The sequence below is a fragment of the Amphiura filiformis genome, chromosome 3 (genome assembly GCF_039555335.1).
Source record: "Amphiura filiformis chromosome 3, Afil_fr2py, whole genome shotgun sequence".
In the NCBI taxonomy this organism is placed as follows: Eukaryota; Metazoa; Echinodermata; class Ophiuroidea; order Amphilepidida; family Amphiuridae; genus Amphiura; species Amphiura filiformis.
The window spans coordinates 58812820-58943562 of record NC_092630.1 but is presented as its reverse complement, the minus strand read 5'-3'; the positions used below and the strand labels follow the sequence as shown (position 1 = coordinate 58943562).

Genomic DNA, 130743 nt, shown 5'->3' with positions numbered 1-130743 from the left:
CGTTTATCAAATCAGAAATTACTTTTTGCTTATCTGTATTGCATAATTTTGTCATGTTTGAACATTCTCTTATTAATTAATTCCATGTTTTTCAGTTCCAGGTTTATTAATTTTTTTAAATTTTGGATTCTATTTTTATTATTTTTTCAATTTGGTTATTTTTTTGAACATCAGAAATAATATTGCCATTGCACATTAATAGACTAGTATCCAAGACGTCATTAATCAATCCGTTTTGGAAACCGGCATGCAAGTCCTTCATGTGCAGGGGCCAGGGCGTACGCAAGTGTCATAATTTCAATAAATAGGATAAAAATAAGAATTTTAAATAGCATGTTTTTTGGATTCATCAATAAAGTGTTTAACAAAGGGTTGCCAAAGTAGATAAATATGGTATAGTTAAATCTCAGGGACCATAAGTCCACTTTGGTGAGGTATTACAATATATACCGTAAAATTCCGTCTACAAGCATATATATGCCTCTAAACGAGGTTTCTTTTGACACAAGAGACAAGAGGCAGACACTCTCAACAAAAACGTTATTTGGAGTTTGAACAACTATATTACTGATAAAGGCGGCTGTACAAACATGTATATTTGACCAATCTATTGCAATGTTTTTGAGAAGGGTATTGGCCTTTCATATCTTTCGTTAAAAAAAACCCCTCGTTTAGAGATGGAATTCTACGGTATATTATAGCCTGTAAATGGGCATTTATGATAAATATGATAAATTGGCCAAAAAAATCTTATCACTACCTAGCGACCACATCTAAAATTAATTGTGTGTGTTACACACATAGCACCTATATTCTCCATAGGGAGAGAAAGTACTCTGTAAAACATTGACTTTAATCGCTTTCTGTGGGATAGGCATCTCATTTAAATTGCCACTAAACGATGGCTACATGAGGCCATTAAAAAATTGAATAATTTCAATTTAATTATGATTTGTGAATGTCGTGAAGTCATAAATTCTTACTGACTTGCACTGAAACATGAGTGACCAGAATGAAACACTAGTATTGTTCAAAGAATCTAAAATATTTACCAGGAGGGAATGGCCATGCTTGTACAGTTCTTCCATGAAATTGTGTGTTAACTGTGTTTCTTTTTTCCAAATAGAAATGTAATTTTTGGAAGTTTACAACATAAAAGATAAAAACATTATGTATGTTTGTTTATTATATGATATAGAGTTTTAAAGAAAAGAAAATACAGTTTCATGGTTTGTGCAATTTTTGAGATGATATTTTTTTGGAGTGCTCAAAATTTTAATTATGGCAAAAATTAACCCTTGCCTAAAAAACACATAAGCCTTGATTTAAAATAAAAATAAAAGTGACATGTCTGGTACCAATTTTGCTGTGAATTAACATGTTTACAAATCAGATGTGGCCTTTTTTGATTATAATTATCTGACTATTGATGGTTTTAAACATCCACAATTCTTTCTGATGTAACTGGTTTCTAAACTTGAAAAAATGAGGCGGCTTATATAATTCAGATATTGCAGGGGTATAAGATCGTGACCGGTAATAGATCCCTGCCAAGTCCTGATTTGTTCACTCTCTCAATTAATTATACCGTATTTCCTCGAATAGTCGCCCCCCCCCTCAAATAAACACCCCCACCACTTTTTTCAACCAAGATGTTTAAAAAATGCCGATATTTTCATGCTTTCTTGTGTAGTAAGCTTACCAAGTTGCTCACATGGTCGATAACAACGTCAATAATCAGCGAAAATCATGGTCGGAAACCCGGAAGTGAACCAGAAGTGAACCAGAAGTCATAGTTTGTCAATTCAGCGCGAGTTTTAAGCTTATTTAATGATTTTAACGGAATTATCGTTCTAAAATGACCTCAAATGAATGCCCCCGTTTGAAAATGCAACGCTCGAGGCGTTTATTCGAGGAAATAAGGTATGTCAGTTTCTAATTGCCCAAGCTTCAGAAAAGTGGTTTCTAAACTTGGTATATTTTCAATTGGCTTCATGATTCATTCATTGCAAATGTAACTAATGACCTCATAAAAAAAGTAACACAGCCGTTATAAACGCGCCTATAGCTTCAGAACTATTTATCATATTGACAACATTTTGACATAAAAAGGAGGATGGTTTATCTGTTTTATCAGGTTAAGACCTAAGTTCACAGATGAAGAAGCGAGCAAAAACAAACGAGGCTGTGATAGTTTTATCATGATTCTATGTATTATCAACTGATTTGACAGAGACCCACTTACATTATAGCTCAAAACTCAATTTTTTATGCAATGTGTCCATTTATTAATGACACATTTTATTTACAGGTATTTTATGTCTTATGCATATTATATATAATTGATTTATTTATAATGTACACATTTTTTGGTTACACAAAGCCTTTTTTATGCCAGTAACTATGGTAACTATGCTTGTACTAGAGTCTGAAACAAATAGTTCTGATCTGTTAATTATGCCATACAATGACCAATGTATTGTAAATACCACCATTGTGTGGTTAATTTGTTTAATATGGAAATAAACATATTGTTAGGTTTGACAAATTAAAATCTTTAAATTCATCATGTAGTTATGATATGTCTTGATTTTAATTTTAACTTACTAAAATAGCAAGCAGCGTCTCATAATTGTTTATGTGGCATGTTTTAAGTGCACGGTGGCTTACAATTTGGGTGCACAGTGGTAGCTTTTAGTTTTATTCATGACTGGTCTTGTGTGTCGGAATTCTGACATCTCGGTGCCAAAATGTGAAAAAGAATTGCTGGGATTTTTGCAATGTCATCAATTCGGCAAGCTGTCTAAACTGCGGAACTCGATCTACAATGATAGGCAGTCATTCATATGTTGGCCATTTGATGACTATCATTTGAATCATTCAATTAGGCCCTATACATCCTCCGTTTAGCAGTTTCAGAAAAAAGCTAAGGATTACTGGGGCAGTGGTTAGTTATAGTCAAGGATACTTGAAAGACTTGTGGATTGTGACAATGAAAATCAAAGGGCACGGTGCACAAATTTTGTGTACGAATGCTATACATGTTATTTGCCGTAGAGGTGATGATATAACGGGATAAACTACCATAGCAATAGGTTAAAGAATTTTTTTAAATGCCCTGCACTTTAAGCAGGTTGCACTCATCACCTGTGTATGTTTGCAATCATAGATTGAATACAATACAGCTCTTTTCAAATATACTTATCTTACAGGTACGAGTGATCAGCATGATATGTAAATTTTATAGAATTACAATCCAGGTCTTTATCCCTGTTTTTGACATCTATGGTTCAATGCAGAGATTCTGTGTGAACGTATTAGTGCAGCGCAATATATTAAAAAATTGTTTTAACCTATTGCTATGGTAGTTAATCCTGGTACATCATCACTTCTATGGCGAATATGCCTCTTAAGCGCAACAACTGCAAGCCGTCATATTTTCTGCAAAAGGTACAAAGTGCATGAAACAGAGCAGCAGGGTTTTCTTTAACGCACAAAACACGCATATTTACGCGTTCATACACTTTTCTGACTCCTTCAAATCCATAGTCCCAAAGTCCAATGCGTACAAAATCTTGAAAACGTACGCGTTCAGATATTGCAAGATTTGAATAGAGAAACACCCGATGCTTACTTACTTGCTTAAGTCGAGTGTTGTCCTCGAACTGTGATGGCCCTCCATATCTTCCTGTCTTGCATTGCTGTTACCATGTCAGTAGATTCAAGTCCTGTGTCTTGTCTTAGGATGTCGACAAATGTTAGGTCGGGTCTTCCTTGTTTTCTTTTCCCATGCTTTGGAATCCAGTGCACCAATTTAGATACAGGTTCTGTCTTGCTTCTGTAGCAGTGGCCAGCAAACCGTGTCCTTCTTTCCCTGATCTTGTCCGATAACTTTGGGAGGTCACCATACAGCTCTTTGTTTGTCATATGCTGCTTCCAGTGGACATTACGCATTGCCCTCAACAGTCTGGTGTAACAGCCATCCAGCTCCTTTGCCAGTTTGGAAGTGACTGTCCATGCCTCACACCCATAAAGCAGCACTGATTCAACTGTTGCTGTAAATAGGCGTTGCTTGAACCTTGTTGAGAGAGATGACTTCCAGATCTTAGCCATCCCATTACAAGCTCTCCAGGCTGCTGCTTTTCGGATTTTAACATCCTTTTCTGAGCTCTGCATCCATGCCCCAAGGTACTTGAAATTTGTGACCTCCTCAATCTGTGTTCCACTGTTTGTGAGACCTTTGCTGTGGTTAAATGCCATGAACTTCGTTTTGCCAGCATTCATTCTCAGTCCGACCTTTCCTACTGATGTTTCTACCTGGCTGAGCAGCTTGCTTGATCTATTTCCTCTGACAATAATGCTATGTCATCGGCAAAATCGAAGTAAGTGACAACCTCTGGACCAACACGCCTACTTTTTCTTCTTTCTAGTTGAAATCCAAGTTCCTCTTCCTTACCCTCAGGGCATAATCCAGTACCACTACAAACAGATATGGAGCAGGGTTTTCTTTAAGCATTTTGCTGAAAGGGTATTTTCAAATTTTTTGACCCTTTCAATTGTGAATTTTTCCTCTGAAGGAGTCAAAAACATTGCCCAAGGGGTATTTTTATAATATTATGTTTGAAGACATTTTAAAAAATGTGTGTTTTTGGAGCCATAGGCGTAGATCCGGAGGGGGTGGGGGTGGGGTGGGGTGGGGTGGGTTCTCCCCCAATATTTTGCTAGGGGGATGGTCCATACAATCATCGCCCAATGTTGACGCCTGAATGTGGGTTTCTGACCAAATTAACCTCATATTTGGCCATTTTAGCCCCAAAAGTGCAAACTTTTGCGCGCTTCGCGCGAATTTATTCCACTTTTGCACCATATTTCAACAGTTTAGCTTCAAAATGGCAAAATTGTTTATACCATAAACTTATTCTTTCTACAAAAGGTGCTGGATTCACTATACTTCAAGACATTTTTTTCCCCCCCCCCCAGTCAAAAAGAAATCTACGCCACTGTTTGGAGCAGTGGCGGATCTAGAAACAGTCAGAAGGGGGGACAATTTAGAAGAAAATAATAATTTAAAATGCCCCCCCGAGAAGTAAGAAACTTTTGCAAAATGAAGACCTAATTGAAGCAATTTGGTGGATCATTTTGGCAATATTAATGTGTAAAATTTTATTTAAAAAAAACCCGAACATTTGTGAAATGAGCAGTCCATGGAGTATTTCGTGGACGGCAAGTTTTCCCTATTATGGTAGACCTATAAATTGTGTTAAACATAAATTGGCAAATGTCGAAAGCAGAAGTAAAAGTGGCCATTTGTTTATCAACTACGCAGGGTGATGTTCCCCCCTTAGAACTTGGAAAATTTTGCAAAATGAAGATCTAATTGAAGCAATTTGGTGGACCAATTTGGTACTATTACTGTGTAAAATTTAAATTGTGAAATGACGGTCCATAAAGCCTTTCGTTGTCACGTTTTCCCCCATTAGACTTATAAATTGTGTTAAACATAGGGCCTAAATTAGCAAATGTCGAAAGCAGAAGCGAAAATGGTCACTTGTTTATCCACTACGCATGGGGTGTCTGGGGGGGATGTTCCCCCATGAGAGGGAAAATTTTGCAAAATTAAAGTCCAATTGAAGACATATTTGGTGCATCATTTAAACAGAAAAAGGACCCGAACCCAATTTGCAAGATTGACACCATACAATTTTAGAGACTCGCAATCACTAAAACATACTAGTACATGGATCGATGCTGACAAAATGTGATGGGCCCTACATATCGGGAGTAGGTCCTAAATGCCAAAAGCCGAGGATAAATGCACAATATCGGGTGTTTGGTGGTGGGTGACATAAATGTCACAGGTTTAAGTGATGCGTCTAGTGCATATAGTTGTAGTTGTAGATGTAGTTGTAGCTGCTGTTTCCCTATCCTTCATTCCTACCCTTTCTACTTTACTTTTACTTTTATAACTTCGCTTCTTGCTTGCTTGCTTGAAACACTCCTATGCTGCAAATCAATTCAACTTGCCGCTGGCTAGCCGTAAGGCGAAAAGGGAAGTAAAGTATGTAAGTCTTCTCTTGCCAGTACATAGCCTCTCCTTACTCAAGACCCCTGTACGACCTCCTCGTTGGTCACTACCGAGCAACTGGTATCTTGCGATACCAGGCAGACATGCAGGGGATCTGGGAGCAGCAAAGGGCCCCAAAGGTGTGATACGCAGGCCCACCGGCGCGTGGACACGCCTTGGTTACACTCCAACCTTTGCCCCAACTATGGGTCAAATAGTTAAGGTAGTTCACTACCTTAGGCGAACTGGGATCCTATCTCTAATAATCGGCAAGAGGGCGTGATGGGCACATCCTTGATACGGCCAGTGAACACAAACAGGGAGTCCAGGGACCTGTGCAGATTGCTATCTCTGGTTGGAGACGGAGATCACAATAGCAAAGGGCGGACGAAAATGACAGAAAGACTGCTCCAATACCAAACCATACTGTAGGAGCTGCGACCACAGTATTAATAGCAATAGAAAAACTATGATGGCACAACTTAATAACACTAGGGTTAGAGTCCCTAATTCTGATTTTGGTTCTCCTGGTGCAGACATCGATTTGCCAAAATCAAATGACGTCTTGCCTCAAAATCCTCATGGAAGGACAAGCCTGATGGAGATGCCTGCAGGAGGAGAAAATTTGTTGGGTGCAGGAAAATAGTTAATGTATCAACCATGAATGTAAGAACCATCAGAGAGCAGCGATGCAGAGAAGAACTTGCTTCCAATCTGATCAAATACGACATTACTTTCTTTGATATTTTCTACAAGAATTATTCTCTCAATCATGCCCATGCATGGAAGAACAAGCCGTTTGAAGTGACAACAGTTAGGTGATTCTTGGCAACATTGCCAATAAAGTGTCGAACATTTCCTTGTGTTTTTCTTCGACAACCATTGACGGCAACATATTTGTTCCATCCACTGCGGTTGGACACAAACAGTTTATCCTGATCTTCTTTGCCAGAACAGTGGGATTACTAAAACTCTACAAAAATTATTGCAAACGTGTTATGCTTAATTTCAGGGATGTGATTCTTCAGGAATTTCCTGATTTCAGTATTTTTGTGGCCATAATTTAGGCAATTTTATTGATTTTCAGCCCGTTTTGGTGTATTTTAGCTCAGTTTCACGCTGTTTTTCAGGATTGTCGACCACTTTTAGGATATTTCACAAGCTTGGAATCATACCCTGTAATTTGATGGTATATTCCATCTTCACTGCAGCGCCTACTGAAATAGCGAAGGCCAAGTGTATTACATTAAAAAATTAAGGCATGCAGAAAATATAAAATTGGCAATCATGACAGAACGGACATGTTAGATGCCCGGGCCGAGGGACTGGGATTAGTGGGATATAGGGGAGTACTTTGTTGAAAGGAGGCTACGGGAATGTGCGGCAGCGTAACTTTGGAAATAAATAAAAAAAAATCATAAAAATGGAAATTATAAATTGTTGTGTAATTCAGTTTATCTCCATATTACACAATGTGCTGCAGTTTGCACCCAAAACCGGGACCCAAAAGAGGGTGTTAAACAATCATCAAATTTAGTTGATATCGGTCATCAAATTCTGGAGACAAATTTAAATTATCACATGCACATATGTATATTTGTTAAATATTCAAATACTTGGTGGTGGCGCTATTACAGTAATCATGGTACAGTACGTGGGTGGATGACTCTGATTGGTTTGTGTTGAGGTAATGAGCTATTAGAAATGATGTAATATGCCATACGGGATGATTATTCTGGAAGGGTAACAAATTATTATACGTAGCCTGGATGACTAAATGATTGGAGGAGCAGTTTAGAGTTACAAGAGAGAACTAGTTAGCCACAATTGGTACAAAAGTTACCATAATTGAAGCATGATGATGCAGTCATGTCTACAGTAGAATTCACCACGACCTTTGCAGGACTTAATCCCCATTAAAAGCTATTAAACCAAGATAACACTCATTGAAAACAGCTCAACTGATTAAATCAGATCTTCTCTGGTTAAATCCACACTACCTGTGTAATGAGCAATGAGCTGGTATTATAGTTTCAGTTGGGTGAACGATTATAAAGCGAACGCAAGGTAACAATAATGTGTGGGTTTTTGTTTACGAAATGAGACAATAGCCTGCTTATTGTTAACCAGCGTTCTTGAAAATGAGAAGCATAATGGTTTGCAGACTTAACACGTTTTGGAAATAATTTCTTCATATTTTTTGGTGTTATCTGTCGTTTACGAACTTCCTAAAACACAAAAGTTCGAATATTTCCAAACACCTAAATTAGCTAAAAATTTAGGACATGTTACAAAACTATATTTTCTAGAATTTCAGAGAATACTTTAAATATTGGCCGGTTATTTTTCACACAGTGACGTTAACTAGGCAATGTCCTATTACCTATAACATACACTAAAACACCAAAGTGCGAATATTTCCAAACACCTAAATTAGCTAAAAATTTAGGACATGTTACAAAACTATATTTTCTAGAATTTCAGAGAATACTTTAAATATTGGCCGGTTATTTTTCACACAGTGACGTTAAATAGGCAATTGCCTATGATCCTGTGTCATATGATAAGGATAATGAACTGAGTGCAATGCATTCGTCAAGATAATCGCACGCGCCGTGGAGTTATTGCATTTAGCTTGAGAGCCGATAGGCTCGAAAGCTAAATGCAATAACTCCATGGCAAGTGCAATTATCTTGACGAATGCATTTGCACGAGTACATTATCCGTCATACACTTTGAGTGTAGGCCTATTAAAACAATAGGCAATATTAATTGCTGCATTCATTATATTAGTTTTAATATTAGGAAAATATCTTACATTTTAAAAACACCGTCAGGACATTGACCAGCTACGTAGCATTTAACTGGTAAAGAAAATCAATCCCTGTAATCAATGGTATCGATTGCGCCATACGTCATACTTAGGTAACTTATTCACGCATGGTTTAATTGACTTGACTTTATGTTGTGATCATTTAATATCGTGGTTTCGAACACAGAGAGCACTGAACCAGTTGGAAACGATCGATTTAGATGTCAGACTAGTACTACGGTGAATATCAACTGGACTTTATAGCTCTATAATTTGAACTACTTATATTAAAACACACGACATTGGGATTTAACAATTTGTTCAGTATTATCATAGGCCTTCAAACACATGTGTTTGAAGGCCTATGGTATTATAAAGCATGATCATGATATTATGCGCTAGTGTGTGTTTCCAGGCCCGGCTATGTTATTTTAGATATAGGCCTACATGTATTTCATTTGTAAAATGCTGAATATTTTGCAATGGTGTCATCTTGTATAATTATGATCCACCTGTTTTTGGCCCTTTTTAATTAATAGAAGCTCGATTATTCTCATTTGATGTTTGATTTATTTGAGGTCATTAATCAAAAAAATTATGACAATGATATTTGCAAGGGTGCAACTCTACTAGTCTTATTACAAGACTGCCCTATCCCAACCCTAAACCCTAATCCTAAACTCCGTAAACGAGGACTGGACTCAAGTCTAGCGAGTTGCACCTTATTCGGTAATTGTACACTATTATAGAACACCGTTTGTAACTATACCATTTTAACACCACAGAATGTATATTCGTACTTTTTTGTTGGTATATATATCTAACAGACAATTATATAGTTATGTGATCTCTGTGTCTAAAGCGCCACCTAACTCTACTTTATGGTTATGTGAAAGTAGTATTTCTAGTATTTGAGCGTGCACGTATTATCTAGAATCTATTGTTTAGCGTGCAGGTTTTAGATAATGCATTGTTTAGCGTGCAGGTTTATATAATTTGGGTTGTGAAGGGTAGTTCGCGAAAATAATGCACGGGAGAAGAATACATAACGATGAATAGAAACGGGCACTAGAAGTGTATACTGGGGTACTCACAAAGGTGGCTTTGTTACATTTTGATGTGCAGCTTGGATTTCAACACACAGTCTCTTGAGTATTCCTTCACTTAGAAGATTCAATTAGGTCTTAAATTGAGGCTAATTTATTCTATATTACTCATGTTTTTAACCTGTTTTAAAATAATTTTTAATTATTTTCTTATGACGTTTGGCATGAAATGTGCCAAGGGTGGCTGAGGATTAGGGGGAGGAGGAGGATTGGGGGAGGGATTCGTATCGTAAATATGATCTAAAACCCCCATTAAAAATTTAAATCTAAAAAAAAAATGTCTAAATGAATTCCCAGACATCTAAACCAAGTAAATAAATACAGAAGGTCATTTAAAAGACTAATACTTGCTCAGAATGATTGTAAATGTGAAAAAAGAGGTGGGGTTAAATCCCACCTACTTTGTGATTGTTTTTGCCCGCACTCTCTCATTTTTTAACCGATTTCCACACAAAAAAAGGTGTCAAAATGCTCAGGAAGATGAACCACTTCAAATGAGACGTGTAGGTAAAATGTTTGAACCATTTAATAAAGATTAAAATGTCATTCACCGTCGGCACTCAAGCTCGCCGTAGGACGCACTGGTCTGATAGATCATTCCTATCCCTATTATAGCCTAAATCTGACATTAACATGGCTCGCCTTCTTGACTAGAAATGTTCAGCATTTTGGATAAGTCTATTCACTTCAATATTTGTCGCTCACAAATCTGCGAATTCATTCACCCTCCGTCAATGTACTAATTCGTGAATGCAACATTTTCAGCTTCACTGCAGAGGCTCAAAACTACCCCAGCAAAATTTTAATCGCTGAACATAATCTGCCCAATGTCCGATTTGGCGAGAGTTTTAAAAGCACGGGCCCTCAACAAAACAAGATACGCGTGAAATGTTTGGTGTGATGTCACATGTCCATTAAAAAGACCGCCTATTCCACTATTGCTGTTCTTGTCTTTATATCATTCCTTCTATTTTATCAAGTTTTTAGCACTTTAAAGTCACTGGAAATATGTTGGCACATCTGGAAAACATTATTATATAGCCTACATTTTAAAAAAGATGTTGATGTTAAGGACCCAAACAGGCTTTTTTTTTTAAAGTGGATCAAGAATATTCGATGTAATATATTTACGCATACTCTATTTCTATTTCAAGTAATGTTTAAGTTCTAACGAATGTTTGATGATGTAAAATCGATAATATATTTCTACCAGATATTCTACGTAACATATTATCGATTTCACATCTTTATTTTACACCTCATTTGTGAACATTGAGCAAGAATTGACGGAGATTGAGGGTCATAATATCTTTTATCGTACAGCTCAAATGACGACATGGACGAAGGATATCACGGCAATGATCATTTCATGAACTTATACTTTCTGTGCTGTACAATGCCCATTGACAATCTCGTCAAGGGCGACTTTTGATTTGGACGATAATGGACTTTCTGGCCCTAAATCTCTTAAAGAAGAGGTGCTGGGACTTTGGCAATGCCATCAATTCGGCAAACCGTCATAATATCAGCAAAAGGTACGAAATAGAGCAGAAGAGAAATCCATGCAAGACGGGTGCAAAATGATGCTCAAAAGCCGCTTATATACCATTAATTTGAATGTCCCTACCCCAATACTTGTAATTCTTGGTTTCTGACCTATATATATCATGACTTTTTTGTGATTTCTTGTTCAGTGTTGTAAGCTATTATTGGGAGGGGTGAAGCCTCATGCATTCTTTATAGTTTGGACCCTTCATTGCATGTCTTGAATAATACAAGGTTTGGTAAATCATATCAAGTTCATATATTGAACCAGAAGGGATTGATCACGTTTCATCTTATCCATGTAATGTACTTATTTCAAGTTTGTAATCACAGAATGTTTTCATTTTTATTTGTCGGCACTTGGTGGTGTAGCAGAATCATGGAACCTAGCATCTGTTTGCATTCCAAGAACTTCTTTCCTAAACCTAGCACTGCTGTCTTCTACCAGTACGATGTCCTTGTCACTAGCAGGAATGAACAAAGATTGTCCATTGTGGTCTTCTTCTATTGCTTTCAGGAAAGCCTTAGCGACGTCATCTGTCCTGATGGGGGAAAAGACCAAAACAACTGCGAATGTTAAGTAGGCAAAGTGTGTAAAACAGTGAAACCCAACGGTGATAAATATAGATTGAATGGGCTATCCCAGTAGAAAACCATATGGGTGGGAGAGACGGTCATGTCTTACATAGGGGGTATATGGATTTCAACTGAAATGAGGGTCCATAATCCGTGGTTTGTGACTTGCAACATTTTGGAGTGTGTTGTTGCTGTCTTGATCTTCCTACAGATGACATTGCACCTCAAGTAAGGTACAATTTCCATTAAAGAAGTGAACAATTTAAGCCCGGTAATTTGAGAGCAAGTTTAGAATAGTGGTTGCCCCAAGCCACGTCCATAATACTCATTACTAATCATAACCATAATGCTAATGTCAACCTGACAATTGTTTAATCCTACCCCTAATCCCAGCCTTAAACCCTACCCTTCGTCTTTTAGACTGGCAGATATAATATTAAGGCTTGCCGCGTTTACTTTCAATTCCGTGGACAGCCGTGCACACTGTACTTGCAGTATGTCCAGCACCACCTGAGAGATACTGAAGGGATGCTGCAGCCTAACAAAATTGTTTCGCTAGCTCAAGATCGCAAAAGTTGGAGAAAGCTTGTAGTCACATGCTCCGCAGTCGTCTGATGATGACGAAGAATTACTTTAGGTGTAACAATTCAAAATGTATAATATTGACTTGAGTTAAAACCATAATCTGGTTTAAACTAATCACACTTCAGTAATATAGCTGAGCCATTCCATGTCAACTCCAGGGATGTGCACCGCAGCACCTCTTCAATTTTTTTCCTTTTCTGTGTGGTGGTAGATATTGATGAGAAAGTAAAATCCTGCAAATTTGAGCTTCATACTCCATTTCGTTTTCCCGTGGCATCAATTTGAAATTTAGGGGGGTCAGCGTAAAAAATGTGTCGCAACGCGAAAGACGATGTTTGGAGGAACCCCCAACAACTTTGAAAAGTATGTATTCTGCGGTACCTTTTTGTGTAGAATTCAAATCTGGCATCAGAAAACTTGTGACTTCTTTACTTTAAAAGATATAGGGCCCTCAAAATGCAACTTCGTCCATCAGGACCAACTTCGGGGGTCAGAACTCCAAAAGTAAAAATAATTTTTGGTCCATTTTTTTGCCAGTCAGAGCCCTTTGGTAGGACAATACTCCTATCCCATATTGAGCCTATTAGAATACTTTTAGCTGAGATATTACCCATGCAAAACTCCAATTGTACATTTTTTGTACATTTTGACCCCCCTGAAAACCAATGTCAGACATTTTGAGTTGACCATCAATGCTCATAGAGGTATGCTAGAAAATGATTTTCAGCAAATTTTGAGGATGACTTTGACCAACTCAACCCATTTTGTTGATGTTGGGTTGAAATATGAGTAGGCCAATCAACTAACTGATGTTTTTAAAGCAAAGTCATCGAGTCCAAGCCAATATCTCTCAGAAATGTTGTCCAAGAACATATCTTCAACATACCTGAAGTTGATGGTGGCGCAAATTGTCTGACATTGGTTATCAGGGGGGGTCAAATGTACAAAAATGTACAATTGGAGTTTTGCATGGGTAATATCTCAGCTAAAAGTATTCTAATAGGCTCAATATGAGATAAGAGTAATCTCCTACCAAAGGGCTCTGACTGGCAAAAAATGGACAAAAAAATATTTTTACTTTTGGAGTTCTGACCCCCCGAAGTTGGTCCTGGATGGACGAAGTTGCATTTTGAGGGCCCTGTATCTTTTAGAGTAAAGGAGTCATAAGTTTTCTGATGCCAGATTTGAATTATACACAAAAAAGTACCCCAGGATACATACTTTGTCAAAGTTGTTGGGGTTCCCTTTATACATTTATGGACCTCCAAACATCGTCTTTCGCGTTTGACACATTTTTTACGCTGACCCCCTAAATTTCAAATTGATGCCACGGGAAAACGAAATGGAGTATGAAGCTCAAATTTTCAGGATTTTACTTTCTCTTCATTATCTACCACCTCTCATAAAATGATATAATTTGTAGAGGTGCTGCGGTGCACACCCCTGGAGTTGACATGGAATGGCTCAGCTTACAAATTTCAGACAGTTTAAGAATTATTCCCTCAATTATTCCCAATTTGCTCAAATACTCACGTGATTCTCGGCACATTTGCAATTAAAGGGTCAAACATTTCCTTGTATTTTTCTTCGACAACGGTTGACGGCAACAAATTCGTTCCATCCACTGCGGTTGGACACAAACAATTTATCCTAATCTTCTTTGCCAGAACAGTGGGATCAAAACTCTACAAAAATGATTGCAAACGTGTTTTTGATTTAATTGCTGGGGTATGATTCTTCAGGATTATTCCTGATTTCAGGACTTTTGTAGCCAACATTTACGCAATTTATTGATTTTCAGCAGTTTTGGGGGGTATTTTAGCTCAATTTCACCTTGTTTTTCAGGAATTGCGATTACTTTCAGGATATTTCACAAGTTTTGAATCATACCCTGTAATTTGATGGCATATTCCATCTTCACTGCAGCGCCTATTGAAATGGCGAAGGCCAAGTGTATTACAGTATTTTACTTGAGAAATCGGCAACAGGACACTTACATTCAAAAATCAAGGCATGCAGAAAATATAAAATTCACAGTCATGACAGAAATGTTAGATGCCCGAGCCTGGGGACTGGAATATGTGGGGGAGGTTACGGGGATGTGCGGCAGATTTGAGTGCATTTTTAGGCTTTTTGGTGTAACTTTGGAGTACAATTTTTATTAAAGTGCTTTAGAGACGGGTACATTTTCAAATTTTCTCCAAAAATTTGACAAACTGCAGCTTATTGATTGCTTTTTAGCAAAATATTTTGTCAATTTCAAAATGAAGTACACATCTGGGACTCAGGGGGAAGGGGGATAATGGTCTATCAGGTTTGACAGAATAAATTTGGAGACAAAACCATGTTGTAGAAAATGTGCGTGAAAAGAGATTTTTATTTGATTGATAAAGGGTTTTTTTTTTCAGATCCAATTAAAATGATACTACTCACTCAGAAATATTCCAATTCCTACCAAGAATCTTGTTCACTCTGGTACTGGTGTTGCTAGATGTTTTTAGCGCCGGCAACACTTCTGTCTGGTTTTGATGACGTCACCAAACTTTCTTGTTGCCGAGTATTTATGACCTGGTCATAAATTTTGTCCAGTCGGTAGGCCCCCTCGTCTTTATTCATAGCGTCTTTTCCTCTAGTCCTGATCCAGATTGCTTCCTTTAGCCAGCGTGTAGTTTTGTCGGATTCTTGATCAATAACCTGAGCCTCCTCCTATCCAATTACGTGGTTTTGGTTGGCAACATGTTCGGCAATGGCAGATTTGTGAATTTCTGAAGCAGATGCTTTTCGTTGTGACCGGGTGAAGCTCTTGGCGCTTACTTTTTCGCTTTCTGACTTGTGTTCTGTTAATCTTGTCACAAACAAGCGGCCTGTTTCCCCGATGTAAGTTTTGGGGCAGTTCTGACAAAGTATCTCGTAGATCACTTCTGCTGATTGTAATGGGTCGCGCTTGTCTTTCGGGTGAACTAACATGTTACGTATCGTGCGGTGGGGTTTCATACTGGTGGAAAAGCCATGTTTTTTAAAAACTCTGGAAACCCTCTCGCAGAGTCCCTCCACGTATGGGACGACCACAATACCTTTACTCCTCTCCTTGCTGTCTTTGGGGGGCTTTTTCTTGGGTTTCGGATGCTCTTTGTCCGCTTTTACTTTGTTGATGAACCACCCATACAGGGTAACCGCGTCTAGCGAGGGCTTGTTTAATGTGCGACTCCTCATTTTTCTGGTCTTCCGTCTCAGTTACAATAGTGTCCTTTCTATCAAGCAATGTTCTTACAACGCCTAGCTTCTGATGTAGTGGGTGGTGAGAATTGAATTGCAAATATTGATCGGTATGAGTTGGTTTGCGATAAATACTCGGCAACAAGAATGTTTGGTGACGTCATCAAAACCAGACAGAAGTATTGCCGGTGCTAAAAACATCTAGAAACACCATTACCAGAGTGAACAAGATTCCTGATAGGAATTAAAATCCGGGATTGAATAGTAGAAAGTGAGTAGTATCATTTTAATTGGATCTGAAAAAGAACCATTATCAATCAAATGAACTATGAACGATCCTGATGAATCTGTTTCAAGAAGAATTATTTATATTTTGCATTACACAATGTGCTGCAGTTTGCACCCAAACCGTGAACTTACCGCCATATTTCTTGAATATGCAATAACGGCTGCCTTAGATGTCGCGTACATAGGCGCCAATGGGACCAACGCCAAACCTGCAAATTGTTATTGATAAAAGTTAGTGTTTTCCCGATCCCTTGCGACAAGACTTGCTACTTAGTAGATGTCTTCATCATTGTACTTTAGTTTACTTTTTCCCGATGTTTCGCATAGAATAACTTAAAGCCATAATGTGTGATTTGCCTAAAGAATATATTTTTAAATGTTAGTTTTCACTGATCACATTGTTCCCTTTTAATTTCGAGCCAAACAAATGAAATAAAACGAAGAAAATTGCTATTTCACACCAGTGCCTACAATGCGTGTATTAGCTCGCCGATCGTATTATCATCATGATTATTGGCGCAGCTTCACGTAGTTGGATCGACCAAACAAGACGTAAGACGAATAGCGAAATTCACAGTTTATACGTCAAGACGTAAGACGAATATCGATATGCACACAGTTTATACGTCACTCTCCAATGATTCAACGATAAACACGCACGCGATGTGTTTAGCCACCGGTGAACTCGGAATAAAACCGGTGATCTCCGGATTTATTATAAAACCTTTAATTTTACTGAGCACATCAGGCTTAGTTTTTCACAAGAAAATGTTTGCAATAATTGGGGTTTGTAAATACCTGCCACAGACGCAATGTTAATAATCACTCCGCTTTCTTCTAAATTGTCAATAGCGAGTTGAGTCCCATATATAACTCCGTTCTGAAACATTCGCAGAGATATATGAGCAAATCAATTATTAACATATTATTAAGATTTGTTTACTGATGCCTAAATATTCACAGATCATGCCAAAATCATTCACAGGAATTTTTGAAATAGGGTTGTGAGCTATAAATAGTATAATTGCCTTGTCAAATAGTCCTTACTAGCAATTGATGGATTGAGGTGGTTCCCCCAATTGACCTTTAGCGCTAACCCGGTTGTCCCATATGTGTAGTGACCCAATATTGAACTTTCAATTTTCCTATCTAGCACATATCTTCCCCTAATTCCAGTACGAGTAACTGTTTGCCTATATGTGCATATACAAGCATGTATTGCAAAATATATCAATATCTATATTTGTTTGTTTGTTTGTTTGTTTGTTTGTATATTCTAAGATTTTGAAAGGTTCCGTTTACCCATTCATACTTAACACAGTGCAATAAACTTACTATAAACGTCTAGAATTGTTATTTTACACACAAGTTTGCATCATACTAGATGTGAAAACATAATAACTATATAAATAGTAACTTATTTATTCATTTCATTTTTTTATTACTATATTTATTCATAAAACTCTTATTCTATGTGTAATATTGAAACACTTCCCACTCACAATATTGGCGCAAATTTTGGAGGCAAATTCAACTGACCCAAGCATTCATTGCCTGTTGATAACACATTAACAGCCTACTTGCTTTGCTCCCCATTCATCGAAAATAAAAATGCATCTAATATAGGTGCAAATAGTATCTAGGAAAATCATTTGATAATTTCACAGTGGCTCCGGAACCGGGGGGTCTGGGGGTGGGGGCCGGCCCCTCAATCATTTTGGTGAGGGGGCCCAAGTACCCTAGAGGTCCCCCCAATAATCTGAGGAAAATTCATAATTTTAGGGTAAAATTCATATTTTTAGCATCAGATTCATAATTTTAGGATATAATTCCAGGGCCGGATTTACCTTTTTGGGGACCCTGGGCCAGGTCAGAATTTGGAGGCCCCCAAACTCACAATGAGGGAGGCATGTGCACTCATGCAAGTGGCCAAGTTTAGGTTTACTTTCGGTTACGAGCATATTTTGTTCCGATTTTACTCCCGGATTTTACTAGGATGTTTGCGAGTGAAGCGCGCGAAAAATGTCAATTTCAGACTATTTTAGCCCAAAGATGAAGGTGAATTTTGCTATGTAATCCGCTATAGTGCGCGTGAAGCGTGGAAAATATTTTGCAAAATTACCATATTTTGGTCCAAAACATGGTGCTTTGGAGCTAAAAAGGAACATGCACAAGGCAATTTTGGGGGCCCTGGGCCCGGGCCCATCTGGCCTAATGGTAAATCCGGCCCTGTATAATTCAAAATGTAAGGTACAATTCATGTAAAAATGTATGCATTTTGAAAGCTTCCGCGCTATGCGTGGGATGCCTCCCGCACACCCACCCCTTCCGCATTTCGCGCCACGGAGAAGGCCAGAAAATTTGCCCCCCCCATATTCAAAATCTTCCGGAGCCTCTGCTTCATGTGGATAAAAGCTTCATATCTCGCTTCTAAGGGAACAAACCAAAATATCGATGACGTTCTTTAAACATAAACTGGTTTCGTCTCTCAGCCGACCCCCTCCCGCCCTGCCAGAAACGTATAAATCTTGAAAATTTTGGGTCGCGCATTTAAAAGTATAGAAGAGTACATAAAGTATATAATGAATAATAATTATAGAAGGGTATATAAAGTATATAATGGGTTACCCTACCCTACATGTACTATCGCTGTGATGGGTAAATAAAAGAATGCCTACTTATTTTCTAACACTTTCTCAAACTTGATAACATATATAACACCACTCAACACAAACATAAACATTTTTTTTTAAATCAGGCTATCGGGTCTGATGGGGGGGGGGGGCACAAGCCGTTTTTCGGCAATTTTTCTATGGGATTTTTAAAATGTTCAGATCGATTGGGGAGCACGTGCTCCCCACCCCGTGCCCTTATGACGCTACGCCACTGTCTGGGTTCCCGTTTTGTCTACCGTTTTCGAGATTACCCGAAGGACTAAAAACAACCGGGACTCCAAAACAAGCATCCACTATAATACATATCAGATTTAGCATGTCTCTTTGGGACACCATTTTCGAGAATACTCTAGTGCAAATCTTGAAAACGGGGGCCCACAAAACAAGAAAAATTGACCCAAAACTACCACCCCTAATTTGGGGTTTCTGGGTTTGTTTTTTTTTATCCGAGCCTGGGCCTAGTTTGTGGACACCCGTTACCCGCGGGTACACCATGAATGGAACCATGAATGATGACACGCTTTTAAAATGTTCGCATACATGTCAATACTGATACAAAATAGCTCAAAATGTCAACATTTTGTCAAAATATTTATTATTGCAATACTTTTATTAGTATACTAGGCGGTTACCCATATTTGGCGGTTCTCGGCTGTTGGTGACTGTACCCACCAAGTTTCATGCCCATATGACAGTTTTTACTAATTTGACCTCAGATGACCTCTGGTTACCCCAAAATGACCTTCCAAAATTTTGGCTCTAAATGTTGTCTGTACCCACCAAGTTTCATGCCCATATGACAGTTTTTAGTAATTTGACCTCAGATGACCCCTGGGTGACCTCGGATGACCCCAAAATGACCTTCCAAAATGTTGCTTCTAAATGTTGTCTGTACCTACCAAGTTTCATGCCCATACAACAGTTTTTAGTAATTTGACCTCATATGACCCCTGGGAGGGGCCCCGGGTCAATAACGGTTTATAATGTTTGTTTTTGATTTAAAAAAAAATCAACATTTTGATGCGGAAAAGCAAACAAATATATTGACATATTCTTCATCAGATCGATGGTTTTTTTACAAATGTAATCGAGTATACCCCCCCCCCCCATAAACGAAACTAGTTTCGTTTATAGGACGTCATCGATCTTTTAGTTTGTTCCCTAAGTTGTACGGTTCATATATGTGATGCGATCAAGCAAAATCAGTCGGAACTCGCAAATATTGATTTTGAGATATAGCCAAACAAAGGTAATATTTCATTTTCTTTCCTATTGTTTTGGAAACTCTGTGATTGCTCATATCTTTGGAACTGGTTGTTCAAATTCAATGGAGTTTTCTGACAAATGCAGCTTTGTGAATGATTTTTACTATTTTGTAAGAAACTGAAAATTTAATATTTCCGAGTTCCGACTGATTTTGCTTGATCGCATCACATATTGGCACTACATAGGAAAATTCAAGTTGAATACTCATCAATTAAAGTGTAAGTATATATCTATTTATTAATTAATTTACTTTATTTATTTATTTATTTATTTATTTACTTTATTTATTTATTTATTTATTTATTTATTTATTTATTTATTTATTTATTTATTTATTTATTTATTTATTTATTTATTTATTTATTTCACGAAGCAATATTATGATAACTTTATACATGCATCGGTTTAGAGTGATCAATGTCAAGCTCGTTGCTTGGGGGTTGCGTAATAACTGAGCCCTGGTGGGAGAGTAAAATTGGGGGGGGGTCAAGAAATATTTGACAAGCCGAAGGGGAGGCAAATTTGGCAAGCCGAGGGGGGATTTTTGACACATTTTCATGGTGTGCTTTTTAAATAAAACGCTCTAAAAATGCTTATAGGAAAACAGTACGGAAACGCTTTAATATGCAAATTTTCCGGATGAGGTACAATGGGCAAATGTGAGTATGAATTTAGTGCAGTGTGTGAATGGACATGCATTATATGCTACATTATATATTTTTATTTAAATCATGTAACCGTTTCAGTTATCGTATTCAAATTATTATTTTTATTTAAAAAAATGTCATTTCTTTAAAAAAAAAATTGTTGTTGTATTATGTAGTTTTAAGTACTTGTATAATTATTTTGTGTACTTAAACTATAGTATTTTGTTGTCATGTCTTCATCGCCAAAAGCACCTTTACCAATTAAGTTACTCTGAACTAGTAAATATTGGTTACATTAATTAATATATGTATTATTTATTTGTCAATTTTTTTGACTGAATCTTGCAAAGTATCCTATGAAATAGTGCACTTTGGCAAGATGTGAACAAATTGTGATAATTAAACCAAGTTTATAATGGGATCGAAGTTAATGCATAACAAGTACTTTTGAAAAGTAAAATAGATTTCAGCATTTTGTATTATTTGGGACAAAAACATTAAGGGTAGGCTACATTGTACGCTGAACGATTTTCAGTTTGTATTGTTGTTTAGTATATTATTTCATTGGTACTAATAAGACCTAGCAATATTTTAAGTGGATCTGACCAAAAAGCCAAACAACAAGTTTTAAATTTGTAGGACATGTGGTTCTTGTCTCGTGTGTTATGATGCAAAGAGTGATAAACGTTTTCATTAATCCACACATTTCTCAAAAAAGACTATATATTTGAAAATATTTCTCAAAAAAGACTATATATTTGAAATTACTACCCTTAATTTTTTTTAATAAAATGTTAATATTTTAGTATTTTGAACGTATCAATCCATAATTTTAATATTATTTTAAATCTCAAACTAGTAAATGCAGGAGTAAATGCAACTGAAATGTTCCTCATCCAAATTCCAAACTATTCTGTACAAGTACAGGGCAGCCTGTATTAATGGCTTTGCACTTGTGCTGAACTTCAGAGTAAGCTCTAGGATCAGAAGGTCAAGCAAGTTGGTCCAAACCACCAGATAACGACTTTGGGGATTTACCGATGGGTAATGCAGAGGAGTAGAAGTGTTTATTGATGACTGTAGCTACAGCTACAGTCAATTTTCAAAAATTCCTGTGAACAAAATTGTCATGTAAATGAGCAAACATTTCTCTTTGACCATCTTTATCATGTTCACCGGTCATTCGGTCATTTCAACAAAAAAGTTATTTTATTTTATGTATTTCGGCTTCCCGAAATGCCGCCATTCCTGCCTATGGCTTCTATTTTTAACTCCGAGGACTGATGTTACTTCATTTGTTTCAATCGTAACACTTACAATGTTAACTTCAAACATCTTTTCCCAGTTGACTTCGTTCCAGAATCCAGCGTTATTGCATACTATGTGTAGTGCCCCGTATTTGGACTTCGCCAAATCAAAACCGGCTGAAAAAAAGAAAAAGAAAGGAAAACAACAACACCAAAATTAATTGAATGTTTTGCATGACTGATGTTGCTTCACAGTTATTTCAAACAGTTGTGTAGACTTCAGATGTCTGTTTGTGCAATTTTCACCTTTCATTTGTTCTTTTTTGGTCACGTCACATTTTTGGAACACCACTTTGCCATTGCCATATTTCTCTTCGAATTCCTTCTGTGTACTCTGCCCATTGTCTTCATTCACGTCTAGGATAACAACACCCTGCAGAAATGAAGAGAGATTATTGTGAAATTATCAGGCCTATATTAAGGGATCAAGAATGAGCGTTTATGGCGTTTCGACAGTATTTTTGGTGGGACATGAGAGCACCTCAGACGTATCAAATTGCATTCTGAATACGAAGCATGTCTTTCTGATATCAAATAATTTTCATTTTTTGAAATTCACGATATAATACAAATTTTATGACAAATTATTAAAATTTGATATTTTTCAAATTGTTGATATATAATAGTCATCGAAGTAAATTTTATAAATTTAATGATATATTCTAAAAAGTGTATGAAGCTGGGAGGAAAAGCCGACGATCAATTGAAAATTTTGACCTTTTATATTGAAGATATGGATTTTTTCCCCAAAAAGACCTATTTTTTTTTGGTGTTTTGGGGAAAAAATCCATATCTTCAATACGAAAGGTCAAAATTTTCAATTGATCGTCGGCTTTTCATCCCACCTACATACACTTTAAGTATAAATCATCAGATTTATAAAGTTTACTTCAAGTACTGTTAAATATCAAAATATCAATTTTTAATGATTTGCCATAAAATGTGTATTACATTGCGAATTTCAAAAAATCAAAATTATTTGATATCAGAAGGACATTCTTCGTATTCAGAATGCAATTTGATATGTCTGATGTGCTCTAATGTCCCACAATAAATACTGTCCAAACGTTCATACCCCTTCCCTTAACGGTTAGGTCTTGATCTGTAGTTGCGATACACACACTGACCAAAAGTCTTGCAACATCGCTAAAAAAGAAAATATTATTTGGACATTCATCCAATATCCTGTCGATTTCACACTGCGTACTATTCACGGCAATGTCCTTTTCAGGAATAAAGTAAGACTTGATCTAGCTAGTCGATGGACATGATGGAAGGAAAGGCGACTGCATGCGCATATACAATGGTGTAATAAGGGAAATCCGTTTGAACGCAGGGACGAAGAAACGTTAGTCCATATGGGTATGTCCATTATGGTTTACTTGGTTTCTGCAAGGTATCAGGAACATGGTTATGGGAGAGGGTTGCACCAACTTGCACGAAAGTGGTGCCGTAGGACGTAAATAACAGTAAGAGATATACTAAAATGCAGTAAACCTTTGACGAGCGCGTATTGTAAGGATACATTGCGTATTTACTGCGTTGCACGCACTTGTCTCTGATTGGCTGCTAAGGCGATATGTTGTTGCTGAGTGGAAATTTATGAATGAACTGTGCGCCGTACGCGTTGTTCGCGCCGAATTTGCAACATCACGGCAGTCGCGCTCGTCAAAGGTTTGCTGCATTTGACTATAACCGGCGTTCTTCAAAAGTTGGGGATTCATGACTTTGAATTGTAATCATTATGATTACTTGGCTACTACTTAAAGGTGATAATGACATTAATTTTACAATGAATTGTGTGTTTAAAAACATTATAATAAACACACAAAATATGTTTCGATGTGATTCAAGGTCATCCGATGTCGTAGCCACGTGACCTATCTCTCTTCTGAGTCCCCCAGACCTCGAAGACCTTCGTCGTCTAAGGCTGGTAATTTCTACTTGACACTTCTATGAATCATTCTCCCACCACCATTTTCCTGATACCTTGCAGAGAGCAATAATTGAACCATTTGACGTTTAGTGTAAAGGCATCTGGCCTTGCGTTCAAACGAATTTCCTTTACTCTACCATTCATTAGCTACCATTGTAAGCACTGGAATATTAAGCACACTATCGTCTCTTTATTTCGGATATTTGGGAGCACGAGACAGGGACTTAAACCGAGGCTATGTCTAATAACCATCAAGTTTCTGAAAGTAATTGTACATATACTCTATATTTGAATATATCCATTGGAGAAAATCATTAAGGGATCTAAAATGAGCGTTTATTGCGTTTCGACAGTATTTTTTTGTGGGACATGAGAGCACCTCAGACCTATCGAATTGCATTCTGAATACGAAGCATGTCTTTCTGATATCAAATAATTTTCTTTTTTTGAAAATCACAATATAATACAAATTTTATGACAGATTATAAAAATTTGATATTTTTCAAATTTTTGATATATAACAGTCCTCGAAGTAAATTATATATATCTAATGACATATTCTTAAAGTGTATGTAGCAGGGAGGAAAAGCCGACAGTCAATTGAAAATTTTGACCTTTCATATTGAAGATATGGATTTTTTTCCCAAAAAGACCTAATTTTTTTTTTGTGTTTTGGGGAAAAAATCCATATCTTCAATACGAAAGGTCAACATTTTCAATTGATCGTCGGCTTTTCATCCCACCTACATACACTTTAAGTATAAATCATCAGATTTAAAAAGTTTACTTCAAGTACTGTTAAATATCAAAAATATCAATTTTAATGATTTGCCATAAAATGTGTATTAAATTGCGAATTTCAAAAAATCAAAATTATTTGATATCAGAATGACATTCTTCGTATTCAGAATGCAATTCGATATGTCTGATGTGCTCTAATATCCCACAATAAATACTGTCCAAACGTTCATACCCCAGCCCTTAAGCATGTCGATATACGGGAATCTACCGCGATTTTAACGCTGAGATTGTGCTTGAAATTTAGTCGAGCTACATCTGATAATATAAACGGGCGTCAAACGTGCCTAATTGTTTTACCTTAGCTCCTTTTTGTAGCAGATTCTCAGTCAACTTCTTGCCAATTCCGTATGCTCCACCGGTGATTAATCCAACCTTCCCTTTGATGTCCATGATGATGTAGGCTATACCGTATGAAAGAAGGTCTCAGTATGGATCCGTTATGTTCTCACGTCCTTACAGTAATCACAGTAATCACAGTGTTTTTTATTGTACTTAATTGAACTACGTGCTGTAGTATTTACATACACGTGACTATCATTTTGATGACCTTAAATTCAGCTTAGATTATATATGGTATCTTCTGATACTGGCATACAGATAACAATAGCTAACAATGAACTTTTGCAGGATATAAGATAAAACTGTGTTATTGGAAAAGAAATATAAAGCTCAAACGTCATTGACCGTTTGCATTAGCACTCAAGCTCGCCGGGACGCACTGATTTGGTCGGATGGATCATTATCCCTATATACATAATATAGCATACATCTGAAATTAATACGCCTAAAACCTCCTTTTTGTCTAGAAATGTTTAGCAAGTCGTTATTTTGAATAAGTGTATTCAGCGCAATGTTTGTCGCTCACAAACCTGCGAAATTCATTAACCCATCGTCAGTGTAACTCGTGAATGCAACATTTTAACCAAATTCACTGCAGAGGCTTAAAGGCCGCTATAAATATCTGGAAAACACATTAAAGTTGGGAGCTGTACAAAGTTTGGTGGTATAGAGGTGAACATTGACTTGATTATATTTTAAGCCTACTTAATTGGGTTGTCCTTGAAAGTTTGCCTGGTCAACTGGATCCCCCTTTAACTATATAACAGGGGCTACTTTAGAACAAAAAGGTCACTGCACGTTAGCAAACGTAAAATATTAAAGATCAGCCAGCGAGATTGTGGGGAAGGGGTTGCTGTAGTTGGGGGGTGCCTCCCTCTAGTTTTGTAAATTTTTAAAAATCAGGCGTTCAAATCACGCATTTTATTGACTCGTTTTTACGTTAATGGCACATCAGACATACCAAATTGCATTCTGATTACGAGGTATTTCTGATATCAAATAATTTAGATTTTTTGAAATTTGCGATATAATACTAATTTTATGACAAATTATTAGAAAATGATTTTTTGAAATTTAACAGTCATCGTAGTAAATTTTATAAATCTAATGATATGCACTTAAAGTGTATGTAGCTTTCCCCAACATTTGGGTGACAAATGTATATCTTCAATACAAAAGGTCAAAATTTTTATATGATGGATTTAAGTACATATCACTGTTCTCCTCCATCTTACTCATTAGCTTATTTGGTCGAGCATCGGTCCAGTGATCCGAAGGGCCCAGGTTCAAATGCTGGAAGGTCAGTGAAATTTTCTCACCGGCTGTCAAAATTGAATATAATATAATTTGTGTAATTAGCAGAGAAAATAAATGGGAACTTCTTTGATATATCTATTATCGTTTATATATACTATAAATAATAGGGGTCCAATAATTTACCCTTGTGGTACACCTCAACGTATATTTTAAAACCTAAAATTTAATAGCATAATTCATTTACAATTTTTCCAAATGTTGACGTACTATCATCGTAAGGACAACTTTTTGTTGTTTCTTGTTAGCATGGTTAGGTTTTATATAAAATGTCAATCCACTTATTGAAAATACACGTACACGTCTGGTTCACTAGTGTTCGGTTAACGGTATTAGGTTTTATGAAATGTTAATCAGAAAAGAGTTGGTTTGGGTTATTTAGAAGGGTAATTCATTTATTTTTAATTACCCTGCAGCTCCATGAAAGTGCACACCATGGTTCACTAAATGTCATTAAATTTATGGTATTATGTTAATCATAATGCAAAAACGAATACAAACTCTGCAAAAAATGCATAAAATGCCAACAGGTGCCTACAATTGCACGAAATTAATTTCTGTAAAAATGTAATAATAATTTAAAAGAATGTTTGGATTTACTTAAAAGGGTATGTTCATATGGAAAGGTTTGGCTATAAAACGATTCTCTTATGAACCATCTATGCACAGTTTCCACCTCGATACACTTGAGCACACGATTTCGCCCAAGCGCTATCAAGCATTCAAGCAGTGAATTGTCTCAACACGGTTGAGTGCATAGCATCATAAGAGCTGTGTGAGGTTCTAGCTGGTGACTAGTGGAAAATAGGCATCTGTTATTGGTTTTTGTCAAAACATCAAGTGTTCCCTTTATCCAATCAGGAACGCAGCGATGCTGAACATCGCCTCATATTCAAACTTAATACCATTAAACCATACGGACTCAACTTCAAATTTGACTCTTTTTAACTTTGCATTTTGTACTATTTTCCCCCACATCATTTCCATTTGTTTTCTAGTCACGTGTCACGTTAAGATAATCGCATATTCGACTATTTCCAATTTCGTCTTTATATGATTCCTTCTATTTCACCATGTATCACTTTACAGTCATAACCTTTAATTGAAAAAAAATATGGAATACGTTGGCTTCACATTATAAAGGACTGGAAAACTCATTCAACAACAAGTAATGTACATTTAGCCTTTAAAAATTGTGCAACCGTGTTTTGCTGGAAAACATTATTAAATACGCTTTGCATTGATTTGCATTTATACATTTCTAGAAGATGTTGATATTATGATAGTGATCAAATGATGTAAATAAATATTATGCCGCAAAAGGGCTTTTATTTTTCTCAGAAAGCAGACCCAATTATGTAAAGCTACTGTATAAGACCCAATACATACATGTAAATTGTGTACCATTTTTATGATTTTGTTATCCAGACCACAATTCCATTCATTTTATTGACATTATTTAATGCTGGTCATTGTTTTAAATATTGTGGTGGCGATACAATACATCGAAATTATCACATGTCTAAATGTTGTGTCATTTTTAATGGGCATGGGCTCTCTCATGACGTACCCATTAGGTACACTCTTAGAAATATTTTACTCAACTTGAGTAAAAAGGTCACAACTCAACAAAATGAGTAAAACATTTCTCAAATTGAGAAAACAATACCCAACATTCAGCTCATTTTAATAGCTATTACCCTCAATGTTGGGTAATATTTATCAATATGAGCTCAATGTTGAGTAATTTTTTACTCATTTGTTGAGTTGTGACCTATATGCGCTCAATGTTAAGTATTATTTTACTCATTTGTTGAGTTGTGACCTTTTTACTCAATGTTATATAGGCACCTACAATCCCGCGCGAAAAGCTTGGGACAGTTTGTTGATTTTACGCATCCCCACTCCCCTTATTCAATGTTGAAGTACAACATTAATATCATAAATATGACCATATCTCCTAAACGCGTTTTTCGATTTTGATCATTCTTTCAGCTATGAATAGATTAATAAATTTGCCATCTTTTTATATACTCGGTTTTATAAACTTGTCAATCCTTTTATTTTTAATATAAAGATATAATGCCAATTCACGTTATCAATATTAGGACAGTTTGTTTATTTCACGCATCCCCGCTCCCCTTATTCAATGCATCCCCGCTCCCCTTATTCAATGTTGAATGGTGAAAAATAGTGGAAAGTGGTTGAGCTCAATCTGTGCTCCAACATTGTTTCGGGGGCGAGGGGGAGAGGAGTAAACAAATACATAACATGACCTATGAAACCTATCATGTATTTTCAGCGTCATGTTCAATTCACAGGAATTTGATCTTTCAAACATCATCTGTCCCAACGATTTTCGCACAAGATTGTAGGTACTATAAAGAAACCCACATGGGCCAATCAGTGGTTCATATGATAGGAATAACAAGAGTAGGTGTACAGTAAAGCATCAGACACATAGATGCTTTTGCATTATGCTCTTGAAGGATGGTGCGCCGTTGTCAGGTACGTCTCCGACTACTCCATCTGCTCTAGCCACTTGGCATCTTTGATTGAGATGTGTGATGTACTTTCTTCCTCTTCGCTCACGCCTATGATTCCGGGATTTTCTTTTGGAGTGGTGGCGCTAGCACTCATCCAAGAGAGTTAGGCGTATTCCATCACACTGCAAACTGGAGCCTTGAAAACAGTTGCTCTGGCTCTGACATCACGTTTATTTCCAGCTCCTCCTTCTCAGCCAGTTTGGTGGTACCAAAAAAGAAGATCTAGCTTGGTTTGATTCCTCTTTCTTGATCTTGTCATTGCCTTACATTTCTATGGCTCGAAGGTCACCTATATCTCCGTCGTATCATGCTCAATTTTTTACAAATGAGGTGTCATATCAATTAAGAAATACTGATTAATATTAATTAAGAAAGGTACTAAATAGACAGAAGAGAAATCCATGGAAGACGGGTGCAAAATGATGCTCAAAAGCCGCTTATATAGTTGAATATGCATACCAGTAAAATGTAATTTTAGAAATACTAGAGGCTCAATACCTACTCCCAATATTGGGATGAGGGAGCAAACATTTCATAATTTATTGGACCAGGGGGTTAAGCCTCTTGTATTCTTTATAGTTTGAACCCTTCCGCATTGCATATCTTGTATAATACAAAATTGTTTTTTATATCGTGCAGGTAAACGTAGTAGATAGGTTTGGTAAATCATATCATGTTAAATTGTGGGATAGGCTTTTACGACGGGAATTCATAACAATTAGTGGGTTTTAGCGGGTTCGCCGTCGGACAAGTTTAGAACTGTCAAGCTTTCGTCAGGAGTAGCTCTGACTTCTTCAGGACAAAGTACCTAAGAATGAGACATGTAGACCGCCCCTTGTCTACTGATGACTCTGAAAAGAGTCGTTCACTGAAGACTGCCCCTTGTCAACAGAGAACAAGCAGATCTCGCCTATCTGCTAATATAAAGGTTTTGGTGGCTCTAAAAAGAGTCGTTCACTGAAGACTGCCCCTTGTCAACAGAGAACAAGCAGATCTCGCCTATCTGCTAATATAAAGGTTTTTGGTGGCTCTGAAAAGATCCGTTCAATGAAGACTGCCCCTTGTCTACAGAGAACTAGCAGATCTCGCCTATCTGCTAATATAAAGGTTTTGGTGGCTCTGAAAAGAGCCGTTTGCTGAAGACTGCCCCTTGTCAACAGAAACAAGCAACAGAAACCCTAATCTGTTTTGGCTCACATACTTTCATGTAATCAAATTCTACTTTCTTTGACAGTTATTAACGAATTATTCCTCCAATTATTCCCAACATGGAAGAACAAACCGTTTGAAGTGGTTGAAGTTTGCTATTTGCTCAAATACTCACGTGATTTTTGGCACTGTTGCCACAAGATTATTGAACTCTTCCTTGTGTTTTTCTTCCACAACCATTGACGGCAACATATTTGTTCCATCCACTGCGGTTGGACACAAACAGTTTATCCTAATCTTCTTTGCAAGCGCCGTGGGATCAAGATTCTACAAAAATGATTGCAAATGTGTTTTGATTTAATTTGATGACACATTCCAACTTCACTGCAGCGTACTACTGAAATAGTGAAGGTTAAATTAGTACTTTCCAGTATATTTTTATTCTACCAAATAACACAAAAGAAGCCCCGAAGATTGTTTTCAACACATTATTGACTAGATCAATGTTGAAATTGCCCATCTCGCTCTCTTTCCCTTTAATCTTTCTCATCCTCTCTGAGAACCTCTTGAGCCGAGCTCTTGAGATATATCCACCATATTATTTTCAATTTAAATATTTTACTGTTTTCATGCAGTGAGTACGAGAAATTATACAGAAACTGTTGGCATTTATAAAGCGCAAGATTTATATTGCACAAGACAATTGTGTTGCAGTTTGCACTCGAAATAGAGGGTATTTGTAAGTTTTACAATAATCAATTTGTCGTTGACGTCAGTCGTCAGCTTCTGGAGACAAATTTAAATTCTGACATGCACAATATGTTTACTGGATCACTCTGCAGCGTGCAGGGCGGGGGGTGATTTTAAAATACGTGTTATACGTATTATGCAGTTTGAGACCCTATTGCATAATGTTCATTCAGCCATTTTTCAAATTGTATTACATTGTAAAATAGTGTGAACTTACCGCCATATTCCTTGAATATCCAATCACGGCTACCTTAGTTGTTGCATACATAGGAGCCAATGATATCCATTGCAAGCCTGCAAATTGATTTAAAAATAAAAGACATTTACTCCAACGTGTTAACTGGGTTTTCTATTGGGACGAACTGTTCCCAGCAGCAGAGGTTTATTTGGTATTCATTGTACTTTCCGACGTTTCGCGTGGAATAACTTTAAATTTCTACGGCAATTTTATCTGAGTTGGTCCATAGATTTTAAAATCTATGGTTGATTGCATAGGATAAAAAGATAGAGGAACATCAATCACTACATCGGGGGTAAGACGATAGGAACATTAATCTGATTGTTTATCTCAACGTCTCAATGAGTCAGGCCCCCTCCTCCTCCCAAAAAAAGGATAGTAGAGAAGATAAGAGAAAGGTAGAAAAGGAGAAAAAGAGAAGAGAAAAGGGAGAAAAATAGAAGTTAAATTGCACGTAATTAAATAGGCCCTTGCCTAAAAAACCGCAGTCAGTTCAATAAGCGGAAGTACAAAATATAGACCTGTGATTATTTTAGGCATTGCTTGACAGTGTCAAAATTGTCAAACTCATGCATAATCTTTCAATTTGGTGGTATCAGTCTGTCTTATTTTTACCATTTTACAGCAGTCAAAACAATGAGACCATTTTTGATCCTGGATCCGCTACTGACAATTACTGATACAGATGTGTAAAAGCAGAGAAGATGTAAGGAAAAGGAGATAGATCCAGCTATCCTCAAACAAAATATGTATGTTGCCGCTCATTCAAAAGCAATCACGCTATTTAAGTTTAACAATAAAATACAACAAAGGGGTTCGAACCCATGATGGGTGTGATACACAAGTTGCTACTTACTAGTTTTAGGGAAAGGTCAGTGTCTGTATACCATCATACTATGCATACCATGCATGCAGACCCTATAATCCAGTTTTATTTGAAATAAAATATGACCGAAGTTCCATTGTAAATTATAATTTCTGACGCTTGTTGACACTTTCAAACTGTACGATTTATGATACAGACTATTTTCAACTATCAAAATATCTTTATTAGATTTGCAGGAAATGACAGGAAAATACATAAAACAATAAAATAAAGATGATCAACAATCATCTCTTTTCTAACAAAATCCTAAAACACTCTCCCTAAATAATTAATATATGTTCCAAAATCATGAAATGGGCGGATTTTGTGGGAATTTTTACAAAACTACATTTCTTTCTTGTATATAGTATCCATGGGTATCCCATCAGAGCAACAGGTACTTAACACACACGTGTCATACTTTCAAGGAATTCTCTATAGAAACATTGGAAATATTTCCAATTCCGGAGTGAAAATTAATCAAACGTGGTCGGCAACACACATCACATCAACATGATCAAAAGCTACTTTCAAGTAGATTGTGTAACTACTTGAGAATAAAGGACTATGAATAGATGCGACAGGATTATACCTACTGGATTATCTCAAGGATATACTTCTGTTCTCCCTCCTTTTCTTACATCTTCTCTGGTAATAAGCAATACGCCGTAGAAGTGACGTCATAATTGGATTAACTACTGTAGCAATAGATGAATACAATATTTGAATAGACCGCCCTGCACTACAAGCAGATTGCACTAATCACCTGTGTATGTCAGCAAACATAGATTGAATACAATACCGCTCTTTTCAAAAATACTTATCTTACAGGTGCGAGTGATCAGCCTTTCTTTAACATCTATGGTTCAATGAATCGGTACCCCGTGAACCATACTGCAGTTACTGTCCGTTTTCCTATACACAATACACAGTGCTCTCACCATTGACGCGCGACCTTTACAAATAGTGTATGTTAGAAGTATATTGCATTTGCCTAGTTAACATCACTGTGTGAAAAATAACCGGCCAATATTTAAACTATTCTCCAAACTTCTAGCAAATATATTTCTCTAACATGACTTAAAATTACAGCTAGGTTAGATGTTCAGAAATAGTCGCACTTTCGTAGAATATGAGTGAGGGCAAAGTATAGCTAGCTCATAGCTAGCCAACTCCCCATGTTAATTGAATGGAGATTTGACCGAAAATATTGAGCTATATTGGTAACGGACCGCTCCGTTCTGAAGGATGCCACAAAAAAACGGTACAAGCTACATTTAAACTATTCTATGAAATTCTAGAAAATATAGTTTTGTAACATGTCCTAAATTTTTAGCTAATTTAGGTGTTTGGAAATAGTCGCACTTTTGTGTTTTAGGAAGGATATGTAAACACGACAGATAACACCAAAAATATGAAGAAATTATTTCCAAACTGTGTTAAGTCAACAATCATTATGTTGCTCATTTTCAAGAATGCTGGTTAACAAAAAGCAGGCCATTGTCTCATTTCGTGAACAAAGGTCCACATACCATTGTTTCCTTGCGTTTCCTTTATAATCAGTTACCCAACTGAAGCTGTGTTATAGCACCTCATAGCGATACCGCACATATAAAACACCGGGATAAAACAGACACATGTGCACAACCAGAGAAGATCCGATTTAATCAGTTGAGCTGTTTCAATGAGTGTTATCTTGGTTTAATAGCTTTTAATGGGGTTTAAGTCCTGCAAAGGTCGAGATGAATTCTACTGTAGACATGACTGCATCATGCGTTGTAGTGCAGGGCGGTATAGTCAAAATTGTATTCATCTATTGCTATTGCCATGGTAGTTAATCCGATTAACTACGTCACTTCTACGGCGTATAGAGTACTACTCAAATGCATTCAACAAAAGCATGATTGCAATCTTACCGCAACAGTTCGTCTCACAAACATAACAAATGCACTACGATCAAATAGGTTGATACACTGCGCCATGATTACGGGGAAGGACACCGGTTCAAATCCTTTGTTTTGAGCAAATCAATAATTTCACGCACAACCTCTACAATTTGGTTTTGTAAATACCTGCTGAAGAAGCAACGTTAGCAATCACCCCGTTTTCTTCTAAATTGTCAATAGCGAGTTGAGTGCCATATATAACTCCATTCGGAAACATTCACAGAGAAAAAACATCAATTATTAAAATAAATATTACCTTACATTACCTACATATTCGCAGCTAAATGAGTCAACCTTTAACTCTGACCGTCTTTATCATCCCGGCAAACACAAAACGTTTTCGACATCTTTCGCAAAAGGTTAGAAAAGGTTGCCAGAAAACGTTTAAATGTCGGGTTATATAAAAGGTATATAAAGGGTATATAACAGTTTCATAACATTCAAAAACATTTTTGATAACTTACTGCAAATATTCTAACATAACGCTATTTAAGTGTTGATCAAAATATTTGGCAAAAGTGTTTGCAGAAAATATTTTTCAATAACATTTTAAAAACATTAAACAAATATTTTTGTAGTGTTTTTCATACAAAACGTTTTAAAACGTTTTCATTACCTTTATATAGCCCGACAATTGTCGTCTATACGCAATTCGGTTATTTTAATATAAATAATGTTAGTGTTATTTCGGCGTGCCAAAATGCCGGCATTTCTGCATTTTCAAAATCCGACATTTCCTGCACTTATGCATTTAGTGGACATGCTTTGATCGTAACACAGTACTTACAATGTTAACTTCAAACATCTTTTCCAAGTGTATTTCGTTCCAGAATGCAGCATTATTGCATACTATGTGTAGTGCCCCGTATTTGGACTTCGCCAAGTCAAAACCAGCTGAAGACAAAAGCGAAAAGAAAGGAAAACAACAACAACAAAGTTAATTAAATGCGTTGCCCGACTGATGTTGCTTCTTAGTTATTTCAAACAGTCGTGTAAACCTCAAGATGTATAAGAGTATTTTAGTCAGTATACGAGGGTTGGTCAATAATATCCCGCAACCATTATTTATCTCCGCTCATGCATGACTTAGATGACTGTTACTTACGATCAATAAAGTTTGTACCTTTGTTTTTCAAAACGCACAACAATTAGTATCAGAGTACCTTTAATTACGTAATCTCATTTGCATAAAGTCATTGCTATATGTACACTGACAATTGTCAACATTGGCGAGAAATTTGAATTGGCTTTGAGGAACGTGTAATAAAAAGAAGCAGAAGTAAGGACCAATACAAGCCTTATTTTTTGTATGAGGTAATCTGAGTATATTCAGTTGATAATTGTGAAAGAAGAAATGTATCCGTCAACAGTTGAGGAAAGGGACCGTCTTTGAACTTCACCAAAAATAGGCCTATAACAACAAGCAAAAATGGTGTGAAAATCGCGAAAAAGAGCCCACACGGCAGAAGAAAGAATCCAAATTATCTCCAAAATAAAACAAAACCAAACATGGTTATTGGTATGGTATTAGAGATCATAGTCAGGACAATAGAATTTGTTGCAACAAAAATAGAAATATGCGCATGCGTTGATGGCATGCATGATTGAAAGTACCAAAAATGTATGAAAAAAGTAAAAATTCATCAAAAACGCGCTAAAAATATGACTAATACAAGGTTTGCGGAACAGTAGCTGTGTGAGTGAATTGCTATATACCAAGTCTTATGCTAAAATTAGACACACCTTTCGAAATTCAAATTTCTTATTCAATCCAGAGCCTCTCTATGGTGTGCTACTTTAATTACAAAAACAAGACCTTTTGAAATTAAGGGTTCATTAAGAAAGAAATGTGTATGGTTTCACCACTGGGACCTCCCTTTTTTATAATCAGTAGATACCCAATCAAACCAGGTACCATTGGTTAAATTTTGTCATCGATTAATCTTTCTATCTCTTATTATGTAAAGAACAATGGGTGATAAAGCCTACTCAAAATTGGAGATATTCAACACGATTTCTTTTCTTTAATAAAAATGGTATATGTCTAAAAAGAGTCCAGCATCATGCCTATGTTATCGGTCTATAAAGCTGCAAAAACCGTGCCAGATGCTATACTTTTATTCTCGAGATATTTGGAATTATGTAACAATACCTCAATTTGGTGCGAGATTTTCTTGACTACTTTTCACCATAATTCAGGCAGTGCCCATACGCTATTGTGTTTATGCTAATGCCATTACGTAATCAAGCATTCAGCATCGCTAATACATATTCGTTTTGAAAGACAAAAGTACAAACTTGAATTTAGCGTAAGTAACAGCCATCCAAGTCATGCATGAGCGGAGATACACCATAATTGCGGGAACTTATTGACCAGCCCTCGTATGTAATTGTTACCTTTCATTTGTTCTTTCTTGGCCACGTCACATTTTTGGAACACCACTTTGCCACTGCCATATTTCTCTTCGAATTCCTTCTGTGTACTCTCCCCGTTACCTTCATTCACGTCTAGGATGACAACACCCTATAGAAACAATTGAATACATTAGTGGATTGCTGGATTGCAAAAGATGTTGATGAGAAATATAAAGAACACGGATTTGCTTTAGATCAGGCCCGGGAAACTTACGGCCCTCGGGCTACATGCCGCCCGCCGGCGAATTTTGTGCGGCCCGCGAGACTCTAAAACGCAAAAGTACATGGTCAAACGAGTCCTGTACGTTGCGATGTAATCGCTATTTTTTCCTAATTATTATTTCAATGTTAAAAATGTTCTACACAAAATTTAACGGACTATTGCTCAGAACAGACAAATATCAAAATGTCACTGCTAACCATTACCAAATACCTGTACACAATATTTATATAAAGGTGTCCATGGATACTTGGTTTATGAAAAGAAACATGAATAATATCCTTTGTATTTTTGCAATGCTCCAATGATTGTCATGGTGAATGAGTTCTGTATAGCTAAGAATCAAGTTCATTACAGGTAGATAGACTTAGGACTGTTACGATTAAAAATATGGAACGACTTTCTCTACAAATTTTGTGCAGTCATCAAAAGTTTCAACATTATAATAGTCTCAGTTCATAACCATAGATTTGGACCAAGGATTATTATAGCCCTATAAGCAAATATGCAAAAATTAACTTACATAGTTACAAAATTAATTCACACAAATAGGTAGAAAAATGAATTAGTGTCAAGTTGTGTAGACCTATATAATTACATAGCGGGATTTTAACGTTGAAGATTGTGCTTGATTTTTAGTGACTACGGCTGATAGATACATGTCAAACGGGCGTCAAACGTGCCTATTTTCGTTACCTTTGCTCCTTTTTGCAGCAGATTCTCCGTCAATTTCTTGCCAATTCCGTATGCTCCACCGGTGATTAATCCAACCTTCCCTTTGATGTCCATGATGATGTATATCGTATGAAAAAAAAATGAAAAATCCGTTACTGTAGGATGTATTCTCACCGCACCGTGTTGTCGCACTGTGGTGTCGTCGCTTGTTGAACATGAATTGACGTATACATATGCCTATTTGAATTGAATGAAGCGGGATACATGACAATAATGACATGCAGATAGCAATGAACTCTTTTAGCAGGATACGGGATAAAACTGTCCTATTGGAAAAACTGTGATGTCATTCATCGTACTCAAGCTCACCAGTTTAGAACACATCCGATGGATCCGAACCCCGGCGGAGGGTTTACTCGACTTAATAGCCTTTTTGTAGCCTAAATCTGAAAATAATTATTTTGGCTAAATGTGATGCGATCAAGCAAAATCAGTCGGAACTCGGCAATAATAAATTTTCAGTTTCTTACAGAATAGTAAAAAGCATTTACATAGCTGGAGTTTGCAGAAAACCCCATTGAAATTAAACAACCAGTTCCAAAGATATGAGCAATTAAAGAGTTTCCAAAACAATAAGAAACAAAAGGAAACATTTCCTTTGTTTGGCTATGTCTCAAAATCAATATTTCCGAGTTCCGACTGATTTTGCTTGATCGCATCACAAATATCCTTCTTGTCAAGAAATGTTTAGCAAGTCGATATAGTTCACTGATCATTTCGGATAAGCCTAACAAACCTACGAATTCATTCACCCACCAGCACACACCGACATCGCCCGGTTAATAATTACATTATACAACCAGAGACACTGAAATGAATACATGGGATCGATACACGTAAATGTGCTATGCACGATTGATATTCAGACGATAAATCTTTGGATACCGGGGTGGAAAATGATGAATATCTCCCGTAAATGATTTCGTATAAAGAAACCAGATGTGGTTCCTTGCACTTGAATATATATTTTGAACAGATATGATAGTCGTTAGTTTGCGCTTTGAGAGAGTAGCTTGCGTCTTGAGCTGAAAAAGTGACCAAAATTCAAGATTTTAAATAGCGCAGCGTAGACCCTCGTGGAGGTAGTCTCGGGCCAGACTGTATGTGGCTATCACGAACATACAGGATCGACGAGTGTCAGACCGACTGACACAAACTGGCTGTGTAGGAGACTATCGTAGAGGCAGTCTATAAGCAGATGACAATGGCGAATGTATGCTCGCTGACCGTACAGAGGTCAGTCACAGGCTAATGTCATTAGCCTTAGTCGGATGTCCTTCAGCCCACTATGCATTTAAAAACTATTAAACAGGTGGGAACACAATGGCCATTCGTGGCTGTGGATTCAACCTACCATGGCGTTTTCTGCCATGAAGATATCGGGGCGATGACACTGTGCACCATAACTCGTGAATGCAACATGTTCAGATACTGCACAGGCTCAAAAATTTATCCCAGCAAAACATTATAATTGCTGAACACAATCTGCACAGTATTCTTATTTGGCGCGGTTTTTAAAACCACGGACTCTCAGCAAAACATGACGCGAGTGCATACTGAAGGACAAAGAACAATGCAAACTGCTGAATAAACGTTTCGTATGACGTCAATTGTCACTTTAAAAATTGTCCATTACATATTCCGCTGTTTCTGTTTTTCACTTCATATTTACATATTATTCGATCATTATATTATTTTATCGTGTTTATAGCACTTTTAAGTCATGACTTTCTTTGAAAAAAACCCTGGAAATATATAGTTGGCTTCATATTGCAAACGGCTGGAAAACTTGGTTTTGCAGTGCAAGGATTGGAAATACAGTAATACATAAGTCTGTTTAGAATAGATACCATGCTTTAAGCTGCACATTTGGATAATTTCATTAAATACGCATTGTATTGATATGAAAGTGCATTTATACATTTTTGAAAGATGTTGATATTATAATAGTAATCAAATGATATAAATACATGTTGTGCAGCGAAAAAGCTTTCAAATTCCTCAGATAGTTAAGCAATCCCAATATTATGTAAAGCTACTGTGTATCCCTTTTTATGATATTGTTATCCAGGCCACCTTCCATGCATTCATAATGTCATAGTTTCAATGCCATGGTCATTGGTGGTGGCGATATACCCGGGCTATATAATTATACAGAGTAAATTATCCCATGTCTAAAAGTTATTGCATTTATGGACAGGGGCTCAGATGTGAGCTACCTTTCAACCCACCCATCAGGTATCTACTACACCCAGCACAGAAAGTAACTTCTCAGTTTTGTAAGGGATGAAATCAAAATTCGACCAGCAGTTGATTAGCGGTTCCGTCCGGTTGCTATTGTTAAACAATGACAACCGGTCGAGTTTTGATTTCATCCCTAAGTCGTTTAATAATAAAACAAAAATCCGAAGTAAACATTTTTATACGGGATTTGTCTTCTTTAATTTAACACCTCATTTGTGATAAAAGTGTTTGTTGTCAAGTTGTACTTGAACATGAACGAGGGATATCACGACACGGGTTGTATCCTGGAAAATGATCATTTCATGAACTCATACTTTCTGTGCTGTGCAAGGTCCATTTACAATGTCGTCAACGAACACTTTTGATTTGGATGATAATGGACTTCCTGGCCCTAAATCCCCGTCGTATCATGCTCAATATTAACGAATGGGGTGTCATAATGGTAATGCCATCAATTCGGCAAGTCGTGGTGCAAGACGGGTGCAAAATGATGCTTAAAAGCCGCTTATATAGTTGAATATGCATACCAGTAAATTTTAAAGTTAGAAATGTTAGAGGCTCAATACCTACTCCCAATATTTCTAAGTCTGTGTTTCTTGTTCGGTGTGGCAAGCAATTATTGGGAGGGAGCAAAAATTTCATAATTTATTGGTCCAGGGGTGAAGCATCATTCGTTATAGTGTGAACCCTTCCGCATTGCATGTCTTATATAATACAAAATTATCATGCAGGTAGGTACATATTATAGTACATATATAGGTTTGGTAAATCATATCAAATTCATATTGAATCAGATGGGATTGATCACGTGTCATCTTATCTATGCAATGTACTTGTTTATTTTTATTTGGCGGCACTTAGTGGTGTAGCAAGAGCATGGAAGGCAGCATCTGTTTCCATTCCAAGAACTTCTTTCCTAAATCTAGCATTGCTGTCTTCTACCAGTACGATATCATTGTCACCATCGGGAATGAAGATGGCTTGACCATTATGGTCTTCTTCTATGGCTTTCAGGAAGGCCTTGGCGACGTCATCTGTCCTGATGAGGAAAATGACCAAAACAAAACATAACAGTGAATGTCAAGTAGGCATGTTTTAATTGATAATTCAGTTCAATATGTGTGAAACACTGAAAACCCAATATGTATGAATGCAGCTTGAATGGGCTAGTCCAGTCCATGACCTTAATCGTGGGAGATGAAGGTCATGCTGGTCATGTCTTCCATTGGGGGTGTAGGCCAGCGAAGTTTCTATATGAAAGCACAGAGCGGGCAACAATTATTCGCGATACTCGGCGATATTTTGATGAAGTATACATGAATGCCTTCGCGCGAAATTGCGAATTAATTTTTTCATCACAGCTTCTCGCGAAGTGGCGAAGTGGAGTATACATCGGACTTTATCCGTGGTTTGTGACACGTGTAGGATGCAATTTAGCGGTACAAGTTAAAAAAGTAATTTGGATGCCAGAGAACGGTCCATATGGAGATTACAGATCGACTTCTCCATCAAAAGAAGTGCACTCCTTGACAACAAGGTAATAGTGGTTGCCACAACCCCCCCTCCCCTGGCGCTCATAAATCATAAAGCTACTTTGAATTTTTCATTTTCAATTCTAACCTAATAACACCCTTAAAACCTAACCCTGATCACTTTGGCTGATATCGACATGAGTTAACTCAAATCTCTCTTTCATGTAATATAGTTGACCAATTCCAGAATTATATCAAATTCTACATCCTTGGACAGTTTATGCGAGAATTATTCCTCATTATTGCCAACAAAGAAGAACTAATGTTTAAAGTGGTTGAAGTGGCGCGTGGCGAAAGTTTGTTATTTGCTCAAATACTCACGTAATTTTTGGCGCCGCTGCCACAAAATCATTGAACCTTTCCTGGTGTTTTTCTTCGACAACGATTGACGGCAACAAATTTGTTCCATCTACTCCGACTGGACACAAACAGTTTATCCTGATTTTCTTTGACAGAGCAGTGGGATCAAAACTCTACAAAAAGATTGTAAACGTGTTTTGATTTAATTTGATGACATTATTCCAACTTCAATGTAACGTACTATTTTTTATAGAGGCCGCATCGGTCTATCTGCTCTAGTTAAGCTTTTCGTGCATCATTTTAGACAAAGGTGCCAGCCGGGTTAGAATTAATCATTAGAGTCTCATCTTGCTGTTGAACCCGGCCTGTAAAGTGACGTGAGCTGAGATATTTGGGTTGAAAATGCAGTTTTTGTGATTTTTTTAAAACCCAAAATGCCAATTATTAAAACAGATATAACTTTGAAAAGTAAAATAAGTATGAACTTCATATTTGCTGTGAGGAATACATGTCACATGTATTAAGCAATATTTGTTAACAAAAAAAATTATCTTTATATATTGATGCAATATTTTGGGTGAAATGCATGATTTTAATGTTTTTATTATTACAGCGCGCTAACAAAATGCGTCATAGGGGCAATTGTAATTACGAGCTTATATCCCCGCTAATATATATCATACCATCTTGGAGCCGTATTTATCGCAGTCCCCTTAGCAGCCACTCTATACACACAAACAATGTTTGTATTGAGGGACGGAACCACAGTAGCTGCCAAAGAGACTAAATTCAACTTGTTTCTTTCATATGGTAAGCCTAAAAGGCATTTTCATTAATTTCGTATCATGATTTCAAGTATCCAATTACTTGCACCCAATGCATATAAGTAAACAGTAATAAAATCAAAATCAAGATAGTTGGGTTATTTGTTCTAAGCACGTACTTTTAAACAAATCAGATGCAAAGTTCAAGACAATAACGGGTCCCCTCCGTAGAGGCCGCCCCAAAATATACAATTACCACATGGCCAATTTTTCATAAAAACGGAAATTACATACTGTCATGTAATCTAGTTTATCTCCATATTGCACAAGCAAATAATTGTGCGCAGTTTCCTCTTGAAAAAGAGGATGTTTTTAAACTTTACAGCCTGACTTTACATCAAATTTCGTTACATTATTCATCAACTTCTGGATCACTCTTAGCTTGTGGGGTGGGGGTTGACTGGAAACATAGAAGTGTTAAAAATACTTAAGGTGATTTTAAAATAAGTATCTGCATTTTTAGTCCATATTGTATGTTTATTCAGCCATCTTTCAATGTTTATTAAATGGTAATATGTCGTGAGCTTACCGCCATATTTCTTGAATATCCAATCACAGCTACCTTAGTTGTTGAATACATAGGCCCCAATGGTACCAACGACAAACCTGCAAATTGTTTTGAAAGACAGTGTTTACTCCAACGTTTTAACTGCGTTTTCAATTGCGACGAACTTCTCCGCTGCGATTTTCTGTTCTCAGTAGCTGCGATTTTCCGCTGAAAAGATTTCAGAGGTTTATTCGGTATGTTCGATATTCATTGTATTTCCCGACGTTTAGCGTGGAAGTACTAATTTCCACGGCAAGTTTAGCTGAGTTGGTCCACCATGGGTGGTCTATCATGGATGGTACATAGATTTTAAAATCTATGGTTGGTTGCATAGGAAATAAAAGACAGAGGTACATCAATCACTACATCGGGGTACGACACGTGTGATTGGTTATCTCAGCGTCATACATGATGCAGGTCAGCTCTCCTCCTCCCTCACCAAAAAAAGGAGGAGAGGAGAGGAGAGGAGAGGAGAGGAGAGGAGAGGAGAGCAGAGCAGAGCAGAGCAGAGCAGAGCAGAGCAGAGCAGAGCAGAGCAGAGCAGAGCAGAGCAGAGCAGAGCAGAGCAGAGCAGAGCAGAGCAGAGCAGAGCAGAGCAGAGCAGAGCAGAGCAGAGCAGAGCAGAGCAGAGCAGAGGAGAGCAGAGAAGAGAAGAGAAGAGCAGAGCAGAGAAGAGAAGAGAAGAGAAGAGAAGAGAAGAGAAGAGAAGAGAAGAGAAGAGAAGAGAAGAGAGAAGAGAAGAGAAGAGAAGAGAGAAGAGAAGAGAAGAGAAGAGAAGAGAAGAGAAGAGAAGAGAAGAGAAGAGAAGAGAAGAGAAGAGAAGAGAAGAGAAGAGAAGAGAAGAGAGAGAGAAGAGAAGAGAAGAGAAGAGAAGAGAAGAGAAGAGAAGAGAAGAGAAGAGAAGAGAAGAGAAGAGGGTCAGTCGGAAGTATATGCCTGTGATTATTTTAGGCATTTCTTCAATAATAATATTATAATACTCGCAAATTTGCCCGCCAAATGGCTGCAATTGGGCCTTAATGTTGCAAAATTTGTATAAAAGATATTTACAAAAGTCTTCAATTGAGCCTTCATTTCGCAAAAGTTTCTCACTTCTGAGTGCCCTCATACACCCTCGGTGTAGCGCAAGCGCGACAGTGGCCGATTCGCAGCCATTTTGTAAAAAGTTGTCATTAATTTTTGTCTCAAATTGCCCCCCGCCCGACTGCTCTAGATCTGCCACTGACATGAGAATGGTGGAAGTGTAACTTCCATCAACCTATAGTTTCCAGAGCTGTGGTAGGACCCCGGGGTATAATTGAAGACCGAATTAAAAAGACTAGTTTGCAAAGGCGCGGTGTGATTGGTTGCGCAGTACGGCATTTTTGGTCTGGTTGACAGGACGTCATACGCAAACTAGTCTCTTTAATTCGGTCTTCAATTATAGGACGATGGTTGGTATAACTCCTGGATCTGAACTTGTTTCATTGAAGGCAGGTTACCTACAAAACTCATACCCAGCAAACACAAAATAAATCTAGACCTATATAGAAGGGAATGGACGCGGTCCCTCGTAAAATTTGCAAACGCATCCATAATCAGCCAATTTGGTGGTACCTGTCTGTATTTTGTACCATGTTTACAGTCAGTCAAAACAATGCGCCCATTTTCAGTGATTTTTGATCCTGGATCCACCACCTACAATGACCGATACAGATGTGTAAAAGCAATAATTTGGTTTTGTATATACCTGCTGCAGATGCAACGTTCACAATCACTCCATTTTCTTCTAAATTGTCAATAGCAAGTTGAGTGCCATATATAGCTCCATTCTGAATCATTCACAGAGAAAATGGTCAATTATTAAAATTAATATATTAACCTACACTACTTATTCGCAGCTAAATGAGTCAACCTTTTTCTGTGACCGTCTTTATTATATTCATCTTTCTTTCCTCCCCTCCCCTTTCTCCCTCCCCTCCCCATCACTCTTTCTCCCTCTCTTACTCTCTCCCGTACCATTTGTTTGAAGATTTCCTTACATATTTTACTTAATGCCAAATAGATTTTGCACTTTCCGCATTTATCAGTGTCGTACTGTTGGCGGGCCGAATTTATGTGCCGAAAAATTCCGGCAATTGTCGTCTTGACAAGCGAAATACAAAATAATAAGTGAAAGTGCAAAACATCATGCATCAAAAGTAGTATAGATATTTATTCAAGAGAGTTGTCGCACTTTGTTTATTTCAACAATAATGTTATTTTATTTCGGCGTGCCGAAATGCCGGCATTTCTGCTTTTTTTGAAATCCAACGATTTCGGCACTTATGCATTTAGTGGACGTGTTTCGAACGTAAAACCAGTACTTACAATGTTAACTTCAAACATCTTTTCCCAGTTTATTTCGTTCCAGTATCCAGCGTTATTGCATACTATGTGTAGTGCCCCGTATTTGGACTTTGCCAAGTCAAAACCGGCTGAAGACAAAAGGAAGGAAAACAACAACAACAAAGTTAATGAAAATGCGTTGCCCGACTGATGTTGCTTCTTAGTTGTTTGAAACAGTCGTATAAACATCAAGATGTATAATAGTGATTTTGTCAGTATTATTATGTAATTTTCACCTTTCATTTGTTCTTTGTTGGCCACGTCACATTTTTGGAACACTACTTTGCCACTTCCATATTTCTCTTCGAATTCCTTTTGCGTACTCTGCCCATTGTCTTCATTCACGTCAAGGATAACAACACCCTATTATTGAGTACATAAGTGGGACAAGGGCCCAAAATGAGTTATCATATTAAGACCTGTACCGTTGTCATTGAAACATATATCATTTCACATGTATGTTATCATCATCATGGTAATATTAATGTATGTTCATGTAGCGGTACTAAAGATCCCCTGAAGATGGATAGAGTCTGTCTCTAAAACTTTTCCAAATAATAAGATTTTTGTTAATATAAAAGGTTGGGCCCTTCTTCCACTTAGCTATTCAATTATTTATATCAAAAAAAAATATATGTAAATATTTACGGTTAAGTCGCAATTCTATTTTTATGCACACACTGGCCAAAAGTATTGTAATATCGCTTAAGGAAAAGAACTTGAATGTAAGGGAACAACCCCAAAGTTCGATGAATTCCTATAAACGAAAGTCCTTTCGTGGGCGGGCGGGGGGGTCAATAAGTCCGATTACGTTGGTAGAAAGTAGTTAAAAACATCGGCCAAAGTTCAACGTTGACGCTCCTCAGTACTTCAAAGTGGTTTTAAATCAGGTAAATAAATAATTATTATAATAATATTTGAAATATAGGCCTATGTCTGCACGATTTACTGCTTTACTGTATTAAAAAATGTACTTTTATTTGACTGAAAAAGCACACATCAAACATAAACAGAAATGTATATAAATATAAATAAAAGAGAAAATCTTGTGAACTTCTGAAGTGCAAGGTCAAAATAATTATTACTGAACATATTCACCAGGACTGGTATTGAAACATAATAGCACATCAATGCTATTTCTAGTCAATAAAACAGTACTCACTGTGGACGTTTCGAAGTCTACTAGACTCCTTTTTCTACACTATATTGTATATCAGGAGGCAAGACACCACCATGAATAGAGACGAAGGGCAATACAATCACAGTCATGTTTTGACGATCTTCTTCGAAAAAGAACTGGCTACCAGACCGCGTTGCTGAGCAACCAGCATCAGTTGTAAACAGAATCGTCACAACAACAATAGTTTAGAAAAACGAGTCACGTCGAAACGTGTGACAGCACCTCAGACGTATCGAATTGCATTCTGAATACGAAGCATGTCTTTCTGATATCAAATAATTATCATTTTTTTGAAATTCACGATATAATACAAATTTTATGACAAATTATTAAAATTTGATATTTTTCAAATTTTTGATATATAACAGTTCTCGAAATAAATTTTATAAATCTAATGATATATTCTTAAAGTGTATGTAGCTGGGAGGAAAAGCCGACGATCAATTGAAAATTTTGACCTTTTATATTGAAGATATGGATTTTTTCCCCAAAAAGACCTATTTTTTTTTTTTTTTTTTGGAAAAAAAATCCATATCTTCAATACGAAAGTTCAAAATTTTCAATTGATCGTCGGCTTTTCATCCCACCTACATACACTTTAATTATAAATCATCAGATTTATAAAGTTTACTTCAAGTACTGTTAAATATCAAAAATATCAATTTTTAATGATTTGTCATAAAATGTGTATTACATTGCAAATTTCAAAAAATATAAATTATTTGATATCAGAAGGATATTCTTCGTATTCAGAATGCAATTCGATATGTCTGATGTGCTCTAATGTCCCACAATAAATACTGTCCAAACGTTCATACCCTTCCCTTAACTGAACTATAAATAAGAATAATCTGCCATTAAATTAAAACTTAACTTATAAATTAATTTACATAGTTTACAAAATTAAACCAGACAAATAGGTAGAAAATTTAATTATTTTTACTTCAAAATCGTCTGGAAATACCTGTAATAGGGTTCATTGTAAATAAAAATGTGCAGCCCGTGCAGTTTTTCATTGGTTATTTCTGGACCGGCAAGTTCAAAAAGTTGCATATCCCTGCATTGCACATCCCTAAGATGAATGAAGAGTGAGACTCTCAAAATGACAGATTAACAAATACGTTCACATCCAAGACTGATAATTTCTTCTACCCGACAACTTCTCCCCCGGGCTTCTCCCACCACCATTTTTCTTAATACCTCACAGAAACCAATTAATCCATCTGGAGACGTTTGGAGACATGAACTTACATGTTTGATAACCGTCAAGTTTCAAGTTTTTTAATTATCTACACTCTGCAGTCGAAGTCCATATTTTGAAGTATTGCAAACGATCGGCTTCTGCAATATAGCACTTGATATACATTATCCTACACCCAACCTACGGCTGAGAATACACGTCAAACAGGTGTCAAACGTGCCTAATCTTTACCTTCGCTCCTTTTTGCAGCAGATTTTCCGTCAATTTCTTGCCAATTCCGTATGCTCCACCGGTGATTAATCCAACCTTCCCCTCGATGTCCATGATGATGTCGTATGAACAAATCAATAAGGACTATTGATCCGTTTATACTATATACTGGATTCTCACTGCACTGTGGACGTCCTTACAGTAACCGTGACGGGATCACTTGTTCAATACTGTTATCACTTGTTTTCCGCTTTTTGCACATGACTTGTTGAACCTGAATTATTGATATACTCACATAATTCAGGTTCAACAAGTCAAATAATGCGACGTAGTATTTACATGTATTTGAGAATAAATGAAGCTTAGATTATGGTATTTTCTGATACATGACAATAATGACATGCAGATAGCAATGAACTGTTTTTGTAGGATACGGGATAAAACCACCGTGGGATAAAACTGTCATATTGGAAAAACTGTGATGTCATTCATCGTACTGAAGCTGACCAGTTTAGAACACACCAGATGGATCCGAACCCCGGTGGAGGGTTTACTCGGCTTAGCCCTATTTGTAGCCTAAATCTGAAATAAATTATTTTGGCTAAAATGTCCTTCTTGACAAGAAATGTTTAGCAAGTCGATATAGTTCACTGATCATTTCGGATAAGCATTTTCAGTGCAATAAATTTGTCGCCAACAAATCAGTGAATTCATTCACCCACCATCAACCCAACTCGTGAATGCAACATGTTCAGATTCACTGCATAGGCTCAAAAATTTATCCCAGCAAAACAGTAATTGCTGAACACAATCTGCACAGTATTCTTATTTGGCGCGGTTTTTAAAAGCACGGGCTCTCAGCAAAACATGACGCGCGTGCATACTGCCGGGCAAAGAACAATAAAGACTGCCGAACAAACGTTTCGTATGACGTCAAATGTCAGTTTAAAATTGTCTATCACATATTCCACGGCTTCTGTTTTTCACTTCATCTTGTTACTATTATTCATTCTATTTAAAGCAATATTATAACATTTGCTGAGGAGGACGCCCTCACTGATTTTTTTAAAATTCATTTTTTACAAGATTATATTGTACTTTATTAAACCAACATACCCTGCAATAATCAAGACTCTAGGTGCTGTAGTTTTGTCAAAATCCGAGATTTTGTATAAAACGATGGAATCGGCGTTTTATTATTACGATGGAATTATTAGTCGAACGCATACACGATGTTCATAACACACAGTACGTACACGGCGTGCGGGACGGTGATCTACACAACAAAGGGTCGTACCATAACATGACCGAAGGAGTGGTACGTATTGGCGACATTTATGCGCTGGTAGTAAATTCAATTTTCTTTGCTTTGCCGTAGTTGTTCGGCTCAAAAATAAAAGGGATATATCTGACAGTAAAACTAACATTTTATGGCAAAGAAATGCTAATCTATTTTGTATGAAAATGTTATAATATGGCTTTAAGTCATGACTGTCTTTGAAAAAAAACTGGAAATATATAGTTGGCTTCATATTGCAAACGGGTGGGAAAGCTTCGTTTGGCAGTGCAAGGATTGGAAGACAAACAAGCAAGCAAGTAAACAAACAAAAAGAAATATATTTGTGACCTTGAATTTTCAAACTACTGGACCTCAAAGACTGTCAACTTTGTTCATCCCATTTCCAGAATAGCGCCACTTGTGATTTTACCTAGAAACTGGCACGGCGGCTTGAGAAATACATTAAAAATCTGAATAAAAACACAAGAGTCTTTCTCAATCTTGGCAGACTTGGATTCAAGCCTACATATAATACCTGGCACATTTTTTACAAAATCTGCCCCATTTCTTTGATTTTTGATATTGATTTATAGAGACATTATTTGGTGATGTGAAATCTTATCGTACAAATCAAAATTTGTACTTTGAACAATGAACGAGAGATATCACGGCACGGGTGGTATCCCGGGCTGATATCCTGAGTAATGATTATTACATCAACTCATCCTTTCTGTACGATGGCCATTGACAATCCCGTCACTTTTGATTAGGACGAATAATGGACTTCCTGGTCCTAAGTCTTCCGTCATATCATACTCAATTTTCGCAAATGATATTTCATATTAAAGAAGAATTGCTGGGACTTTAGCAATGCCATCAATTCGGCAAACCGTCATCATTTCAAAGGTACAAAATACAGCAGAAAATAAATCCATTGAAGACGGGTGCAAAATGATGTTCAAAAGCCCCTTAATGCGCTTATAATATATATAGATGCTAGAGGCTCAATCCCTACTCCCAATATTTCTAAGTCTTAATTGGTTTCTTGTTCAGTGTGGCAAGCAATTATTGGGAGGGAGCAAACATTTCATAATTTATTGGTCCGGGGGTGAAGCCTCATGCATTCTTTATAGTTTGAACCCTTCATTACATATGTTGTATTTGAATACAAATTTTTTTTTTTCATGAAGGCACACGTGGCACATAGTTTGGGTAAATCATATCAAGTTTGAACCAGAAGGGATTGATCACGTTTCATCTTATCCATGTATAAATGTACTTATTTCACAGAATGTTGTCATTTTTATTTGTCGGCACTTGGTGGCGTAGCAATAGCATGGAAGCCAGCATCTGTTTCCATTCCAAGAACTTCTTTCCTAAATCTAGCATTGCTGTCTTCTGCCAGTACGATGTCTTTGTCACCAGCGGGAATGAACAAAGCTTGTCCTTTGTGGTCTTCTTCTATGGCTTTTAAGAAGGCTTTGGCGACATCATCTGTCCTGATGGGGGAAATGACCAAAACGAAACAGTGAAAGGATAACAGATGATAGAAGAACGATAACCCGTATTGAAATGAACAGACTGATATTTATAGTCTAATCCCTGAAAATGGAATGAACGACATTTACCTTAACGTTCCCTCTGAGGTGATATTTAAGAAATAAAGGGTAATGCGGTTTCCTTCACACCCAAAAAATGTATCCGAATGCAGTAAAACATAATTCCATTAAATAATGGTTGAGGCGTAACCGAACCCATGAAATAATGGATGGGGCGTAACCGAACCCATGAAATAATGGGTAAGGCGTAACCGAACCCATTAAATAATGGGTGGGGTGTAACCGAACCCATTATATAATGGGTGAGGCGTAACCGAACCCATTAAATAATGGGTAAGGCGGGCGTAACCGAACCCATTAAATAATGTGTGAGGTGTAACCGAACCCATTAATAATGTGTGAGGTGTAACCGAACCCATTCTGTAAACGTTTTTACTGCCGAGGGCATATTATCTCGGTGTAAAAGATAATATATGCATGGTCGTTTGGAAATCGCAAGCTCTCTATTAAACCTTTTAGGGGTAAAATTTCCAAACGGCTCGCCAAAAATCGCTTGCCCCCCCTCTCGGCCCGCCAAAAATCGCTTGCCCCCCCCTCTCGGCCCGCAAAAAAATCTTTGCCCCCCCCCTTTGAACATGCCAAATTTTGGGATCCCAATTTGCAAACTTTAAATGGTCTATATGTATGTTGCGAGCGCAGCGAGCAGGAAAATTTGCATATTTAAGCGTTTCCGTACTGTTTTCTTAAGCCTTTTAGAGCGTTTTATTAAAAGGCGCCCCGTGAATGTGTGCCAAAAATCGCTTGCCCCCCCTCTCGGCTTGCCAAAATTGCTTGCCCCCCCTTTTGGCTCGCCAAAATTTCTTGCCCCCCAATTTTACCCTCCCCCAGGGCTCATAATTATTGCACAGCCCCTAAATGAAACTGACTTAACACAACATCATTATCAAACTTCTTTTAATGTGGTGTATATTAGGAATTCAACAGTTATTGTAAACTCACTTTTTTAGGAGTTTTTGGAGAATCATTAACCGGTTATTTCTAACATGGAGCAATATTTCAAATTTGGTAAAGGTTTTATTAACTTCTCTATTGATACTCACGTTATTCGGGGCCACATTGCCATGAAAGCGGTGAAGATTTCCTTATGTTTTTCTTCAACAATAGTTGATGGTAACAAATTCGTCCCATCCACTGCGCTTGGACACAAACAGTTTATCCTGATCTTCTTTGCCAGAGTAGTCGGATCAAAATGCTACAAAATCGATTTAAAATAACATGTTTCGACTTCACTGTAGCCCAGTATTGAAAATATATGCGTATATACATGCCAGTATTAATATTAGGAAGTAAAATCAAGGCATTTTGAATGTATTGTATCAGGGCAGTCATGACAGGATGTAACAGATGCTGACATTGATTTTTGATAATGGTCTAGTAAGTTTGGCAGAATCATAAGACAAATCGCCGGAAGACAAATTCAGGTTTGTAGGGAATGCGTGAAAAAGGTTATTTTGTAACACATAAATACATAGCCCGTCAAAAGACTACTTGTTTGAAATTGTTTAACTTGAGACCCTCTTGAGAGCCACCTTGGATAGGTCAAGAAGGGTATCACGTAATTGTAAAATAACGAAAGCGAGGTCATGAAGGGTATCACGTGATTTTTACAATAACGAAAGAGAGGAGAAGAAGGTAGTGATATCGATATTCATCCATCAACGACAGGAAAGTGCCAATTATAGGGAATGGTATTTTGCACAATGTCCATTTATATTTATCATGTTTATATCTACCGCCAGTCAGTGGTACTAGCTTTGAAGTTCAACGTATTCAGCGTAAGCTTAACGTTTCTTGTGTGTGTACATACTTTTACGCGCGCGATCAAAGTGGCGCATATGTACACGCAAGAAACAATGCTAAGCTAACGCAGCACACGCTGAACACGCTATAGTGCCGCTGACTGGAGGCAGATATGTAGACTATCAATGTCGATTAAACTGCAGCAGGAAACTTACCGCCATATTTCTTGAATATCCAATCACTGCTACCTTAGTTGTCGCGTACATAGGAGCCAATGGTACCAACCCCAAACCTGCAAATTGTTATTAAAGTCAAAAGTCAGTGTTTACTCCCAACGTTTTACTGCGCTTTCCATTCATTTTTTTTTTGTTCTTTGACATTTCGCGAATTTCTTTTTGCCCGCAATGAACTTTGAAATTAGCATCACGTTTGTCGTAACCATGGTAACGGAACATTAATTATGTGAGTTTGCATGATCTGATTGGTTATTTCAACTCAGAGATATCAACTTTGATGGAATTACAGATGTGCAAAAAGGAATTATATACAATAATTTGGTTTGGGAAATACCTGCAACAGACGCAATGTTAATAATCACTCCGCTTTCTTCTAAATTGTCAATAGCGAGTTGAGTGCCATATATAACTCCATTCTGAAACGATCGCAGAGAAATATAGTCAATAATAATAATTTGAAATATTTACTTATGCCTAGATTATATTCATTCACAACTAAGTGAGCGAACAATTCTCTTTTCTTCTCCTGGACTCTTTCTTTGTTTGTCCCCTCTATCTTTTACCCGGGTTTTGTTGTTAAAGAATCTCGTATAAAGTACTATACAAACCAATTTGGATTGTGCACTTGCCGCATATTCATCATTAGTTTTATGTGCCGTTCTGAAGCTTGCCAAATATATGGCGCTGACAAAATCCCAGCATTCGCTGTGTATTTACGATCAAAATACAAAACGCAAGCATCAAACAAATTATACAACAAACAATGCATATTTATGCAAGAGAGCCGCGATTCGAGCATTTCAACAATAATTTCCATTTTATTTCAGCGTGCCGAAAATGCCAACATTTCCGCTGGGTATGTTGTCAAATGCCGGCATGTTTAACCGCAGCACCGATGGCCGATGCATTTGGGTAAGAGTATTTCGATGGTAACACTTACAATGTTTACTTCAAACATCTTTTCCCAGTTGACTTCGTTCCAGAATCCAGCGTTATTGCATACTATGTGTAGTGCCCCGTATTTGGACTTCGCCAATTCAAAACCGGCTGAAGACAAAAGCCAAAAGAAAGAAAACAACAACAACAACATCATTAATTAAATGCTTCAATTTTTCACATATGCAGTAATGTAGGCTTGAGATGTATACATACACGAGTATTTAGTCTGTAAAATATTAGTGTATAACATAGGCTTGTATCCCGGCGGATGGGAATAAGCAAAGTGTGTCGAGGCTTCTGGGTTTATGCCTTTGCGTAGCACCCTATCAAAACCACTGCGTTTTACCGGTTTTTTATTGTCACCTTTCATTTGTTCTTTTTTGGTCACGTCACATTTTTGGAACACCACTTTGCCACTGCCATATTTCTCTTCTAATTCCTTCTGTGTGCTCTGCCCATTGTCTTCATTCACGTCGAGGATAACAACACCCTATAGAAATGAAGAGAGGAAACGTTATTTGAAATTATCAGTTTTATGTTTATGGTTATGTCTTGATGCATATAGTCGCGATTTTCTCTTTAAATTGTAATATAGTTTTTGTGTATAAATTATTTTTATACTTTTATTCCGCCAAGCTAGCTGGAAGCAAAATTATCATATAGTTTTATTCCCTTTATTTTTGTTTTGTTGATATAATAAAGTACTAGCGTATTTTATGTTGTCACTCTTTTCCTTTGAAATTCTCAACTTTGATAAAGCAGTGAGGCATATACCTTAAAATGTGGTTTGTGTCGTTATGGGGGAGGGCACTCAATATACATGATATAATGAGGTTTGCATTAATATATGCGGACCTTAATACCCCATATTTGTCCTATTTGCCCCTTAAAGATTGTTTTTTTGTAAAATAAAATCATCACCAAAGGACCCCCTTTTCGCAACCAAAGATCGCCATTTTTGAGCATTGCCCCTTGAAAGACCCGTTTTTCACACAAGTTTGCCTTGCCTTCATGTTGAAAGTTCCGGCCGCACATTAATGCATATGTCACTTTATTATTCGAGCATCTCCACCGGGTTGTTATCAGTAATTTTTATTTTTCATTTGAGTCAATGACTTTATTGGCTTTCAGTCCAAGGGTTGTATCTACTTATAGCCTTGGTTGATATAAACTCTGTGATATCTATAATAATACGATTAAGTAGGTAACATGGTTATATATAACTGTCAAAATGTTAATGTCAATGCAAACCCACGTTTGGTGAAAGTGTCACATGAGTCTTCTCTATATTTCCTATAATAGATCACGAGTCAGGGACTTATCGGTATGTCTAATAACCGCCAAGTTTCTCAAACAAATATTCCCTAGAAGCTCATATAGTCCATATTTGGAGTGTAAACGATCAGTTTCTGTAATATTAAAAGGGCATTTCGTGATCCACAGCCTCATCCCCCCACTTTTCTCAAAAAATGTTGAGATTTTTATATCACTGGAAACCTCTGGCTACATAATGTTTATGTACAAAATATTTCTTGCAGATTAATTCGTTTAGCAAAGATATCGTGAAATTTGAATTTCGTTCTGGTGCACCAGAACGAAATTACAACGTATTGTCCATGGAGCACTGTAATACACATAATCATGCATAACTCGCAAACGCAATATAGGAATCAACTGAAATTTTGGGAATATGCTTTTTTCGTGGATATGTACTGAAAAATGTCATAAAAAGAGGATGCTAGGATCACGAAATACTCCTTTAAGTTGTATTCCCAATCCTATATAGGACGAACCATGATTTCAGCGGTTATTTATACCGTGATTTTAACGATGAAGATGATAGTGCTTAAAGATAACTACGGCTGATAATTGTAACATCAAACGTGCCTGTTTTAATTACCTTTGCTCCTTTTTGCAGCAGATTCTCCGTCAATTTCTTTCCAATTCCGTATGCTCCACCGGTGATTAATCCAACCTTCCCTTTGATGTCCATGCTGATGTAGGCTATACCGTATGAAGGAAGGTCTATATATCTATACTATTCTCACCACACTGGATTCTAACTGGGATTCACACGTCCTTACAGATAGTAATCACGGAACTTGGACTACGTCCATTATGTATTTAAGTATGAACCTTAGATCCAGCTTTGATAGTATCTTCCGATACTGGCATGCAGATAGCAATGAACTTTTTCTGTGCTTATTTATTGAATAATTCTAATTTGGGATTTATCGGAGTAAAATCTCGACTACGGACATTGCATTTTGTGCAGGCAACTTGCCCAGGGACTTTGCCCGGGAACATTAAAGGTCCGTGACCCGATCGACAGCCTCACCCACATTTGTAATCATCAAAAATGATATCATTGTATCAGAAGAAAGCTCATATCTTTCTCATTACCCCAGTGACATTTAATGCCCGAGATATGTTTCATTAAAATGGTGTGAACAAAAACGTAATGATTTGTGGTTACCACACCGGAAGTGTAAGTACTATAATATGGGATATTGTTATAAACCCTTCTGCTTCCCATATCAAAACCACTGCAGCAATGCAACTCAAAAAACTCAATATATATCAGTGACCTTGAGCTGTCAGTCATACACGGCATTTTATTTCGATTCAATCCAACCACAAGAACAAAGAGAGAGTTTAACTTTCGCACCAACCCATAGCGCCGCAAACTCCGCATATAAACATCTACCAAAAGTAATTATCCCCTTTAGATAATGGTCATTATTCATAAACAGTTGATCGTATGCCAAATTTGGAATATGCAGTTGAAAGAAAATCTATTGCTGCGCATTATGACATCTCATTTGTTGCAATGGTCCCAATATTGATATCGCAGCGTACATTTAAACGCAAGATTTGAAAGTTGCAGCAAAGTCCTATTGCCTTGTATTCAGTGTCCATGGAAGAAAATGAAGAAAATATTTTCTGCGCTCATTGGATTAATCTTCTTGTTTCGTGAATTTAGAGTAAGTCAACATGAAATAATCAATACAAATGTAATTTTACTTAATCCAATTATTTGTAGAAAATCGCCGAAAAATTTCGGGACAAAAACCCGTTCTTTTAGATTTTCTCCAAAACTGAGTATTTTTGCTCAAATTTGACCTCACAGATGGATTCATCAAGTCATTTCCATTCTAAATATGTATACTTGATTTACTTTAGACCAACAATTTAGAAGTTATGAAATTTAGATGTTGTCCCCTTTAACAATGAGCCGGTGCACAGCGTCATCATCCCTACCGGTATATCTTCGTGTCAAAAATTGTCGTGATAGTACAGAAGGCGAATCCACTCGTTTTTCAAAAGTTACGCATGGCGATTTTGTTCGAGATAGGCCGAGCGACTCAGGCTAAGCATACCATTTACACGATATGAGATACCACAGAGTTTCTATTCTACACCTTTTTACGATTTGTGCATGCTCACTGCTCAGTATCCCATATGTTTCCATTACAAGAATATTCGATTTGTTGTCAGGTAAAACCCAGGTTTTGTTTTCAATACACTAACTGGAAATTCAATACACTCAGCGGCGATTGCTGTTTTCTTTAAACGAATATATTTTACTGCATTTTCACCGTAACGATTTTTAAATTGTACATTAAAAATGTGATACATTCAACTGTTTGAGAATTATAATCATGTAAAAGGAACACACATAGCCCATTCAGCTCAGATCCACATGCTGTATAGAATATTAAATCACAAGTCTATATTGCAATGCACTATATGCAACTTTCTTTATCTGCGTCAATAATAGAATATTGATTTAAATAGAATTTAATACATCTCTATATTTTTTCTAGCGATCGATTTCTAGCCAATCAGATAGGACTCCCTTTCTTGCGTTCGGTGATATACCAATCGCCTATCGCTCACCAACGGAGTATTAAGCTGCAGGGGAAAATATTTATGATACAGGGTGTCGACACTGTGCGGTGTGCTGGCCATCATTTTCATTTTGATCGTGTCTGGGGCTCTTACTCGTCTTTTATCTTATCTTAACTAAACTCTGGGCTTGTGAGCATATGTTTACATACTCTGTCCTGGCTCTATTATATTCAAGCTAGGTCTCAGGAGTTTGGAGGCATTTCCAACGTCTCCACTTCCACCATTCTGGGAGGTTAACTTAGGAGTACACAGATCTTTGTGGTATTTGTCACATTGTCACAAGTAGCCTCACGTGTGTCTTTCCTGAGCAAGGTGTTATTAAATACTAATGACGGGGCAGTGATCGCATGTGCCTGGGCCATGTACTTAATTTTTAATCACAGTATTGTCATTTTCATTTGTCGGCACTTGGTGGTGTACCAATTTTTATTTATTTATTTATAACATTCAGCGAAACGCCAGGCTAAACCCAATATTGACAAGCAATAAATTGAAGAGATGCCTATACATGAATAACATCAAAAACAAACATAGAGAATAAATAAAAACACAAAAAGGTACCAAAACATGCCAAACAGACAAAAGAAGCAAAAGGAAATAGCTGGGAAAATACACAAAGATACTGGCTACAAGAGGTGGGATTGGACAGCCAATTTGAAGGCCTGAAGGGATGTGGACTTGACGATGGCTTCCGGGAGGTAATTCCAAAGCGAGGGAGCATATGGATAAAATGATCTTAGAAAGAGTCAGGCGGCAAAAAGGGGGATCAACAGCACAGGAATTTAAGTGACGCAGGGTAGGACGAAGATGGGGTCTGAAGGGGTTTGGAGAAGAGCACAGACTGTGGAAGATTTTATATAGATGACAAAGGGTGGCTACGTCACGGCGCTTAGAGAGGGTTAGTAAATCAGTCTCCTGGAGAAGCTCATCATGCGATAACTTCCATTGCTGAAGTATAACACGGCAGGCAAACCGCTGCGTGGACTGCGACCCGATTTGTCAGTGTTTTGTTGAGAGGATGCCAGGTTGTACAGCCGTATTCGAGGATGGGACGAACTAAAGCAAAGTATAAAGTGCGGCGAGTATTGATAGGAGCCGAGTGGAAGGACCTGTGGATGAAGCCCAAGATTTTGCGGGCCTTTTTACAAATGAGGTCAACATGGATGTTCCAGGAGAGATTATCAGTGAGGTGGATGCCAAGAAATTTAGCAGATGATACCCGCTCAATTATCTGATTGTTGAGAGTGAGGGTCACATCTGGGAATGGATCTTTCTTGGTAGAGATGATCATAAGCTTGGTTTTGGATGCATTTGCAGTGAGATGATTAAGAGTGAACCAGTTATGAATAGAATTAATATCAGACTGGAAGTCAACCAAGTCAGACGTATCGTTGATGGGCTTGAAGAGAGTGGTATCATCTGCATAGAGCTATTTAAGGAAAACGTGGTAAGACACAGATCGTTGACATAAATGAGAAAAAGAAGAGGCCCCAGGACAGAACCCTGGGGAACACCAGAAAGGACAGGGACAGGATGGGAATCAACGCCACGGATGGCAACCAGCTGCGTTCTACAGGAAAGGTAAGACCTAAACCATGACAGCAACGGTCCGGCAACACCGGCGGCTCTAAGTTTGAGAAGCAGAGGGCGATGTGACACACGGTCAAAAGCCTTGGACAGATCGAATAGTGCCGTGGCGATGCTTCTGCGTCCTTCCAGGTGGCCATACCATTCATGGAGGGCAGTAGTGAGAGCATCCGTGGTAGAGGACTTAGACAGAAACCCAAACTGTCTGTCAGTTAAGATATTGTTGGAGCTGAGATGATGGAGGACATGGCCATGGATGACCTTTTCAAGAAGTTTACTGCAGATGGGTTGAAGAGAGATGGGTCTATAATTGGAAGCAGCGTGAGGGTCGCCAGACTTAAAGACTGGAATGACTCTAGAAAGCTTCCAGGCATCTGGTATGCGGCCGGTAGTTATACTTAAATTGAAAATGTCAGACAAGATTGGACACACAGTATAAGCAGTTCTCTTGAGCATTAAGCTGGTGATACCATCGACTCCAGCAGCTGAGGTGTTGTCAAGCTTCCTGATGAGAGATTGAATGTCTGCACTGGAACAGCTGCAATGCGAGATGTAAAAAGAGCAGTTATACAAAGGAAGAGGGGAATCAAGAACCTCAGAGGCATTAAAGCACTCCGAGAAGAATTGGCAGAAAATGGTGGCTATATCAGCTGAAGTGGTAGCAGTAGTACCATTATGATTAACTGTGTCAGGGATAGTAGATTTTCCAGAACGGGACTTGCAGTAGCCCCAGAAGCGTTTACTTGGAGATGCGTTGTCCAGAAGACTGTCAAAGAAAACCATTTTGGCATGTTTAAGTTTGTCAGATAGCTTGTTACGAATGCATTTGTACTGAGTATAAGTTACTTCATTCAAAGATTTTTTCCACTTTCTATACAAAGTATGTTTTTTCCTACACATTTTACGCAACTCACTATTAAGCCAGGGAGGATCCTTGGCTTTACACTTGACAGATTTCTTAGGCACACATTGATTAATGACATACATAAAAAATGAGTGAAAGTCATCCCAGGCATGATTTACATCCTCGCCTTCCACAAGATGAAAATTTGAAAGCATCACATTGGCTTTAGCCCAATCAGCTTTGTTATATTGCCAGATGGTACGGCGGACTAAGCCAGGTTTAGATTGCTGGATGCTGAGCTTGCATTGAAGCACTGAATGATGACATGCACCAAGGGGAGATAGATAATCAACCTGGGTGACCAAATTAGGATCATTGGTATATATATGATCAAGAAGGGACGAAACAGTATTGGATCTGTGAAAAGTTGGTTGAGTAATGAACTGATATAAGTTATGATCATACATAAAATCACTTATGTCATCATAAAGATAGTGAGCTTTCTCTAGTAGATTGACATTAAAGTCGCCCATAACGATAATCTTAGGTTCAGAACCATCAGGGCATCTTGAACTTGAAGCAAGAGCAATACTATTATTTAATTGGGGAAGAGTATTTTTGTTACGGTATGGTGGGCGATAGTAGCAACAGATCTTGAGGTAACATCTTTCCATTTGACAATCAACCCACACCATCTCACAGCTTTGAGATGTTAAGCATGGAAGCCTGGGCATGGAAGTCAGCATCTGTTTTCATTCCAAGAACTTCTTTCCTAAATTTAGCATTGTTGTCTTCTGCCAGTACTATGTTCTTATCAATAGCAGGAATGAACAAAGCTTGTCCATTGTGGTCTTCTTCTATGGCTTTCAGGAAAGCCTTGGCAACATCATCTGTCCTGATAAGGAAAAAGACCCAAATAAGATAGTGAATAAATGGCATATAACTTGGATTTGTTCGAAGCTATACAATGTAGGTAATATTTTAATTGATAATTCGGATCGATGTGTGTGAAATCACAGTCAATGAAAACTGATTTATTGGAGTAGGTTCTTCGATATTAACCCGTTGTTTGTACTTTGCAACCTTTTGGGGAACTCTGTTGTTATCATCGTCATCCTTCAAAATGGCATAGTATGGGTGCAATTTGGTGACACAAGTTACACACAATTTGGATGTATATGTATGTATGCCTGAGAATGACCCATATCGACTGCTCAGTGCCAATCGAGCTCAATTTTGCCTAGTTTACTTTCAATTCCATGAAGAATTGCTTTGGGGTAAATATTTCATAATGCATGATATCGAGTTAAGGTTAGCAACTTTTTAAAACTGTTGCGATTTGGTAGTTTACAGCGCCTTGCGAATGGAAGTGAGCATTGGCAAAAATTGCATTGATCATTTCATTTAAATATCACAGATATACTTTTGTAGGTTCTGTGGTTCTTGAGTTATGTTGTAAAGAGTGCTGAAACAACAACACTTTTGTAAAACGTAAACACTCATTCACAACAATAAATCAAGCAAGTTGTCAAAGTATATGATTTGTAGAATGAACTTTTGCAAAACATCAAAGTGTTGGTTGAACAAATTCAATGACAACTTCAGAGTCTGACCTGTAAATATGCCATCTTGGATTGACCCGAGATTGCTACGTCCGCACGCTAAGTGCAAAGTGTTGTTTTTCAACAATATATTGATTTAGACAAGGAAAATCGACCTTTTTGGCTGCTTCGACCAATAATACTTGGTCAACCCTTAAAACTCAAACCGTATCATCATATGCGTCTTACTTTGACAGTAACTTCCACGATTTGTTTCCGACCTAGAAGACTGCAATCCGCGTGGTTAAAATGTGTTATGTATTCTAATACTCACGTTATTCGTGGCCAAACTGCCATCCAATCACTAAAGATTTCCTTGTGTTTTTCTTCGACAACGGTTGATGGTAACAAATTCGTGCCATCCACTGCGCTTGGACACAAACAGTTTATCCTAATCTTCTTTACTAGAGCAGTCGGATCAAAATGCTACAGAAATGATTCATACACATGATTTAAAATTCGCCGTAGCCTACTATTATTGAAATGTTCAAGGCTTAACAGGTCCTAATTAAGAAGAAAAGGCATACTGAATATATTTGAAAAGAGGGTAGTCATGGGTGATGACATCAGGGCGAGATGATATTAATTTTTGATAATGGTCTGCTAAATTTGACTGAAGAATAAAAGGGTTTTTTTAAGGAAATACGGAAATAAGATGTTATTTTGTAACTGAAATAGCCAGTCAATAGTTCACTTATTTATGGGTTAACTTCAGAGTCTGACCTGTAAATATGCCATCTTGGATTGACCCGAGATTGCTACGTCCGCACGCTAAGTGCAAGTTATTAGTAGGGTTCTAAATAAAGGTGCCGGATACGTGCTGTCAATATCGATCAAATATCGAGGCCTAAAAAAATCAAATATAGGCCCTAACCTCGTGTCAGACATGTTAAAGTAGGGTTCCAAGGGCCGGGACAAGGGCTAATGTTTTCTAGTCAGAAACGAGTCTCCGTGAACTTACCGCCATATTTCTTGAATATCCAATCACTGCTACCTTAGTTGTCGCGTACAAAGGAGCCAAGGGCAACAACGCCAAACCTGCAAATTATTATAAAAGTCATCGTTTACTCCGACGTTTTTATTCCGTTTTTCATTGCGACAAACGTTTGCCTTTTCTATTTTTCTCCGGAAAGATTATAAAGGTTTGTTCGTGCGTTTTTATTCTTCTCTCCGTATGCAGAATAACTGTAAGATTGCCATGCCATCTCGTTTGTCGCAATGTAAAAACACCAGGAGACACAACATGCTCATCTATCTTTGCAAATTTGGGTACAAAACCTTATACTCTGTAACTTGAAGTCAAATTTTACCCTATTATTATTTAATTGAGGTTATTGAACTATGCCATTGGGATGAGGCTATTGTGGTCCATAGTCAAAAATATATGAGAGGACTGAGATACACCGAAGTGTAATTTTCCGTCTAGCGATTTAAAGGTTTATAGGGCGATATGCGACAATGGTCTACTGGGTTATCTCAACTCCCGGGTCTCAACTTAATTATCACTGAACTCCGGTCACATTATAAACTTCCATTTTTATTAACAATATTGTACCTTTATGGTGAAAATGAAAAATGAAGTGAAGCGAAATTGTAGCGGATCAATCGAAGAGAGTAGGTGCGGCCCTTCGTAAAATTGGCAAACCCGTCGACATGTATAATCAGCCACTTGACCATGTTTACGAGTGTCCAAGCCACCTAACCATTATTCATTTCATGATCCGCAACAGATATGTAAAAGGAAATGTTTGCAGTAAGTCAGTTTTGTAAATACCTGCCACAGACGCAACGTTAACGATGACTCCGTTTTCTTCTAAATTATCAATAGCGAGTTGAGTCCCATATATAACTCCATTCTGAAACGTTCGCAGAGGTTATAGTCAATATATTAAGATTTGTTTACTAAAAAGTACCGATAATTCGATAATAAGCATATATGCCTATTAACGAGCGCTTTGGAAAACATGCAAATTTGAAGAGCGCCATCCACGAAGGGTTTTGAGCAAAGTTATATAATGAACAAGTAGACCTGCAAATTTATGGGTTAAGAAGAGCGGAGAGAGCGCGAGTTCGAGACTCGTCGTATGTTTTTTACCTTGCTTTATTTTGTTTTTTGTTTTTTTGAGTTTCAGGAATCGGATATCAACGTTTTCTTAGTATTTTTGTGGGGCCTGAGAGCACATCAGACACACTAGATGTCACCGGACATGCCAAATACATGCATTGGGTAAAAAATAAACGTGTTTCGATGGTAACACTTACTATGTTAACTTCAAACATCTTTTCCCAGTTTACTTCGTTAAAGAATCCGGCGTTATTGCATACTATGTGTAGTGCCCCGTATTTGGACTTCGCCAATTCAAAACCGGCTGGTGATAAAAGCACAAAATAATAATAATAATAATAATAATAATAATAATAATAATAATAATAATAATAATAATAATAATAATAATAATAATAATAATAATAATAATAATAATAATAATAATAATAATAATAATAATAATACTACTACTACTACTACTACTACTACTACTACTACTACTACTACTACTACTACTACTACTACCACTACCACTACCACTACCACTACCACTACCACTACCACTACTACTACTACTACTACTACTACTACTAAAATTAATTAATTAATTAATGAAAAAAAAAAAAAATTAATAAGGAAAACAATAACAAAATTAAGTAAATGAATCGGTCCCTGATGTTCTTGTAGTTCTAATGTGTGTGTATTTCACCTTTCATTTGTTCTTTTTTGGTCACGTCACATTTTTGGAACACCACTTTACCACTGCCATATTTCTCTTCGAATTCCTTCTGTGTACTCTGTCCATTGTCTTCATTCACGTCGAGGATAACAACACCCTGTAGAAATCAAAAGAGAAAGGTATTTGAAATTATTACGCTTAGTATATTTAATTACGTGACAATCCTAGTAGTAGTAGTATGCAGTCGCGATTTGACTACTTCCCTCCACTGACGCGTCGGGAAGTAGTCAAATCATCCTACCTCGGGACGGGACCAGTTGTTATACCCGCATGCGAAGCATGGACGGGTATATTGCCATCCTTGGGTTTCATCTCCTTATCTATGCCTGTGGAACAGGGCATAGATATTCTCCTTATGCTCTTTAGTCTTCTCCGTTTCCTTCTTCTCCTTTTCCTCCTTCTCACTCTTCACATTGACAGGGCTATCTCCAAAACTACAAGGACCCCAGGGCTCATATTTGGCACACTTATTGGCCCTACCCTGTAGATGTGCCTTTTGCCCATTTTGGCCCCATAGGCCAAAGGCCACGGGCCCCAGGGGCCCAAATGTAAAAATACAAAGCATGCCATTTCTCATCAAATAAAGCAGCCTCAGGGCCCTGAGTTGGTGCACTGATAGCCCCAGGGGTACTCTATATTTACAGGTATACATGAGCCCCATATGTCATATATTTTGGGCCCCACGGCCCCAAATGTTAAAATAAGGGGCAACAGGTTGACAAGGTTAGCTGTAAAACTACAAGGGCACTAGGGCTCACATGTGGCACACGTATGGGCCCGAACTTGTAGATATGCATTTTGCCAATTTTGGCCCCAAATTAATAAGGCTAGGGGCCCCAGAGGCCCAAATGTTAAAACAAAGGGCCGGCCGTTTCTCAGCAAATAAAGTAGCTACAGCGCTCAGATTTGGTACACTAATTGATCTTTAGCATTATATTTTTATATGAATATAATAGCCCCATATGTCACATAATATGGGTCCAGGGCTCCAATTGTTAAAACATAGGGCAGATGCAATTAAAGGGGTATTCCTTGATTTTCAATTTAATATTTTAGTCAGTATACTGATAGCCCTTTTAGAATCAAACATATTCCGGATTAAAGGTGTCATGGTAGGTTAAGGACCGAGGGGGTGGGGGGTGTTAGGGTGATGGAACAGCCATTAAAGGGACACTCCACTTTGGGATTAAAGGGGTATTCAGATTTTTTGATTTTTTTTTTTTTTTTTTTTTTTGTATGGAATATGTTTGTTGCATTATTTAAGGAGGAGCGCCCTCAAGCGTTTACACAGCAAATGCAATTAAAGGGGTATTTTTTGATTTTTAATTAATTTATTTATTTTAATTTTTTTCGTTGGTATACTGATAGCCCTTTTAGAATATGGGGTGTCATGATGGATTAAGAGTGTCATGGTGGGTTAAGGGGTTAGGGTGGGAAACACAGGCATAGATATTCGTGTTTGGTCAAACACAACTGTGCCATCTAGTTCTCCTTCTCCTTCATCAAACACATCATTCTGTCAAGGCTAGCGCTAAAACTACAAAGGCCCTGGGGCCCATATGTGAAAGTACACTTATGGGCCCTACCCGTAGAAGTGCCTTTTGCCCATCTTGGCCCCAGAGGTCAAAGGTCACGGGCCCCAGGGGCCCAAATGTGAAAATACAAAGCACGCCATTTCTCATCAAATGAAGCAGCCTCAGGGCCCTGAGTTGGTACACTGATAGCCCTAGGGTACTCTATATATACAAATATACAAGAGCCCCATATGTTATATATTATGGGCCCCAGGGGCCCATATGTTAAAATATGGTGCAACAAATTGATAAGCCTAGCTCTATAAGTATAAGATGACCAGGGCTCATATGTGGCATATGTATGGGCCCTAAGATGTAAATGTGCCTTTTGCCCATTTTGGCCCCATATGTACAAGGCTAGGGGCCCCAGGGGCCTAAATGTTAAAACAAAGGGCCGGCCGTTTCTCAGCAAATAAAGTAGCTACAGGGTTCAGATTTGGTACACAGATAGGTCTTTAGTATTATATTGTCATATGTATATATAACCCCCATATGTCACATAATATGGGCCCCAGGGCCCCAAAAGCTAAAACTTTGGGCCGGTCGTTACTCAGTAAATAAAGCAGATACAGTGCCCAGCTTCAGTTTTCTGATAGTACTTGAGAATTATACTTCAACATATGTACATGAGCCCCATAAGTCAAATATTATGGGCCCCAGGGCCCCAAATGTTAAATCAAAGGGCCGGCCGTTTCTCATCAAATAAAGCAGCTTCAGGGCTCAGAGTTTGTACACAGATTGCACCTGAGAATTATATAGTTATATGTGCATATGAGCCCCATATGTCACATAATATGGGCCCAGGGCCCCAAACGCTAAAACATAGGGCAGGCCGTTACTCAGTAAATAAAGCAGCTACACTGTCCAGCTTGAGTCTACTGATAGCACTTGAGAATTATACTTCAACATAATTATGTACATGGGCCTCATAAGTCAAATATTATGGGCCCCAGGGCCCCAAATGTTAAAACAAAGGGCGGGCCGTTTCTCATCAAAGAAATCAGCTTCCGGGCTCAGAATTTGTACACAGATAGCACCTGAGAGTTATATTTTTACTAACACCCACACACCCATCCACCCTACACACGTAGGACTAAACAGACAGATCGTACGTTTTATATCATTATTGGAAATACCAGCGTGAAGCGTTAAGCCTGTTCCAGTTAAATTACATACCCATTGGCTGTTCCATTTAATTTACATACTCCCTCTGAAATGTCCCCCAAAAGGCTGTTCCGTTTAATTTACATACTCCCTCTGAAATGGCTGTTCCATTTAATTTACATACTCCCTCTGGAATAGTTTCCCCCTAATCATATTGCATAGCCTCACTGTGAGTAAGAGAGACTGACAACAGCAACTTATGGAGAGTAAGAGAGACGACTCCCCTGGGAGGGGACTTTATACAATTTCTTTATTTTAAGTGCTACGACAGTGCAACCTACATCCAATTAAAGCTTGTGACCTGGACTGTCACTTTTTACACATTTTCTGCCCAATTGGACGACTTTTTACAATTTCTTTATTTTAAGTCCTTAGAAATAAGGACTATAAGTTTGGCTACACCGATAACACGCGGGTATAGCCGTATTTGTGTACAAATATATAGCCTTCTAGTTTTGACTACTTCCCCTCAAAACATGTTGTATTTGTATACTATGGGGCATTGCCTGACACGTTTTTGCTCTCATATCAAAACCGCTGGAGCAGAATATCCCGGCAGAATATGACAAACTGACCATCCACCTTTAACCTATGGTAGTAATATTAACGTTTACCTTAGCTCCGTTTTGGAGAAGATTTTCCGTCAATTTCTTTCCAATTCCATATGCTCCACCGGTGATTAATCCTACCTTTCCTTTGATGTCCATGATGTCAATAAAACACTAAAATCAGGCCGGTGTAAGTCAATCTTGTTGAAATACGTGTGTCTGTACGCATGCCTATGAAGCTATGATCCAGTGATATTACAGATAGCAAGGTGCTTTTTTTGATAGGCTTATGGGATTAAAAAAAAAAGTTGCTTTTGGAAAGGCTGATATATTATGTAGAGTAAACGGTAGGTAATCTGCAGGATAACCTAGCTCGAAATACTCTATCTACAATTACAGGTTTACATTTACAACCTGACACTTTTTACTGTATTTTTTGTATAGAAAACCATTAGGCAAAATAGAACAGAAAGGCAGTCATTGCGTAAAGCGTAAGCGTATTATTATATTCATGACTTAAGCTAGGCGACCTCGGTGTTCATGTTACTATTCACCATATTCATTCAAGTGATCGAGGTTTGAATGGTAGAGATCACAGGGGTGACACTCACTCATCAGTGCTCGGTCATGTGCATGGCAAAATCACCCGTCCATTTATTCTCCTCCGCAGCCAGTTAGGTTCCGCTCCCGACGCCGCATTGTACCAGAAATACCTTTTTAAAGCATTAAATTAGTATCACCCCGGCGACCCCGTGCACTGGAAAACAAGAATTTGTTACTTAAAAAGAAACGAAAATACAAAAAAATAATAATAATAATAATAATAACCGCAAGGTTAAACTATTTTTGTATTTTGAATCCTTCCAGCAAACACAAAACGTTTTCGACATCATTCGCAAAAGGTTATAAAAGGTTGTCAGAAAACGTTTAAATGTCGGGTTATATAAAGGGTATATTAAGAGTATAAAACGTTTTCATACCCTTAAAACACATTTTTTGATAATCTACTGCTTAGCAAACAAAAATGTTTTACAGAAAACGTTTAAATGTCGGGTTATATAAAAGGTATAAAAACGTTTTAATAACATTCCAAAAACATTCTTGAAAACTTGATACAAAACATTCTAAACAGAATGTTATTTTGGGGTTGAAAAATATTTTGAGAAAAATGTTTGCCCAAAATATTTTCAATAACGTTTTAATAACGTTTTCATGACCTTTATATAACCCGACATTTAAATGTTATTAAAAGGTTTTGAAAAAAACATTTTAACAACATTTATGTGTTTGCTGAGTTTAAATATTTTAACATAATGTTATTTAAGTATTGACACAATATTTGGCAAAAATGTTTGCAAAAATAGTTTACAATAACATTTTTGAAAACATTTAAAAATATTGTTGTAGTGTGTTTTCATACAAAACGTTTTGAAACGTTACCATGACCTTTGTATAACCCGACATTTTAATGTTATTAAAACGTTTTTACCTAAACCAAAAGCCAAAATATAACTTATTTAAAACGTTTTTAAAACGTTTTTGTGTTTGCTGGGTTACGACCAGATGAATATAGTGTGAACAAATTTTAGGGACTCAGTTGAATTTTTGGTGCAGAGTCAAAGTTGACTCTGGAAGATATTATTAATACGATTTATGACACCGCATCTTTAGATAAGGCCTATATTTTAAGAAACATAGTTGATGTGGCTAGACCATGTAAAGTTTGAATCAAATAAAACACCAAAATATTTGAATTTGTCAACCTTTTCAATGGTTTGATCACAATAACTTAATATCGTCAAATTTAGAAAGAACATTCCATGTACCAAATATCATAAATTTAGTCTTCTTGGTAGAGTGTTTTTTATTAAACCAATAAGCAAAATTATTCATATTATTTTTGTTGTTGGGATGCAGTTTCTGAAGAACAAAGAAGGGTAGTATCATCAGCATAAATGACAGATTTACCGGATTCACTTTGTGGTAAAGTATTCAAGTTACAAAAATTATGAAGAGAAGTACTGAGTCCTAAGATAGACCCTTGAGGGATACCTATGTTAACATGATTAAAATCAGAAAGAATTGAGTTCAGGCCCATTCAGTGATCCCAGCGAAAGTGTAAAAAAAATAAAATTGTTTATAAATTGCTTAAAAGTGAAGGATAAGTCATTCAAATTGTCATTTTGTATTTTTGAAATGGAAATCCGGCAAAAACGAAGAAAACAGCAGTATTGACGAAGTTGAAGCTCCATTCAAATACTTAAAGCTAGTTTATATACTGTCAGTATATAAATTGCAGATTCATGTAATTCCTTATTACATACGTACATACAATATTTCTATAGCGCTTTTTTCGCAGTTCAAAGCGCTTCACAGAACAAAGAAAAACAAATGAAATTAGGCCTACAACAATTCAAAAAGGTGGGTTTTAAGATGCCTTTTAAAGATCTGCAGTGACGGGGCCTCTTAATTGTCTTAAATACATGGCTTTTGGCTGAACCACTAGCAGGCTATGTTTTTATATCTGAATTTTGATGAATTTTACGATCATCCGGATGCCAGTGAGCAAATCACTGGATGGACCATTAATATTTACACATTGATTTAAATAAATAAATTTTAAATAACAAAAATAAATGAATAACTCTTAATGATCTTAACCATTCAAGTTCTACAGTGTCAAATGTTTTCTTCAAGTCAAGAAAAATAGCGCCTATGGCACGACAATGATTCATATTTTTCAAAATATAATCTTGAACATCAAGTAAAATGGTTGCACAAGAATGATTAGGACGAAAACCAGATTTACTTGGGGAAAGAATGCCTTTGACACTGAGATAGTCATAAAGTTGATTATGAATTATATATTTTTTGAAATAATAGGTCAAAATTAAATATGATCTTAGCAAAGGTTACATTAAGGTGGGTCAGAGGGAAGCATAACCTATATTGTTGTTTGCACTCAAATATTGCGACAAATAAAGCTGACACACAAAAGGAATGGCATGCGTTATATAAAGGAGATATAAATGCTTGATATAAGTGCCATTGATTGTATTGATATAGACGAATCCAACGAGCCAAGTCATGGTCAGGATTTGGTCGGCCATTATTGGGTCCCCGGCGCACCAAGTTTGTGTTGTTACTGCCCAATTGGGTGGATTAAAGCCGCTTAAAAAATCGATGTTATATTGTATTGTGTTTTAAACTTTCATCATTCTTTTGTCTACGTGTAACACCGGTGATGGAATGCATTTTCAGGTGAGATATACTCAGCGGGGACCCAACCATGGCTGCCACTGAGGTGTAGGAATGCGTGATATTGGATTCGTCTATACATGATTTTCCTCAGTGGGAGGATAACGCCCAAAACATTCGTTTTGGTATCCCGGTTTGGTATACTTTTGGACAGTGGTGGCGTAGATGTCTTCTTTGGGGTGAGAATTTGGAAGTAACTGGTACAAATAAGCGCGAAATGTTTCGCCATATTGAAGTTTAATTGTTGAAATAATGTTGAAATATATGCAAGTATTGGCTTCTTTGACTTGCACACAGTTTTTAAGTTAAATGGGCCAAACTTTTAAAAAAAGCCTCCCTGTCACCCCCCTGGCCGTAAGTGATTATAATCGTTACCATCAAATGACACATCTGTTCAAGAGCTACAATGCATGATTTTCTTTCATGAATATCCATGACGTCAAATGAATATTCATAAGAAACATTGGAATTATTCATAAGGTACATTTAAATATTACTTTAAAATATTAGAATATTCATATAGTATAATTTTATTTGAATATTCACAAAGTACATTTGAATATATGAAGAGGTACATTAGAATATTCATAAAGTACATTTGAATATTCGTTGGGTACATATGAATACTCATTAGGTACATTTGAACACAATAGGTACATTTGAATACTAGTATTCATTAGGTACATTAGAATATTCATTAGGTGCATTTAAATATTCATTAGGTATATTTGAATATTCATTAGGTACATTAGAATATTCATTAGGTGCATTTTAATATTCATTAGGTGCATTTAAATATTCATTAGGTATATTTGAATATTCATTAGGTAATTTTAATATTCATAAGGTATGTTTGAATATTCATAAGGTATGTTTGAAAATTCATTGGGCGTAAATATTAGACGGGTGAAGTAACGTGTTAGGTAATTTTAGGTATATGAATGAGACCACTGTGTCTCCTTCCATTTTCTTTATTAGAACTCCGAATTTTCTTAAATCTACATTTGATACACCCTATATATTTTATTTCAGTTTAGTTCTGAGTATTTGAAATATAGCAGTATATTGCATTTCATTACAATTTAATTACAAGTATTGAAAAGGTAAATAGTTTAATACATTTAATATATTTAATACACCCTATATATCTTGTTTTAAGTTCTGAGTATTTGAAATATATCAAAATGTTGCATTTCATTACAACTTAATTACAAGTAATGAAAGGGTCAATAGTTTAAATAATGGTTATAGGAATCATGAACAGATTCTGAGTTGAATAAACCTAAATAAATGCTTTGATTTTTAAACATGTTTCTGGACAGACACATGTATAACCTTGTTGAATTCTGTGACTGATAAAAATCCATCACATGTTCCGATTTTAAACACGATTGATCGACTATTATTGTACATTTGACTTCCTCGACACATTAGTAATCGCGCGTGTGTATCACGGACGCAAAGTGACTGAGCTGCGCCTTACACCGCCTTAAGGAAACCAAAATGGACTTATTATCTATATACATATACTATCTCAATTCCAGTGAATTTGGCAGACGAACTTAATAGGGTATGATCTACTTTTGTTGAAATGACACATTGACGATTATTAGCAGGATATCACAGAGTCCTCTACTACAATATTTAAAACAATGCGTCATGACCGTGTATTAAAACGGTTTTATACGCACTCTCTGAATACTTTCCGTACGTAAACAACATCCAAACAATATCTCAAATTCTCTGGTGAAATGTTTTTAACAATATAATAGAATGCAACTTTTGATGATTCACAAAACATGTTGATTACACCTGGTTCGGCAAGTCACATTTAAGACATCGTCAATGGAGCCAAATAGACGTCATCTTTGTGTGTTATATGTAATTAGCCTGAAAAAAAAAGACGCAGGTATAATTAGTTAATATTATAAAGGTTTAGAAATTTGACAAACTTATTTAAACTTTAAATCAATTATGTAGTAGAAAACGTATTGTATCAATAAAGTACAGCTTTGAAGAGATTCATCTGGATTGTCTATATAAATTATTACTAGAGTTCTCATAACAAATCGACCTTACTGGCTGGTTGCTTCTTCTTGACTGAGCTGTATCCAGTATTAGCACTAGCTATGAACAATGAGGGGGCGCAGCTTATTTTCTCAGTCATGCATACAACCAGCTTATCCAAGAAAAATCAACTGGCAACACTATAAGACAGCAAGTGCTAGTAACAGCTCAGTCAGGAAGAAGCAACCAGCCAGGTTGCGAAACGACACTACTAATTGTGAGTACCTGGATTTGTTATGAGAACTCTAGTAATAATAAAATAAGTACAGCTTATTCAAAAAGATAGGACCCTAACAAACAAAATGTCCTATTTCCATTCATGCCATTATATCTTCTTAATCACAAGATAACAAAGTGGGAATATTTTATTAACATCTGTTTTTTCTGTTTCTAACAGGTCTATCTTGATGGAATGTTTAAAGTTTTCGGGGGGTTAATTTTAGGTGGGGGGGCAAAATCAACAAATTTTGCACAAAATTAACAAATTTGTATGAACAATTGGGGAAATGGTAGTTTTACTTTTTCCTCCAAAGGTTGACTACCAACGTCAATGAAATTTGTGAAAGCTAAGAATGTCCACTTTACTTTAATGTCCACTTTTCTAAGTTGCAGAAAAATACATCGCTGAAAATAATCACGGTTACGTAACACGTATTTTTCTAATCATTAAGGCAGGAGGATTTTTGTGACCGGGATTACACTTCGCTTTTACTCTTATTACTTTTTCAGTAAACAACTTACCCACGAATTCAGACCCCAATAATCCGTTCCAGTATTTTGTGGCGCAAGAGTCTGTTACGAACAAGTAATGATAATAATAAGCGTATAATGGAATCCCATCGTTAACAGCGTAAAAAAGCAGCAAGTTTAAAAAGCCCCCATCTCTGCTCACTTTTTGAAACTTAGTCCCATTTGTAATATGTAATGATTTAACTTTAATCAATTTAAAACATTTCCAGAAGCGTTATGTATTTTCATAGTCGAGGATAGTGACCATTAACGACCCAGTATAAGCGTGAAGTTGTGTACTAATGTAATTTTTAACAACCAGGAGTGTGTAGATTCAGAATCAATCGGGAGCCAAAATGGCACCCTTGCGCAAATTTAGTTATTGAGGCCAAAGATCACACAAAAGGATAACAATTTAAAATGCTTAAATGAAGATATAAATTAGCAGAAATATTTCTTTGGGTCCTAAGGATTTAAAAAAGTCGATGGTCATATATCTCTAGAATGCCTAAATAACAAAATTGTACACCTGATTACTAAAATACAAAAGAGACCTCTTTAGCTCTCTTGGTAAAATATGCATACTTACATGTACATAAGCTTGGGAAGTTTGTGCATTCCAATACACGTTTGGTAGTTGGTTAGGTTGATTTGCATATGCTGAAGCCATATTCACCCTTTGAGCATTCAATTGACGGGACCTTCTTACACGGTGACAGAAAAGTAATCCAACTGGTATGGCTACTAGGAGTACGATGAGGACAATGCCAAGACCAATGATACCAGCTACTGAAAAATCTGAAGATCAAAATAAGTGACTTAATCATGAATAAGAACCAAAATGTTACACCACCTGTTCAAGTTTTGGATTTTAATTTGTTTGAAAAATCAAAGGTAGACATTCATCACAAACTATTTATTTAAATGTCCGAAATGTAAGTTAATTTGAGCAGAATTTGTCATAAACTGACATGTCCTTACCCAGAGAAAAGAAAAACCACATATCGCACACTAGCACATTTAAACATGAAATTACAACGACTTCATAACATGCACAGATGTCAGAGAAAAATCTCCCGACATAATTGCCTGTGCAGGAATTTGAACCCCAGGTCTTCGGATATCGATAGCGAGACTGACTCTCTAACCACTGAGCTCCGTATACTGTCACTGATGAATAGGTCTGGTACTTATGGAACATATTAATTTTTCGAAAAATTAAGATAAACAACATTTCCCACTTTCTTCTCCCAAAGAAATTTCTTGAGTAAATATTTCCTGGATTCCCCATTTTCAGCCACGGACATATATGTCCGCACAGTTATGACAATCGTATCATAAATAGTCCTTCAAGAAAGACCTCAGCCGAGATCGACGGTCTTCTTGAGGGATCACTCAAAATATCGTGGGAAAACTTACCATCGTCATCTTTATCTTTCCCTCCAGCGCGAATCTCAGAACACTCATTCTCGGACACATCATCATCGCAACTTTATGCACGAAATATTGAAGTTAAAAAAATCAAAACATAATTATGTAACTTTTTTTTTTTTTTGCAAAGGATTTGATTAGTGTTTTTACAAAGCGCTAAAGATTACTTAGATTAATAATCCTCACGTTGTCACGGCTCTTCTTTTCATTTGATAGGTGCCATTTCCAAAAGGTGACGTGGTTGCGATATTTAGGTTGCAAAATTGTTATTGTTTATGAATTTCCCATTGGGCGACGAAAAAAAAAATGTAATAAAGGATAGTACGGTATATTCATTGAATAATCAGAATGACATGTATGAAATCATATCATAGACTTTCATGATAGAATACTTACACACAAACGCTGACAGAATTAATGGGTTCAGGACGACACTCCATATTTTCTTGACAATAATCTGCAGGACATAGTTCTTCATAACAAAAATATAAATGAGTTTATGTAATGTTGAAAAAATTAATAAACAATTTAAATAATAGCAAAAACTTGATAATTACAGGCGACAACAATTATGACGCTATAGTAGTTTTTCCAGTTCCGGCATCTCCTCAGAAAAAACATTTCCAAAAATATTTGGGTTTTGTTTGGGTGGGGGTGTGTGGGGACTGGGGGTGTGTGTGTTTGATTTCTTAGGCACCCGAACCCCACCCACCCAATACATACACCCCCATCCACGTTCACCCCACATACGCGAAATACTCTTCCCTACACACACCCCATCCCATGTCAAAAACACAAGCACAGTATAAATACGAATTCACACAGGGAAAACTAGACAATGTAAATATAAACAAAGCTATAAATTGCACATTTGGTATTCTGGAGCATTTATTTTTTGCTCACTTACAAACGCGACGTTTTGCCTATGGACAATACACACCTGTTATGATAACTGTGAAAAACGGATCAACTTTGATATTAGTTCCCGCCAGAATTCCTCTTGGTGTGGTGCTCCTTTGTATGGCATCTAGCACATCCTGTGAACCCGATGTTGTTTGCTCATTCAAGAGAACTTCAAACTCGACTCTTATGCTCCCCATTCTTATTGCTCTAATCTTGACTTCAAGGAACCCAGTAACACCAAAGCGAAGAATATTTGACAGCTGAAGATATAAAAGGGATACTTGGTTTAACAAGTGGAGTTATACATACCGGCATACATTATATTTACATATGATCAGTATACATACTTATGAACAGTATACATTACATTTACTAATAACTAGAAAAGGAATAGCTAGTCGAGATTTGTTGCGAATATTGCTAAAATGCCTGCAGTGTTTGGAAAACTACCGACTACACAAAATACTTACAACCCTAATGAGAGTGTCTTCCAATGTAGCAAATCGTCTCGATCCTGGATACATTAAAGTGTCCTCGTATAAAATCGGCATCTGCTCGATCTCCAAAATGGACATTTCGGCAATAATTACTCGTGAGGCTAAGGGAAAATCATTTAAAGATTATATTCCACTTCCATCATTATGGTTTTCAAAACATGAAAGAGTAAGGTTCGTATATAACAAACTTTTATAATGTTATAATTTCTTTTAATGTATTTTCACCTAACAAACATTGGTCTCCAGTGGTAAAATATCCAAAAGCACATCTACACATATAACTAGCCATAGTTTCGATGCAACGGAACTCTTCGCTTCCACACAGGTTTGGTGTTAGACAATCATTGGTAGCTGAAAAATATGAGAAAATAAGAAGGGGAAATACCAAAGATTATAATTCACAATTCTTACATGGAGACATCTCATAATTAAGAGAGATGAAGTCATGACTCCACGCAAGCCATGTCTGAGCTGCAAGTCGAGACATTTGAAGTAAAACTTGTCTCAGTTCAGCATAATTAAGTGGTTAGACGTGTCTTCAGCAAAGACACATGTGTTTATTTTTGTTTCAGTTTTCTAATGTTGAAGACAAGTCTTCCGATGCTTCCAGTTTGCGGTATCTCGCAAGTGGAAGGCTAGTGACAAATCTCGTCACGTTCTTTGAAACTGTTGAGTACTAGTTCTTGGTTTCTCTGTTTTTGCTCTCTGTAGAGTACACATTATAAATAGTTGTAAATCATTAATAATAGTAATAATAATAATAATAATAATAATAATAATAATAATAATAATAATAATAATAATAATAATAATAATAATAATAATAATAATAATAATAATAATAATAATAATAATAATAATAATAATAATAATAATAATAATAATAATAATAATAATAATAATAATAATAATAATAAATAATATCTATTTACAAGATTCTATTGCCAAAAGTTATTAACACACCACATTGCAGCTTACCTAAAAGTTCGCACCGGTCACCGGTAAATATAAATGGACATGTACATTTGTGAAGCTCGTTGCAAACTCCCCTGTTCAAACATGGCGGCGAACAGACAGCTTATCATTGCAAGATAAAAAAAAATAACGAAAGGTTACATTTATGTTGTTGTGAATACATGTTCGTATTATATAATATTAATGACGAGTAAACAAATGTTACGATAATTAGCTGACTTACTTTGAGTACATGTAGTACCGGTGTAGTTAGGTGTACACGAGCATGTGTTTGGTGCAATACATGTACCTCCATTATTACATGACGGGGTGCACACAGCTGTGTGTTTCGGATGTAAAACAACAAAGATAGATAGTGTTAACTCTTTGTGTGTTGTATCGTTCCAAGCCGACATATTTGACCCGTATTCAGCCTTAATGTTCGGCATTTTAGCTAAAAACTGAGACCAGAGACATATTTTGGAATATTTTTTTTAAATAGAAAATCAAGCAATATCAAATTTTGACTCATGTGTTAACTTTGACTTTGGAATTCCAAGATTGCCCATATGGTTCCAATTGGGTATCCATTTCTCTACATGCATTAAGACGGTCATTTAAAGCTCTGTGGGAAGATACATTATAGCTTTAAGAAATCTTCCCTTTTCTTCTTTTTTCTCTTCATAAAGAATTGGTAGACTAAATAATTACTTTATTTTCTATTACAATTTAAAACACATTCTTGAATCACACTTACGTAATTGGCACCTGTTGCCTTGGTAGCCTTTTGCACAGTCGCATGTGCTGAACGCAGTACATTTCCCGCCATTTTCACATGGTGGAGTACAGCTATCTGTACGACATAAAACGGAGTGTATACAAAGTGAATTAACAGAACAAACGGGAAGTATATATGCATAATGAAAACGTAATGACTTAAGCAAATTGTAGATCTAGCCTTTCCGCTCATTTTAGTAATACCATTTTACTTCAGGATTTTACCCGGGAGAGCCGACCATCAACAATTACTACATGGACGGTGGTGAGACCCACCATATCGACTTCTAACTTGGTAGTCACTTCCTGTCATATTTAGGTGAAAAACTTTTTAACCGAAAATCAATTTTGCCTATAATTTATTACATGGCGAGGGCGCACTCACTTTATGACGTAATAGGGACATTGTGTGGGAAAGGTTTGCACTTTTGGTATCACTGGATAGCTTACGTGTTGCAATAACCTAATACTCACCTTTTTCACAATATCGTCCATAGAATGCAGGAGAGCTACACGTACATGTATCCACATCGGTGCATTCACCACCGTTCTCACAGGGAACGGAACATAATTCTGATAAGAAAGAGTATATTAAAAAGTTAAATCAAATTGAAGATATTTCGCCTTTATTTCCTTTAAAATGTTTCTCGATTGGACAAAATGACGATAGCAACAGCAATAATCATAATCATCATTGAGCCTCTGCTCGGAAATATGAGATCAAGCAAAACCAGTCGGAAGGCCGAAATACTGATTTTGAGATTCAAACAATGGAAATGATTTCCATTTTTTCCTATTGTTTTTGAAACCCTTTAGCTGCTCATATCTTAGGAACCATTTTCCCATTTCAAAGGGGTTTCTGCAAAATGTAGCTTTGCAAATGCTTAATACATCAAAGTGAAAAATGAAAACTGAATATGCCCGGCTTTAGACTGATTTTGCTAGATCACTCCACATATATGAAAGTGATAAGAGTATTGTGGGACAAGTTCTCTTACTATCATCACTTTCAATGTTCACAACAGCTTCGTCTCGAGATCCGACATGCTCCGGTGTACTACTTTGCAACACAACAGAGAATTGCTCCGACTCTTCGTAGGTGTCGTCATTACGGATTGATATTTCTATGTATGCCGTGTTGAAATCCTGCTCAAAGACTACTGTTCCTCTTCTGCTGATGTAATCTTCCGGCGATTTAGCAGAACCGTCCATTGTCAAGAAATCTGGCGGGTAAAACACATATTTATATCGTTACAAAGAAGTGCACCACACATCTAGAAACTATTTATCATCACTATAACTTATCAAGAGTAAACTTAGAATTAAATTTGGTCCCGGGAATTTGGTCCATGCGATTATTTATTACGAAACGGTATTTCAACAAACTTACTGACTTCCGTGCGTCCCATATATCCAACCTTCTGGACAGTCAGTTGTACAGACGCGGTATTTTCAGATACACTATATGCAATTTCTCTGAAGAAATGTTCAACTAAAATGAAACGCAATAATATTTTAACGTTAAAAGCAAACATACTCAATATATTGCCAGATATATTACTGGACAAATCACAAGTACAAATATTATTGACAATTTAAAAAGGAGCTGGCAATAGAAGATCAAGTGCTCGGATTTAGCCCCAACTTACATTTTAAAACTACTTGAACCTCATTTTCCATGTTCAAAATTGTTTACTAGTTTATTTAGAGATAATTTATTTTACTAGTTTGCGGTCAGCAGTCCATGAGTGCACCCACCCTCGTCGTCTTCTATAAAGACTGTTGCCATATCAGGCATTCCGATGTCACTATTTACTGCGTCAAATAGTCGGATTTCAAAGCTTTCTAAGTCTTCTTTCACATCATCATCTTTGATGTAGATAAATCGAGGTATTTCCTCAACACCTTCGTCAAAATAGAGGAGTTCTGTATGTGCTTGAAAATCGGTAGCTGATGAAGCTTTTCCTGCTGAAGTAGACTCCGTTGCTAGCCCTGAACAAATGATATGAATTGGAAACGTTACATACAGAGAAATTATTGGTCTTCTTATTGATTACCTTAAGAACAAACGTGAATCAATACCTTACACGCCTGCATAATCAATCAATTAGCCAATAATCATGGCAATGTGATCCGTGATTCCGTTCCATCAAAAATAAAACAATGAAACAATGAAAAATTTGCACCTTTTCCAAATTCCAGATTGTTAAAGAACAGTTGAAAAGGTACCCTTTCTCTAATCCAGTTTTCTGAAATTTGTGACCCAAACCTAAGAGAAACCTGAAAATGCTACCCACAAAATCTGCCACACCCACCGCTAGCAACCCCCGATTAGATGCCGACAAAGTTAATGAACCGATTTCAGAACCTCACTTCCATATTCATGCAAATACCGTATAATGTTTTACTTACTAACACTACCGGCAACTCGTGTATCCCCTGTCCTTCTTATGGTAACGATGATAGAATTTTCATTTTCCAAAACCAGATGCACAGATTTATCAAGTACAAACATAGATGGACCTTCAAGACAAAAAATGACATGGACAAAATATGGTTTCAATATAAACGTACGAACATAAATAAACATACTTGGCATCCTAGCCAGAAAAAAAATGCATTACGATTAACAGCTGATAAACAAAAGAGAAAAGGGAAAGAAAAGAGGAAGCCAAAATAGGAAAAACAGAGAAGAGGAGAGAAGCGTGGGAAAACGATCTGAGCAATGAGGCTGCTTACTCCCCTACTTACTTTTAACGTTTAGCTTTTTTCTTCTCATAAATTACAAAACTAGCTACACACACGAGATGTGTTTCTCATTTACCGATAACAGGTATCTCAAGACACGAAGGCACACGTCCAAACCATTGTCCTGTTTGCTGGCATACACGTGTTTCCATCCCCATCAGCATAAACCCTTCATCACACATATATGTAACCATTCCTCCTACGCTTGTTCTGGTGAAGTAGAAGCCACCATTCGTTGGGGCCACCAAGGAGCTGCAAATAACAACTGAAATACAAATCAATGCAACAAATTGAGTTTTGAAATAAATATCTACTTCATCTACTATGTTACTTTATCTACTATATCCTACTATGCAAGGCTTGCAAATTATGATCCAACATTTCCTAGATTCGATGGCTCTGAAAAGAGCCTTACTAGTCCATAAATACAAAACTGCGTGTTTACGATGATTTATATCCTTAATAACTCTTGTGAATGTTTTGTTTGCTTTATATTATGCACCTCCTAGACATGCTAGAGGGCAGCATCTGTCAGAAATTCAAACATTGCATGCACAGGTCAGTAATTCGTGCGGTTCTACTAGCGTGAAGACAAACACAAATTTGGCAAAATTTTTTAGAGCCTCTTTAATACGAAGTATACCCGTTACTCACACCAGTGACCACTAATCATGCTAATGTGAAAAAGAAAAAGACACTGGATAATCAACAGATATATGCAGTGTCAATTTATATTCTTAACAGACTTTTGATGCCGTGGGAGGGCCGAGATATGTACAAACGTTTTTCTATCCTGTATACAAGTTTCTGGTTCGCACACGAACTACCCGTATGCTTTTTCTGATATCTCACACGAACATTAGGTATTACAGACAACGGTGATTTATACTTGTTTGTCTGAAGCTTCAATTTGTGCTATTTAATCAAAATTCAAGAATTCGGTAATATATTCTAAAATATACTTACCACCCATAGACGCTTCAATAATAATATCTTGTTCTTCAAAAGACGCCTTTGACGCTAAAGCAACTTCCATGTCACCAGTTGCTTGAAAATCAAATATACACCACTCGTTTCCGTCACAAGCTGCGATTACGTCATCTGGTAAAACGTTAGGGTTGGTTGGTGGTGAGAACACGGGTACAAAGGCTTCATCTTTGTAGCTGTCTGGGCCATTTGGTAGTGCATAGTAAAATAGAGAATCTGAAGCCTCAATTTGCCCTGTTTGGATTGATCATGTCATAATAATTAGCCTATTTTACTGAGTACATACCCTATTATACTTTCCCAAGATTAAACAGTAATAATAGTTATATTATTTTACTAAACAAAGGTTAGACTATCCCATATACTCTCCCGTATCATACCTATCACAGCACTTATGAATAAATGAATGAATGAAAAACAGTTTTATAAAGCGCAAAATACAATCAAGTCCCAAAGCGCTAAAACAAGAAAACTTGACATACAAAATGCAATGTAGAACAATGAAATTTAAACTGCAGTACAGAAAGATTTTAAAATGCATGAGAAATCAACAATAACACAGTTGAAACAGATGGGCCATTAAAACAGATTTGAACCGTGGTCATGACAGAGTCCGGTAGCTTGTTCCAAAGTTCAGCAGAAGAGAACGTGAAATGAAAGTGCAACGTCCTTAAGATAAAGTTGATGCTGGTGCACAAACAAGAGAAGAAATTGAAGATAAATGCAACAAATTGTGCCCATCTAATTTATCTTTAATAATGACCTCTTTAAACAGTTAAAGATATATTTTGTGCCACTGTCAATGGAAAGCACGGCGCTAGTACGAATCGTAGGGCATACAATGGAGCAAACTGCAACTTTTGAATTTGTATCCAATTCTTCCATTTTTATTTTGGACCGTCGTGCCTCTATTTCTGCGGATGAACATATTAAACTGGTACCTTAATTCTTTTGTGCACTGTACTTCATATTACTTACATGTTTGTCCAAACTGGGAATGAATATCTTCCGTAGAATAATCTGAATCTACTATAGTTCCCGACGGAGTCAAGAAATCATCGTCTGGGTTGTCATTCCAAGTTCCAAACAGACCTTCCGTGTGACCTTTGAAAGACTCAGGACCGAGAAATAACAACGACATAACACGGTTGGCTCCAGTAGTGGTCCTAAGCTGCAGTGATACACCACCGTCAAACAGAACTATGACACCAGATTCTGCAATGTTGGGACTACTAATGGATACTCCTGTGACAGAAACACGATAAAAAGATGTCAGTGGACTGGCCGGAGTAAAAGTTTGAAAAATCCCATTGAAAATTGCCAAGAACGGTTTTTGTACCCTCTCAGTCAAACTCAGTTCCCTTAAATCGGATGTTTCTGTGTCTCTAACATGTCTAGGTCTATAGTAATCAATTATATGAATTAATAGGAACTTTTATACTATTCCGTTTGGAAGACTATGCTGCACACTCGAGCTACAAACACTAATGCTGTACTCAAATTTATTCGGAAACATGCCAACTATACAAACCTTTTAAACTCCACCAATTATTCTCTTCCAAATTCAATCTGTTCCAGTCTTCTTGTCCTTGTTCTCTCACCCAGACATCTAACAAGCGTCTTGAGTTTAGCTCCACATGAACAATATCTGAGGAGCCGTACTGTGCGACCACAGCAACGAAAACAGTGACAGGAAAATCGGCTGAAAAAATATAAGAAATATTATTTATCTTAAACCTGAGCAACAATCTATAATCTACCGAGTCCCTTATCTCGAGCAAGAACGCTATACAAATTGCAATAAATATACCGATATTCGAATCATAATGTCCTTGCAATCTTCATTATTCAAATAAAGAATAAAACGTGTTGATATTCACTATTTGGAAGAGTGTTGGTTCGAGCTTGAAGTATAACATTGTCCATTCCAGATCCAGGGTCGGTTTTCATCATCCAATACTCTCCTTTCCCATTAAAGGTATAGGATTTCCCGTCCATAGTCAAAAAATGTGGATCACCACCTCCAACACCTGTCAAGTATTTTTGGAAAAATGTCATTGGAATCTTTGGTGCTCAGAATTTAAGTTGCTATAAACTGAAAATGTGCAATATGTTTTACGTTTACAATAGGCCTAATGGAAATAAAATAAAACATGGTAAAGAATCACAGTTACCCTTAATGCTGTTACACATTTTCATAATTTCAAGTCATTTTAGAAATTTCATGACCATTATGACATACCTGGCGTGGGAGCGACATATGAAGAACAATCAGTTGACGAAGGTCGTAAGTCTTCGTAAGATTGGCAATTAGTGGCATGAAACACACAACACTGAAGTCTTGGTTCTAAATCATTCAAAAAGTGTGAAAGGTATGGAACCGTTTGTGGACTATTGTAAGGTGCTACCCCTGCGTGGTGGTTCCGATGGGCAAAACCTCCTCCAGTCGTCAACACGGGGTCATTTAAGTTGATAATATTGTTATTAGAGTCGTAGCAACACTCTTGTCCTCCCCCAGATGCACTATAACAAACCAGTATAGATTGTAAAGACCATTAGTTCCAAGGAAAACAAATTAGTTTAGCATTTACCATTTACACCCTGTAGATTGGTTGTTTACCGCTTTCAAATTTGTATTTAAGACATTGTTCATCCCAATTTTGAGGCTTAGCCCTACTCTTTTGGATCTGGTAAATTCAGTCACGGTATATGTTTGACGTACATATATTAAGAAGCCTCATTAAACGGAACTACATCGTGATCTACATGAATCAATTTGGCACCAATTTGCCACCAAAAGACATTTTGAAAAAGACTTTAGAACATTAGACATGGTTAAAGATCATTATCAATGTTATTTTTTTACCTTGGCATCGTTGCCCTCACACAATGAACAGCATCTGCATATAATCCAGCACAGTTATTGTCAGCCATGTTGCACTCCGGATGTGGATGATATCTGCCAAAGTCTACCAAGGCTTGGTTAAGATCACATGGGCATGCTGGCGTGTTCATCAAAAATTCTGACCCACCCAAATTGGCCTCAATCGATATCCAACCACTTCTACGTGCAACACACCAGGTAGATGATGGTGGAAATAGCCAATTAAGGGAATGAACGTCACTCCATAAAGCAGCAGGGCTGGTGAACAAAATGAGTGAAATATACAAAATGTCATCTCGTCAGCAATATATATTTCATTAAAATATAAGGTGCTTCGAGCCTTCGATACTAATACAACCAAAATATAATTCAAGTTCAATATAATTGCAATAAAGATACAAAAACAAACACTATACAACATTTCTGATGTATTTTTTCATAATCTAATCGGCCGGCGAGGAAAAATCGCCCTAATTCTGGGTTATATCATAGCCCTTGTTATACTTACTTCAAAAGGCTCACCGGGTTACTATCGTAAACCTTAATGATACCAACACGGGGAGAGGTAATCCCGGACGTAAGCATGGATGGCAAAATTGAAAATGTTAGTTCACCGGGCAAAAACGACACAGTGGTTGCATAAGTCCATATCTCAGTCAATGCGACATCAGTAGATGTTTCAGAGTATCCATAAATGGATACGTTAACGTTTTCAACTCTCCCTGAAAACTTTCCATTGTCATCCCATGTGATTTTGTTATTTTCTTTAGATGTCCATTCAATATTTCCACCAAGGTCCCTTGTCACGGTTGTATCAATTTGTTCAACACTCACTATAAATTTAAAAATCAATGTAGGGACCTACATAGAATACAGGGTGTCTAAAAGAGTTAGCTGAGTCTTAACTAAATATTTTAGACAGTCTGTATATAAGTTGCGATTTCTTACGCTTTGGTGTTTACGCCCATCTGCTATTCAAAATCACGTCAAGTGTAAAGAGATCGTAACATCCCTGCTAGTATACGGGCAACCGGGCGGGCAATCTGTTCAAGGCCTTCTCGGTATCAGCAGTGGAGGCGCCAGGCATTTTGGGGCGGAGGGGGGGTTGGCATGGGGAAGTGAATTTCAGGGGTCAAAATCAACCAATTTTGCGCAAAATTGCCGCAAAAGTTTGGAAATTTCGTAATTTTGGGTTTTTACTGGGGGGGACAGGGTGGCCAAGAGTTCTGACGGTGGGGGGGGGGGCATACCACTGGGTATCAGTCCCGGTATAAATACAATTTTGAATGGTAAATGGCTTATTTTTTGCAATGTTACTATTTATAGCTCCGTTGGACGTGTCAATGTGTTCTGTAAAATATCTACCTATTGCTACCTATGCTTTAAATAATATGCATGAAAAATTATGTATTGTGTGACCAAAACTAAAAATTTTGAGTGTTAAGATAAAATTACAATACCGTCAACATTTGGTACCTGCAGTAAAGTACGCCTGAAATTCATACGTTCCGCTTCCATCCACGGAAATTTCCACAAGAATACGTCCTGTTTTGAAAAATGTCGGTGAAACACACAACACGTTGTTGCCATCGTTTTCTCCTTGGACTACTTCAGTACCGTCAAATCGGCATTGGGGATTTGTTGAGGGTTGTGAACTACTACATGATCCCCCTATGCCAGAAAATGTCAAGATGTCACCGCCTAACATAGATCCAAAGCTTGGGGAAACCCTTAAAACTGTCCCCGCAAGCGGATACTCTATAGATATGTGATTAATCGAAAATAAAATAAACAAAAAGTACATCGAAACATGCTTATATTATGTTTTGAGTAACGTTCTAGGAAAATTAAGAGACCAATCGAATATTTATGATCAATTCAGTGAGGCAAACATTTTTGTAATATTTGCTTAAAGCCTATTCAGTGATCCCAGAGAAATGTTTATAAATTGCCTAAGAGTGAAGGATAAGTCATTAAAATTATTATATCAAAATCATTATACTCTGATCAGCTCTTAATCGGCGGGACTCATAACATCGTGGATTGATATAGAATTGCGTATAAACAGCTTGGCGCACCATCTACGCGAACCGCGATTTGTGTATTGCTTGACTGACGCGCGCTTTTGTTCATTTACGCAGGCGTAAGTTGGGACTTCATTGACTCGCGCAGTAACAAAAACCGAATAATACTCGCCTATTACGAGCTGTCCATAGTATACAGTAAGCAAAAGAAATAAGGTAGCAGTTAAAGAAACGGTGATCCAAAACCTAATGAAGATACGAAATAAAAAGTTGCACTTTTGTGTTCTGATCAATGAACGCACGACGCTAGTTTTTCGTGCTAATCAATGAAAGTACGGCGGTAGTTCTCTTGTTCGCGAACGCTTTGTGTACAAATCAATAGGGCATACAATGTGGTAAACTGCAACTTTTAAATTTGCATCTTCCTTGTGTTTTTGGATCGTCGTGTCTTTATTTCTTGAACAATGTCAACGAATGAGTTCTTAAATTCGAGCTAAAAGATGCAGCTATTGGCTGTTGGTTCCAATTATGACATATCTGCCTTTGTTTAGGATATACAGGGGTGAGCGTAACTGGTACCTTAATTATTTGGCTTACTGTATGTATTTCTGCTTTAAAAAAAACTAGCTCAAAGACAATAATATTGCTCAAATACAATATTGATCACAGACACTATTGCTCAAAGACAATATTGTTCAAGGTTGCGCCGCAGGCTTACAAAGAAACAATGGTGCTCTAACATTTGCAAACAAGCTTAAACTATAAATTAGCCCCCGATATATATAGGAGAGGGTCTGAAGAATGAGGGAAATTATGGGGTAAAGAGTTAGCTTAAATTGAATATTGCTCAAAGATGATATTGTTCAAGGTTGCGCAGCAGGCTTACAAAGAAACAATGTTGCTCCAAAACAATTGCAAACAAGCTCAAACTATAAGTTAGCCCCCGATATAGGACAGGGTCTGAAGAATGAGGGAAATTATGGGGTAAAAGAGTCAAAAAAGTAAAAAGTCTCTGTTATAGACAGCCAGCCACCCTTAAGATTAATCTTGATAAATAATAATAAAAGATAACCTTAATGTTAAAACCTTAAGTAACCTTAATGTAACAACCTTAAAATGTATAATGTAACAGATAGTGCTATATCACTGCACTAATGTGCTTAATATTAGCATTTAAAGACTGTTGTACAGTGCTTAATATTAGCACTATATTGAAGTATATACTCGGTTGAATAAACACATGGTGTAGCGCAATCGTGAATATTATTAATGTACCTGGTGTTATGAGTTCCATGACCACTCAATACAGGAGAAATTTTGGCTGTTTTGGGATGTTTGGGTGACAACCATTAGGCGTCCCCCTTAAAAATCACGGTCATCCTGATATGTTTTTATGGCTTCAGCAAAGTCTACAGAGGTTAAATGTGACGTGGTATATCGAAAAGAAACACGTTTGGGCAGGATCGTAAATGGAGAAATAGCCAAAAAAAAAAAAGGGGTGATTGTTTCACAATTTGGGTTTGTTGCAAATTTGTGATGTTAATAATGTTTAAAATATTGTCTGATAGTTTCAGAACGGAATATAACTGGCATCTTTTATTTTTTCAGACATTTTTTAAGATATTGAAAATTATAATTATTGTCATTAATATTTTTAAAGGCCGATATCACAGTTTCCAATTTTATAATATACCATAACTTACTAACATAATATTTTCGCTTAGGAATGTCTGATTGCATTGGGCAAAACGGCGTTGTGGAGCAAAATATCTCTTTATTTAAGATATGTAAAACACTCAAAATTGTTAACCTTCCCAAAAGTGGCTCTTTATGGATAATTTATTTGTGGATATAGTGTTGGAAATCGGGAAAAGTAGGGATTTTGAAATTGCGAATGTAATATGTGAAGCAGTTTGAAAGCGTGAGGAAGTGGCGGAAGTGGTTAGTTTAGGTTCTGGGCGGTGGGGTTTACGAGCGAGACCGTAAATTTTTCTGGCCAACAAAGGGAATGTTTGGAGTGCAAGAAATCTGTTTAGCGTGAGCCAATTTCTGAAGGGGGCTCTTTGAGTATGTAAAGAGGTACATTTTTATATTGTAGGACTCTAAATTAAAGTGGGCTCTTCTAGAATATTGTAGGACTCTGAATTAAAGTGGGCTCTTCTAGAATTTTTAGACTTGAATTTGTATATTATAGGATTCTAAATTTTTCTATTCTAGTTTTAAGACTTAAATTTTTATATTATATGACTCTAAATTTTTCTGTCCTAAATCATGACATATATGCTCTTTTTGATATACCATGTCACAAATATAATTGGCCCATTCCAGCATGTCCAGCCGTTGATGGAGTTTGGGCTCGGCTAACTCTAACATCCAGGCCGGAATTAGCGACGAAAGGCTACACAATCGTCCTCGTTTCCAGTTTGCAGGCTACACAATCGTCCTCGCTTTCAATTTTCCGCTTCGCTAATTCCGGTTTGATTGGAGTTAGCCGAGCCAAAACGCCAAAACATGCCTTGGATTTGAATTTGAAACAGGATGCTTTGTTAGTGGTTGTAATTTTCACGTATGAATAGGTTTGAAACTTTGTCCACAGAGCTAGGAGGTTTATATTTTACCAGACACATCTGTTATTTATACTAAGATATTTGAAAGAAACTAAGAAGAAGAAACCAGGAAGAAGATTAATTATCTTTATGTAACTTATTTTTGCGTCACAAGATGAACTTGTGTTTTTGTATATTTACTGTACCTGAACCACAGCATGGTTTACAACGTATGTCTTCTGGATCATCTGCAAAAAATATAGTGTTAATTGAAACAGATACACTCCAAAAAAGTAGTTTTTAATTGCAATATTAAATAGCGTCCCCGTAATAACATCTAACGATTTCTAGGAAGGCGCGAAATCGAGCCGCTTTCGCGGCGAATAGTAGAGGCTGTAATTTTCTTCAGAAGGGGGGGGTCAAAAATATAAATTATTTTTTACCCTAAAAGGCTTTTAAGGGCAAATTTTTTGCTCGCTATACGCGCATTCTTTAGACCTACACTTACGAGTTACAATATAAAATGTGTGCACGGAAGGGAATCATAAAATTTCAAAGCAAGATATGATATCGCCGCGCTTGTTGAGAGCTGCACGGAATGCAGAATCGGTAAAAGAGAACTTCCTATAAATTTATGGAACGTGAAAGGCAAACTGTCTACAGATTCGGAGGGTTCGTGTTTCATGAGAAACCCGGTATCAACTAAATTGTTATTAAGGGCTTACTAACCATGCACATATACGGGAGGGATTTTTGGGGCGCGGGGTAAAAGCAGGGGGTGGCAAAAAAGAAGGGACGGCAGAAGAAGAAGGGGCGGTGGGTGTAGGTAGTGGGTGGTGTGGACGGGGCTCTGGATTTTTCGTCTCTTTATGCAATTCTTTATTTAATGAGATATAAGAAAGACATTTAAAAGTATACAGAAGTTCTTATATTATAGCTTATAATTTTAATCACCTTGGTAAAAGGTTATTATAAAGGGTCTTTGAAGTTCTGCACCAGGCGCAACTTCGACAGCCTCAGGTGGCAGTCCATCAAATTTGTTCTTGCGAAACAAAGTGGTCCATTCCCAATTACCCCAATACACGTCGTTTCCATATATTCCAACGCCCAAAATTGAAGCCTGGCGACCGACAGGTGCTTCGTAAAAAGTATTCAGGCCAGTACCGTCAAACTTGATACTCTCGACTGTATCCCTAAAGAAATCGCTGAAATACAGTTTTTGTTCTGCAAATGAAATAGTGAGAATAAAAGTATGTAATGTTTTTTAATAATTATCACCCGTCCGCATTTCGATTCCGACCTTCAGGCCTATAACTACATGTATGATAACTTTGTAGAAAAATAATGCCAACTTCCAATTTTATTTTCAGTGGTGTGACTTATACTTTTTTTGTACGTAGATGAGTAAATAGGAGCGTTTACTAAAACAGGAACAATTACTGAACAGGTAGAATCATTAAAAAGGTCAATTTTATCTAAACCGGTCCCTTCTTACATTTTTAGCTTCTTTCTTTCTTTCTTTCTTTTCAGTTTTGTCTAAATGGGCCTATTTTGTTCCCATTTTTGTTTTAAATATTTGCTGCTTAGCTTGTGATTTTTCGTTTCCATGTTATTTATTTATTTATTTAACCCCGTTCAGATTATTTTTTTAATCTGTACATTCTTACATTTCCCTTTTAGCTTTTTTATTTTTATTTGCTGCTTAGCTTGTGATTTCCCGTTTCCATGTTATTTATTCAATTTTGTTCTCATTATTTTAGCTTCCTTTTTAGGTGCGAACAGCACCTCATGCATTAACCCTCCAGTTCGTTCGTTCGCAACAAACGTTGATTCATACTTTCATGCGACGTGTCGCTGTGCGGTCGCTCGGCGTAGCGCATGCGCATTGCATACAAACGGATACGATCAAGGCTTGTTGTTGGATGATAGACCATGCCGATAATCATACCGCGGAACTTGGCATGTTGCCTATGTGGATCGGCGCTAAGTCAGGTACCGCGCACACCGCGTGACAAACTCAAAAATAGCGCAAATAGCGTGGCGTACACAAAAGAAACCAGTGTTTTGTATGCTGTGAATTCTCGCATATTCATGAGGGCCGATTGTTCCATCGTGCCGTGTCTAACAATAACGCCAGCGTTGCGTGCCTTCACTTATGTACGTAAAGTGTATGTAACTGAGATGAAAAGCGACGATCAATTGAAATTTTGACCTTTCGTATTGATGATATAGATTTTTTCCCAAAAACACCAAAAAATGAAGGTCTTATTGGGAAGAAAAAATGTATATCTTCAATATGAAAGGTCAAAATGTTCAATTGATCATCGGCTTTTCATCCCAGTTACAAGTACATATCATTAGATTTATAAAGTCTTCGAAGACTCTTAAATATCAAAAATATCAAATTTTAATAATTTGCCATAAAATTTGTATTATATCGCGAATTTCAAAAAAGCAAAATTATTTGATATCAGAAGGGCATTCCTCGTATTCAGAATGCAATTCGATATGCTCTCAGGTCCCATAGAAATACTGTGCAAAGGTGGGTGACCGACATCTTAACATTATGTTAAAATAATAATAATAACCATGTAAGATTGGGCGGACATGGGTTGCTGACATCAAGTTTTTTTTCAGGAATTTCTTGTTTATCGTTGAACTTACCTGCAAAATCGATTTCGATACCTGAAAGATAGCCATTCATTTCACGGCCACGGATTAAAAGAGTCTCCACGCTCGATTCACCAATATCTACATCCATCTTCTCAATTTTACCTCCGTAGGAATCGGTCCAGAAAAGATACCTTATATAATTCAAGCAAACAAAATATATCATTTTATTCATCTTTGAAGATTTTTTGACCCAACGTTAAATCTATTGTTTTATGTACCATATATAACTGTATAATATACCCTGAAGTGAAGTGATTCATCACATATGATAACATTCATCTACTCAATTATTCATGTTATTTGTGTAGTTTGTTATCTGTTTGCAATATTGGCAACATACTCTCTCAAAGACCTGTTGGAAAAATATAAGAACTTGTTATTGTAATGTTTTATACTTTATAATAAGGGCATGATACCAGCTAATCTGTGACATGCGCACATTACGAACACATTATACGGACCTTGGCTGGCGACATGGGGGGAAACAATAGATATGTATATTCAGCTTTATTTGCATGATACAACCTCTAGCCCCACACATTTGAGAAACTAACTCTTAAAGCCATATTATAACATTTCTGTAAAAATAGATTAGTATTTATTTTCCATAAAATGTTAGCTTTTACTGTCAGATATGCCCCCTTTTAATTTTGAGCCGAACAAGTGAGGTAAAGCATAGAAAATTGGAATTTACTATAGCGCCCGTGCATGTTACTCCCGCGGTTATAATACGGTACGATCCTCGGGGTGTGTGTGTATGTGTATCCCGCACGCCGTGTACGTACTGTGCATACGTGTTCTAATATTTCCATCGTAATAATAAAACGCCGGTTCCATCGTTTTATTCAAAATCTCGGATTTTTGGCAAAACTCTAGCACCTTAAGTCTTGATTTTTGCAGAGTATCTTTATTGACTAAAGTACATTACAATCGTGTAAAAACAAGAATTTAAAATTTTTTGAGGGCGTTCTCCTCAGCAAATGTTATAATATGGCTTTAAGTATATTTAGTTATAGTAATACAAGTCATTTCTAACGGACGAACCAAGTCTGAATATGACGCGAGACTACGAGCGACACAGAAATGACATTTTGAACACTTTAGCTGAGAATGTGCTCATAATATTATTTGGAAACAAAAGTTATTTCAACAACATAGGCACATTCTTTCTATATAGGAGTTTGAATCATGTATCTGAAATAGCATCAACAATGGTCAGCTGGTTCATATACACACTAGCACAGCCAGTTTTCCCGATTGTACATGTACCAATATTTTTCCTTAATGTACCCTAATATTCCTTTTCGATCATGGGGTATCCTCTTTGTAGAGTACCAACCACTGACTAATACAGCATCAGGAACAACAAGGAAAAAATCATGACAAACAAGGAAATCTGTTTTTTAGAACCCTTTTATTGCCAACCATGTTTTTCCTTGTCATTCCAATTTGATCGGTCGAGGTCACAAATGATATTTATAATTGTGACCATTCATGCTTAAAGTTAAGTAAACCCAATTTCACAACTCCTCTTTAATATCCACTTATTTTGTAATCCTTTATGAGGAAGTTTCAGAAATTATCAGGAGTGGTGAATGTTTGTTCAGCATTAGTGTTTTTCTGATCATACTGAATCAGGAACCATCAGGAACAACAATGAACAAAGTGGACTACCATGACCTCCCAGGCATATCAATGAATAAAATTGGTACAACCAGGAATCTTGCTGTGCTAGTGAAAGTAAAAAATAAAAAACGGTCATGACTAAAACAATCATGGAAGGGTTAAACCGTTTTTGATGTACTTAGGCTAAATTTAAAATTAATATAAATTTATTTTTTGATGGATCACAATTTTTTTCAATTTTTTTACTCAAAAAATGTCTTTGATTTCAGCTGCCTCGGATACAACACCCTTGCAGGAAAATAGCTTTGTCAAATCAATCAGGTCTATTCATTTAAATCTTTAATCATAACAAAGAAAAGCATTAATTTTCTCCATCTATATGAAGATCTTATAAGAATTGTAACAATTCTTATGTTTTTCTTTATTTTTTTAAATTCCCTAAATTTTGACAGTTTTTGATTTTATTTGCCCACTTAGGAAGAAGCTATGGCTACCAAACTTTCAGGGATGGTAAATAAGCTTAATATCAAAATTCTCTCGCCAGGATTTTTGGATAAAGTGTTCAATTTTTGAAAATTCCATTTTTTATTTTAGGGAATTTTAGAAACAGTAGTAGCTTAAAATAAAAACACTTAATTGGAAAAAGCTGACGAGGAAATTTAGATATTAATCTTACTTACCATTCCTCAAAGGTTGGTAACCATAGCACCTCCTAAATGGGCAAATAAAATCCTAGAATTTAGGTAATTTAGTGTTTCTATAAAAAATCAAAAAACATAAAAAAGTACCAACATTCTTTTTAAATATAACACTAAATTAGAAAATAAACTTAGTTTGTATTATTCTGTGATATTTTGGCAGCAAAATGAAACTTAAAACATTTATATACAACTGCTATAAAGGAGAGAAAAATCAGTTTTAATAAAATCTTTGTTTTAAAAAATGTGGCTATTTTGAGAAATTGGCAAAGTGCCAAAAATCCTTCCCTTCAATGGGATTTTGAGATGACAAAAAATTGCGTAAGTCAAAAACGCTTTTTTGGAAAAAATTAAAACTTGGCAAGTAAGGTTTTTCCATCAAAACACACATCCTATATCATTATCAAGGAGTTCTGTGGGACACCGTAGCCGATAAAGACAGCTTATAGTTTTTTATTGTTATAGAGTGAATCATCCGACCCTCTAATTAAATGTAAGCAAAAACGTGCGCACCCTTAAACGTTGGCAGTGGCGTAGATTTCTTTTTGACATGGGGGATGGGGTTGGAAATAAATTCTTGAGTATAGTGATGATAGTGAATCCAGCACCTTTTGGTGACAGAATAAGTTTATGGTACAAATGCGCGCGAAAAATCGAATACATTTTGTCATATTGAAGCTATATGATGAAATATAGTGCAAAAGTGGAACAAATTAATACAAGCATTAAAAAATGGGCACTTTGGGGCTAAAATGGCCAAATATAAGGTTATTTTTAGTCAGAAACCCACATACAGACGTCAACATTAGGAGGGATTGTATGGACCAAAATATTGGGGGGATTTATCCCCATCCCCCTGGATCTACGCCTATGAACGTTGGTGATTATAAAAGAGCGCATTTTTACGTACCTGTCATAGGGATCAAACGCCATTCCATAGGTGTATTTCATTCCATGGGATGGCGTGATAATTTGAGTTCTCCCACTTCCATCCCAATTCGACTTCTCAATAACAGTAACATATCGTTCTCTATCTGCATAACTGGGACCTTCACGGTTTATATCATTGTGTACCCAGTACATCACGGTCTTTTCTACATCGATGACAAGCTCAGCGGGATCTAATAAAATAAACCGATTTAAGAGTCGAATATAAGTATCAGAATGAAAACGTGTATGAAAAAGATAGCTCTCGAAAACTGCAATTGAAGTTAAAAATAACACAAAACCGATGGGGATTGAAACCAGGAACTCACGGTTTCCGGTCAAGAGCTTTTCCCTGTACCACGCGTATATCTTCAGTTGTCCATCAGATGTCAAGTGCCCCGACATTCCGTCCAACCTAGACCTTGCGGCCCATACACGTTCAATTATATTAGGCAATATCAAATACTCTAGATACAAAATCTACCAGGAAATCTGTACCATAAACTAATCAATGGCTAATATAGTTATATACCCCTAAATTAAACATACCAGACGGTCTATATGAATTTCGGAATATTCCTAACAAAGAAAAAGCACTTTTAATCCTTCGTTTCTGCGATTCATGGAAGCCGCCATGATAGCTGCTTGCGAGTCCTTTCTGCCACAAGCGGTATAGTGTAACCTTTCACACAGACCCGCGGCGAGCGTGTATTGCTATGGCATTCGCGACCCCCACAGCGAATTTTGGTTTTTAGTGCTGTTTTTACTTTTCGTTCTCAAAAGACATTGTTGATCATAAATATTACTTAAAATACATTTTTTTATGTTCTTCTGTAGTTTTATGGGTAAAAATTGTCGCGTTTTCTTTTGAACGAATGTTGAATCTGAACTTTGGTAGTATTCGCTTCGTGTCACCAAAGTTCACGAGGGACGTGGCTCGTGGCACGGATTTCGCTGGTTTCAAAATAATAATAATAAGCGTAATAAAATACATCGGGTATCAATATGGCCGCCACCATGGATTACAAACATGTCGCTGATTGTCGTAAGGAATTAAGAATTTCTCCTTTATTTGGACGTATATAAGCTTGGGACTTTTATTGTTTGTCGTTTTTATTATTACTGCAACTATATAACCATTGATTAGTTTATGGTACAGATTTCCTTTAACATGATTAATGATCGTCTGTATAGTGCTCAGCATGCTCAGTAGATTTTGTATCTGGGGTCTTTGATATTGCCCAATAAAATTGAACGTGTATGAGCTGCATAAGTCAGAGCCCCCATGATATGACAGAATTCCAGTGATCGCTGATATGAAGTGTATTGCCTTTCCCTTGCCCCTTCCTATATACACCATTGTTCACCTCGTGTCAGAGGGTGAGATACTCGTATAGCAGGGCTCAGAAACTGAGCTTGCTCAACCGAGCACAAAGGCCGGCCTTGAAGACTAAGAAGAGAAGAAGCCTGATACATACTGACTGACAAATCGAAATTGAAATACATTGGACTGTCAATCTATACTATAGTTTGTCATTGTTTCTGAGACATATCTCATCAATATTTAAAAAGAATGATAAATTAAAAACGAGACATAAAGGCTTCCACCTGTGGGTATAAGATAAATGCCAGACATACCTGTGTATATCATTTGTATGAGAGGATCGCAAGTAGAATTGTCCAAAAAATCTCATATGCAAAGGAAACGCACACAAACTGATATTGTATAATTTAAAAGCATTAACCAAAAATCGTAGGAATCGAATCAGTGCAAAATTAGTCACGATTTGCGGTCAAGTGATACACTGGGCGCCACATGGAAGTTACAATAAAATCACATTGACTTTCTCAGTGTGTTGTTCATACGATTACGTATAAGGTCATTTAAAATGCTCTGCTCAAAGCTTTGTAAATTCGGTACTGTGTGCAACTTATAAGAAACATGGGCGTCAACCAACTCAGCGCTACATCAGTTCACTTTTACTACACACATACAGAGATCTCTACTCGTTGGCATCCGTCAGTCTTCGCAGATTATGGAGTAGCGCCGTCTGAGGTGGTTGGAAAGCATCGTCTTGTGTGGCTGAATAGACCAATGCGAGACTTGCAGATTTTGTTGCAGACCTGGCATCTGAAGACTGATGCATCTGGTAGGGTTGGTTTGAATGTTTCACACTGACTGACTTTGCGCCTTGCTCGTTTTTCATCAGCAGCTTTCTGGATGACGTCTTCTCCCCTTTTCAGGCCGTCAGAGAGATGTTGCCTCCAAGTTTTTCTGTCACTAGCAGCAGATTCCCAGGTGACCCAGTCCATGTCAAGTGCTTTCAAGTCACGCTTATAGACATCCTTGAAGCGGAGTAGCGGTCGACCCTTTCTTCTGTGTCCTGAAGATAGCTCTCCGTAGAGGAGATCCTTGGGAATGCGACCATCTTCCATTCGACTGACATGTCCTAGCCATCGAAGGCGACGTTGACGTAGTAGCGTATACATTGATGGGATACCCGCCTTAGACATGACTTCATTGTTTGTGACCTTGTCTTTCCAGGAGATTCCAAGAATGCGGCGTAGACATCTCAGGTGAAATACTTGCAGCTTCCGTTCTTGTGGAGAGTAGGTTGTCCATGATTCACTACCATAGAGGAGCGTGCTGATTACACATGCCTTAATTGTAGACCGCCATCTTTGTTGTATTGGTGAGCTGCTTGTTCTCCCATACTTTCTTAGATAACCTGGAGAGAGTAGAGGCCGCCTTGCCGATCCTTTTGTTGAGCTCAGCGTCCAGAGATAGATTGTCTGTGGCAGTAGAGCCTAGATAGGTGAATTGGTGAACTACCTCAAGTTGCTGATCACTGATGTGGATTGATGGTGGAGCTATAGTGCCCTGTCCCATGACTTGAGTCTTCTTCAGACTTATGGTTAGGCTGAAGAGGTCGCAAGCTGATGCGAAGTGATCCATCAGTTTCTGTAGCTCAACTTCAGAGTGGGCAGCTATCGCAGCATCATCAGCGAATAGCATGTCTCTAATCAGCACCTCCCTTATCTTGGTCTTGGCCTTCAAGCGTGCAATGTTAAAGAGTTTACCGTCAGATCGTGAGTGAAGGTACACTCCCTCTGTGGTTGACTCGAAGGAGTGCTTGAGTAGCAGTGCAAAGAAAATGCCAAACAGTGTTGGTGCGAGTACACAGCCTTGTTTTACTCCACTTTTGACACCAAATTCTTCAGACATTGAGCCATCGAACTGAACAGTACTCATCATCCCATCATGGAAAGAACGAATTATGCTGAGGAGTTTAGGTGGACAGCCAATCAGAGGAAGCATCTTGAATAGACCGTCCCTGCTAACAAGATCAAACGCTTTAGTCAAATCAATGAATGCCAGGTAAAGGGGGTTTTGCTGCTCTCTGCATTTTTCTTGCAGTTGCCGTAGCGAGAAGATCATGTCAATTGTTGATCTCTTGGAGCGGAACCCGCACTGTGACTCTGGATATATTCTGTCAGCCAGCTTTTGTAGATGCAGTAGAACTATGCGAGCAAACAGCTTTCCGACTATGCTAAGCAATGAGATGCCCCGGTAGTTGTTGCAGGGCACAGTATAATATAATATTTCTTCGTGTTAGAAATTGCTATGACAGTAGGGCGAATCCACCAGTTGTTCAACAGCACGGCATGGCGATTTTGTTCCGCCGTGATTTAATAGTTTCGAGATAAAGCAAAGTATAACATACCACCTGTACCTGTACAAACACCACCTGTACGATAGATTCATAACGTTTCTTTTTCACTACGCATATACGCATGCTCCGCTACTGAAATCACGATCTGCGTATATGGTCATTACTCTCTTTAACGTTACTAACTAAGAAAACTGATTCGATTTTTTTGTCAGATTCAAGACGCAAGCGGGGAATTCAATACGCAGAGTAAAGGTTATCATATTCTTTCAACACATATATCAAGTGCAAGCCTTACAATTGGTTTTTACAGGGAGTAAAAATAATTGGATATATTCAGAGTTTTGAGAAAAAGACATTCACGGATCTAAGCATCAATATCAAAAGGATCTGACACTACCATATGAATGATATGATAGTACCATGCACAACTCGGGTAGCCCTTTCAAACACACGTGCTGACAGCATTGGCTTCTAATGGCTATAGAATATATTTAAAGCACAAGGTTAACAATTGAATATATGAATACAAAAGCCACCTAAGTCCATACTTTGGCCAAATTAAGTTAAGCATGGGAAATTGTTGCTATACATAGGCCTGTCATATGCATGAAAGAACAACTCAAATTCATTCTCTGTGTCTATTGGGCATGTGAAAAATAGCATGCATGAAAGAATCACCCAATTCCATGATTTGAGTCTTGTAACACATTGATTGAAATCCAGTATGTATAAAAGTCCACTTGTAACACATTCATTGCTAGAGAATGACTTTTGAACAAAAAATGGGTTTAATAAAGGAAAGTGTGTGGTTTATATTACATGGCAGAATGCTTATCAACATTATACATACCTGTGTGCTTTATTTTGTATTATCTTACTAGTGGTAATCTCATTCTAACATTGTTGTCTTTGTATATGATTCAAAAAAACCACCTAAGTCCAAAATTTAAAATGAACCCCACGAAGTCCCTGAAATGCTAATCGTCATACCTAATACAGGTTAATCCACTCATTTGCACGTACAACTTACCATATTGACCAGGTAAATATAACTGAAGGAATTAAAATGATACACGGGTTTTTCTCTCAAAATAACTTTGCATGGACTTAGGTGGCTTTTGTATTCATGTATTCAATTGTATAGTACTAGCGGTCACCCGTCTTTCGCGGTCAGGGTCTTTCGCGGTTGGTAAATTTTTTACATTTTGTGTACATGTAAATGTTTTATTTAATGTGATTAATGGTATGAGAGGAGATGATCATTTAGAACTTAGAAGTATAATATTTAGTATCTTTTCCATATAAATCAATGGTTTGAAATTGTAATTTGATCATGTCTTGCCCCTGTGGGATGCTGGTCGCTCTGATATTTAAGATTTTTATGCATTTGTTTCTACAGTACTTTTTTGCCCATTTTGGACAAATGTGTTGTACCTTTTAGCTAATTTTTTTATCATTTTCATCCAAGTTTGTCCACCACCTTGAAATGTACCTTGCTGCCCCCGCCTCCTGCAAAAGTCCTGGCTACATCACTGAGCAGATGAACACAATTTTATTCACATCCCTCTTGGCCCGCTGTGGCCTGCTAGCTGATCTGATATTTTAGATTTCTATGCATTTGTTGTACTTTTTATTTGTTAGCCCATTTTGGATAAATTTGTCGTACTCTTTAGCCCATTTGTGACAATCCCCCCCCCCATGAAATTTGCCTCGCCCCCCCCTCTCTCTCTCTCTCGCTCTGAAAAAGTCCTGGCTACACCACTGTGCAGCTGAAACAATTTTATTCACATTTCCTTACACTCTACATGTATTTCATATAAGTTATGATCATACCTGATCATACATTTATGCTGATAACATTAAACATAGCACTACCACAAAGCAGAGTAGGCCTATTCATGGTGTGGTTTGGCAACCCTGATTAATTTGTCCTTCAAAAGTTTCACTTTAACTATAGGTTCTCCATAAAAACACAGAATACATGCTTATGTTGATCAATTAGTTGAATAAACAATAGATGTTAATTGTTAATTGAGTTTCTACTGTGTCATGTAATAGTTGCTTCTAGTGTATCATGTAATAGTTGAGACTACAGGCATAATATCCTCACACCGATGACAGGATAGATAGAAGGCCTAATTCAGGCTATGTCAACATTAGTGTATTGTGTTGGCGTTAGCATGCAGGTGCGCTGCCATTGCCTTTGCCCTGCCTTTGAAACTAATTAACATAATTTGACACCCTTAACGTAAACAAAAACAAAATTGGACGTTTTATTGGGGTGCGGACAACTTTACTCTACGAAACGCAAAAATCCGTTTTCGGAAATAATGTAAAACGTAGAAGTTTTTAGCCTTACAAATTCGCCAAACTCAGTAATTTATTATAGATAACGGAGCCAGTGAAACACTATACATGCTAGACCAACTTCTTTATTGTCTGCGTGACCGCGACAACAATAGAACATTGATTCTGTTAAATCATGGATATCAATCGCCCGTCGCTCACCAACGGAGTATAGGCCTATTATAGTTCAGTATATTTTGTAAAAAAGAATTATTTACCTGCTGTGGACGGTGTGTGGGGTCCCGTTGCAACCATGGCTCTAAAGTAAGAACTCTTGAGTAAACAACGCCCTTAAGGGGTGGGGTATGAGCGTTTCGTTTGGACAGTATTTTTTGTGGGACATAAGAGCACATCGGACATATCGAATTGCATTCTGAATACGAAGAATGTCCTTCTGATATCATATAATTTTGATATTTTGAAATTCGCGGTATAATACACATTTTATGGCAAATGATTAATAATTGATATTTAACAGTCCTCGAAGTTAATTGCATAAATCTAATGATATGTACTTAAAGTGTTTGTAGCTGGGATGAAAAGCAGATGATTAATTGAAAAGTTTTGTCCTTTCGTATCGAAGATATGGATTTTTTCCCAAAAAAAACACCCAAAACAAATTAGGTCTTTTGGGGGGAAGAATATCTTCAATGCGAAAGGTCAACATTTTCAATTGATCGTCGGCTTTTCATCCCAGCTACATACACTTTAAAGCCAAATTATAACATTTGCTGAATCAAAATATTATTTTTGGCACGATTGTTATGTTATTTAGTAAACTAACATACCCTGCAAAAATCAAGACTTGAGGTGCTGTAGTTTTGTCAAAATCCGAGATTTTGAATAAACCGTCTTAATAAGACGGTTTATTATTACAATGGAAATATTAGTCGAACGCGTACACGATGTACCTAACACAGTTTGTACATGGCGTGCGGGCAGTCCGACGATGACGTATCAAAAGAACCGACACGACTCACGTTCGAATGAGTGGTTCGCATTGGCGACATATGCGCTGGTATTAAATATCGATTTTCTCTGTATTGCTTCGTCTGTTTGAGCCCCCCGGGGTTGAGCCCAAATTAAAAGAGGACATCTGACAGTGAAAACTAACATTTTATAGGGGAACGGCGGGTATACCGGTAATCCCGAACGCGGGGTAATCCCGAACGGTGATATTGTAGCCAACCTGAGAAAGGTGACGCTATCACACAACTCTTCAGTAAACATGGTAAAAGCTACTACAAAGATACATTCACACAATGCACATCTGGGTAATTCTCACAACATATTAAAAACGAAATTAGACATTTTTGACTTTTATCGTCAGATCGGTTTTCGGATGCGTAGGGGTGGATTGTCATTAATAAGACATGTGGAAGATTGCTTAAAGATATGACGTGACCATATCCTGTTGACATTAATAGCTTATCAGTCATTGTCAGTACACGCAAGAAAAAGTAATACATGAGTGGTGGGGTAATCCCGAACGGCTATAGAAAACAGTAATGATACCGTGTGCGGGGTAATCGCGAACAGCCGTCATGAGTGTGATGTTTTTTTTATCTGCATTGATCTAACAGTGCTATATGTATCATGAGCTGGATATGAACTAACCTGTCACCGAGGTTCTAGAAATAAATTAAAAGTTATAATCAAAACGTCAATTACTTTAACACTCCAAATCGATTCTTCAATGAGCTTTCCCAGTACCGTTTGGGATTACCCTCAGATCGCGGGGTAATCCCGGGATCCCGAACGACGCCATTTTCTTTATTTCATCATATCTTCTAATTAATTAAGGTTGAGTTAATGAGATCATCATCATCATCATTATCATCAGTCGGCTGAGGAGCAGGCGACTACAAGCTTTCTCCAACTATTGCGATCTTGGGCAAGCGAAACAATTTTGTTTGGCTGCAGCATCCCCCAGGAGGTGCTGGACATACTGTAAGTACAGTGTGCGCGGCCGTCCCGGTTTCCTCTTCCCATGTGGTGGAACATAAAGGGCATATTCTTTCACAGGCTCGTCGTCTTCAAGACGTAGTATATGGCCGAGAAATTTGACTCTGGCAACCAGTGGATTGGTGTTGGTCAGATTGAAGATGGTTTCATTTGGAATCCGATCCACACGCTTGATGTTTAACATGACTCTCTAGCAAGATGTTGCAAAGGCATTGATCTTGTTTTCCATGTCCTTGGTGATTACCCATGACTTGCACCCGTACAGAAAGACAGTAACACAAGTTGTCTCAAACAGCTTGATTTTTGTTTCGATCAGCAAAATCCAGGTCATTCAGCATCCTAGCAGGATATCTGCTTGACCGACGTGGGTAGGTAACAATTCCAGCGTGAATTCCAGAAGTTGATTTCTTCAGAAGGTAGTCTACTAGGATAATAGAGAGATTGCGAAGAGGCGTTCACTGCAAACGCCATACGGGATACGGATTACGGCATTATGCGGTACAACGTGATAATGCCGTTCACATCCAAACTAGCCTCCTACACAGCCAGTTTGTGTCCTAACGCTCGTCGTTCGTAGTATGTTTGTGATAGCCGCATAGAGTCTGAACCAAGACTACATGTAAAAGCTCATGGTGGCGCTATACTGAGACAAATATATCTAAAGATATAGGGAGCACACATTGATTCACCTTGGGTGCATCGAACCAGAGAAGATTATCAGATTATCTTCTCTCATCAAACCCACTTTCCTCGGTAGGCCCTATTGATATGCAAATACGACTGGCTGTAGCCTATCATAGACCGTGAAGAGATGGACGGTCGTCTGGATAGTGATTCTATAGAAATTTCACATTATGCTGAAACCATGTACGTCTCACTCGCACCTGTTGGATTAGCGTGTTTGAAAGAAGCGGCATTCAATCGAAGTATACACGTTGTCTCTGACACAGTTACGACTGCAATGTAAACTCTGTTGTCGCAAAACAATTATAGTTACAAGAAAGGAAACGGTAAAAAACCCTTATTTGCTGCAGTTTCAAGTTAATTAAATAAATACATAATTATATTCACCGTTTCGAATTTATCTAACACTACCTGTTACTCTGGCATTGAATGAGTTTCAATTTGCGTTTAGCCTTGGTCTCAACGTCACACTTACACGGATGCTCCGAGCGCAAAATTCAGTTGGATTGCGACTGATAATGCAATTGAGTGGACGAGAGTTGGGTTATTGACCTTTTGTACGGTAAATCGATTCAATGGCAGGTTTGAAGACTATCTTGCCTTTGTGTTTGTGCGAGACGATCATAGCTTCAAAGGATATGCCGCAGATGACCGTCCATCTATAATTGCTCTGAGCATTCAGTCCAGATTAGCGATATTTGTGTTTTGAGAGCTATTGGAAAATGAGTATCTACCAAAACGCGTTTCAAACGTAAAAAGGGGCCAAGTTTAAAAAATCTTTCCTGTGTGGCTTTTCACCCTTTTTAAAACTTGGTCCCATTCAGTAAAGTGGTACCGTAATAACATGAAGAATGAGTCCTAATTTCTACATGCAACAATTAGGTTTAAGACTGTTCGAAAGCGGTGCAATATGACGTAGGCTATGTATTATCAAAAACATTTGAAGGTTTATGTTTCATTATATTGCGTGTTCATAAAGAGTAGTAGAGTATTATATATACTTAGCAAATTGACTGTCTGTCAACCTGTTACATATTATAGGCCCTACATCTGTACATAAGGCGCAGGATCGCACAAGACGATGAAGAATTTAACAAAGTGAGTATTTGCTACTTTTGCTTAAATCAAAATACATTATAACGTCTTTACGGAAAAACTTCAATCAAGCACGAACATTAATTAATTTACTCTACAAAATGAACACTGACAACTAAGAAAACAAACAAGTAGCCTAAAGATGACTTCGTATGGGTCTTTAGAAACTTTCATAAATGGGACCAAGTTTAAAAAAGGGTGAAAAGCCACACAGGAAAGATTTTTAAAACTTGGCCCCTTTTTACGTTTTGAAACGTGTTTTGGTAGATATTAATTCTAAAAGATATTGCGCGGTAAGTGGTTCTTTGTAGCCATGCGAGGCGAAGTAGTTGGATATCCATATTTCGCGGTTAATGGTTCTTTGTAGCCCTGCGGGGCAAACTAGTTGGATATCCATATTTCGCGATGAGTGGTTTTTTGAAGCTTCGAGGGGCAAACTAGTTGGATATCCATATTTCGCGGTTAGCAGTTCGTGGGGCAAACTTGTTGGATATCCATATTTCGCGGTTTGTGGTTCTTTGTAGCCCTGCGGGCAAACTAGTTGGATATCTATATTTCGCGGTGAGTGGTTTTTTACAGCTTCGAGGGGCAAACTAGTTGGATATCCATATTTCGCGGTTAGCAGTTTTTTGTAGCCCTGCGGGGGCCTATGTTCGATATCCTCATTGCGCGGTTAGTGGTTTTTAAACGACCTGTAACCACCCCAATCAGCTGCATGGGGTAAAAGAATTATTTAAAAAAAGAATAGCTGAACCCTATAGTTCAGCCAGGGACTGGAAACGACATATTGATGACTATATATAGAGTGTATTCAATAAACCCAAGCGGAACGAGAGCTGCTAAGTAACCGCTATCCTAACCATAAACACATGCATTATCAGACAACGAGTGTTCCATTTCCTCATAGCTTCTCACGTTGTACACACGTCAGTCGAATTTGGCGGTGTTGGTTTGTTAGCCCTCCCAGTTAGAACATCGTTCACTTTGTGATGATATCATTTCAAGAGGTCACTTCCCGATTAACATGATTAAGCTAAACAGCCCATGGAAGAATTGTATGCATGATCATTGAGCAACCACATCAATGATGTAGTAATGAATACCCTCTATTGCTATCGGATTACTTTTTACGACCTTCGATTACATTGGAGTAGCAACGAGGACACGGTGTTTGATTTCACTCACATAAGGCTGCGTTCACATAGAAGTATACGGTATACGGTATTCGCTATACGAAATACGCTCATTCGATCAGGCTGAGTTCATATAGGCGTATACTATGTGAACTCAGCCTGATCGAATGAGCGTATTTCGTATAGTGAATAGCGAGTAGGTCAGTTTACCAATTTTCTTCGTCTAATTAAATGCTTGTAACTTTACTTCTTGAGGTCACATTGCATCCAATGAGGTGTCATAATGTGCAGAATTATATATTGCATCTATTAAAACAAATGCATTTACCCACATATATGGTTTAGTATTAAAAATTGGGACGGTATACGCTGCACTAAAATCGAACTATAAAAAATTCCCACTATACTATACTATACTATACGCAGGTATAGGGCCTTTTCGAATAGTGCCCTCTTACAATGTATGTGACCCGGTACTATGAAATTACCTTGCTCGATTTAAGCTATACGCGTACATCTGCAAAACGTGCACCGCATACCCAAATAGTTTACTTCTATGTGATCGTAGCCTTATGTGACCCGGTACTATGAAATTGCCTTGCTCGATTTCAGCTATACGCGTGCACCTGCAAAACGTGCACCGTATAGCCGAATAGTATACTTCTATGTGAACGCAGCCTAATAGATCAATATTGACCTTCATCCAGCAAGGATCAGCCAAGCACTACAGTGGCCAAGCACGAAAGGTTTCTTGTTATCTCTTCAAGTATTTTTACCTTAGGTCTATAATCATAATGCAGGTCTAAATCCCGGGCCTAAATTAAGTGTACTGTTCGAGTAGGAGGATTTGTTTGATATTATTCTTGATTTTGAATAATATTATAGTACCTGTTTGTTTCCATATCGGTTATTAAAATTACAATTCACCACATACACATTCCAGTTTGCGAGATGTTTATAATGAATAAATGAATAGGTGTTATTATTTCGAATTATAATTATTTAGGGAGAGTGTTTTAGGATTTTGTTAGAAAAGGGATGATTGTTGATCATGTTTATTTTATTGTTGTATGTATTTTCCTGTCATTTCCTGCAAACCTAATAAAGATATTTTGATAATTGAAAATAGTCTGTATCATAAATCGTAGAGGTTGAAAGAGTCAACAAGCGTCAGAAATTATAATTTGCCATGGAACTTCGGTCATATTTTCATTTGAAATATAACTGGATGTTAGGGTCTGCATGCATGGTATGCATAGTATGATGATATACAGACACTGACCTTTCCCTAAAACTATTAAGCAGCAAGTTGTGTATCACACCCACCATTGGTTCGAACCCCTTTATTGTATTTTATTGTTAAACCTGAATAGCGTGATTACTTTTGAATGAGCGGCAGCACACATATTTTTTTCCTCACATCTTCTCTGTAGTACAAAGCTGTCTTTTTATCTAGTGTTTACAGTCAGCTACCTGCACAACCGATTCTTTTGTTCTGCAAGGCTCACTCAGTCATTTAATGAGGCAATACAAACGATCGAAATTGGTGTTGAAATGAGCAAAATTTTGAGTTACACCTTTTCAGTGTAAAATTTTTTTCTCAGCCAAATGAAAAGCAATAATTTTCATTTTTTCAGTAAATGGCTGGAAAAACTATAATGCTTGATACTGATTTTTTTTAAAAATCCTGGTGTTAAACTTAGGCCTGAAATTCAGTCATTTAGTGTAAGATATTCGATTTTTATAGGCTTCAGCTCGGCCCGCGAGCTTTTTCTTGGATCAACCTTTTAGCTTTTCAAAGTAATATAGTTCGCTAATGAAGGATTTTCCCCAACTTTCTAAAGCACATCACCGTGAGCTATATATCATAGTTTTGTCAGAATTTCCGTTTTGATTTCACCATCTTTCACTGTCGGCTGAAAAAATTTCTAAATCAACACGTGAAATCTAAAGGCTAGTACTAGCATTGTGGATCGATATCCCTGGGTTTAATAGGAATACCGACATGGCTATAGTGTTGCCAGAACTTCAATATAGCAAAGAAATTCCCAGACCTATAGCGCTCCTACTGAGCATGTTTAACCAGAACACCCAATTGGGGATTTAATCGCTGGTCGGGCAATTTGCTTTCAATGAAAAATTGACCTGGATAACAACAAAGGAAATATCGACTATTTCAGCTGGTTGCTCTCGAGATAAAAGTACTCACCATTGCCTACTTTTACTTAGTTTGACATTTTCGGACCATGAATGGAAAAAGGGTAAAACAAAAACGGAAATTCTGACAAAACTATAACATATAGACCCACACGATGTGCTTTACAGAGGTGGGAAATATCTTTCTTTAGCAAACTATGTTAGTTTGAGACGCTAAAACATGAATTCCGTAAAAAGCTCGCAGGCGAATTCAAGAAATATAAAAATCAAAATATCACACTAAAAGACACAATTTGATGCTTAATTTTAACACCAGGATTTAAAAAAATGTATATTCAAGCACCAAGTTTTTAACTGACATTACTGAAGAAAAAAAAATATTGCTTTATATTTGACCGAGAAAATTAATTTCATAGCAAAAAGGTGTATCTCTGAATTGTGCTGATTTTTACATGTATCGATCGACTTTTAGCGCGACTAAGCATTTCTAAAGAATTGGTTGTCCAGGCGGCAGACTGTTTAGACAATGTTTACTCAACCATTGCTATCAATGGATGTTGCCATTTTTGACGATTTCTAACTTTTGAAATGCCCAAAATGAATCAATAAAACCGTGTATAAGATATTTGCGGGGATATTTGGGCGCGATTACAAAAAATTAGAAAATAAATGGGCACTTCTGGGTTGGGTATCTAGAGGCCCTGCATGAAATTATTGATTGGCTCCAAACAAAGAATTTGAACCGGTGTCCTTCACCGTAGTTATGGCGGAGTACAGTCCATTCAATCAAATGTTGTCATCAACCTATTTGATCGTAGTGCAGGGTTATGTGTGTTAGACGAACTGTCACGGTAGATTGCAATCATGCTTTTGTTGAATGCATTTGAGTAGTCTGCCATATTTACGGGATGATACGTCACATGCAATGCCTCTATAGATTCTATAGAATTTAAGTATGATATATTTTCGATGGTAATATATTTTCACTTTCAAAGTTTGTAGTTTTCATAATTGCAATTTCTGAATATTATATAAAAAGCGGGAATAAGTCTATAAATGTAAGTGTATGGGATCATTTTGAATGTTAATAAATGCGAAACGCCGGCGGTAGACACCTGCAAGATCAGGGATTGCCGCGATTCTTGCAGTAGCTTTTATGAATAGAATACAATAGTGGATACAATAGCGGAACAATAGAGCTCTCTTACGGGTAAATAAACCTCGTCGCGTTTTGCTAAATTTCACTTCTTCTTTTTCATGAACTAACCGTTATTTCATTAAGTAACCGTTATTTTTTAAAACTTGGCAAAACCTCGACGCGAGGTTTTTAATAGGCCTATGTTCACACGTGTATGATATTTGTCTAAATAACCTAAACAGAGTTTGGTGTTGGATGCCTAGGAAGTCGTTATGGTGTACGAGTATATATTCGAATAAAAAGAAACAAACTCCATTATCATATAAATAGTACCCTGTTTACCTTTTAAAGCAAAATGAAAATAGATAATCCAATGTGCCTAGTTCGATTACTACCCAGCAAACACAAATATATTACAGAACACGTTAAATGTCGGGTTAAAGGGTATTTGGGGGTCAAGGGTATAAAAGGTTTTAACATTCAAAAAACATTTTGTTCAAAACTTGTTGGAAAACATTCTAACACAATAGACTTAAGTACACAAAATGTTTACCGAATGATATTTTACTATAACATTTTGAATTTTGGTTTAAAATGTTTTAAAAAATTTAGTCACTTCTTCTTGTCTATACTTCGTCAAATTGTAACCCCCAAAATGGATTATATTACATGTCGGACTCTACTTGTTCTATTTGGATACTTTGATTTGCTTCATAACACGACAAACATAACAATTTTCTGCATTTTATAATGCGGTAATTCCACGATTGACCAATTCACAATAGATTTCACCCTCTAGAGGGCATACTAACCGATTTTCGACTAATGTAGCTTGCCGTTGGCGTTCCCGTATCACGTTTCACGTAACTTTCGCAATCTCTCTAATGAATAGGAATGATGTCAACTCATCACACAGGGGCACTCCAGTTGTTACTTGGAAAGGCTCTGAGATACTTCCATCTACCATAACGGCACTATTGGAGTCCTTGAAGAGCACCTGGATGGCATTTACCACAACCTTTGGTATTCCATAATGCCGCAGCACTGAAAACATGACAGACCTGTTGATTGAGTCGAAGGCTTTTTTGAAGTCCACAAAAGTGACTGTCAAGGGAAGTTGGTACTCCTTGAAGCCTTCCATGATCCTCCTCAAAATGTGTATATTTTTAATGAGAACGTGCTTATAATTAGAGTATTACCCACTCTTAATATTGGTATGGTTTATTTTATCTTACGTTGAATTTGGGGAGCTGCACAGATAATTGGTGGATGTTACAATCTAACTGCGGATAGGTCTGCGCCTGAGGTTCGGCTGCAAGCCTAGATGATGCGATCTGATTGTGATGATTCACCATGGCATCGAAATTACAGCGCTTTGAATCCTTCAAGTACTGGCTGGAAAAAGGCGCTATATAAATCCGATTTTTTTTTTTATTATTATTTTTTTAATGTGTAGTAATAGGCTTAAATGAAAAGGTGTTCGGGATTACCCAATTCTCCCCTACCAATTTTCTATTTCTAATATGGAAATATTATAATATGGCTTTAAGTACATTATCATTATATTGATTAAGTTTATGCGAGGATTGTTACGTATAATATCAAAAATTTATAAAATATCAAATTTTAATTTGTCATTGTATTATATTGCGGTTTTTTTTTTAAATCAAAATTATTTGATATCAGAAGGACATTCTTCGTATTCAGAATGCAATTTGATATGTCTGATGTGTTCTCATGTTCCACAAAAATACTCTCCAAACCCTCATTCCAGAGCCCTTGATTATAACGTATTATAAGCTTATAATTATTACTTAAAACTGCAGTACAGAATAAGAATACAATAGTTTGTTTCACTTACAGACAAGATCAGCCCCCGGATCATCATCAGATACTAATGTCTCCACATTCGTGTTACTAATGCCTGCTCGTTTGATTGTGCTTCCTGGGTACCCCACTTCAGTCCAATACATTTTCCCGTCAAATGGGTTGTAATCAATGCCAAAAGGAATTCCAGTGGTAGGATATCGACATAGGTTTACCGGTGGACCCACCCATTTACCACCAGTCGTAGGGTTATCTCCTACATTTTCAAAGTCGAGTAAGAACATCGCATCACCAGGTTGAAAGAGTTGTTCTGTGATGTGGAGAAAAAGGGTAAAGATAATGTACATATCAATGAAATCGTACATGAAAAGTTTGTAAATATTCAGATTCACCTTCAGATTATATTAATTCAAATCAAATGCGTAATTTAAAAAGGAAGACGCACAGTGCAATAACTGCATGCTTTAATTTTTTCTTCTATTGTATTATTATAGGCAATACCCTACAAATCAAAGACGAATTTTGATCATTATTTTGGATGTATTATCCTACATTCGAGGTAATTTGATACCCTCTCAGTGGAGGCAGGTGCCCCCCTGACAAAGGCAAAGGAACAGAAAGAGAAAAAAAGCCGGGAAAAAGCCCGTTTCCCACCAAATTTCACCTCGATCATGGGCCAAAATAGTGTAAAATACCAAATTTGTTTCGTCTTTAAACCCCCCCCCCCCCATTTTTTTTTAACGGGAAGAATGTTTTGTCCCCCTCCCCGACCAACTTGTCTCTTGGCGAATAAATTCATTTTAAGTATTAAACTTACCTGACTGACTCAAATCAGCATACAAAAGCAAAATGATAAGTGTTCTGAAATATCCATAATGCAGCCTGTTTGCCTTTTCGTTTGTAGACCTAAATGAACATTCAACAGCCATGGTAATCTGTAATTGACATTTGACACAAACCTGTGACACACACATATGTAACTCTGACCCCCAGTTTATTCATGACCTCTTCCGAAGAAAATGTCAGTCCCTACAGTGACAAAGTATAAAGTATACTGACAGAAATGTTTTTACCCTTATGAAACCCAAAGTGACCTTCGCCATTATGAAATGCACATGCAATACTTGTTTTATTACTATTCGTTATTATTTCCATAATAGAGAGATTGCGATGTCCCATACGCAGCACGTGGACCGTACGTTTTAACGTACGTTTTTACGTATGGAATGCAGATACCTATTCTGGATCTTACTGTCCGTGATTTTAATTTATAAGATCTTTCATCTTCATCTGACCATTTGCAACGTCTTTTACACACCATAAGGGTCGCCTGCGTTAATCCTGATATTTTTAACAGTATCGGTTTGTTTTACCAAACAACTAGCCACATTCTTTCCCTAGGCTTCACAACAACCGCAGATAACATTAGAACGACTGTGTTGGCATAAGTCATGCGTTGTTGTAAGAAGTTGCATTGTTACCAATGTTTTCTGTGTTCTTCATAAGAAAAAAATATTAAGAACTTACCTAAAACGTCTTAAGTAGTCTATACATACCTATTCCGGTTCGACTACATTCCAAAATGCCCGATCTTTGTTTTATATTGGCAAACATTTGATGGCGAGAATATTGCAAAACTGAACACTTCCCCAAGTCACACGTTATGAATGGCCAAGTGGACCAAAAAACGTGTAAGATTATACGTGTAACCTTACACGTGTAAGATGGCATCTTACACGTGTAAGATTGCATCTTATACGTCTTAGAATCTAGCGGGATGCTTAAATTGACGAATCAAATATAAAGAACCCATATTTAAACTACAAACAACCTATCATCTTACGCGTATTCATGTTCGACCAATGAAAACTCGCCATAGCATTTCTTATACGCGTAAGAATGGCCTATTAGGGATGGACGGTATTCCGATTTGACCGGTACGACGAGTGTGGAATAATCTCAGCCTCAATATCGATTTGCACCGCGGTAGTTTTCGCAAACGTCATTATTTTACCATCACCTTTTGAAATTTAATTAATATGAGTATTAATTGACTCCAGATAACTGAAAAAAGTAGCAAAAAGGTGAGATAAATCGGGATGTGACCATGGCAGACCAACAGTCGGAACAATTCCTGTCAGAGATTCGTCATAAAATACAGGACATTGTAGTACTTATACAAATTAAGAAAATGCCTCGTTTAAGATTTTGGTGACGAGCTCTCCTTATCCTCGGTACGCCGCCAATAATATCACGTATTGTCCATCACTAAAATTCAAATCTTACACGTATAAGAAGTCGTGGGTGTTACAAATCACAAAACGTCTTTACATATTATTGGTTGAAGTTTGTTACGCCTGAGATGATTGGTTGTTTGTGATTTCTTACTCTGTGATTCGTCAATTTAAACACGTATAAGATGCAATCTTACGCGTATAAGATACAACCTTACACGTGTAAGATGCAATCTTACACGTGTAACCTTACACGTTTATCTTACGCGTTTTTTGGACCACTTGGCCATTCATACGACACTGTCATAGCTTGTCGTTTCGATTCTGACGGAATACCAACCACTATGCCTTGACTTGACGGTATTGGAATTCCTACATGCTTTTCACATTGATTGCTTTAAAACAAAGGATTCGAACCAACGCCCTCGATCCTATTGTTACTGTATTCAAAAGTCTTGAGTTCTGTGGACTAAACTCCTTTTAAAATCAGAGGTACTGACATGAATTTAATCAAATTTGATCAATCGACCAGTACATAGTGCAGTTATGCTGCACAGCAAACATGATTCGACCTGTGCAGTACATAAACCTGGTTAACAGGAAATTACTCCAGCAAAATCAATCGATAAAGTCTAGCCCATCCTCCACATTGAATGGTGGACTGCACTTATGCCCAAATATGGCACTTGCCAATCAATAATCAACCACTTGAAATCCCCTGACTGGATCCACTGACTAAAGTTATGGGAGTTGTTTTTGCTGTTATCTGTCATTTACATATCAGGGAGGTACGAACATTTGCAGATGCCCCACCTACTCAGTTTTTAGCGTACATGTAATGTACACATTATTCTTAATTGACAGCAAGTACAAAAATTATCCGTCAAGTGGTTTAGCTTTAATGCCCTTCGGAAGAGAGCGTTCCACAAGTGAGTGATAGTCACTAAAAGTTGCATTCGATTTACACAGGGAATTTTGCAGGCCATGCCGTGCCCTTCCTTACTAAAACACCAAAGTGCGAATATTTCCAAACATCTAAATTAGCTACAAATTTAGGACATGTTACAAAACTATATTTTCTAGAATTTCAGAGAGTACAAAAAATATTGGCCGGTTATTTTTCACACGGTAATGGCCTATACCTCTAACATACACTGTTTGTATAGGTCACACGTCAATGGTGAGAGAACTGTGTATTGTGTATAGGGAAATGAACAGTAACTGCAGTATGGGCTGAACTAAGTTTTGCGTATAAAAACGTATCATTTTTATTTACATTAGATCAATGAATGGGAAATGAATGAGAAAGTTTGTTATCGGTGAGTTGTAAAGTACTTTGCAGATATTAGACTGCTGTGGTGTCATGTTGGAAGTCGTTGATTAGAGGCGACGAGAAGGAGGTCCCTAACTCTAACCATGACTTCCTCTAACCCTAATCCTAATCCTAACCATGACCTTCTTCTCATCGCCCCTAAATTGTTTACCTGTCATGTTGGTGTATATGGGGCCGTGTGATGTGTGTTTGTGTCACAATTGTGTTTCGGAACCGTTTTTATATGACTGTCTGTTTCATGTTGTTTTTCAATAGGTTTGTTGGTTTAGTTTATTACTATGTAGAGCTCTGAGATAAAATATTGTGCGTTTATTTTTAATTTTATCCCATTATTTCGGCTTAAAATGGATATAAACCGTTTTTCACTGTACTGATATTATTTCTTCATTTTTGGCAGGGCCGGTAGTTTACACTTAACACAAATAACCATACGGGTATGTTCCCCGAAAAGACCCCCCCATTTTTTTTTTTCTTTTCTTTTTTTTATAGATTTCGCAGCTCCAAAAGACCCTAAATTTGGCCCTTGATTTTGACAATTCACCTCCAGAAGACTCCTAAATTTTATATTCCTTACATTTCTGTTTTTAGAGGCGATTTTTAACCCCTTTTTACCGGTATGCCGTTAGCTCCCAAAATAATAACAAAATTAAAATTTGCCAGAAATCGATTGCTGAAACAGTTGCGCCTGAAAGCATCTCAAGTCCCGCTGCCCTACAAAATGTTGAATAAATTTGACACAATTCGGGTCAAATTTAACGGATCTTCTGGTCGAACTTGACTAAAAATCCCCAATCAGGTGCAGTCTTATAGTTTACTATAGGAACAAAGCCCAATAACAAAGTCAACTTCAACGAGATTGTTTAAGAGTGTACGGTATCGTCAGTCAAAATTATTTGAATGGTTCCATGAGGAAGTATACTTAAAAAATACACCTTTCAACATATCAGTACAAACTATTGTATCCACAGTCTGTATTTGAACAACAGGTCTATGACAATGCGTTCCACAATTACGCATGGCTTAATCATGCGTCCTATTCGACTGCAGATGAGACCCGATGCAATAAATTAAATACTGGAACAGTATAACAATTGAAGTTGCGGCCATGTTGGGGACAGTTCTAAGATGACAGAGGGACAGGTCTCTAGTTCGAGTCATTCGGTTTATACTTTATATTCGACGTCAATAATTCGATGCAACAGATGTTCAGTATTCAATATATTTCCATTCTAATTATATTTACAGTCATTTTAGACGAATGTTTGTTAATTTAAAATCGATAATATAATATTTCAAGCAGATATTCAACATCAAATATTAATTTTCCGTTGGCAAGCACTCATAATTAAATTAAAAAGACTAGTTTGCGTATAGACTTCTCCGTAGTCCACTTGCCAATTGTGCACTACTCTGGCTATTACATTTAAGCTTAAAACTCTGATTTAATTAATGAGTGCACAATTGATAGATTTTCACAACTGATCTTTTCAGTCACCGTACGCCCTCTGTTTGTTAGCTTCCCAAGTGGACTACTGACTTTGCCTTGAGAGTTAGGCCAATTTCTGGCCTAACTAAAATTGGTGATGATGTAATGCATCTTTAAAAATGAATCTGGCTTGTGATTGGTCGCCCAGATCTCGTTATTGTTTAAATCCTCCCGACGCGTACTGGTACCATTATAACTATACATGGTACACAACTATCTAGGGAATGCGGCGCTTTTGTGCTGGTGGATGAACGTATGCATCTAGCGCGTATTGTACCACCATGCTTAGTCTTGTGGTTATATTTTATTGATAAACAAGTATGATTGACAGTGTGTGAGTCCCGGGGTAAAGTTCTGCTTAAAAGTGAAAGTCCATAGTCGGTTTTTCGGATAATAAACTGGCAGATTCTAAAATTAGAATTGTTCAGTATTGAAGTGTCATTATAATTATGCCATTATGATATGTAGCATTCAATAATATAAGCCTACGTAGGGCTTATACTTTACTTTTACTGTCACAAATATAATTATATAGCCTAAACTTTTTCATAACCATTTGCATTATACTAGTATTTTGATGTAGGCCTACTAAATATCAGTATAATTTCGAGTTCAACTGAATGCGTTCATCATGATTAATAACATTTTTATTTATCAAAAATCGACTATGGCATAGTCTAGTTTGCGTATGACGTACTGTCAACCAGACCAAAAATGCTGTACTGCGCAGGTCAGCAACCAATCACAATGCGCTTTTTCCTTGACGTCAGACGCAAACTAGTCTTTTAATTCGGTGTTCAATTATAAGAAGATAGAAATTAATTGAAATAGATTGAATAACGAATACTTGTTGCACAAAACTACACTTTGAATATGTGGAGTATAAATCGGCCCTAATAATACTTTTTAAATTATGAAATCTAAATAAAAGTAATTCCATATAGAGATGAAAAAAAAAAAAACTATAGGCTTGTGTAATTGTAATTAAAAAAGATTTTTTGTTAATATGTTTCAAACACTACTGTATAGAGAATAGAATTCAACTTTGAACTTACATTTTTGCATATGTCTTAGTGCATATTGTTCCGATTATGCATGTAGTCTTGCGAATTGCGTTGAAATATGACAATTAGACGTCTAGACATGTTAGAACAGTTGGTCGTATAAATGAACACGAACATTGCAGACTTTTATGATTCCCATTATCATTATTATGCTTATTGATTATGTGTATGTGTCTTGTCTGATCGTCAATTCAAAATGCTTTTCTTTCAAGCAAGTTTGTAGGTGAAAGGTAAAAATGCTATTCACTGTCATGATTGTGGATTAGTGCTTATTTAATCAGGTGGAAAAGTCAATCATTCGTAATAATTTGAAGTTCTCCAACCATGGACACCGAATTAATTTCACAATCATGACAATACAAAATAATAAACAAATCTGCTTCCTGAAACGACGTACCTGATGCAGTGTTGCCAAAACTTTTCAGTACCAAGGAGCGGCGAATTAGCTCGCCAGGCCGCGGTTAATGACTTTCAAGTGAGATCAATTTGTACATGTTGTAAGAACTAAAAGAAAAGGAAACATCGGATAATTGGGCGGTTTTACCCGAATTTAGTAGAACGTAAATCACCCGATTTGGCGGAACCTGAGCACTTTACTTCCAGTACTTTATGGGTAGTACCGATAAAGATACAGATAATTGCAATTTGGACTCATAAACCTTTAAATACATAAAATTACTGACGCGGCCTGACACATGCAAAAGTAGTCCAATTTTAGGCAAAGTGATTGCCAAGTAGCCCAATTGGGCGCCTAAGGCTCACTGTACATAACATTGGGACCTATGCGTAGCTATAAAGCAGATATTGCGAAATGTGTTTAATGTTATCCATCCTGTTATTCATTTTTACCCGTGTTTTTCCCACTCAAAGAAAATCATTTTGTTTATTTCTGTTCACTTCTAGTTCTTTCATAATCATGATAATTGTAGACTAGAATAATGTATAAAAGACTTATATATATTATATTTATATATAAATATTTAACCTTTACCATGCTTACTTCTCTGTTCTAAGTGATTTTTTATAGTATAATATGGGTGCAATGTACAATTTACGTTTTAAAAAGGTTCCAACAGGTTAATAATTGTCTATCTTCATGACCTTTATTTTTTCAGACGGTGAAAAGTAATTTCCTAATATTTTTAAATAGTGACTTAAAATTAAACGTATATTTACCATTTATATTCTTGTCTTATTTCATAAGCAGAAGCGTCGATATATATCATAAACAATAGTGCAGAAAGAGGACAAAGGCTACAATGAAAGTTATGGAAGATGGCATTTAAGGTTATTAATTATTTTAAACTGTTGTGATTTGGTAGTTCACAGCATCTTACGAATGGTAGTGAGCTTTGGCAAAAACTGCATTGCTCAATTCATAGCGAGTGTGTAGAAGAATTAAAATATCACAGATATACTTTTATAGGTGCTGCGGTTCTTGAGTTACGTTGTAAAGAGGGCTGAAACAACAACACTTTTGTAAAACATACATAATTCATTAACAATAATAAATTAAGCAAGTTTGCAAAGTATACGATTTGTAGAATTATCTTTTGCAAAACATCAAGGTGTTATTTTTCTATAATATATTGATCTAGATAATGAAAGTCGATTTTAGGTTGCTTCGACCAACAATACCTCGTCTACCCTTAAATGAATAACATGGCTGATTTCTAATAAATTGATGTTCAATGAGACCAAACGCGAGGTCATTCACACATCCCATCTCGCTTCCACTTCCAGATGACTTTTATATATCTCGACTAGATCATTGTTGCAACAAGCTTGTATTAGTTCTTGCACTAATGTTTGGTACACGGTGATTAAACCACTGGCTACCCGTCCATTCGAGATAAAATTCAGAGATATACGAGGAAGAATCACAGGCTCTGCTTACCATTGTACCTTTTCCACATCGTGTTGTATTTTATCCCTGTTACGAGTCGTACTGACACAAGGCCAAAATTACCTTTTACCCAAATTCACACGAATGCACAACACAAATACACTGTTTGATTAAGTTAACAAAATCTAAGTCTTTAATTGAAAGTAAAATATGATTGGCACAATATATGACAACAAATGCACATACAATACAATAAAATATAATCACTCTTTTAACTAATCAGTACTTAGCCAGCATTCTTCATCTTGAGGGTAATAGAGTTCTTGCAGTGTTCTGGACGGCTGATGTATATATCCTTATTCCCTTGTCCTGCGAAAATCAGCGAAATCCATTGTACACTTGCATTTATAAATATCCTTGCGTATAAAATCCTTGAACAGAAATGGTGCTGCTTTCTCCAAACAGTTTTGGTGCTGCTTTCTCCAAAACTCCTTGCGCATGCAGTTCTCCAAACACTTTACTCCTTGCGCCGTTCTCCAAACACTCAACTCCTTGCGCCGTTATCCTAACACTTAACTCCTTGCGCAGATCTCCAAACACTTTTAACTGTTAAAACTCCTCCAGGAAACAGGTTTCTTTAACACTACTTCACTTGACAGATGAGTCGTTTATAAACCAGACTCCAGCAAGTCTCTTAAAATCTCCTTTGTTGCTGTATTAAAATAGCTCTTTATTGGCTATGCAAACTGGTTCAAATGTACCTCTTTTTGAAGCACAGCAATGACAACACGTAGAAAGTTGACCAACTCTCATGTTATTCTGCAAGGAACAAACTCAATCTTCCACCTTTTTATACTTCTAAAACCATATGATCTATTAATAGACTATTTTGTCATTCACTTCCTGGGGAATTTCCAAAATGATGTCATCACATCCAATTCTTGGGGATTCCCCAATTAACACTAAGCAATGCACTATGATTGAGCAAAACATGAATGTTCTGGAATAATAGGGATTTTCCCAGATTATTAATATCTCTGATTGAGTTTGTTTACAGTAACCGAAGGGGTTTTCCCTAAAATATGTCACAACACACAAACTCTTGGCTTTCCCCCTTTCTCATATCGCTCATGATTTTAATTGTAAACAAAGAAAAATAATTAAATTAAATTACTCAGGGCACATCACAACCCAAACAAACATCACATACACAAATCCATCTCAATATGTGACTTGACCTTGACCGTGGTGAAGTTTGAAAAATAGCTTCAAAATCGAAATTGTAGCATCCATTTTTCCCCTTCCCTCAAGATGTGGGTGATAGCGGATATTTGTAATGAGTGAATTGTGTCTGTTGTAATGCAAGATCAAGCACAATTATCAATAGTATTATCATCATATCCTATGTTTTTAAAAAATGCTGATATTCATCTGATCCTTTAATTCTTTTGAGGAGTGTGGATGCTAACTCAAAAATCACCCAATAGCGTCCTGTACTACACTGCAAAAACTCCGGTGTTGAATATGCAACACCGAGCTGGTGTTGAAGCTTCTGGTGTTAATTTACGGCGTTAGATTGTTAGATTAACACCACGGTGGTGTCAATACAAAATCTGAAATGTGCACTGCATGGACTTTTTTGTAGATTAATTTTTAAGTGATCTATTATTTGGGTGAAAAGTAACAGAAGCAACAGAAACAATTCACGCTCATTGATTAAGATGTTAACAATGATTAAAGATGATAATTTCAACACCCGTACCAGTGTCACCTCTCAGAACACCGCCGCAGTGTTAAATATGTTCCATCAACACCCAGTGGTGTAAAATTTACACCACAGTGGTGTTGAATATAAGAAATTCAGGCAAAATCAACACCCAGTAAGTGTAGGTGTAAGTGTAAGTGTAAGACAGTAAGTGTAGGTGTAAGTGCAAGTCAGTAAGTGTAAGTGTAAGACAGTAAGTGTAAGTGTAAGACAGTAAGTGTAAGTGTAAGACAGTAAGTGTAAGACAGTAAGTGTAGGTGTAAGTGTAAGACAGTAAGTGTAAGTGTAAGACAGTAAGTGTAAGACAGTAAGTGTAGGTGTAAGTGTAAGACAGTAAGTGTAAGTGTAAGTGTAAGACAGTAAGTGTAAGTGTAAGACAGTAAGTGTAAGTGTAAGACAGTAAGTGTAAGTGTAAGTGTAAGACAGTAAGTGTAAGTGTAAGACAGTAAATGTAGGTGTAAGTGCAAGACAGTAAGTGTAAGTGTAAGACAGTAAGTGTATGTGTAAGTGTAAGACAATAAGTGTAAGTGTAAGACAGTAAGTGTAAGTGTAAGTGTAAGACAGTAAGTGTAGGTGTAAGTGTAAGACAATAAGTGTAGGTGTAAGTGTAAGACAATAAATGTAGGTGTAAGTGTAAGACAATAAATGTAGGTGTAAGTGTAAGTGTAAGACAGTAAGTGTAGGTGTAAGTGTAAGACAGTAAGTGTAAGTGTAAGTGTAAGACAATAAGTGTAAGTGTAAGTGTAAGTGTAAGTGTAAGACAGTAAGTGTAGGTGTAAGTGTAAGACAGTAAGTGTAAGTGTAAGTGTAAGTGTAAGACAATAAGTGTAAGTGTAAGTGTAAGACAATAAGTGTAGGTGTAAGTGTAAGACAATAAATGTAGGTGTAAGTGTAAGTGTAAGACAGTAAGTGTAGGTGTAAGTGTAAGACAGTAAGTGTAAGTGTAAGACAATAAGTGTAGGTGTAAGTGTAAGACAATAAATGTAGGTGTAAGTGTAAGTGTAAGACAGTAAGTGTAGGTGTAAGTGTAAGACAGTAAGTGTAAGTGAAAGTGTAAGACAATAAGTGTAGGTGTAAGTGTAAGACAATAAGTGTAAGTGTAAGTGTAAGACAGTAAGTGGGGGTGTAAGTGTAAGTGTAAGACAATAAGTGTAGGTGTAAGTGTAAGACAGTAAGTGTAGGTGTAAGTGTAAGACAGTAAGTGTAGGTGTAAGTGTAAGACAGTAAGTGTAAGTGTAAGTGTAAGACAGTAAGTGTAAGTGTAAGACAGTAAGTGTAAGTGTAAGACAGTAAGTGTAAGTGTAAGACAGTAAGTGTAAGACAGTAAGTGTAGGTGTAAGTGTAAGACAGTAAGTGTAAGTGTAAGTGTAAGACAGTAAGTGTAAGTGTAAGACAGTAAGTGTAAGTGTAAGACAGTAAATGTAGGTGTAAGTGTAAGTGTAAGACAATAAGTGTAAGTGTAAGACAGTAAGTGTAGGTGTAAGTGTAAGACAGTAAGTGTAAGTGTAAGACAGTAAGTGTAAGTGTAAGACAGTAAGTGTAAGTGTAAGTGTACGACAGTAAGTGTAAGACAGTAAGTGTAAGTGTAAGTGTAAGACAATAAGTGTAAGTGTAAGACAGTAAGTGTAGGTGTAAGTGTAAGACAATAAGTGTAAGTGTAAGTGTAAGACAGTAAGTGTAGGTGTAAGTGTAAGACAATAAGTGTAAGTGTAAGTGTAAGACAGTAAGTGTAAGACAGTAAGTGTAAGTGTAAGTGTAAGACAGTAAGTGTAAGACAGTAAGTGTAGGTGTAAGTGTAAGACATGTGTAAGTGTAAGTGTAAGTGTAAGACAGTAAGTGTAAGTGTAAGACAGTAAGTGTAGGTGTAAGTGTAAGACAGTAAGTGTAAGTGTAAGCCAGTAAGTGTAGGTGTAAGTGTAAGACAGTAAGTGGGGGTGTAAGTGTAAGACAGTAAGTGTATGTGTAAGTTTAAGACAGTAAGTGTAGGTGTAAGTGTAAGACAGTAAGTGGGGGTGTAAGTGTAAGACAGTAAGTGTATGTGTAAGTGTAAGACAGTAAGTGTAGGTGTAAGTGTAAGACAGTAAAGAGTAGGTGTAAGTGTAAGACAATAAGTGTAAGTGTAAGACAGTAAGTGTAGGTATAAGTGTAAGACAGTAAGTGTAAGTGTAAGCCAGTAAGTGTAGGTGTAAGTGTAAGACAGTAAGTGTAAGTGTAAGACAGTAAGTGTAGGTGTAAGTGTAAGACAGCAAGTGTATGTGTAAGTGTAAGACAGTAAGTGTAGGTGTAAGTGTAAGACAGTAAAGAGTAAGGTGTAAGTGTAAGACAATAAGTGTAAGTGTAAGACAGTAAGTGTAGGTATAAGTGTAAGACAGTAAGTGTAAGTGTAAGCCAGTAAGTGTAGGTGTAAGTGTAAGACAGTAAGTGTAAGTGTAAGACAGTAAGTGTAGGTGTAAGTGTAAGACAGCAAGTGTAAGTGTAAGACAGCAAGTGTAAGTGTAAGACAGTAAGTGTAAGTGTAAGACAGCAAGTGTAAGTGTAAGACAGTAAGTGTAAGTGTAAGACAGCAAGTGTAAGTGTAAGTGTAAGACAGCAAGTGTAAGTGTAAGACAGTAAGTGTAAGTGTAAGACAGCAAGTGTAAGTGTAAGAGACAGCAAGTGTAAGTGTAAGACAGTAAGTGTAAGTGTAAGACAGCAAGTGTAAGTGTAAGACAGTAAGTGTAAGTGTAAGACAGCAAGTGTAAGTGTAAGACAGCAAGTGTAAGTGTAAGTGTAAGACAGTAAGTGTAGGTGTAAGACAGTAAGTGTAAGTGTAAGACAGCAAGTGTAAGTGTAAGACAGTAAGTGTAAGTGTAAGACAGCAAGTGTAAGTGTAAGTGTAAGACAGCAAGTGTAAGTGTAAGACAGTAAGTGTAAGTGTAAGACACCCAGGGGAGGGGGAAGACAGTAAGTGTAAGTGTAAGACAGCAAGTGTAAGTGTAAGACAGCAAGTGTAAGTGTAAGACAGCAAGTGTAAGTGTAAGACAGCAAGTGTAAGTGTAAGTGTAAGACAGCAAGTGTAAGTGTAAGACAGTAAGTGTAAGTGTAAGACAGCAAGTGTAAGTGTAAGACAGTAAGTGTAAGTGTAAGACAGTAAGTGTAAGTGTAAGACAGCAAGTGTAAGTGTAAGTGTAAGACAGCAAGTGTAAGTGTAAGACAGTAAGTGTAAGTGTAAGACACCCAGGGGAGGGGGAAGACAGTAAGTGTAAGTGTAAGACAGCAAGTGTAAGTGTAAGACAGCAAGTGTAAGTGTAAGACAGCAAGTGTAAGTGTAAGTGTAAGACAGCAAGTGTAAGTGTAAGACAGCAAGTGTAAGTGTAAGACAGCAAGTGTAAGTGTAAGACAGTAAGTGTAAGTGTAAGACAGCAAGTGTAAGTGTAAGACAGCAAGTGTAAGTGTAAGTGTAAGACAGCAAGTGTAAGTGTAAGTGTAAGACAGTAAGTGTAAGTGTAAGACAGTAAGTGTAAGTGTAAGACAGTAAATGTAAGACAGCAAGTGTAAGTGTAAGACAGTAAGTGTAAGTGTAAGACAGTAAGTGTAAGTGTAAGACAGCAAGTGTAAGTGTAAGACAGTAAGTGTAAGTGTAAGACAGCAAGTGTAAGTGTAAGACAGCAAGTGTAAGTGTAAGTGTAAGACAGTAAGTGTAAGTGTAAGACAGTAAGTGTAAGTGTAAGTGCAAGACAATAAGTGTAGGTGTAAGACAGTAAGTGTAAATGTAAGTGTAAGACAATAAGTGTAAGTGTAAGACAGTAAGTGTAAGTGTAAGTGTAAGACAGTAAGTGTAGGTGTAAGTGTAAGTGTAAGACAAGAAGTGTAAGTGTAAGACAGCAAGTGTAAGTGTAAGACAGCAAGTGTAAGTGTAAGACAGTAAATGTAAGACAGCAAGTGTAAGTGTAAGACAGTAAGTGTAAGTGTAAGACAGCAAGTGTAAGTGTAAGTGTAAGACAGCAAGTGTAAGTGTAAGACAGTAAGTGTAAGTGTAAGACAGCAAGTGTAAGTGTAAATGTAAGACAGCAAGTGTAAGTGTAAGACAGTAAGTGTAAGTGTAAGTGCAAGACAATAAGTGTAGGTGTAAGACAGTAAGTGTAAGTGTAAGTGTAAGACAATAAGTGTAAGTGTAAGACAGTAAGTGTAAGTGTAAGTGTAAGACAGTAAGTGTAGGTGTAAGTGTAAGTGTAAGTGTAAGACAAGAAGTGTAAGTGTAAGACAGTAAGTGTAGGTGTAAGTGTAAGACAGTAAGTGTAGGTGTAAGTGTAAGACAGTAAATGTAAGTGTAAGACAGTAAGTGTAGGTGTAAGTGTAAGTGTAAGACAAGAAGTGTAAGTGTAAGACAGTAAGTGTAGGTGTAAGTGTAAGACAGTAAGTGTAAGTGTAAGTGTAAGACAGTAAGTGTAGGTGTAAGTGTAAGACAAGAAGTGTAAGTGTAAGACAGTAAGTGTAGGTGTAAGTGTAAGACAGTAAATGTAGGTGTAAGTGTAAGACAGTAAGTGCAGGTGTAAGTGTAAGTGTAAGACAGTAAGTGGGGGTGTAAGTGTAAGTGTAAGTGTAAGTGTAAGTGTAAGTGTAAGTGTAAGTGGGGGTGTCTTGCTAACCGTCCAGTGCGTATTATTTTGCACAAGATCCTATGCATACGTTTGACGCCGTGCGTGTATACGTGATGTTTAACGCTTAAGGGGGAAGGCAGGATCACCATATGCGGGGAATTTTAGACATTGTTTTGTAATGATGATAAGTACATAAAAGTATACATTTTTATAAATGAAGAAAGAATTAAAAAAATTGAGATAACCAGTTCTAGTTCTGTGTCTTTAGAACACAAATATATAATTATTGTCAATTTGGATATTTAGGGTAAGTTGTTATGGTGGACCGAAAGAAATTGGCATGGAAAATCAAATTTGGCGCTTTTCTCAAAAGCAGCTAATTTGTGTAATTTTCCACTTTGAGTGATCCTGTGTGCCACATTAAAAGGAACCTTGCAAAAGATTAATTAATTATTAATTTTTTGAAATTTTCTTTTGGGGGGCTGGTTTTAGGGGGGGTTGAAGAAATTGTCTGAGGAGTTAAGTTAGCAAAGCAACTCATTTGGGCGGGGTTGAACCACCAAACTCACGTTCAATTCTGTTGTTCTTTTTTTACTATGTTTTCCCCACTCAAAGAAAACAATTGTAACTGTTTCAATTCACTTCTCTAGTTCTTTCATAATTTTTGACTAGAATGTATAAAATTTACATTTAATATATAACCTTTCCCATAATGTAAAATTTATACATTCTAGTCTATAATTATGAAAGAATTATAGTGTTATATATTGTAGCTAAAAGAGATTTTCTTGGGAGTATATTTCAAATACATGTAGTACTGTATAAAAGTAGAAAAGAATAATATACATGTAGAAACCAGAGTAGTAAAAATTAACTTTGTACTTACATTTTTGGATAATTGTTAGTGCATATTGTCCTAATTATGCATAGTCTGCGAATTGCTTTTACATAATATTATGATGATCAGGACGATTGTACCATGAAAATTGCAGCTAGGCCTTTATGATTCCCATTTATACTGATATGTGTAGGCGTATATCTCGTCTGATCATTAATTTTAAATAGACTTCTTTCAAGCAAGTTTGTAGGTGAAAGGTAAAAATGCTTTTCATTGTCATGATTACAGGTTAATGCTTACTCAATCAGGTGGATCAGGTTAATGCTTACTCAATCAGGTGGATCAGGTTAATGCTTATTCAATCAAGTATATATCATTAATAATATATCAAGTTCTCCAACCGTAGCACCAGTGTGGTCTTTGGGGAGGGGGTGGGTGTGGGTGGTAAAGTATTTGACATATTCAGTGGTATATCAGGGCAGTTGTCTGAGGGGGCAAAGAAAATTATTTATTTATAATTTTATAAATTTGTTATAAATTGTGATTTTTTTTTTCAATTTTCCACTATTTTAGCAAAACATTAAGGTGACATTTTGTGTTTACCCAGGCCAATTATTAATTTTTTGAAATTTTCTTTTGGGTTCTGGTTATAGGGGGGGGTTGAAGAGATTTTCTGAGGAGTTGAGTTAGCAAACCAACTCATTTGGGCGGGGTTGAGCCCCCAACCTCACGTTCAATTCTGTTGGGTTTTTTTACCATGTTTTTCCCACTCAAAGAAAACAATTGTAACTGTTTCAGTTCACTTTAGTTCTTTCATAATTATTGACTATAGAATGTATACAATTTACATTTAATATGTAACCTTTCCCATGATGTAAAATTTATACATTCTGGTCTATAATTATGAAAGAACTAGAAGTGAACAGTATAATCAGCTCTCAGGTACACTGTACACATTATCATACAGACATGGTACCAACAAGCATCAAGCATAAACATTTTTTGTCTATACTTTCATAACCTTAGCTTGTCAAACATTATTTTTCAGACGGTGAAAAATTAATTGAGTAAGATCTTAAAATAGTGATTTAGATTTAACGTGTGTATCATTAACTATTCTTGTCTTATTTTACAAGCCGAAGCGTCGATATAAACTGCTCAAATAAAGAAAGTCCGCAGTCATGTAATCCGTTCTACATCAAAACCTGATTTTGTTATGACAATTTGATTGATAAAGTCGTGTGCAGAATCTTGTTAGCTCCAATTTGATACCACATTCGGTACCCAGAACTCTAAATTCACAGAGATTGATACCTGTATATGAAATTTGGTGCATTTTCAAAAGTTGCAAATTAAAAACGGAGCACGCGGATCTGTAGGTGAATGGCAGAGTACGACCATTAACATAGCCCGAAACAACCGCTTGGTCATATCGATCGCATCGTGCCCTAGTATTCATCAGTAAAGCACTGTAACAATACATGCATTTTAAATTAACAATTGAATAAAGCGCGCACTTCGGATAGTCGACATGGGTTCATCGTGGGCAAACAAGCTTGACCACATTGCCACGCTAAGCAATTTCGACCTCGTGTATCGTTTTGATTTGCAACTTTTGAAAATGCACCAAATGCCATAAACTGGTATCAATCCTTGTTACTGTTGAGTGTTTGGTAGTAAATTTGGTATCAAATTAGAGCTAACAAGATCCTGCACACGACCGTATCAATCAAATTGCCATAACAAAGTCAGGTTTTGAAGTAGGACGAGTTACATGACTGCGGACTTTCTTTATTTGAGCAGTTTACATTATAAACAATAGTGCAGAAAGAGGACAACCTTTATATACACTATTCTCGAAAGGGCACTATACCCTGAAAGTTGTGGAAGAAACATGTATTTTGAATGAGAGCTCTGAAACTGACTTTAACTTAAATAAGGTTGATTTTTGCGTTATTTTAATTTCTTTTTTCTTTTCAAACAAACTTTCTAACATTACTTTAAGTCCTTCATACCTCACTCGACTCCAACTCCAGTTTTTTTTAGTCCCAATATGTCCAACTTTCTGGATATTTTATAATTCTCTCCACTCAACTTGCGCGCATTTCATTTTCACATTTGAAAAAAAACCGCCTACAAACATGATTTTTTATAGAGAATAAACATCTTTAAAGTAAAGGTAAAATGATTAAAAAAAATAATAACAACAAATAATGTTTCTTTTCCTTAAACAAGACCAAGGACAATGACAATTTGGGTGCTCCATTTTATTTCAATGCCAATGAGGTTAAGAAAATAGCAGTTGTTCCAAATCTACCTTACACAGTGTGGGCTGACATTCAAATGTTAGATGTTTCTTGGACAAACATTAAAATTGGGAATCGCTATAAAATGTGTCATAAAAACAAAACGGTAAATGCTAATTCCTTGGGTTTTTTCACACAAGATCACTAATGGATATATCATTTAAAAAATGTTTTAAAACCTAAAAGGTTCAAATCGGTTCTTAAGGGGGTACTACACCCCTGTTCAATTTTGTGCCTATTTTTGCATTTTTCTCAAAAAATTATAGCCCATTGGTGACAAGTAAGATATGTATATTATAGGGGCAAGGACTACAACTACTGCACTGGAAATTTTATTTCGGCACAGACAGCAGTTGTGGAGTTGCAGTCAAAAATGAGGGAAAACCAGTATTTGATCAATAAATCTATAACTACTTGCCTTGAGTTACTGAATTTTCAGAGCAATAGTTGTAGTCCTTGCCCCTACAACAAGCATATCTTAATTGTCACCAATGCGCTATAATTTTTGAGAAAAATGCAAAAATAGGCACAAAATTGACCAGGGGTGTAGTACCCCCTTAAATAAAATGAATTCTTTTCTCTATTGCACTTTTTTTTTATTACTCACCCTGTATTTAATGGAATAAGGAAAAAAACAAAGAGATATAATTAATCAACGAACAATTGAATGCGCCAATGGAATGAATGAACGAATAGATTCATGAAACGAAATATATAGGTACGAAATGCAAAAAAAGTATTTGGTTAAGAAAATGTAACATTTACACGGTAATTGTATCCATTTCATGTTTCAATAAACACTTCTCAAAACAAACCATTAAATAACTAATGTGAGGTCTCGACTTCGTCATTGGTCTTCATGAAAAGTAAACATTAATGAATACGTAAAACAAACTTTCACGTGAGGTTGTATAGTGCAAATAAATGAATCAATTAAAACCATATACGGTACTGTTTGCTTTTCAATCACTTAATGTATTTGATTATAAGTTAAGTTAGCTCTTTTAAAACAGCAACGTAACCGATACACAGCTATACAAGAGTCACTTGGGTTGTGGAACGAGCGAGACGATGACTTACTTGTACTTATCATTTTAAAAATAATTACAACTTAAATCATTTGGGCCCGGCATTTGGGAAACATACAACTTTTGATATCAGCTCCCGTTGTTCTTGGATCTATACGTAATCGAGCTTAATCGGCTGTTACTATTTTTCTTTGAGTTGTAGTCTAAATTTTCCAGTGGCTGGTACGTTATTCATCATGATTTTAGATGCTTAACCCTGGGAGCAGATGATGATGGTATTACTGCTACACACAATACCAGGACATCTCATCATGGACAACAACAGTGACAAACTTTGTAATACGACTTTGAACTACAAAGATGTTAATGAATGTTAAAAACGCGTAAGGCGTTGAGGTAAACAAAAAGAATATGTGATTGCGTACACATGCTTACACTTGAAAACATAACATCAAGCAACTCCAGGGAAACTTATAACCTACAAAGTTACAGAAATATCCATCAAATCGTAGATGTGCTGTCATTATTCAATGTTATGAGTTCTAAACCAACTTGCAACATACGGTTTGATATCATTTTCAGCGGTCACCCTGAGTTTGATTTTTGAAGCGATATCATAAACTTTACTTTAAATGGGATCGGAATACATTAATATCAGTGAACCTCCATGCTGACTCGCTACATGTAGATTGGAACTGGTGATTGGTGCATCAGCCCGATCACGATCCAGAGGTCCCTAATTCAAATCCTGGAGAGCCATTTCCAGCGGCTGTCATTTCTAAATTGACATTCTGTTTAAGTTTGATCTCTCAATATCAACCATGACGTCCGTGCACTGGAATGGCGAAGATGAAGAAGAAAGGAGAGCTGAGATGAGCTTGAAGACTGGCTTAAGAAATAATGCCGAGAAAGCGCGTCTTGGTATAGTCTTACGACAACT

General features: G+C 36.9%; 6 protein-coding genes across 7 annotated transcripts; all 6 read right to left on the bottom strand.

Moving 5' to 3' along the window:
• Positions 1–3642: 3642 nt before the first annotated feature.
• Positions 3643–4284, bottom strand: LOC140147363 (uncharacterized). The gene has a single exon (XM_072169140.1). It carries the CDS (start codon positions 4282–4284, stop codon positions 3643–3645), a length of 642 nt encoding a protein of 213 aa, XP_072025241.1.
• Positions 4285–10539: 6255 nt separating this feature from the next.
• LOC140148836 (15-hydroxyprostaglandin dehydrogenase [NAD(+)]-like) lies at positions 10540–37459 on the bottom strand. Of its 2 annotated transcripts, none has more exons than XM_072170912.1 (7): positions 37303–37459; positions 22334–22460; positions 22098–22204; positions 16991–17072; positions 16325–16401; positions 14222–14373; positions 10540–12069 (listed from the first exon to the last, which is right to left on the bottom strand). In XM_072170912.1, the coding sequence occupies exons 1-7, from the start codon at positions 37393–37395 to the stop codon at positions 11874–11876; spliced, it is 834 nt and encodes a 277-aa protein (XP_072027013.1). In that variant the 5' UTR covers positions 37396–37459; the 3' UTR covers positions 10540–11873. The 2 variants fall into 2 exon arrangements, with proteins under 2 accessions (XP_072027013.1, XP_072027012.1); XM_072170911.1 differs by lacking the exon at positions 37303–37459 and adding an exon at positions 25122–25284.
• Positions 37460–39323: 1864 nt separating this feature from the next.
• LOC140147362 (15-hydroxyprostaglandin dehydrogenase [NAD(+)]-like) lies at positions 39324–47860 on the bottom strand. Its single transcript, XM_072169139.1, has 7 exons — positions 47768–47860; positions 45392–45518; positions 45138–45244; positions 44518–44599; positions 42771–42847; positions 41439–41590; positions 39324–40624 (listed from the first exon to the last, which is right to left on the bottom strand). Exons 1-7 carry the CDS (start codon positions 47858–47860, stop codon positions 40429–40431), a joined length of 834 nt encoding a protein of 277 aa, XP_072025240.1. The 3' UTR covers positions 39324–40428.
• Positions 47861–49336: 1476 nt separating this feature from the next.
• LOC140148835 (15-hydroxyprostaglandin dehydrogenase [NAD(+)]-like) lies at positions 49337–55582 on the bottom strand. The gene is made up of 7 exons (XM_072170910.1): positions 55460–55582; positions 53923–54049; positions 53561–53667; positions 52955–53036; positions 52600–52676; positions 51685–51836; positions 49337–50524 (listed from the first exon to the last, which is right to left on the bottom strand). The coding sequence occupies exons 1-7, from the start codon at positions 55550–55552 to the stop codon at positions 50329–50331; spliced, it is 834 nt and encodes a 277-aa protein (XP_072027011.1). The 5' UTR covers positions 55553–55582; the 3' UTR covers positions 49337–50328.
• Positions 55583–60598: 5016 nt separating this feature from the next.
• On the bottom strand, positions 60599–68041 carry LOC140148834 (15-hydroxyprostaglandin dehydrogenase [NAD(+)]-like). Its single transcript, XM_072170909.1, has 7 exons — positions 67642–68041; positions 64260–64386; positions 63766–63872; positions 63278–63359; positions 62465–62541; positions 61778–61929; positions 60599–60797 (listed from the first exon to the last, which is right to left on the bottom strand). Exons 1-7 carry the CDS (start codon positions 67732–67734, stop codon positions 60599–60601), a joined length of 837 nt encoding a protein of 278 aa, XP_072027010.1. The 5' UTR covers positions 67735–68041.
• Positions 68042–71596: 3555 nt separating this feature from the next.
• Positions 71597–117664, bottom strand: LOC140148833 (uncharacterized). Its single transcript, XM_072170908.1, has 32 exons — positions 117432–117664; positions 112141–112258; positions 111358–111633; positions 95288–95498; positions 92045–92184; positions 90335–90604; positions 89587–89628; positions 86287–86568; positions 85319–85643; positions 84793–85068; positions 84169–84449; positions 83807–83956; positions 83458–83628; positions 82905–83171; positions 81906–82160; positions 81016–81204; positions 80604–80714; positions 79950–80183; positions 79582–79683; positions 79190–79414; positions 78666–78764; positions 78172–78267; positions 77659–77754; positions 77439–77537; positions 76686–76811; positions 76434–76561; positions 76001–76223; positions 75457–75532; positions 75049–75119; positions 74219–74427; positions 73642–73692; positions 71597–72723 (listed from the first exon to the last, which is right to left on the bottom strand). The coding sequence occupies exons 2-32, from the start codon at positions 112250–112252 to the stop codon at positions 72709–72711; spliced, it is 5208 nt and encodes a 1735-aa protein (XP_072027009.1). The 5' UTR covers positions 112253–112258; positions 117432–117664; the 3' UTR covers positions 71597–72708.
• Positions 117665–130743: the final 13079 nt, after the last annotated feature.

Bases quoted from the DNA above. Each gene is read 5' to 3' on its own strand.
- LOC140147362 (XM_072169139.1), bottom strand. From the start codon at position 47,860: ATGGACATCGAGGGGAAGGTTGGATTAATCACCGGTGGAGCATACGGA. The intron at 45,245-45,391 runs GTGAAAATTACA...TTTTGTCTTCAG, and splicing joins CAACAAAGAACAAATGAAAG to CCGGTTTTGACTTGGCAAAG. The intron at 42,848-44,517 runs GTATATACAAAA...AACAATTTGCAG, and splicing joins GAACGTTGCATCTGCAGCAG to GTTTGTCGTTGGTACCATTG.
- LOC140148834 (XM_072170909.1), bottom strand. From the start codon at position 67,734: ATGGACATCAAAGGAAAGGTAGGATTAATCACCGGTGGAGCATATGGA. The intron at 64,387-67,641 runs GTAAACGTTAAT...TGATTTCTACAG, and splicing joins TTCTCCAAAACGGAGCTAAG to GGTGTTGTTATCCTCGACGT. The intron at 61,930-62,464 runs GTAAGTTCACGG...TCATTTCTGTAG, and splicing joins GATATTCAAGAAATATGGCG to CATTTTGATCCGACTGCTCT.
- LOC140147363 (XM_072169140.1), bottom strand. From the start codon at position 4,284: ATGAATGCTGGCAAAACGAAGTTCATGGCATTTAACCACAGCAAAGGT.
- LOC140148836 (XM_072170912.1), bottom strand. From the start codon at position 37,395: ATGGACATCAAAGGGAAGGTTGGATTAATCACCGGTGGAGCATACGGA. The intron at 16,402-16,990 runs GTATTTACAAAC...AACAATTTGCAG, and splicing joins TAACATTGCGTCTGTGGCAG to GTTTGGCGTTGGTCCCATTG. The intron at 14,374-16,324 runs GTAAGTTCACGG...TCATTTTTGTAG, and splicing joins CATATTCAAGAAATATGGCG to AGTTTTGATCCCACTGTTCT.
- LOC140148835 (XM_072170910.1), bottom strand. From the start codon at position 55,552: ATGGACATCAAAGGGAAGGTTGGATTAATCACCGGTGGAGCATACGGA. The intron at 54,050-55,459 runs GTAATTAAAACA...TCATTTCTATAG, and splicing joins TGCTGCAAAAAGGAGCAAAG to GGTGTTGTTATCCTCGACGT. The intron at 53,668-53,922 runs GTGACAATAAAA...TTTTGTCTTCAG, and splicing joins CAAAAAAGAACAAATGAAAG to CCGGTTTTGAATTGGCGAAG.
- LOC140148833 (XM_072170908.1), bottom strand. From the start codon at position 112,252: ATGGCTGTTGAATGTTCATTTAGGTCTACAAACGAAAAGGCAAACAGG. The intron at 111,634-112,140 runs GTAAGTTTAATA...TCCACATCACAG, and splicing joins TGCTGATTTGAGTCAGTCAG to AACAACTCTTTCAACCTGGT. The intron at 76,224-76,433 runs GTAAGTATTTTG...TTATATCTTCAG, and splicing joins AAGACACTCTCATTAGGGTT to CTGTCAAATATTCTTCGCTT.